Consider the following 144179-nt stretch of genomic DNA (forward strand, 5'->3'; position numbering starts at 1 on the left):
GTAGCATAGTTGGGATGGACAGTAGCTAGCACATTGGTTTGATAGTAGCATAGTTGGGATGGACAGTAGCTAGCAAGTTGGTTTGATAGTAGCATAGTTGGGATGGACAGTAGCTAGCACATTGGTTTGATAGCATCATTGTTGGGATGGACAGTAGCTAGCGCATTGGTTTGATAGTAGTATAGTTGGGATGTACAGTAGCTAGCACATAGGTTTGATAGCATTGTTGGGATGGACAGTAGATAGCACATTGGTTTGAAAGTAGCATAGTTGGGATGGACAGTAGCTAGCACATTGGTTTGATAGTAGCATAGTTGGGATGGACAGTAGCTATTACATTGGTTTGATAGCATAGTTGGGATGGACAGTAGCTAGCACATTGGTTTGATAGCATCATAGTTGGGATGGACAGTAGCTAGCGCATTGGTTTGATAGTAGCATAGTTGGGATGGACAGTAGCTAGCGCATTGGTTTGATAGTAGCATAGTTGGGATGGACAGTAGCTATTACATTGGTTTGATAGCATAGTTGGGATGGACAGTAGCTAGCACATTGGTTTGATAGTAGCATAGTTGGGATGGACAGTAGCTAGCACATTGGTTTGATAGTAGCATAGTTGGGATGGACAGTAGTTAGCACATTGGTTTGATAGTAGCATAGTTGGGATGGACAGTAGCTAGCACATTGGTTTGATAGTAGCATAGTTGGGATGGACAGTAGCTAGCACATTGGTTTGATAGTAGCATAGTTGGGATGGACAGTAGCTAGCACATTGGTTTGATAGCATCATAGTTGGGATGGACAGTAGCTAGCGCATTGGTTTGATAGTAGCATAGTTGGGATGGACAGTAGCTAGCGCATTGGTTTGATAGTAGCATAGTTGGGATGGACTGTAGCAAGCGCATTGGTTTGATAGTAGCATAGTTGGAATGGACAGTAGCTAGCGCATTGGTTTGATAGTAGAATAGTTGGGATGGACAGTAGCTAGCACATTGGTTTGATAGTAGCATAGTTGGGATGGACAGTAGCTATTACATTGGTTTGATAGCATAGTTGGGATGGACAGTAGCTAGCACATTGGTTTGATAGCATCATAGTTGGGATGGACAGTAGCTAGCGCATTGGTTTGATAGTAGCATAGTTGGGATGGACAGTAGCTAGCGCATTGGTTTGATAGTAGCATAGTTGGGATGGACAGTAGCTAGCACATTGGTTTGATAGCATCATTGTTGGGATGGACAGTAGCTAGCACATTGGTTTGATGGATGGACAGTAGCTAGCACATAGGTTTGATAGCATTGTTGGGATTGACAGTAGATAGCACATTGGTTTGATTGTAGCATAGTTGGGATGGACAGTAGCTAGCACATTGGTTTGATAGTAGCATAGTTGGGATGGACAGTAGCTAGCACATTGGTTTGATAGTAGCATAGTTGGGATGGACAGTAGCTAGCACATTGGTTTGATAGTAGCATAGTTGGGATGGACAGTAGCTAGCAAGTTGGTTTGATAGTAGCATAGTTGGGATGGACAGTAGCTAGCACATTGGTTTGATAGCATCATTGTTGGGATGGACAGTAGCTAGCGCATTGGTTTGATAGTAGTATAGTTGGGATGTACAGTAGCTAGCACATAGGTTTGATAGCATTGTTGGGATGGACAGTAGATAGCACATTGGTTTGAAAGTAGCATAGTTGGGATGGACAGTAGCTAGCACATTGGTTTGATAGTAGCATAGTTGGGATGGACAGTAGCTATTACATTGGTTTGATAGCATAGTTGGGATGGACAGTAGCTAGCACATTGGTTTGATAGCATCATAGTTGGGATGGACAGTAGCTAGCGCATTGGTTTGATAGTAGCATAGTTGGGATGGACAGTAGCTAGCGCATTGGTTTGATAGTAGCATAGTTGGGATGGACAGTAGCTATTACATTGGTTTGATAGCATAGTTGGGATGGACAGTAGCTAGCACATTGGTTTGATAGTAGCATAGTTGGGATGGACAGTAGCTAGCACATTGGTTTGATAGTAGCATAGTTGGGATGGACAGTAGTTAGCACATTGGTTTGATAGTAGCATAGTTGGGATGGACAGTAGCTAGCACATTGGTTTGATAGTAGCATAGTTGGGATGGACAGTAGCTAGCACATTGGTTTGATAGTAGCATAGTTGGGATGGACAGTAGCTAGCACATTGGTTTGATAGCATCATAGTTGGGATGGACAGTAGCTAGCGCATTGGTTTGATAGTAGCATAGTTGGGATGGACAGTAGCTAGCGCATTGGTTTGATAGTAGCATAGTTGGGATGGACTGTAGCAAGCGCATTGGTTTGATAGTAGCATAGTTGGAATGGACAGTAGCTAGCGCATTGGTTTGATAGTAGAATAGTTGGGATGGACAGTAGCTAGCACATTGGTTTGATAGTAGCATAGTTGGGATGGACAGTAGCTATTACATTGGTTTGATAGCATAGTTGGGATGGACAGTAGCTAGCACATTGGTTTGATAGCATCATAGTTGGGATGGACAGTAGCTAGCGCATTGGTTTGATAGTAGCATAGTTGGGATGAACAGTAGCTAGCGCATTGGTTTGATAGTAGCATAGTTGGGATGGACAGTAGCTATTACATTGGTTTGATAGTAGAATAGTTGGGATGGACAGTAGCTAGCACATTGGTTTGATAGCATCATAGTTGGGATGGACAGTAGCTAGCGCATTGGTTTGATAGTAGCATAGTTGGGATGGACAGTAGCTAGCACATTGGTTTGATAGTAGCATAGTTGGGATGGACAGTAGCTAGCACATTGGTTTGATAGTAGCATAGTTGGGATGGACAGTAGCTAGCACATTGGTTTGATAGTAGCATAGTTGGGATGGACAGTAGCTAGCACATTGGTTTGATAGTAGCATAGTTGGGATGGACAGTAGCTAGCAAGTTGGTTTGATAGTAGCATAGTTGGGATGGACAGTAGCTAGCACATTGGTTTGATAGCATCATAGTTGGGATGGACAGTAGCTAGCGCATTGGTTTGATAGTAGTATAGTTGGGATGTACAGTAGCTAGCACATAGGTTTGATAGCATTGTTGGGATGGACAGTAGATAGCACATTGGTTTGATTGTAGCATAGTTGGGATGGACAGTAGCTAGCACATTGGTTTGATAGTAGCATAGTTGGGATGGACAGTAGCTAGCACATCGGTTTGATAGCATCATAGTTGGGATGGACAGTAGCTAGCGCATTGGTTTGATAGTAGCATAGTTGGGATGGACAGTAGCTAGCGCATTGGTTTGATAGTAGCATAGTTGGGATGGACTGTAAGTAGCGCATTGGTTTGATAGTAGCATTGTTGGGATGGACAGTAGATAGCACATTGGTTTGATAGTAGCATAGTTGGAATGGACAGTAGCTAGCACATTGGTTTGATAGTAGCATAGTTGGGATGGACAGTAGCTAGCACATTGGTTTGATAGCATCATAGTTGGGATGGACAGTAGCTAGCGCATTGGTTTGATAGTAGTATAGTTGGGATGTACAGTAGCTAGCACATAGGTTTGATAGCATTGTTGGGATGGACAGTAGCTAGCACATTGGTTTGATAGTAGCATAGTTGGGATGTACAGTAGCTAGCACATAGGTTTGATAGCATTGTTGGGATGGACAGTAGATAGCACATTGGTTTGATTGTAGCATAGTTAGGATGGACAGTAGCTAGCACATTGGTTTGATAGTAGCATAGTTGGAATGGACAGTAGCTAGCACATTGGTTTGATAGTAGCATAGTTGGGATGGACAGTAGCTAGCACATTGGTTTGATAGCATCATAGTTGGGATGGACAGTAGCTAGCGCATTGGTTTGATAGTAGCATAGTTGGGATGGACAGTAGCTAGCGCATTGGTTTGATAGTAGCATATTTGGGATGGACTGTAGCTAGCGCATTGGTTTGATAGTAGCATAGTTGGAATGGACAGTAGCTAGCGCATTGGTTTGATAGTAGCATAGTTGGGATGGACAGTAGCTAGCACATTGGTTTGATAGTAGCATAGTTGGGATGGACAGTAGCTAGCACATTGGTTTGATAGTAGCATAGTTGGGATGTACAGTAGCTAGCACATAGGTTTGATAGCATTGTTGGGATGGACAGTAGATAGCACATTGGTTTGATTGTAGCATAGTTGGGATGGACAGTAGCTAGCACATTGGTTTTATAGTAGCATAGTTGGGATGGACAGTAGCTAGCACATTGGTTTGATAGCATCATAGTTGGGATGGACAGTAGCTAGCGCATTGGTTTGATAGTAGCATAGTTGGGATGGACAGTAGCTAGCGCATTGGTTTGATAGTAGCATAGTTGGGATGGACAGTAGCTAGCACATTGGTTTGATAGTAGCATAGTTGGGATGGACAGTAGCTAGCACATTGGTTTGATGGATGGACAGTAGCTAGCACATAGGTTTGATAGCATTGTTGGGATTGACAGTAGATAGCACATTGGTTTGATTGTAGCATAGTTGGGATGGACAGTAGCTAGCACATTGGTTTGATAGTAGCATAGTTGGGATGGACAGTAGCTAGCACATTGGTTTGATAGTAGCATAGTTGGGATGGACAGTAGCTAGCACATTGGTTTGATAGTAGCATAGTTGGGATGGACAGTAGCTAGCAAGTTGGTTTGATAGTAGCATAGTTGGGATGGACAGTAGCTAGCACATTGGTTTGATAGCATCATTGTTGGGATGGACAGTAGCTAGCGCATTGGTTTGATAGTAGTATAGTTGGGATGTACAGTAGCTAGCACATAGGTTTGATAGCATTGTTGGGATGGACAGTAGATAGCACATTGGTTTGAAAGTAGCATAGTTGGGATGGACAGTAGCTAGCACATTGGTTTGATAGTAGCATAGTTGGGATGGACAGTAGCTATTACATTGGTTTGATAGCATAGTTGGGATAGACAGTAGCTAGCACATTGGTTTGATAGCATCATAGTTGGGATGGACAGTAGCTAGCGCATTGGTTTGATAGTAGCATAGTTGGGATGGACAGTAGCTAGCGCATTGGTTTGATAGTAGCATAGTTGGGATGGACAGTAGCTATTACATTGGTTTGATAGCATAGTTGGGATGGACAGTAGCTAGCACATTGGTTTGATAGTAGCATAGTTGGGATGGACAGTAGCTAGCACATTGGTTTGATAGTAGCATAGTTGGGATGGACAGTAGTTAGCACATTGGTTTGATAGTAGCATAGTTGGGATGGACAGTAGCTAGCACATTGCTTTGATAGTAGCATAGTTGGGATGGACAGTAGCTAGCACATTGGTTTGATAGTAGCATAGTTGGGATGGACAGTAGCTAGCACATTGGTTTGATAGCATCATAGTTGGGATGGACAGTAGCTAGCGCATTGGTTTGATAGTAGTATAGTTGGGATGTACAGTAGCTAGCACATAGGTTTGATAGCATTGTTGGGATGGACAGTAGATAGCACATTGGTTTGATTGTAGCATAGTTGGGATGGACAGTAGCTAGCACATTGGTTTGATAGCATCATAGTTGGGATGGACAGTAGCTAGCACATCGGTTTGATAGCATCATAGTTGGGATGGACAGTAGCTAGCGCATTGGTTTGATAGTAGTATAGTTGGGATGTACAGTAGCTAGCACATTGGTTTGATAGCATTGTTGGGATGGACAGTAGCTAGCACATTGGTTTGATGGATGGACAGTAGCTAGCACATAGGTTTGATAGCATTGTTGGGATTGACAGTAGATAGCACATTGGTTTGATTGTAGCATAGTTGGGATGGACAGTAGCTAGCACATTGGTTTGATAGTAGCATAGTTGGGATGGACAGTAGCTAGCACATTGGTTTGATAGTAGCATAGTTGGGATGGACAGTAGCTAGCACATTGGTTTGATAGTAGCATAGTTGGGATGGACAGTAGCTAGCAAGTTGGTTTGATAGTAGCATAGTTGGGATGGACAGTAGCTAGCACATTGGTTTGATAGCATCATTGTTGGGATGGACAGTAGCTAGCGCATTGGTTTGATAGTAGTATAGTTGGGATGTACAGTAGCTAGCACATAGGTTTGATAGCATTGTTGGGATGGACAGTAGATAGCACATTGGTTTGAAAGTAGCATAGTTGGGATGGACAGTAGCTAGCACATTGGTTTGATAGTAGCATAGTTGGGATGGACAGTAGCTATTACATTGGTTTGATAGCATAGTTGGGATGGACAGTAGCTATTACATTGGTTTGATAGCATAGTTGGGATGGACAGTAGCTAGCACATTGGTTTGATAGCATCATAGTTGGGATGGACAGTAGCTAGCGCATTGGTTTGATAGTAGCATAGTTGGGATGGACAGTAGCTAGCGCATTGGTTTGATAGTAGCATAGTTGGGATGGACAGTAGCTATTACATTGGTTTGATAGCATAGTTGGGATGGACAGTAGCTAGCACATTGGTTTGATAGTAGCATAGTTGGGATGGACAGTAGCTAGCACATTGGTTTGATAGTAGCATAGTTGGGATGGACAGTAGTTAGCACATTGGTTTGATAGTAGCATAGTTGGGATGGACAGTAGCTAGCACATTGCTTTGATAGTAGCATAGTTGGGATGGACAGTAGCTAGCACATTGGTTTGATAGTAGCATAGTTGGGATGGACAGTAGCTAGCACATTGGTTTGATAGCATCATAGTTGGGATGGACAGTAGCTAGCGCATTGGTTTGATAGTAGCATAGTTGGGATGGACAGTAGCTAGCGCATTGGTTTGATAGTAGCATAGTTGGGATGGACTGTAGCAAGCGCATTGGTTTGATAGTAGCATAGTTGGAATGGACAGTAGCTAGCGCATTGGTTTGATAGTAGAATAGTTGGGATGGACAGTAGCTAGCACATTGGTTTGATAGTAGCATAGTTGGGATGGACAGTAGCTATTACATTGGTTTGATAGCATAGTTGGGATGGACAGTAGCTAGCACATAGGTTTGATAGCATTGTTGGGATGGACAGTAGATAGCACATTGGTTTGATTGTAGCATAGTTGGGATGGACAGTAGCTAGCACATTGGTTTTATAGTAGCATAGTTGGGATGGACAGTAGCTAGCACATTGGTTTGATAGCATCATAGTTGGGATGGACAGTAGCTAGCGCATTGGTTTGATAGTAGCATAGTTGGGATGGACAGTAGCTAGTGCATTGGTTTGATAGTAGCATAGTTGGGATGGACAGTAGCTAGCACATTGGTTTGATAGTAGCATAGTTGGGATGGACAGTAGCTAGCACATTGGTTTGATAGTAGCATAGTTGGGATGGACAGTAGCTAGCAAGTTGGTTTGATAGTAGTATAGTTGGGATGGACAGTAGCTAGCACATTGGTTTGATAGCATCATAGTTGGGATGGACAGTAGCTAGCGCATTGGTTTGATAGTAGTATAGTTGGGATGTACAGTAGCTAGCACATAGGTTTGATAGCATTGTTGGGATGGACAGTAGATAGCACATTGGTTTGATTGTAGCATAGTTGGGATGGACAGTAGCTAGCACATTGGTTTGATAGTAGCATAGTTGGGATGGACAGTAGCTAGCACATTGGTTTGATAGCATCATAGTTGGGATGGACAGTAGCTAGCGCATTGGTTTGATAGTAGCATAGTTGGGATGGACAGTAGCTAGCGCATTGGTTTGATAGTAGCATAGTTGGGATGGACTGTAAGTAGCGCATTGGTTTGATAGTAGCATTGTTGGGATGGACAGTAGATAGCACATTGGTTTGATAGTAGCATAGTTGGAATGGACAGTAGCTAGCACATTGGTTTGATAGTAGCATAGTTGGGATGGACAGTAGCTAGCACATTGGTTTGATAGCATCATAGTTGGGATGGACAGTAGCTAGCGCATTGGTTTGATAGTAGTATAGTTGGGATGTACAGTAGCTAGCACATAGGTTTGATAGCATTGTTGGGATGGACAGTAGCTAGCACATTGGTTTGATAGTAGCATAGTTGGGATGTACAGTAGCTAGCACATAGGCTTGATAGCATTGTTGGGATGGACAGTAGATAGCACATTGGTTTGATTGTAGCATAGTTAGGATGGACAGTAGCTAGCACATTGGTTTGATAGTAGCATAGTTGGAATGGACAGTAGCTAGCACATTGGTTTGATAGTAGCATAGTTGGGATGGACATTAGCTAGCACATTGGTTTGATAGCATCATAGTTGGAGTGGACAGTAGCTAGCGCATTGGTTTGATAGTAGCATAGTTGGGATGGACAGTAGCTAGCGCATTGGTTTGATAGTAGCATAGTTGGGATGGACTGTAGCTAGCGCATTGGTTTGATAGTAGCATAGTTGGAATGGACAGTAGCTAGCGCATTGGTTTGATAGTAGCATAGTTGGGATGGACAGTAGCTAGCACATTGGTTTGATAGTAGCATAGTTGGGATGGACAGTAGCTAGCACATTGGTTTGATAGTAGCATAGTTGGGATGTACAGTAGCTAGCACATAGGTTTGATAGCATTGTTGGGATGGACAGTAGATAGCACATTGGTTTGATTGTAGCATAGTTGGGATGGACAGTAGCTAGCACATTGGTTTTATAGTAGCATAGTTGGGATGGACAGTAGCTAGCACATTGGTTTGATAGCATCATAGTTGGGATGGACAGTAGCTAGCAAGTTGGTTTGATAGTAGTATAGTTGGGATGGACAGTAGCTAGCACATTGGTTTGATAGCATCATAGTTGGGATGGACAGTAGCTAGCGCATTGGTTTGATAGTAGTATAGTTGGGATGTACAGTAGCTAGCACATAGGTTTGATAGCATTGTTGGGATGGACAGTAGATAGCACATTGGTTTGATTGTAGCATAGTTGGGATGGACAGTAGCTAGCACATTGGTTTGATAGTAGCATAGTTGGGATGGACAGTAGCTAGCACATTGGTTTGATAGCATCATAGTTGGGATGGACAGTAGCTAGCGCATTGGTTTGATAGTAGCATAGTTGGGATGGACAGTAGCTAGCGCATTGGTTTGATAGTAGCATAGTTGGGATGGACTGTAAGTAGCGCATTGGTTTGATAGTAGCATTGTTGGGATGGACAGTAGATAGCACATTGGTTTGATAGTAGCATAGTTGGAATGGACAGTAGCTAGCACATTGGTTTGATAGTAGCATAGTTGGGATGGACAGTAGCTAGCACATTGGTTTGATAGCATCATAGTTGGGATGGACAGTAGCTAGCGCATTGGTTTGATAGTAGTATAGTTGGGATGTACAGTAGCTAGCACATAGGTTTGATAGCATTGTTGGGATGGACAGTAGCTAGCACATTGGTTTGATAGTAGCATAGTTGGGATGTACAGTAGCTAGCACATAGGCTTGATAGCATTGTTGGGATGGACAGTAGATAGCACATTGGTTTGATTGTAGCATAGTTAGGATGGACAGTAGCTAGCACATTGGTTTGATAGTAGCATAGTTGGAATGGACAGTAGCTAGCACATTGGTTTGATAGTAGCATAGTTGGGATGGACAGTAGCTAGCACATTGGTTTGATAGCATCATAGTTGGGATGGACAGTAGCTAGCGCATTGGTTTGATAGTAGCATAGTTGGGATGGACAGTAGCTAGCGCATTGGTTTGATAGTAGCATAGTTGGGATGGACTGTAGCTAGCGCATTGGTTTGATAGTAGCATAGTTGGAATGGACAGTAGCTAGCGCATTGGTTTGATAGTAGCATAGTTGGGATGGACAGTAGCTAGCACATTGGTTTGATAGTAGCATAGTTGGGATGGACAGTAGCTAGCACATTGGTTTGATAGTAGCATAGTTGGGATGTACAGTAGCTAGCACATAGGTTTGATAGCATTGTTGGGATGGACAGTAGATAGCACATTGGTTTGATTGTAGCATAGTTGGGATGGACAGTAGCTAGCACATTGGTTTTATAGTAGCATAGTTGGGATGGACAGTAGCTAGCACATTGGTTTGATAGCATCATAGTTGGGATGGACAGTAGCTAGCACATTGGTTTGATAGTAGCATAGTTGGGATGGACAGTAGCTAGCGCATTGGTTTGATGGATGGACAGTAGCTAGCACATAGGTTTGATAGCATTGTTGGGATTGACAGTAGATAGCACATTGGTTTGATTGTAGCATAGTTGGGATGGACAGTAGCTAGCACATTGGTTTGATAGTAGCATAGTTGGGATGGACAGTAGCTAGCACATTGGTTTGATAGTAGCATAGTTGGGATGGACAGTAGCTAGCACATTGGTTTGATAGTAGCATAGTTGGGATGGACAGTAGCTAGCAAGTTGGTTTGATAGTAGCATAGTTGGGATGGACAGTAGCTAGCACATTGGTTTGATAGCATCATTGTTGGGATGGACAGTAGCTAGCGCATTGGTTTGATAGTAGTATAGTTGGGATGTACAGTAGCTAGCACATAGGTTTGATAGCATTGTTGGGATGGACAGTAGATAGCACATTGGTTTGAAAGTAGCATAGTTGGGATGGACAGTAGCTAGCACATTGGTTTGATAGTAGCATAGTTGGGATGGACAGTAGCTATTACATTGGTTTGATAGCATAGTTGGGATGGACAGTAGCCAGCACATTGGTTTGATAGCATCATAGTTGGGATGGACAGTAGCTAGCGCATTGGTTTGATAGTAGCATAGTTGGGATGGACAGTAGCTAGCGCATTGGTTTGATAGTAGCATAGTTGGGATGGACAGTAGCTATTACATTGGTTTGATAGCATAGTTGGGATGGACAGTAGCTAGCACATTGGTTTGATAGTAGCATAGTTGGGATGGACAGTAGCTAGCACATTGGTTTGATAGTAGCATAGTTGGGATGGACAGTAGTTAGCACATTGGTTTGATAGTAGCATAGTTGGGATGGACAGTAGCTAGCACATTGCTTTGATAGTAGCATAGTTGGGATGGACAGTAGCTAGCACATTGGTTTGATAGTAGCATAGTTGGGATGGACAGTAGCTAGCACATTGGTTTGATAGCATCATAGTTGGGATGGACAGTAGCTAGCGCATTGGTTTGATAGTAGCATAGTTGGGATGGACAGTAGCTAGCGCATTGGTTTGATAGTAGCATAGTTGGGATGGACTGTAGCAAGCGCATTGGTTTGATAGTAGCATAGTTGGAATGGACAGTAGCTAGCGCATTGGTTTGATAGTAGAATAGTTGGGATGGACAGTAGCTAGCACATTGGTTTGATAGTAGCATAGTTGGGATGGACAGTAGCTATTACATTGGTTTGATAGCATAGTTGGGATGGACAGTAGCTAGCACATAGGTTTGATAGCAGTGTTGGGATGGACAGTAGATAGCACATTGGTTTGATTGTAGCATAGTTGGGATGGACAGTAGCTAGCACATTGGTTTTATAGTAGCATAGTTGGGATGGACAGTAGCTAGCACATTGGTTTGATAGCATCATAGTTGGGATGGACAGTAGCTAGCGCATTGGTTTGATAGTAGCATAGTTGGGATGGACAGTAGCTAGCGCATTGGTTTGATAGTAGCATAGTTGGGATGGACAGTAGCTAGCACATTGGTTTGATAGTAGCATAGTTGGGATGGACAGTAGCTAGCACATTGGTTTGATAGTAGCATAGTTGGGATGGACAGTAGCTAGCAAGTTGGTTTGATAGTAGTATAGTTGGGATGGACAGTAGCTAGCACATTGGTTTGATAGCATCATAGTTGGGATGGACAGTAGCTAGCGCATTGGTTTGATAGTAGTATAGTTGGGATGTACAGTAGCTAGCACATAGGTTTGATAGCATTGTTGGGATGGACAGTAGATAGCACATTGGTTTGATTGTAGCATAGTTGGGATGGACAGTAGCTAGCACATTGGTTTGATAGTAGCATAGTTGGGATGGACAGTAGCTAGCACATTGGTTTGATAGCATCATAGTTGGGATGGACAGTAGCTAGCGCATTGGTTTGATAGTAGCATAGTTGGGATGGACAGTAGCTAGCGCATTGGTTTGATAGTAGCATAGTTGGGATGGACTGTAAGTAGCGCATTGGTTTGATAGTAGCATTGTTGGGATGGACAGTAGATAGCACATTGGTTTGATAGTAGCATAGTTGGGATGGACAGTAGCTAGCAAGTTGGTTTGATAGTAGCATAGTTGGGATGGACAGTAGCTAGCACATTGGTTTGATAGCATCATAGTTGGGATGGACAGTAGCTAGCGCATTGGTTTGATAGTAGTATAGTTGGGATGTACAGTAGCTAGCACATAGGTTTGATAGCATTGTTGGGATGGACAGTAGCTAGCACATTGGTTTGATAGTAGCATAGTTGGGATGTACAGTAGCTAGCACATAGGCTTGATAGCATTGTTGGGATGGACAGTAGATAGCACATTGGTTTGATTGTAGCATAGTTAGGATGGACAGTAGCTAGCACATTGGTTTGATAGTAGCATAGTTGGAATGGACAGTAGCTAGCACATTGGTTTGATAGTAGCATAGTTGGGATGGACAGTAGCTAGCACATTGGTTTGATAGCATCATAGTTGGGATGGACAGTAGCTAGCGCATTGGTTTGATAGTAGCATAGTTGGGATGGACAGTAGCTAGCGCATTGGTTTGATAGTAGCATAGTTGGGATGGACTGTAGCTAGCGCATTGGTTTGATAGTAGCATAGTTGGAATGGACAGTAGCTAGCGCATTGGTTTGATAGTAGCATAGTTGGGATGGACAGTAGCTAGCACATTGGTTTGATAGTAGCATAGTTGGGATGGACAGTAGCTAGCACATTGGTTTGATAGTAGCATAGTTGGGATGTACAGTAGCTAGCACATAGGTTTGATAGCATTGTTGGGATGGACAGTAGATAGCACATTGGTTTGATTGTAGCATAGTTGGGATGGACAGTAGCTAGCACATTGGTTTTATAGTAGCATAGTTGGGATGGACAGTAGCTAGCACATTGGTTTGATAGCATCATAGTTGGGATGGACAGTAGCTAGCACATTGGTTTGATAGTAGCATAGTTGGGATGGACAGTAGCTAGCGCATTGGTTTGATAGTAGCATAGTTGGGATGGACAGTAGCTAGCACATTGGTTTGATAGTAGCATAGTTGGGATGGACAGTAGCTAGCACATTGGTTTGATAGTAGTATAGTTGGGATGTACAGTAGCTAGCACATAGGTTTGATAGCATTGTTGGGATGGACAGTAGATAGCACATTGGTTGGATTGTAGCATAGTTGGGATGGACAGTAGCTAGCACATTGGTTTTATAGTAGCATAGTTGGGATGGACAGTAGCTAGCACATTGGTTTGATAGCATCATAGTTGGGATGGACAGTAGCTAGCGCATTGGTTTGATAGTAGCATAGTTGGGATGGACAGTAGCTAGCGCATTGGTTTGATAGTAGCATAGTTGGGATGGACAGTAGCTAGCACATTGGTTTGATAGTAGCATAGTTGGGATGGACAGTAGCTAGCACATTGGTTTGATGGATGGACAGTAGCTAGCACATAGGTTTGATAGCATTGTTGGGATTGACAGTAGATAGCACATTGGTTTGATTGTAGCATAGTTGGGATGGACAGTAGCTAGCACATTGGTTTGATAGTAGCATAGTTGGGATGGACAGTAGCTAGCACATTGGTTTGATAGTAGCATAGTTGGGATGGACAGTAGCTAGCACATTGGTTTGATAGTAGCATAGTTGGGATGGACAGTAGCTAGCAAGTTGGTTTGATAGTAGCATAGTTGGGATGGACAGTAGCTAGCACATTGGTTTGATAGCATCATTGTTGGGATGGACAGTAGCTAGCGCATTGGTTTGATAGTAGTATAGTTGGGATGTACAGTAGCTAGCACATAGGTTTGATAGCATTGTTGGGATGGACAGTAGATAGCACATTGGTTTGAAAGTAGCATAGTTGGGATGGACAGTAGCTAGCACATTGGTTTGATAGTAGCATAGTTGGGATGGACAGTAGCTATTACATTGGTTTGATAGCATAGTTGGGATGGACAGTAGCTAGCACATTGGTTTGATAGCATCATAGTTGGGATGGACAGTAGCTAGCGCATTGGTTTGATAGTAGCATAGTTGGGATGGACAGTAGCTAGCGCATTGGTTTGATAGTAGCATAGTTGGGATGGACAGTAGCTATTACATTGGTTTGATAGCATAGTTGGGATGGACAGTAGCTAGCACATTGGTTTGATAGTAGCATAGTTGGGATGGACAGTAGCTAGCACATTGGTTTGATAGTAGCATAGTTGGGATGGACAGTAGTTAGCACATTGGTTTGATAGTAGCATAGTTGGGATGGACAGTAGCTAGCACATTGCTTTGATAGTAGCATAGTTGGGATGGACAGTAGCTAGCACATTGGTTTGATAGTAGCATAGTTGGGATGGACAGTAGCTAGCACATTGGTTTGATAGCATCATAGTTGGGATGGACAGTAGCTAGCGCATTGGTTTGATAGTAGTATAGTTGGGATGTACAGTAGCTAGCACATAGGTTTGATAGCATTGTTGGGATGGACAGTAGATAGCACATTGGTTTGATTGTAGCATAGTTGGGATGGACAGTAGCTAGCACATTGGTTTGATAGTAGCATAGTTGGGATGGACAGTAGCTAGCACATCGGTTTGATAGCATCATAGTTGGGATGGACAGTAGCTAGCGCATTGGTTTGATAGTAGCATAGTTGGGATGGACAGTAGCTAGCGCATTGGTTTGATAGTAGCATAGTTGGGATGGACTGTAAGTAGCGCATTGGTTTGATAGTAGCATTGTTGGGATGGACAGTAGATAGCACATTGGTTTGATAGTAGCATAGTTGGAATGGACAGTAGCTAGCACATTGGTTTGATAGTAGCATAGTTGGGATGGACAGTAGCTAGCACATTGGTTTGATAGCATCATAGTTGGGATGGACAGTAGCTAGCGCATTGGTTTGATAGTAGTATAGTTGGGATGTACAGTAGCTAGCACATAGGTTTGATAGCATTGTTGGGATGGACAGTAGCTAGCACATTGGTTTGATAGTAGCATAGTTGGGATGTACAGTAGCTAGCACATAGGTTTGATAGCATTGTTGGGATGGACAGTAGATAGCACATTGGTTTGATTGTAGCATAGTTAGGATGGACAGTAGCTAGCACATTGGTTTGATAGTAGCATAGTTGGAATGGACAGTAGCTAGCACATTGGTTTGATAGTAGCATAGTTGGGATGGACAGTAGCTAGCACATTGGTTTGATAGCATCATAGTTGGGATGGACAGTAGCTAGCGCATTGGTTTGATAGTAGCATAGTTGGGATGGACAGTAGCTAGCGCATTGGTTTGATAGTAGCATAGTTGGGATGGACTGTAGCTAGCGCATTGGTTTGATAGTAGCATAGTTGGAATGGACAGTAGCTAGCGCATTGGTTTGATAGTAGCATAGTTGGGATGGACAGTAGCTAGCACATTGGTTTGATAGTAGCATAGTTGGGATGGACAGTAGCTAGCACATTGGTTTGATAGTAGCATAGTTGGGATGTACAGTAGCTAGCACATAGGTTTGATAGCATTGTTGGGATGGACAGTAGATAGCACATTGGTTTGATTGTAGCATAGTTGGGATGGACAGTAGCTAGCACATTGGTTTTATAGTAGCATAGTTGGGATGGACAGTAGCTAGCACATTGGTTTGATAGCATCATAGTTGGGATGGACAGTAGCTAGCGCATTGGTTTGATAGTAGCATAGTTGGGATGGACAGTAGCTAGCGCATTGGTTTGATAGTAGCATAGTTGGGATGGACAGTAGCTAGCACATTGGTTTGATAGTAGCATAGTTGGGATGGACAGTAGCTAGCACATTGGTTTGATGGATGGACAGTAGCTAGCACATAGGTTTGATAGCATTGTTGGGATTGACAGTAGATAGCACATTGGTTTGATTGTAGCATAGTTGGGATGGACAGTAGCTAGCACATTGGTTTGATAGTAGCATAGTTGGGATGGACAGTAGCTAGCACATTGGTTTGATAGTAGCATAGTTGGGATGGACAGTAGCTAGCACATTGGTTTGATAGTAGCATAGTTGGGATGGACAGTAGCTAGCAAGTTGGTTTGATAGTAGCATAGTTGGGATGGACAGTAGCTAGCACATTGGTTTGATAGCATCATTGTTGGGATGGACAGTAGCTAGCGCATTGGTTTGATAGTAGTATAGTTGGGATGTACAGTAGCTAGCACATAGGTTTGATAGCATTGTTGGGATGGACAGTAGATAGCACATTGGTTTGAAAGTAGCATAGTTGGGATGGACAGTAGCTAGCACATTGGTTTGATAGTAGCATAGTTGGGATGGACAGTAGCTATTACATTGGTTTGATAGCATAGTTGGGATGGACAGTAGCTAGCACATTGGTTTGATAGCATCATAGTTGGGATGGACAGTAGCTAGCGCATTGGTTTGATAGTAGCATAGTTGGGATGGACAGTAGCTAGCGCATTGGTTTGATAGTAGCATAGTTGGGATGGACAGTAGCTATTACATTGGTTTGATAGCATAGTTGGGATGGACAGTAGCTAGCACATTGGTTTGATAGTAGCATAGTTGGGATGGACAGTAGCTAGCACATTGGTTTGATAGTAGCATAGTTGGGATGGACAGTAGTTAGCACATTGGTTTGATAGTAGCATAGTTGGGATGGACAGTAGCTAGCACATTGCTTTGATAGTAGCATAGTTGGGATGGACAGTAGCTAGCACATTGGTTTGATAGTAGCATAGTTGGGATGGACAGTAGCTAGCACATTGGTTTGATAGCATCATAGTTGGGATGGACAGTAGCTAGCGCATTGGTTTGATAGTAGCATAGTTGGGATGGACAGTAGCTAGCGCATTGGTTTGATAGTAGCATAGTTGGGATGGACTGTAGCAAGCGCATTGGTTTGATAGTAGCATAGTTGGAATGGACAGTAGCTAGCGCATTGGTTTGATAGTAGAATAGTTGGGATGGACAGTAGCTAGCACATTGGTTTGATAGTAGCATAGTTGGGATGGACAGTAGCTATTACATTGGTTTGATAGCATAGTTGGGATGGACAGTAGCTAGCACATAGGTTTGATAGCATTGTTGGGATGGACAGTAGATAGCACATTGGTTTGATTGTAGCATAGTTGGGATTGACAGTAGCTAGCACATTGGTTTTATAGTAGCATAGTTGGGATGGACAGTAGCTAGCACATTGGTTTGATAGCATCATAGTTGGGATGGACAGTAGCTAGCGCATTGGTTTGATAGTAGCATAGTTAAGATGGACAGTAGCTAGTGCATTGGTTTGATAGTAGCATAGTTGGGATGGACAGTAGCTAGCACATTGGTTTGATAGTAGCATAGTTGGGATGGACAGTAGCTAGCACATTGGTTTGATAGTAGCATAGTTGGGATGGACAGTAGCTAGCAAGTTGGTTTGATAGTAGTATAGTTGGGATGTACAGTAGCTAGCACATAGGTTTGATAGCATTGTTGGGATGGACAGTAGATAGCACATTGGTTTGATTGTAGCATAGTTGGGATGGACAGTAGCTAGCACATTGGTTTGATAGTAGCATAGTTGGGATGGACAGTAGCTAGCACATTGGTTTGATAGCATCATAGTTGGGATGGACAGTAGCTAGCGCATTGGTTTGATAGTAGCATAGTTGGGATGGACAGTAGCTAGCGCATTGGTTTGATAGTAGCATAGTTGGGATGGACTGTAAGTAGCGCATTGGTTTGATAGTAGCATTGTTGGGATGGACAGTAGATAGCACATTGGTTTGATAGTAGCATAGTTGGAATGGACAGTAGCTAGCACATTGGTTTGATAGTAGCATAGTTGGGATGGACAGTAGCTAGCACATTGGTTTGATAGCATCATAGTTGGGATGGACAGTAGCTAGCGCATTGGTTTGATAGTAGTATAGTTGGGATGTACAGTAGCTAGCACATAGGTTTGATAGCATTGTTGGGATGGACAGTAGCTAGCACATTGGTTTGATAGTAGCATAGTTGGGATGTACAGTAGCTAGCACATAGGCTTGATAGCATTGTTGGGATGGACAGTAGATAGCACATTGGTTTGATTGTAGCATAGTTAGGATGGACAGTAGCTAGCACATTGGTTTGATAGTAGCATAGTTGGAATGGACAGTAGCTAGCACATTGGTTTGATAGTAGCATAGTTGGGATGGACAGTAGCTAGCACATTGGTTTGATAGCATCATAGTTGGGATGGACAGTAGCTAGCGCATTGGTTTGATAGTAGCATAGTTGGGATGGACAGTAGCTAGCGCATTGGTTTGATAGTAGCATAGTTGGGATGGACTGTAGCTAGCGCATTGGTTTGATAGTAGCATAGTTGGAATGGACAGTAGCTAGCGCATTGGTTTGATAGTAGCATAGTTGGGATGGACAGTAGCTAGCACATTGGTTTGATAGTAGCATAGTTGGGATGGACAGTAGCTAGCACATTGGTTTGATAGTAGCATAGTTGGGATGTACAGTAGCTAGCACATAGGTTTGATAGCATTGTTGGGATGGACAGTAGATAGCACATTGGTTTGATTGTAGCATAGTTGGGATGGACAGTAGCTAGCACATTGGTTTTATAGTAGCATAGTTGGGATGGACAGTAGCTAGCACATTGGTTTGATAGCATCATAGTTGGGATGGACAGTAGCTAGCACATTGGTTTGATAGTAGCATAGTTGGGATGGACAGTAGCTAGCGCATTGGTTTGATGGATGGACAGTAGCTAGCACATAGGTTTGATAGCATTGTTGGGATTGACAGTAGATAGCACATTGGTTTGATTGTAGCATAGTTGGGATGGACAGTAGCTAGCACATTGGTTTGATAGTAGCATAGTTGGGATGGACAGTAGCTAGCACATTGGTTTGATAGTAGCATAGTTGGGATGGACAGTAGCTAGCACATTGGTTTGATAGTAGCATAGTTGGGATGGACAGTAGCTAGCAAGTTGGTTTGATAGTAGCATAGTTGGGATGGACAGTAGCTAGCACATTGGTTTGATAGCATCATTGTTGGGATGGACAGTAGCTAGCGCATTGGTTTGATAGTAGTATAGTTGGGATGTACAGTAGCTAGCACATAGGTTTGATAGCATTGTTGGGATGGACAGTAGATAGCACATTGGTTTGAAAGTAGCATAGTTGGGATGGACTGTAGCAAGCGCATTGGTTTGATTGTAGCATAGTTGGGATGGACAGTAGCTAGCACATTGGTTTGATAGTAGCATAGTTGGGATGGACTGTAGCAAGCGCATTGGTTTGATAGTAGCATAGTTGGAATGGACAGTAGCTAGCGCGTTGGTTTGATAGTAGAATAGTTGGGATGGACAGTAGCTAGCACATTGGTTTGATAGTAGCATAGTTGGGATGGACAGTAGCTATTACATTGGTTTGATAGCATAGTTGGGATGGACAGTAGCTAGCACATAGGTTTGATAGCATTGTTGGGATGGACAGTAGATAGCACATTGGTTTGATTGTAGCATAGTTGGGATGGACAGTAGCTAGCACATTGGTTTTATAGTAGCATAGTTGGGATGGACAGTAGCTAGCACATTGGTTTGAAAGCATCATAGTTGGGATGGACAGTAGCTAGCGCATTGGTTTGATAGTAGCATAGTTGGGATGGACAGTAGCTAGCGCATTGGTTTGATAGTAGCATAGTTGGGATGGACAGTAGCTAGCACATTGGTTTGATAGTAGCATAGTTGGGATGGACAGTAGCTAGCACATTGGTTTGATAGTAGCATAGTTGGGATGGACAGTAGCTAGCAAGTTGGTTTGATAGTAGTATAGTTGGGATGGACAGTAGCTAGCACATTGGTTTGATAGCATCATAGTTGGGATGGACAGTAGCTAGCGCATTGGTTTGATAGTAGTATAGTTGGGATGTACAGTAGCTAGCACATAGGTTTGATAGCATTGTTGGGATGGACAGTAGATAGCACATTGGTTTGATTGTAGCATAGTTGGGATGGACAGTAGCTAGCACATTGGTTTGATAGTAGCATAGTTGGGATGGACAGTAGCTAGCACATTGGTTTGATAGCATCATAGTTGGGATGGACAGTAGCTAGCGCATTGGTTTGATAGTAGCATAGTTGGGATGGACAGTAGCTAGCGCATTGGTTTGATAGTAGCATAGTTGGGATGGACTGTAAGTAGCGCATTGGTTTGATAGTATTATTGTTGGGATGGACAGTAGATAGCACATTGGTTTGATAGTAGCATAGTTGGAATGGACAGTAGCTAGCACATTGGTTTGATAGTAGCATAGTTGGGATGGACAGTAGCTAGCACATTGGTTTGATAGCATCATAGTTGGGATGGACAGTAGCTAGCGCATTGGTTTGATAGTAGTATAGTTGGGATGTACAGTAGCTAGCACATAGGTTTGATAGCATTGTTGGGATGGACAGTAGCTAGCACATTGGTTTGATAGTAGCATAGTTGGGATGTACAGTAGCTAGCACATAGGCTTGATAGCATTGTTGGGATGGACAGTAGATAGCACATTGGTTTGATTGTAGCATAGTTAGGATGGACAGTAGCTAGCACATTGGTTTGATAGTAGCATAGTTGGAATGGACAGTAGCTAGCACATTGGTTTGATAGTAGCATAGTTGGGATGGACAGTAGCTAGCACATTGGTTTGATAGCATCATAGTTGGGATGGACAGTAGCTAGCGCATTGGTTTGATAGTAGCATAGTTGGGATGGACAGTAGCTAGCGCATTGGTTTGATAGTAGCATAGTTGGGATGGACTGTAGCTAGCGCATTGGTTTGATAGTAGCATAGTTGGAATGGACAGTAGCTAGCGCATTGGTTTGATAGTAGAATAGTTGGGATGGACAGTAGTTAGCACATTGGTTTGATAGTAGCATAGTTGGGATGGACAGTAGCTAGCACATTGCTTTGATAGTAGCATAGTTGGGATGGACAGTAGCTAGCACATTGGTTTGATAGTAGCATAGTTGGGATGGACAGTAGCTAGCACATTGGTTTGATAGCATCATAGTTGGGATGGACAGTAGCTAGCGCATTGGTTTGATAGTAGCATAGTTGGGATGGACAGTAGCTAGCGCATTGGTTTGATAGTAGCATAGTTGGGATGGACTGTAGCAAGCGCATTGGTTTGATAGTAGCATAGTTGGAATGGACAGTAGCTAGCGCATTGGTTTGATAGTAGAATAGTTGGGATGGACAGTAGCTAGCACATTGGTTTGATAGTAGCATAGTTGGGATGGACAGTAGCTATTACATTGGTTTGATAGCATAGTTGGGATGGACAGTAGCTAGCACATAGGTTTGATAGCATTGTTGGGATGGACAGTAGATAGCACATTGGTTTGATTGTAGCATAGTTGGGATGGACAGTAGCTAGCACATTGGTTTTATAGTAGCATAGTTGGGATGGACAGTAGCTAGCACATTGGTTTGATAGCATCATAGTTGGGATGGACAGTAGCTAGCGCATTGGTTTGATAGTAGCATAGTTAAGATGGACAGTAGCTAGTGCATTGGTTTGATAGTAGCATAGTTGGGATGGACAGTAGCTAGCACATTGGTTTGATAGTAGCATAGTTGGGATGGACAGTAGCTAGCACATTGGTTTGATAGTAGCATAGTTGGGATGGACAGTAGCTAGCAAGTTGGTTTGATAGTAGTATAGTTGGGATGTACAGTAGCTAGCACATAGGTTTGATAGCATTGTTGGGATGGACAGTAGATAGCACATTGGTTTGATTGTAGCATAGTTGGGATGGACAGTAGCTAGCACATTGGTTTGATAGTAGCATAGTTAGGATGGACAGTAGCTAGCACATTGGTTTGATAGCATCATAGTTGGGATGGACAGTAGCTAGCGCATTGGTTTGATAGTAGCATAGTTGGGATGGACAGTAGCTAGCGCATTGGTTTGATAGTAGCATAGTTGGGATGGACTGTAAGTAGCGCATTGGTTTGATAGTAGCATTGTTGGGATGGACAGTAGATAGCACATTGGTTTGATAGTAGCATAGTTGGAATGGACAGTAGCTAGCACATTGGTTTGATAGTAGCATAGTTGGGATGGACAGTAGCTAGCACATTGGTTTGATAGCATCATAGTTGGGATGGACAGTAGCTAGCGCATTGGTTTGATAGTAGTATAGTTGGGATGTACAGTAGCTAGCACATAGGTTTGATAGCATTGTTGGGATGGACAGTAGCTAGCACATTGGTTTGATAGTAGCATAGTTGGGATGTACAGTAGCTAGCACATAGGCTTGATAGCATTGTTGGGATGGACAGTAGATAGCACATTGGTTTGATTGTAGCATAGTTAGGATGGACAGTAGCTAGCACATTGGTTTGATAGTAGCATAGTTGGAATGGACAGTAGCTAGCACATTGGTTTGATAGTAGCATAGTTGGGATGGACAGTAGCTAGCACATTGGTTTGATAGCATCATAGTTGGGATGGACAGTAGCTAGCGCATTGGTTTGATAGTAGCATAGTTGGGATGGACAGTAGCTAGCGCATTGGTTTGATAGTAGCATAGTTGGGATGGACTGTAGCTAGCGCATTGGTTTGATAGTAGCATAGTTGGAATGGACAGTAGCTAGCGCATTGGTTTGATAGTAGCATAGTTGGGATGGACAGTAGCTAGCACATTGGTTTGATAGTAGCATAGTTGGGATGGACAGTAGCTAGCACATTGGTTTGATAGTAGCATAGTTGGGATGTACAGTAGCTAGCACATAGGTTTGATAGCATTGTTGGGATGGACAGTAGATAGCACATTGGTTTGATTGTAGCATAGTTGGGATGGACAGTAGCTAGCACATTGGTTTTATAGTAGCATAGTTGGGATGGACAGTAGCTAGCACATTGGTTTGATAGCATCATAGTTGGGATGGACAGTAGCTAGCACATTGGTTTGATAGTAGCATAGTTGGGATGGACAGTAGCTAGCGCATTGGTTTGATGGATGGACAGTAGCTAGCACATAGGTTTGATAGCATTGTTGGGATTGACAGTAGATAGCACATTGGTTTGATTGTAGCATAGTTGGGATGGACAGTAGCTAGCACATTGGTTTGATAGTAGCATAGTTGGGATGGACAGTAGCTAGCACATTGGTTTGATAGTAGCATAGTTGGGATGGACAGTAGCTAGCACATTGGTTTGATAGTAGCATAGTTGGGATGGACAGTAGCTAGCAAGTTGGTTTGATAGTAGCATAGTTGGGATGGACAGTAGCTAGCACATTGGTTTGATAGCATCATTGTTGGGATGGACAGTAGCTAGCGCATTGGTTTGATAGTAGTATAGTTGGGATGTACAGTAGCTAGCACATAGGTTTGATAGCATTGTTGGGATGGACAGTAGATAGCACATTGGTTTGAAAGTAGCATAGTTGGGATGGACTGTAGCAAGCGCATTGGTTTGATTGTAGCATAGTTGGGATGGACAGTAGCTAGCACATTGGTTTGATAGTAGCATAGTTGGGATGGACTGTAGCAAGCGCATTGGTTTGATAGTAGCATAGTTGGAATGGACAGTAGCTAGCGCGTTGGTTTGATAGTAGAATAGTTGGGATGGACAGTAGCTAGCACATTGGTTTGATAGTAGCATAGTTGGGATGGACAGTAGCTATTACATTGGTTTGATAGCATAGTTGGGATGGACAGTAGCTAGCACATAGGTTTGATAGCATTGTTGGGATGGACAGTAGATAGCACATTGGTTTGATTGTAGCATAGTTGGGATGGACAGTAGCTAGCACATTGGTTTTATAGTAGCATAGTTGGGATGGACAGTAGCTAGCACATTGGTTTGAAAGCATCATAGTTGGGATGGACAGTAGCTAGCGCATTGGTTTGATAGTAGCATAGTTGGGATGGACAGTAGCTAGCGCATTGGTTTGATAGTAGCATAGTTGGGATGGACAGTAGCTAGCACATTGGTTTGATAGTAGCATAGTTGGGATGGACAGTAGCTAGCACATTGGTTTGATAGTAGCATAGTTGGGATGGACAGTAGCTAGCAAGTTGGTTTGATAGTAGTATAGTTGGGATGGACAGTAGCTAGCACATTGGTTTGATAGCATCATAGTTGGGATGGACAGTAGCTAGCGCATTGGTTTGATAGTAGTATAGTTGGGATGTACAGTAGCTAGCACATAGGTTTGATAGCATTGTTGGGATGGACAGTAGATAGCACATTGGTTTGATTGTAGCATAGTTGGGATGGACAGTAGCTAGCACATTGGTTTGATAGTAGCATAGTTGGGATGGACAGTAGCTAGCACATTGGTTTGATAGCATCATAGTTGGGATGGACAGTAGCTAGCGCATTGGTTTGATAGTAGCATAGTTGGGATGGACAGTAGCTAGCGCATTGGTTTGATAGTAGCATAGTTGGGATGGACTGTAAGTAGCGCATTGGTTTGATAGTATTATTGTTGGGATGGACAGTAGATAGCACATTGGTTTGATAGTAGCATAGTTGGAATGGACAGTAGCTAGCACATTGGTTTGATAGTAGCATAGTTGGGATGGACAGTAGCTAGCACATTGGTTTGATAGCATCATAGTTGGGATGGACAGTAGCTAGCGCATTGGTTTGATAGTAGTATAGTTGGGATGTACAGTAGCTAGCACATAGGTTTGATAGCATTGTTGGGATGGACAGTAGCTAGCACATTGGTTTGATAGTAGCATAGTTGGGATGTACAGTAGCTAGCACATAGGCTTGATAGCATTGTTGGGATGGACAGTAGATAGCACATTGGTTTGATTGTAGCATAGTTAGGATGGACAGTAGCTAGCACATTGGTTTGATAGTAGCATAGTTGGAATGGACAGTAGCTAGCACATTGGTTTGATAGTAGCATAGTTGGGATGGACAGTAGCTAGCACATTGGTTTGATAGCATCATAGTTGGGATGGACAGTAGCTAGCGCATTGGTTTGATAGTAGCATAGTTGGGATGGACAGTAGCTAGCGCATTGGTTTGATAGTAGCATAGTTGGGATGGACTGTAGCTAGCGCATTGGTTTGATAGTAGCATAGTTGGAATGGACAGTAGCTAGCGCATTGGTTTGATAGTAGCATAGTTGGGATGGACAGTAGCTAGCACATTGGTTTGATAGTAGCATAGTTGGGATGGACAGTAGCTAGCACATTGGTTTGATAGTAGCATAGTTGGGATGTACAGTAGCTAGCACATAGGTTTGATAGCATTGTTGGGATGGACAGTAGATAGCACATTGGTTTGATTGTAGCATAGTTGGGATGGACAGTAGCTAGCACATTGGTTTTATAGTAGCATAGTTGGGATGGACAGTAGCTAGCACATTGGTTTGATAGCATCATAGTTGGGATGGACAGTAGCTAGCACATTGGTTTGATAGTAGCATAGTTGGGATGGACAGTAGCTAGCGCATTGGTTTGATAGTAGCATAGTTGGGATGGACAGTAGCTAGCACATTGGTTTGATAGTAGCATAGTTGGGATGGACAGTAGCTAGCACATTGGTTTGATAGTAGCATAGTTGGGATGGACAGTAGCTAGCAAGTTGGTTTGATAGTAGTATAGTTGGGATGGACAGTAGCTAGCACATTGGTTTGATAGCATCATAGTTGGGATGGACAGTAGCTAGCGCATTGGTTTGATAGTAGTATAGTTGGGATGTACAGTAGCTAGCACATAGGTTTGATAGCATTGTTGGGATGGACAGTAGATAGCACATTGGTTTGATTGTAGCATAGTTGGGATGGACAGTAGCTAGCACATTGGTTTTATAGTAGCATAGTTGGGATGGACAGTAGCTAGCACATTGGTTTGATAGCATCATAGTTGGGATGGACAGTAGCTAGCGCATTGGTTTGATAGTAGCATAGTTGGGATGGACAGTAGCTAGCGCATTGGTTTGATAGTAGCATAGTTGGGATGGACAGTAGCTAGCACATTGGTTTGATAGTAGCATAGTTGGGATGGACAGTAGCTAGCACATTGGTTTGATAGTAGCATAGTTGGGATGGACAGTAGCTAGCAAGTTGGTTTGATAGTAGTATAGTTGGGATGGACAGTAGCTAGCACATTGGTTTGATAGCATCATAGTTGGGATGGACAGTAGCTAGCGCATTGGTTTGATAGTAGTATAGTTGGGATGTACAGTAGCTAGCACATAGGTTTGATAGCATTGTTGGGATGGACAGTAGCTAGCACATTGGTTTGATAGTAGCATAGTTGGGATGGACAGTAGCTAGCACATTGGTTTGATAGTAGCATAGTTGGGATGGACAGTAGTTAGCACATTGGTTTGATAGTAGCATAGTTGGGATGGACAGTAGCTAGCACATTGCTTTGATAGTAGCATAGTTGGGATGGACAGTAGCTAGCACATTGGTTTGATAGCATCATAGTTGGGATGGACAGTAGCTAGCACATTGGTTTGATAGCATCATAGTTGGGATGGACAGTAGCTAGCGCATTGGTTTGATAGTAGCATAGTTGGGATGGACAGTAGCTAGCGCATTGGTTTGATAGTAGCATAGTTGGGATGGACTGTAGCAAGCGCATTGGTTTGATAGTAGCATAGTTGGAATGGACAGTAGCTAGCGCATTGGTTTGATAGTAGAATAGTTGGGATGGACAGTAGCTATTACATTGGTTTGATAGCATAGTTGGGATGGACAGTAGCTATTACATTGGTTTGATAGCATAGTTGGGATGGACAGTAGATAGCACATTGGTTTGATTGTAGCATAGTTGGGATGGACAGTAGCTAGCACATTGGTTTGATTGTAGCATAGTTGGGATGGACAGTAGCTAGCACATTGGTTTTATAGTAGCATAGTTGGGATGGACAGTAGCTAGCACATTGGTTTGATAGCATCATAGTTGGGATGGACAGTAGCTAGCGCATAGGTTTGATAGTAGCATAGTTGGGATGGACAGTAGCTAGTGCATTGGTTTGATAGTAGCATAGTTGGGATGGACAGTAGCTAGCACATTGGTTTGATAGTAGCATAGTTGGGATGGACAGTAGCTAGCACATTGGTTTGATAGTAGCATAGTTGGGATGGACAGTAGCTAGCGCATTGGTTTGATAGTAGTATAGTTGGGATGGACAGTAGCTAGCACATTGGTTTGATAGCATCATAGTTGGGATGGACAGTAGCTAGCGCATTGGTTTGATAGTAGTATAGTTGGGATGTACAGTAGCTAGCACATAGGTTTGATAGCATTGTTGGGATGGACAGTAGATAGCACATTGGTTTGATTGTAGCATAGTTGGGATGGACAGTAGCTAGCACATTGGTTTGATAGTAGCATAGTTGGGATGGACAGTAGCTAGCACATTGGTTTGATAGCATCATAGTTGGGATGGACAGTAGCTAGCGCATTGGTTTGATAGTAGCATAGTTGGGATGGACAGTAGCTAGCGCATTGGTTTGATAGTAGCATAGTTGGGATGGACTGTAAGTAGCGCATTGGTTTGATAGTAGCATTGTTGGGATGGACAGTAGATAGCACATTGGTTTGATAGTAGCATAGTTGGAATGGACAGTAGCTAGCACATTGGTTTGATAGTAGCATAGTTGGGATGGACAGTAGCTAGCACATTGGTTTGATAGCATCATAGTTGGGATGGACAGTAGCTAGCGCATTGGTTTGATAGTAGTATAGTTGGGATGTACAGTAGCTAGCACATAGGTTTGATAGCATTGTTGGGATGGACAGTAGCTAGCACATTGGTTTGATAGTAGCATAGTTGGGATGTACAGTAGCTAGCACATAGGCTTGATAGCATTGTTGGGATGGACAGTAGATAGCACATTGGTTTGATTGTAGCATAGTTAGGATGGACAGTAGCTAGCACATTGGTTTGATAGTAGCATAGTTGGAATGGACAGGAGCTAGCACATTGGTTTGATAGTAGCATAGTTGGGATGGACAGTAGCTAGCACATTGGTTTGATAGCATCATAGTTGGGATGGACAGTAGCTAGCGCATTGGTTTGATAGTAGCATAGTTGGGATGGACAGTAGCTAGCGCATTGGTTTGATAGTAGCATAGTTGGGATGGACTGTAGCTAGCGCATTGGTTTGATAGTAGCATAGTTGGAATGGACAGTAGCTAGCGCATTGGTTTGATAGTAGCATAGTTGGGATGGACAGTAGCTAGCACATTGGTTTGATAGTAGCATAGTTGGGATGGACAGTAGCTAGCACATTGGTTTGATAGTAGCATAGTTGGGATGTACAGTAGCTAGCACATAGGTTTGATAGCATTGTTGGGATGGACAGTAGATAGCACATTGGTTTGATTGTAGCATAGTTGGGATGGACAGTAGCTAGCACATTGGTTTTATAGTAGCATAGTTGGGATGGACAGTAGCTAGCACATTGGTTTGATAGCATCATAGTTGGGATGGACAGTAGCTAGCACATTGGTTTGATAGTAGCATAGTTGGGATGGACAGTAGCTAGCGCATTGGTTTGATAGTAGCACAGTTGGGATGGACAGTAGCTAGCACATTGGTTTGATAGTAGCATAGTTGGGATGGACAGTAGCTAGCACATTGGTTTGATAGTAGCATAGTTGGGATGGACAGTAGCTAGCAAGTTGGTTTGATAGTAGTATAGTTGGGATGGACAGTAGCTAGCACATTGGTTTGATAGCATCATAGTTGGGATGGACAGTAGCTAGCGCATTGGTTTGATAGTAGTATAGTTGGGATGTACAGTAGCTAGCACATAGGTTTGATAGCATTGTTGGGATGGACAGTAGATAGCACATTGGTTTGATTGTAGCATAGTTGGGATGGACAGTAGCTAGCACATTGGTTTTATAGTAGCATAGTTGGGATGGACAGTAGCTAGCACATTGGTTTGATAGCATCATAGTTGGGATGGACAGTAGCTAGCGCATTGGTTTGATAGTAGCATAGTTGGGATGGACAGTAGCTAGCGCATTGGTTTGATAGTAGCATAGTTGGGATGGACAGTAGCTAGCACATTGGTTTGATAGTAGCATAGTTGGGATGGACAGTAGCTAGCACATTGGTTTGATAGTAGCATAGTTGGGATGGACAGTAGCTAGCAAGTTGGTTTGATAGTAGTATAGTTGGGATGGACAGTAGCTAGCACATTGGTTTGATAGCATCATAGTTGGGATGGACAGTAGCTAGCGCATTGGTTTGATAGTAGTATAGTTGGGATGTACAGTAGCTAGCACATAGGTTTGATAGCATTGTTGGGATGGACAGTAGATAGCACATTGGTTTGATTGTAGCATAGTTGGGATGGACAGTAGCTAGCACATTGGTTTGATAGTAGCATAGTTGGGATGGACAGTAGCTAGCACATTGGTTTGATAGCATCATAGTTGGGATGGACAGTAGCTAGCGCATTGGTTTGATAGTAGCATAGTTGGGATGGACAGTAGCTAGCGCATTGGTTTGATAGTAGCATAGTTGGGATGGACTGTAGCTAGCGCATTGGTTTGATTGTAGCATCGTTGGGATGGACAGTAGCTAGCACATTGGTTTGATAGTAGCATAGTTGGGATGGACAGTAGCTAGCACATTGGTTTGATAGTAGCATAGTTGGGATGGACAGTAGCTAGCACATTGGTTTGATAGTAGCATAGTTGGGATGGACAGTAGCTAGCACATTGGTTTGATAGTAGCATAGTTGGGATGGACAGTGGCTAGCACATTGGTTTGATAGCATCATAGTTGGGATGGACAGTAGCTAGCGCATTGGTTTGATAGTAGCATAGTTGGGATGGACAGTAGCTAGCGCATTGGTTTGATAGTAGCATAGTTGGGATGGACTGTAGCTAGCGCATTAGTTTGATAGTAGCATAGTTGGGATGGACTGTAGCTAGCGCATTGGTTTGATAGTAGCATAGTTGGAATGGACAGTAGCTAGCGCATTGGTTTGATAGTAGCATAGTTGGGATGGACAGTAGCTAGCGCATTGGTTTGATAGTAGCATAGTTGGGATGGACAGTAGCTAGCACATTGGTTTGATAGTAGCATAGTTGGGATGGACAGTAGCTAGCACATTGGTTTGATAGTAGCATAGTTGGGATGGACAGTAGCTATTACATTGGTTTGATAGTAGCATAGTTGGGATGGACAGTAGCTAGCACATTGGTTTGATAGCATCATAGTTGGGATGGACAGTAGCTAGCGCATTGGTTTGATAGTAGTATAGTTGGGATGTACAGTAGCTAGCACATAGGTTTGATAGCATTGTTGGGATGGACAGTAGATAGCACATTGGTTTGATTGTAGCATAGTTGGGATGGACAGTAGCTAGCACATTGGTTTGATAGTAGCATAGTTGGGATGGACAGTAGCTAGCACATTGGTTTGATAGCATCATAGTTGTGATGGACAGTAGCTAGCGCATTGGTTTGATAGTAGCATAGTTGGGATGGACAGTAGCTAGCGCATTGGTTTGATAGTAGCATAGTTGGGATGGACTGTAGCTAGCGCATTGGTTTGATTGTAGCATCGTTGGGATGGACAGTAGCTAGCACATTGGTTTGATAGTAGCATAGTTGGGATGGACAGTAGCTAGCACATTGGTTTGATAGTAGCATAGTTGGGATGGACAGTAGCTAGCACATTGGTTTGATAGTAGCATAGTTGGGATGGACAGTAGCTAGCACATTGGTTTGATAGTAGCATAGTTGGGATGGACAGTAGCTAGCGCATTGGTTTGATAGCATCATAGTTGGGATGGACAGTAGCTAGCGCATTGGTTTGATAGTAGCATAGTTGGGATGGACAGTAGCTAGCGCATTGGTTTGATAGTAGCATAGTTGGGATGGACTGTAGCTAGCGCATTGGTTTGATAGTAGCATAGTTGGAATGGACAGTAGCTAGCGCATTGGTTTGATAGTAGCATAGTTGGGATAGACAGTAGCTAGCGCATTGGTTTGATAGTAGCATAGTTGGGATGGACAGTAGCTAGCACATTGGTTTGATAGCAGCATAGTTGGGATGGACAGTAGCTAGCACATTGGTTTGATAGTAGCATAGTTGGGATGGACAGTAGCTAGCACATTGGTTTGATAGCATCATAGTTGGGATGGACAGTAGCTAGCGCATTGGTTTGATAGTAGCATAGTTGGGATGGACAGTAGCTAGCGCATTGGTTTGATAGTAGCATAGTTGGGATGGACTGTAGCTAGCGCATTGGTTTGATAGTAGCATAGTTGGAATGGACAGTAGCTAGCGCATTGGTTTGATAGTAGCATAGTTGGGATGGACAGTAGCTAGCGCATTGGTTTGATAGTAGCATAGTTGGGATGGACAGTAGCTAGCACATTGGTTTGATAGTAGCATAGTTGGGATGGACAGTAGCTAGCACATTGGTTTGATAGTAGCATAGTTGGGATGGACAGTAGCTAGCACATTGGTTTGATGGATGGACAGTAGCTAGCACATAGGTTTGATAGCATTGTTGGGATTGACAGTAGATAGCACATTGGTTTGATTGTAGCATAGTTGGGATGGACAGTAGCTAGCACATTGGTTTGATAGTAGCATAGTTGGGATGGACAGTAGCTAGCACATTGGTTTGATAGTAGCATAGTTGGGATGGACAGTAGCTAGCACATTGGTTTGATAGTAGCATAGTTGGGATGGACAGTAGCTAGCAAGTTGGTTTGATAGTAGCATAGTTGGGATGGACAGTAGCTAGCACATTGGTTTGATAGCATCATTGTTGGGATGGACAGTAGCTAGCGCATTGGTTTGATAGTAGTATAGTTGGGATGTACAGTAGCTAGCACATAGGTTTGATAGCATTGTTGGGATGGACAGTAGATAGCACATTGGTTTGAAAGTAGCATAGTTGGGATGGACAGTAGCTAGCACATTGGTTTGATAGTAGCATAGTTGGGATGGACAGTAGCTATTACATTGGTTTGATAGCATAGTTGGGATGGACAGTAGCTAGCACATTGGTTTGATAGCATCATAGTTGGGATGGACAGTAGCTAGCGCATTGGTTTGATAGTAGCATAGTTGGGATGGACAGTAGCTAGCGCATTGGTTTGATAGTAGCATAGTTGGGATGGACAGTAGCTATTACATTGGTTTGATAGCATAGTTGGGATGGACAGTAGCTAGCACATTGGTTTGATAGTAGCATAGTTGGGATGGACAGTAGCTAGCACATTGGTTTGATAGTAGCATAGTTGGGATGGACAGTAGCTAGCACATTGGTTTGATAGTAGCATAGTTGGGATGGACAGTAGCTAGCACATTGGTTTGATAGTAGCATAGTTGGGATGGACAGTAGCTAGCACATTGGTTTGATAGTAGCATAGTTGGGATGGACAGTAGCTAGCAAGTTGGTTTGATAGTAGCATAGTTGGGATGGACAGTAGCTAGCACATTGGTTTGATAGCATCATTGTTGGGATGGACAGTAGCTAGCGCATTGGTTTGATAGTAGTATAGTTGGGATGTACAGTAGCTAGCACATAGGTTTGATAGCATTGTTGGGATGGACAGTAGATAGCACATTGGTTTGAAAGTAGCATAGTTGGGATGGACAGTAGCTAGCACATTGGTTTGAAAGTAGCATAGTTGGGATGGACAGTAGCTAGCACATTGGTTTGATAGTAGCATAGTTGGGATGGACAGTAGCTATTACATTGGTTTGATAGCATAGTTGGGATGGACAGTAGCTAGCACATTGGTTTGATAGCATCATAGTTGGGATGGACAGTAGCTAGCGCATTGGTTTGATAGTAGCATAGTTGGGATGGACAGTAGCTAGCGCATTGGTTTGATAGTAGCATAGTTGGGATGGACAGTAGCTATTACATTGGTTTGATAGCATAGTTGGGATGGACAGTAGCTAGCACATTGGTTTGATAGTAGCATAGTTGGGATGGACAGTAGCTAGCACATTGGTTTGATAGTAGCATAGTTGGGATGGACAGTAGTTAGCACATTGGTTTGATAGTAGCATAGTTGGGATGGACAGTAGCTAGCACATTGCTTTGATAGTAGCATAGTTGGGATGGACAGTAGCTAGCACATTGGTTTGATAGTAGCATAGTTGGGATGGACAGTAGCTAGCACATTGGTTTGATAGCATCATAGTTGGGATGGACAGTAGCTAGCGCATTGGTTTGATAGTAGCATAGTTGGGATGGACAGTAGCTAGCGCATTGGTTTGATAGTAGCATAGTTGGGATGGACTGTAGCAAGCGCATTGGTTTGATAGTAGCATAGTTGGAATGGACAGTAGCTAGCGCATTGGTTTGATAGTAGAATAGTTGGGATGGACAGTAGCTAGCACATTGGTTTGATAGTAGCATAGTTGGGATGGACAGTAGCTATTACATTGGTTTGATAGCATAGTTGGGATGGACAGTAGCTAGCACATAGGTTTGATAGCATTGTTGGGATGGACAGTAGATAGCACATTGGTTTGATTGTAGCATAGTTGGGATGGACAGTAGCTAGCACATTGGTTTTATAGTAGCATAGTTGGGATGGACAGTAGCTAGCACATTGGTTTGATAGCATCATAGTTGGGATGGACAGTAGCTAGCGCATTGGTTTGATAGTAGCATAGTTGGGATGGACAGTAGCTAGCGCATTGGTTTGATAGTAGCATAGTTGGGATGGACAGTAGCTAGCACATTGGTTTGATAGTAGCATAGTTGGGATGGACAGTAGCTAGCACATTGGTTTGATAGTAGCATAGTTGGGATGGACAGTAGCTAGCAAGTTGGTTTGATAGTAGTATAGTTGGGATGGACAGTAGCTAGCACATTGGTTTGATAGCATCATAGGTGGGATGGACAGTAGCTAGTGCATTGGTTTGATAGTAGTATAGTTGGGATGTACAGTAGCTAGCACATAGGTTTGATAGCATTGTTGGGATGGACAGTAGATAGCACATTGGTTTGATTGTAGCATAGTTGGGATAGACAGTAGCTAGCACATTGGTTTGATAGTAGCATAGTTGGGATGGACAGTAGCTAGCACATTGGTTTGATAGCATCATAGTTGGGATGGACAGTAGCTAGCGCATTGGTTTGATAGTAGCATAGTTGGGATGGACAGTAGCTAGCGCATTGGTTTGATAGTAGCATAGTTGGGATGGACTGTAAGTAGCGCATTGGTTTGATAGTAGCATTGTTGGGATGGACAGTAGATAGCACATTGGTTTGATAGTAGCATAGTTGGAATGGACAGTAGCTAGCACATTGGTTTGATAGTAGCATAGTTGGGATGGACAGTAGCTAGCACATTGGTTTGATAGCATCATAGTTGGGATGGACAGTAGCTAGCGCATTGGTTTGATAGTAGTATAGTTGGGATGTACAGTAGCTAGCACATAGGTTTGATAGCATTGTTGGGATGGACAGTAGCTAGCACATTGGTTTGATAGTAGCATAGTTGGGATGTACAGTAGCTAGCACATAGGCTTGATAGCATTGTTGGGATGGACAGTAGATAGCACATTGGTTTGATTGTAGCATAGTTAGGATGGACAGTAGTTAGCACATTGGTTTGATAGTAGCATAGTTGGGATGGACAGTAGCTAGCACATTGCTTTGATAGTAGCATAGTTGGGATGGACAGTAGCTAGCACATTGGTTTGATAGTAGCATAGTTGGGATGGACAGTAGCTAGCACATTGGTTTGATAGCATCATAGTTGGGATGGACAGTAGCTAGCGCATTGGTTTGATAGTAGCATAGTTGGGATGGACAGTAGCTAGCGCATTGGTTTGATAGTAGCATAGTTGGGATGGACTGTAGCAAGCGCATTGGTTTGATAGTAGCATAGTTGGAATGGACAGTAGCTAGCGCATTGGTTTGATAGTAGAATAGTTGGGATGGACAGTAGCTAGCACATTGGTTTGATAGTAGCATAGTTGGGATGGACAGTAGCTATTACATTGGTTTGATAGCATAGTTGGGATGGACAGTAGCTAGCACATAGGTTTGATAGCATTGTTGGGATGGACAGTAGATAGCACATTGGTTTGATTGTAGCATAGTTGGGATGGACAGTAGCTAGCACATTGGTTTTATAGTAGCATAGTTGGGATGGACAGTAGCTAGCACATTGGTTTGATAGCATCATAGTTGGGATGGACAGTAGCTAGCGCATTGGTTTGATAGTAGCATAGTTGGGATGGACAGTAGCTAGCGCATTGGTTTGATAGTAGCATAGTTGGGATGGACAGTAGCTAGCACATTGGTTTGATAGTAGCATAGTTGGGATGGACAGTAGCTAGCACATTGGTTTTATAGTAGCATAGTTGGGATGGACAGTAGCTAGCACATTGGTTTGATAGTAGCATAGTTGGGATGGAAAGTAGTTAGCACATTGGTTTGATAGTAGCATAGTTGGGATGGACAGTAGCTAGCACATTGCTTTGATAGTAGCATAGTTGGGATGGACAGTAGCTAGCACATTGGTTTGATAGTAGCATAGTTGGGATGGACAGTAGCTAGCACATTGGTTTGATAGCATCATAGTTGGGATGGACAGTAGCTAGCGCATTGGTTTGATAGTAGCATAGTTGGGATGGACAGTAGCTAGCGCATTGGTTTGATAGTAGCATAGTTGGGATGGACTGTAGCAAGCGCATTGGTTTGATAGTAGCATAGTTGGAATGGACAGTAGCTAGCGCATTGGTTTGATAGTAGAATAGTTGGGATGGACAGTAGCTAGCACATTGGTTTGATAGTAGCATAGTTGGGATGGACAGTAGCTATTACATTGGTTTGATAGCATAGTTGGGATGGACAGTAGCTAGCACATAGGTTTGATAGCATTGTTGGGATGGACAGTAGATAGCACATTGGTTTGATTGTAGCATAGTTGGGATGGACAGTAGCTAGCACATTGGTTTTATAGTAGCATAGTTGGGATGGACAGTAGCTAGCACATTGGTTTGATAGCATCATAGTTGGGATGGACAGTAGCTAGCGCATTGGTTTGATAGTAGCATAGTTGGGATGGACAGTAGCTAGCGCATTGGTTTGATAGTAGCATAGTTGGGATGGACAGTAGCTAGCACATTGGTTTGATAGTAGCATAGTTGGGATGGACAGTAGCTAGCACATTGGTTTGATAGTAGCATAGTTGGGATGGACAGTAGCTAGCAAGTTGGTTTGATAGTAGTATAGTTGGGATGGACAGTAGCTAGCACATTGGTTTGATAGCATCATAGGTGGGATGGACAGTAGCTAGTGCATTGGTTTGATAGTAGTATAGTTGGGATGTACAGTAGCTAGCACATAGGTTTGATAGCATTGTTGGGATGGACAGTAGATAGCACATTGGTTTGATTGTAGCATAGTTGGGATAGACAGTAGCTAGCACATTGGTTTGATAGTAGCATAGTTGGGATGGACAGTAGCTAGCACATTGGTTTGATAGCATCATAGTTGGGATGGACAGTAGCTAGCGCATTGGTTTGATAGTAGCATAGTTGGGATGGACAGTAGCTAGCGCATTGGTTTGATAGTAGCATAGTTGGGATGGACTGTAAGTAGCGCATTGGTTTGATAGTAGCATTGTTGGGATGGACAGTAGATAGCACATTGGTTTGATAGTAGCATAGTTGGAATGGACAGTAGCTAGCACATTGGTTTGATAGTAGCATAGTTGGGATGGACAGTAGCTAGCACATTGGTTTGATAGCATCATAGTTGGGATGGACAGTAGCTAGCGCATTGGTTTGATAGTAGTATAGTTGGGATGTACAGTAGCTAGCACATAGGTTTGATAGCATTGTTGGGATGGACAGTAGCTAGCACATTGGTTTGATAGTAGCATAGTTGGGATGTACAGTAGCTAGCACATAGGCTTGATAGCATTGTTGGGATGGACAGTAGATAGCACATTGGTTTGATTGTAGCATAGTTAGGATGGACAGTAGTTAGCACATTGGTTTGATAGTAGCATAGTTGGGATGGACAGTAGCTAGCACATTGCTTTGATAGTAGCATAGTTGGGATGGACAGTAGCTAGCACATTGGTTTGATAGTAGCATAGTTGGGATGGACAGTAGCTAGCACATTGGTTTGATAGCATCATAGTTGGGATGGACAGTAGCTAGCGCATTGGTTTGATAGTAGCATAGTTGGGATGGACAGTAGCTAGCGCATTGGTTTGATAGTAGCATAGTTGGGATGGACTGTAGCAAGCGCATTGGTTTGATAGTAGCATAGTTGGAATGGACAGTAGCTAGCGCATTGGTTTGATAGTAGAATAGTTGGGATGGACAGTAGCTAGCACATTGGTTTGATAGTAGCATAGTTGGGATGGACAGTAGCTATTACATTGGTTTGATAGCATAGTTGGGATGGACAGTAGCTAGCACATAGGTTTGATAGCATTGTTGGGATGGACAGTAGATAGCACATTGGTTTGATTGTAGCATAGTTGGGATGGACAGTAGCTAGCACATTGGTTTTATAGTAGCATAGTTGGGATGGACAGTAGCTAGCACATTGGTTTGATAGCATCATAGTTGGGATGGACAGTAGCTAGCGCATTGGTTTGATAGTAGCATAGTTGGGATGGACAGTAGCTAGCGCATTGGTTTGATAGTAGCATAGTTGGGATGGACAGTAGCTAGCACATTGGTTTGATAGTAGCATAGTTGGGATGGACAGTAGCTAGCACATTGGTTTGATAGTAGCATAGTTGGGATGGACAGTAGCTAGCAAGTTGGTTTGATAGTAGTATAGTTGGGATGGACAGTAGCTAGCACATTGGTTTGATAGCATCATAGGTGGGATGGACAGTAGCTAGTGCATTGGTTTGATAGTAGTATAGTTGGGATGTACAGTAGCTAGCACATAGGTTTGATAGCATTGTTGGGATGGACAGTAGATAGCACATTGGTTTGATTGTAGCATAGTTGGGATAGACAGTAGCTAGCACATTGGTTTGATAGTAGCATAGTTGGAATGGACAGTAGCTAGCACATTGGTTTGATAGCATCATAGTTGGGATGGACAGTAGCTAGCGCATTGGTTTGATAGTAGCATAGTTGGGATGGACAGTAGATAGCGCATTGGTTTGATAGTAGCATAGTTGGGATGGACTGTAAGTAGCGCATTGGTTTGATAGTAGCATTGTTGGGATGGACAGTAGATAGCACATTGGTTTGATAGTAGCATAGTTGGAATGGACAGTAGCTAGCACATTGGTTTGATAGTAGCATAGTTGGGATGGACAGTAGCTAGCACATTGGTTTGATAGCATCATAGTTGGGATGGACAGTAGCTAGCGCATTGGTTTGATAGTAGTATAGTTGGGATGTACAGTAGCTAGCACATAGGTTTGATAGCATTGTTGGGATGGACAGTAGCTAGCACATTGGTTTGATAGTAGCATAGTTGGGATGTACAGTAGCTAGCACATAGGCTTGATAGCATTGTTGGGATGGACAGTAGATAGCACATTGGTTTGATTGTAGCATAGTTAGGATGGACAGTAGTTAGCACATTGGTTTGATAGTAGCATAGTTGGAATGGACAGTAGCTAGCACATTGGTTTGATAGTAGCATAGTTGGGATGGACAGTAGCTAGCACATTGGTTTGATAGCATCATAGTTGGGATGGACAGTAGCTAGCGCATTGGTTTGATAGTAGCATAGTTGGGATGGACAGTAGCTAGCGCATTGGTTTGATAGTAGCATAGTTGGGATGGACTGTAGCTAGCGCATTGGTTTGATAGTAGCATAGTTGGAATGGACAGTAGCTAGCGCATTGGTTTGATAGTAGCATAGTTGGGATGGACAGTAGCTATCACATTGGTTTGATAGTAGCATAGTTGGGATGGACAGTAGCTAGCACATTGGTTTGATAGTAGCATAGTTGGGATGTACAGTAGCTAGCACATAGGTTTGATAGCATTGTTGGGATGGACAGTAGATAGCACATTGGTTTGATTGTAGCATAGTTGGGATGGACAGTAGCTAGCACATTGGTTTTATAGTAGCATAGTTGGGATGGACAGTAGCTAGCACATTGGTTTGATAGCATCATAGTTGGGATGGACAGTAGCTAGCACATTGGTTTGATAGTAGCATAGTTGGGATGGACAGTAGCTAGCGCATTGGTTTGATAGTAGCATAGTTGGGATGGACAGTAGCTAGCACATTGGTTTGATAGTAGCATAGTTGGGATGGACAGTAGCTAGCACATTGGTTTGATAGTAGCATAGTTGGGATGGACAGTAGCTAGCAAGTTGGTTTGATAGTAGTATAGTTGGGATGGACAGTAGCTAGCACATTGGTTTGATAGCATCATAGTTGGGATGGACAGTAGCTAGCGCATTGGTTTGATAGTAGTATAGTTGGGATGTACAGTAGCTAGCACATAGGTTTGATAGCATTGTTGGGATGGACAGTAGATAGCACATTGGTTTGATTGTAGCATAGTTGGGATGGACAGTAGCTAGCACATTGGTTTTATAGTAGCATAGTTGGGATGGACAGTAGCTAGCACATTGGTTTGATAGCATCATAGTTGGGATGGACAGTAGCTAGCGCATTGGTTTGAACGTAGCATAGTTGGGATGGACAGTAGCTAGCGCATTGGTTTGATAGTAGCATAGTTGGGATGGACAGTAGCTAGCACATTGGTTTGATAGTAGCATAGTTGGGATGGACAGTAGCTAGCACATTGGTTTGATAGTAGCATAGTTGGGATGGACAGTAGCTAGCAAGTTGGTTTGATAGTAGTTTAGTTGGGATGGACAGTAGCTAGCACATTGGTTTGATAGCATCATAGTTGGGATGGACAGTAGCTAGCGCATTGGTTTGATAGTAGTATAGTTGGGATGTACAGTAGCTAGCACATAGGTTTGATAGCATTGTTGGGATGGACAGTAGATAGCACATTGGTTTGATTGTAGCATAGTTGGGATGGACAGTAGCTAGCACATTGGTTTGATAGTAGCATAGTTGGGATGGACAGTAGCTAGCACATTGGTTTGATAGCATCATAGTTGGGATGGACAGTAGCTAGCGCATTGGTTTGATAGTAGCATAGTTGGGATGGACAGTAGCTAGCGCATTGGTTTGATAGTAGCATAGTTGGGATGGACTGTAGCTAGCGCATTGGTTTGATTGTAGCATCGTTGGGATGGACAGTAGCTAGCACATTGGTTTGATAGTAGCATAGTTGGGATGGACAGTAGCTAGCACATTGGTTTGATAGTAGCATAGTTGGGATGGACAGTAGCTAGCACATTGGTTTGATAGTAGCATAGTTGGGATGGACAGTAGCTAGCACATTGGTTTGATAGTAGCATAGTTGGGATGGACAGTAGCTAGCACATTGGTTTGATAGCATCATAGTTGGGATGGACAGTAGCTAGCGCATTGGTTTGATAGTAGCATAGTTGGGATGGACAGTAGCTAGTGCATTGGTTTGATAGTAGCATAGTTGGGATGGACTGTAGCTAGCGCATTAGTTTGATAGTAGCATAGTTGGGATGGACTGTAGCTAGCGCATTGGTTTGATAGTAGCATAGTTGGAATGGACAGTAGCTAGCGCATTGGTTTGATAGTAGCATAGTTGGGATGGACAGTAGCTAGCGCATTGGTTTGATAGTAGCATAGTTGGGATGGACAGTAGCTAGCACATTGGTTTGATAGTAGCATAGTTGGGATGGACAGTAGCTAGCACATTGGTTTGATAGTAGCATAGTTGGGATGGACAGTAGCTAGCACATTGGTTTGATAGTAGCATAGTTGGGATGGACAGTAGCTAGCACATTGGTTTGATAGCATCATAGTTGGGATGGACAGTAGCTAGCGCATTGGTTTGATAGTAGTATAGTTGGGATGTACAGTAGCTAGCACATAGGTTTGATAGCATTGTTGGGATGGACAGTAGATAGCACATTGGTTTGATTGTAGCATAGTTGGGATGGACAGTAGCTAGCACATTGGTTTGATAGTAGCATAGTTGGGATGGACAGTAGCTAGCACATTGGTTTGATAGCATCATAGTTGTGATGGACAGTAGCTAGCGCATTGGTTTGATAGTAGCATAGTTGGGATGGACAGTAGCTAGCGCATTGGTTTGATAGTAGCATAGTTGGGATGGACTGTAGCTAGCGCATTGGTTTGATTGTAGCATCGTTGGGATGGACAGTAGCTAGCACATTGGTTTGATAGTAGCATAGTTGGGATGGACAGTAGCTAGCACATTGGTTTGATAGTAGCATAGTTGGGATGGACAGTAGCTAGCACATTGGTTTGATAGTAGCATAGTTGGGATGGACAGTAGCTAGCACATTGGTTTGATAGTAGCATAGTTGGGATGGACAGTAGCTAGCACATTGGTTTGATAGCATCATAGTTGGGATGGACAGTAGCTAGCGCATTGGTTTGATAGTAGCATAGTTGGGATGGACAGTAGCTAGCGCATTGGTTTGATAGTAGCATAGTTGGGATGGACTGTAGCTAGCGCATTGGTTTGATAGTAGCATAGTTGGAATGGACAGTAGCTAGCGCATTGGTTTGATAGTAGCATAGTTGGGATGGACAGTAGCTAGCGCATTGGTTTGATAGTAGCATAGTTGGGATGGACAGTAGCTAGCACATTGGTTTGATAGTAGCATAGTTGGGATGGACAGTAGCTAGCACATTGGTTTGATAGTAGCATAGTTGGGATGGACAGTAGCTAGCACATTGGTTTGATAGCATCATAGTTGGGATGGACAGTAGCTAGCGCATTGGTTTGATAGTAGCATAGTTGGGATGGACAGTAGCTAGCGCATTGGTTTGATAGTAGCATAGTTGGGATGGACTGTAGCTAGCGCATTGGTTTGATAGTAGCATAGTTGGAATGGACAGTAGCTAGCGCATTGGTTTGATAGTAGCATAGTTGGGATGGACAGTAGCTAGCGCATTGGTTTGATAGTAGCATAGTTGGGATGGACAGTAGCTAGCGCATTGGTTTGATAGTAGCATAGTTGGGATGGACAGTAGCTAGCACATTGGTTTGATAGTAGCATAGTTGGGATGGACAGTAGCTAGCACATTGGTTTGATGGATGGACAGTAGCTAGCACATAGGTTTGATAGCATTGTTGGGATTGACAGTAGATAGCACATTGGTTTGATTGTAGCATAGTTGGGATGGACAGTAGCTAGCACATTGGTTTGATAGTAGCATAGTTGGGATGGACAGTAGCTAGCACATTGGTTTGATAGTAGCATAGTTGGGATGGACAGTAGCTAGCACATTGGTTTGATAGTAGCATAGTTGGGATGGACAGTAGCTAGCAAGTTGGTTTGATAGTAGCATAGTTGGGATGGACAGTAGCTAGCACATTGGTTTGATAGCATCATTGTTGGGATGGACAGTAGCTAGCGCATTGGTTTGATAGTAGTATAGTTGGGATGTACAGTAGCTAGCACATAGGTTTGATAGCATTGTTGGGATGGACAGTAGATAGCACATTGGTTTGAAAGTAGCATAGTTGGGATGGACAGTAGCTAGCACATTGGTTTGATAGTAGCATAGTTGGGATGGACAGTAGCTATTACATGGGTTTGATAGCATAGTTGGGATGGACAGTAGCTAGCACATTGGTTTGATAGCATCATAGTTGGGATGGACAGTAGCTAGCGCATTGGTTTGATAGTAGCATAGTTGGGATGGACAGTAGCTAGCGCATTGGTTTGATAGTAGCATAGTTGGGATGGACAGTAGCTATTACATTGGTTTGATAGCATAGTTGGGATGGACAGTAGCTAGCACATTGGTTTGATAGTAGCATAGTTGGGATGGACAGTAGCTAGCACATTGGTTTGATAGTAGCATAGTTGGGATGGACAGTAGTTAGCACATTGGTTTGATAGTAGCATAGTTGGGATGGACAGTAGCTAGCACATTGGTTTGATAGTAGCATAGTTGGGATGGACAGTAGCTAGCACATTGGTTTGATAGTAGCATAGTTGGGATGGACAGTAGCTAGCACATTGGTTTGATAGCATCATAGTTGGGATTGACAGTAGCTAGCGCATTGGTTTGATAGTAGCATAGTTGGGATGGACAGTAGCTAGCGCATTGGTTTGATAGTAGCATAGTTGGGATGGACTGTAGCAAGCGCATTGGTTTGATAGTAGCATAGTTGGAATGGACAGTAGCTAGCGCATTGGTTTGATAGTAGAATAGTTGGGATGGACAGTAGCTAGCACATTGGTTTGATAGTAGCATAGTTGGGATGGACAGTAGCTATTACATTGGTTTGATAGCATAGTTGGGATGGACAGTAGCTAGCACATTGGTTTGATAGCATCATAGTTGGGATGGACAGTAGCTAGCGCATTGGTTTGATAGTAGCATAGTTGGGATGGACAGTAGCTAGCGCATTGGTTTGATAGTAGCATAGTTGGGATGGACAGTAGCTATTACATTGGTTTGATAGTAGAATAGTTGGGATGGACAGTAGCTAGCACATTGGTTTGATAGCATCATAGTTGGGATGGACAGTAGCTAGCGCATTGGTTTGATAGTAGCATAGTTGGGATGGACAGTAGCTAGCACATTGGTTTGATAGTAGCATAGTTGGGATGGACAGTAGCTAGCACATTTGTTTGATAGTAGCATAGTTGGGATGGACAGTAGCTAGCACATTGGTTTGATAGTAGCATAGTTGGGATGGACAGTAGCTAGCACATTGGTTTGATAGTAGCATAGTTGGGATGGACAGTAGCTAGCAAGTTGGTTTGATAGTAGCATAGTTGGGATGGACAGTAGCTAGCACATTGGTTTGATAGCATCATAGTTGGGATGGACAGTAGCTAGCGCATTGGTTTGATAGTAGTATAGTTGGGATGTACAGTAGCTAGCACATAGGTTTGATAGCATTGTTGGGATGGACAGTAGATAGCACATTGGTTTGATTGTAGCATAGTTGGGATGGACAGTAGCTAGCACATTGGTTTGATAGCAGCATAGTTGGGATGGACAGTAGCTAGCACATCGGTTTGATAGCATCATAGTTGGGATGGACAGTAGCTAGCGCATTGGTTTGATAGTAGCATAGTTGGGATGGACAGTAGCTAGCGCATTGGTTTGATAGTAGCATAGTTGGGATGGACTGTAAGTAGCGCATTGGTTTGATAGTAGCATTGTTGGGATGGACAGTAGATAGCACATTGGTTTGATAGTAGCATAGTTGGAATGGACAGTAGCTAGCACATTGGTTTGATAGTAGCATAGTTGGGATGGACAGTAGCTAGCACATTGGTTTGATAGCATCATAGTTGGGATGGACAGTAGCTAGCGCATTGGTTTGATAGTAGTATAGTTGGGATGTACAGTAGCTAGCACATAGGTTTGATAGCATTGTTGGGATGGACAGTAGCTAGCACATTGGTTTGATAGTAGCATAGTTGGGATGTACAGTAGCTAGCACATAGGTTTGATAGCATTGTTGGGATGGACAGTAGATAGCACATTGGTTTGATTGTAGCATAGTTAGGATGGACAGTAGCTAGCACATTGGTTTGATAGTAGCATAGTTGGAATGGACAGTAGCTAGCACATTGGTTTGATAGTAGCATAGTTGGGATGGACAGTAGCTAGCACATTGGTTTGATAGCATCATAGTTGGGATGGACAGTAGCTAGCGCATTGGTTTGATAGTAGCATAGTTGGGATGGACAGTAGCTAGCGCATTGGTTTGATAGTAGCATAGTTGGGATGGACTGTAGCTAGCGCATTGGTTTGATAGTAGCATAGTTGGAATGGACAGTAGCTAGCGCATTGGTTTGATAGTAGCATAGTTGGGATGGACAGTAGCTAGCACATTGGTTTGATAGTAGCATAGTTGGGATGGACAGTAGCTAGCACATTGGTTTGATAGTAGCATAGTTGGGATGTACAGTAGCTAGCACATAGGTTTGATAGCATTGTTGGGATGGACAGTAGATAGCACATTGGTTTGATTGTAGCATAGTTGGGATGGACAGTAGCTAGCACATTGGTTTTATAGTAGCATAGTTGGGATGGACAGTAGCTAGCACATTGGTTTGATAGCATCATAGTTGGGATGGACAGTAGCTAGCGCATTGGTTTGATAGTAGCATAGTTGGGATGGACAGTAGCTAGCGCATTGGTTTGATAGTAGCATAGTTGGGATGGACAGTAGCTAGCACATTGGTTTGATAGTAGCATAGTTGGGATGGACAGTAGCTAGCACATTGGTTTGATGGATGGACAGTAGCTAGCACATAGGTTTGATAGCATTGTTGGGATTGACAGTAGATAGCACATTGGTTTGATTGTAGCATAGTTGGGATGGACAGTAGCTAGCACATTGGTTTGATAGTAGCATAGTTGGGATGGACAGTAGCTAGCACATTGGTTTGATAGTAGCATAGTTGGGATGGACAGTAGCTAGCACATTGGTTTGATAGTAGCATAGTTGGGATGGACAGTAGCTAGCAAGTTGGTTTGATAGTAGCATAGTTGGGATGGACAGTAGCTAGCACATTGGTTTGATAGCATCATTGTTGGGATGGACAGTAGCTAGCGCATTGGTTTGATAGTAGTATAGTTGGGATGTACAGTAGCTAGCACATAGGTTTGATAGCATTGTTGGGATGGACAGTAGATAGCACATTGGTTTGAAAGTAGCATAGTTGGGATGGACAGTAGCTAGCACATTGGTTTGATAGTAGCATAGTTGGGATGGACAGTAGCTATTACATTGGTTTGATAGCATAGTTGGGATGGACAGTAGCTAGCACATTGGTTTGATAGCATCATAGTTGGGATGGACAGTAGCTAGCGCATTGGTTTGATAGTAGCATAGTTGGGATGGACAGTAGCTAGCGCATTGGTTTGATAGTAGCATAGTTGGGATGGACAGTAGCTATTACATTGGTTTGATAGCATAGTTGGGATGGACAGTAGCTAGCACATTGGTTTGATAGTAGCATAGTTGGGATGGACAGTAGCTAGCACATTGGTTTGATAGTAGCATAGTTGGGATGGACAGTAGTTAGCACATTGGTTTGATAGTAGCATAGTTGGGATGGACAGTAGCTAGCACATTGGTTTGATAGTAGCATAGTTGGGATGGACAGTAGCTAGCACATTGGTTTGATAGTAGCATAGTTGGGATGGACAGTAGCTAGCACATTGGTTTGATAGCATCATAGTTGGGATGGACAGTAGCTAGCGCATTGGTTTGATAGTAGCATAGTTGGGATGGACAGTAGCTAGCGCATTGGTTTGATAGTAGCATAGTTGGGATGGACTGTAGCAAGCGCATTGGTTTGATAGTAGCATAGTTGGAATGGACAGTAGCTAGCGCATTGGTTTGATAGTAGAATAGTTGGGATGGACAGTAGCTAGCACATTGGTTTGATAGTAGCATAGTTGGGATGGACAGTAGCTATTACATTGGTTTGATAGCATAGTTGGGATGGACAGTAGCTAGCACATTGGTTTGATAGCATCATAGTTGGGATGGACAGTAGCTAGCGCATTGGTTTGATAGTAGCATAGTTGGGATGGACAGTAGCTAGCGCATTGGTTTGATAGTAGCATAGTTGGGATGGACAGTAGCTATTACATTGGTTTGATAGTAGAATAGTTGGGATGGACAGTAGCTAGCACATTGGTTTGATAGCATCATAGTTGGGATGGACAGTAGCTAGCGCATTGGTTTGATAGTAGCATAGTTGGGATGGACAGTAGCTAGCACATTGGTTTGATAGTAGCATAGTTGGGATGGACAGTAGCTAGCACATTGGTTTGATAGTAGCATAGTTGGGATGGACAGTAGCTAGCACATTGGTTTGATAGTAGCATAGTTGGGATGGACAGTAGCTAGCACATTGGTTTGATAGTAGCATAGTTGGGATGGACAGTAGCTATTACATTGGTTTGATAGCATAGTTGGGATGGACAGTAGCTAGCACATTGGTTTGATAGCATCATAGTTGGGATGGACAGTAGCTAGCGCATTGGTTTGATAGTAGCATAGTTGGGATGGACAGTAGCTAGCGCATTGGTTTGATAGTAGCATAGTTGGGATGGACAGTAGCTATTACATTGGTTTGATAGCATAGTTGGGATGGACAGTAGCTAGCACATTGGTTTGATAGTAGCATAGTTGGGATGGACAGTAGCTAGCACATTGGTTTGATAGTAGCATAGTTGGGATGGACAGTAGTTAGCACATTGGTTTGATAGTAGCATAGTTGGGATGGACAGTAGCTAGCACATTGGTTTGATAGTAGCATAGTTGGGATGGACAGTAGCTAGCACATTGGTTTGATAGTAGCATAGTTGGGATGGACAGTAGCTAGCACATTGGTTTGATAGCATCATAGTTGGGATGGACAGTAGCTAGCGCATTGGTTTGATAGTAGCATAGTTGGGATGGACAGTAGCTAGCGCATTGGTTTGATAGTAGCATAGTTGGGATGGACTGTAGCAAGCGCATTGGTTTGATAGTAGCATAGTTGGAATGGACAGTAGCTAGCGCATTGGTTTGATAGTAGAATAGTTGGGATGGACAGTAGCTAGCACATTGGTTTGATAGTAGCATAGTTGGGATGGACAGTAGCTATTACATTGGTTTGATAGCATAGTTGGGATGGACAGTAGCTAGCACATTGGTTTGATAGCATCATAGTTGGGATGGACAGTAGCTAGCGCATTGGTTTGATAGTAGCATAGTTGGGATGGACAGTAGCTAGCACATTGGTTTGATAGTAGCATAGTTGGGATGGACAGTAGCTATTACATTGGTTTGATAGTAGAATAGTTGGGATGGACAGTAGCTAGCACATTGGTTTGATAGCATCATAGTTGGGATGGACAGTAGCTAGCGCATTGGTTTGATAGTAGCATAGTTGGGATGGACAGTAGCTAGCACATTGGTTTGATAGTAGCATAGTTGGGATGGACAGTAGCTAGCACATTGGTTTGATAGTAGCATAGTTGGGATGGACAGTAGCTAGCACATTGGTTTGATAGTAGCATAGTTGGGATGGACAGTAGCTAGCACATTGGTTTGATAGTAGCATAGTTGGGATGGACAGTAGCTAGCAAGTTGGTTTGATAGTAGCATAGTTGGGATGGACAGTAGCTAGCACATTGGTTTGATAGCATCATAGTTGGGATGGACAGTAGCTAGCGCATTGGTTTGATAGTAGTATAGTTGGGATGTACAGTAGCTAGCACATAGGTTTGATAGCATTGTTGGGATGGACAGTAGATAGCACATTGGTTTGATTGTAGCATAGTTGGGATGGACAGTAGCTAGCACATTGGTTTGATAGTAGCATAGTTGGGATGGACAGTAGCTATTACATTGGTTTGATAGCATAGTTGGGATGGACAGTAGCTAGCACATTGGTTTGATAGCATCATAGTTGGGATGGACAGTAGCTAGCGCATTGGTTTGATAGTAGCATAGTTGGGATGGACAGTAGCTAGCGCATTGGTTTGATAGTAGCATAGTTGGGATGGACAGTAGCTAGCACATTGGTTTGATAGTAGCATAGTTGGGATGGACAGTAGCTAGCACATTGGTTTGATGGATGGACAGTAGCTAGCACATAGGTTTGATAGTAGCATAGTTGGGATGGACAGTAGCTATTACATTGGTTTGATAGCATAGTTGGGATGGACAGTAGCTAGCACATTGGTTTGATAGCATCATAGTTGGGATGGACAGTAGCTAGCGCATTGGTTTGATAGTAGCATAGTTGGGATGGACAGTAGCTAGCGCATTGGTTTGATAGTAGCATAGTTGGGATGGACAGTAGCTATTACATTGGTTTGATAGTAGAATAGTTGGGATGGACAGTAGCTAGCACATTGGTTTGATAGCATCATAGTTGGGATGGACAGTAGCTAGCGCATTGGTTTGATAGTAGCATAGTTGGGATGGACAGTAGCTAGCACATTGGTTTGATAGTAGCATAGTTGGGATGGACAGTAGCTAGCACATTGGTTTGATAGTAGCATAGTTGGGATGGACAGTAGCTAGCACATTGGTTTGATAGTAGCATAGTTGGGATGGACAGTAGCTAGCACATTGGTTTGATAGTAGCATAGTTGGGATGGACAGTAGCTAGCAAGTTGGTTTGATAGTAGCATAGTTGGGATGGACAGTAGCTAGCACATTGGTTTGATAGCATCATAGTTGGGATGGACAGTAGCTAGCGCATTGGTTTGATAGTAGTATAGTTGGGATGTACAGTAGCTAGCACATAGGTTTGATAGCATTGTTGGGATGGACAGTAGATAGCACATTGGTTTGATTGTAGCATAGTTGGGATGGACAGTAGCTAGCACATTGGTTTGATAGTAGCATAGTTGGGATGGACAGTAGCTATTACATTGGTTTGATAGCATAGTTGGGATGGACAGTAGCTAGCACATTGGTTTGATAGTAGCATAGTTGGGATGGACAGTAGCTAGCAAGTTGGTTTGATAGTAGTATAGTTGGGATGGACAGTAGCTAGCACATTGGTTTGATAGCATCATAGTTGGGATGGACAGTAGCTAGCGCATTGGTTTGATAGTAGTATAGTTGGGATGTACAGTAGCTAGCACATAGGTTTGATAGCATTGTTGGGATGGACAGTAGATAGCACATTGGTTTGATTGTAGCATAGTTGGGATGGACAGTAGCTAGCACATTGGTTTTATAGTAGCATAGTTGGGATGGACAGTAGCTAGCACATTGGTTTGATAGCATCATAGTTGGGATGGACAGTAGCTAGCGCATTGGTTTGATAGTAGCATAGTTGGGATGGACAGTAGCTAGCGCATTGGTTTGATAGTAGCATAGTTGGGATGGACAGTAGCTAGCACATTGGTTTGATAGTAGCATAGTTGGGATGGACAGTAGCTAGCACATTGATTTGATAGTAGCATAGTTGGGATGGACAGTAGCTAGCAAGTTGGTTTGATAGTAGTATAGTTGGGATGGACAGTAGCTAGCACATTGGTTTGATAGCATCATAGTTGGGATGGACAGTAGCTAGCGCATTGGTTTGATAGTAGTATAGTTGGGATGTGCAGTAGCTAGCACATAGGTTTGATAGCATTGTTGGGATGGACAGTAGATAGCACATTGGTTTGATTGTAGCATAGTTGGGATGGACAGTAGCTAGCACATTGGTTTGATAGTAGCATAGTTGGGACGGAGAGTAGCTAGCACATTGGTTTGATAGCATCATAGTTGGGATGGACAGTAGCTAGCGCATTGGTTTGATAGTAGCATAGTTGGGATGGACAGTAGCTAGCGCATTGGTTTGATAGTAGCATAGTTGGGATGGACTGTAGCTAGCGCATTGGTTTGATTGTAGCATCGTTGGGATGGACAGTAGCTAGCACATTGGTTTGATAGTAGCATAGTTGGGATGGACAGTAGCTAGCACATTGGTTTGATAGTAGCATAGTTGGGATGGACAGTAGCTAGCACATTGGTTTGATAGTAGCATAGTTGGGATGGACAGTAGCTAGCACATTGGTTTGATAGTAGCATAGTTGGGATGGACAGTAGCTAGCACATTGGTTTGATAGCATCATAGTTGGGATGGACAGTAGCTAGCGCATTGGTTTGATAGTAGCATAGTTGGGATGGACAGTAGCTAGCGCATTGGTTTGATAGTAGCATAGTTGGGATGGACTGTAGCTAGCGCATTAGTTTGATAGTAGCATAGTTGGGATGGACTGTAGCTAGCGCATTGGTTTGATAGTAGCATAGTTGGAATGGACAGTAGCTAGCGCATTGGTTTGATAGTAGCATAGTTGGGATGGACAGTAGCTAGCGCATTGGTTTGATAGTAGCATAGTTGGGATGGACAGTAGCTAGCACATTGGTTTGATAGTAGCATAGTTGGGATGGACAGTAGCTAGCACATTGGTTTGCTAGTAGCATAGTTGGGATGGACAGTAGCTAGCACATTGGTTTGATAGTAGCATAGTTGGGATGGACAGTAGCTAGCACATTGGTTTGATAGTAGCATAGTTGGGATGGACAGTAGCTAGCACATTGGTTTGATAGCATCATAGTTGGGATGGACAGTAGCTAGCGCATTGGTTTGATAGTAGTATAGTTGGGATGTACAGTAGCTAGCACATAGGTTTGATAGCATTGTTGGGATGGACAGTAGATAGCACATTGGTTTGATTGTAGCATAGTTGGGATGGACAGTAGCTAGCACATTGGTTTGATAGTAGCATAGTTGGGATGGACAGTAGCTAGCACATTGGTTTGATAGCATCATAGTTGTGATGGACAGTAGCTAGCGCATTGGTTTGATAGTAGCATAGTTGGGATGGACAGTAGCTAGCGCATTGGTTTGATAGTAGCATAGTTGGGATGGACTGTAGCTAGCGCATTGGTTTGATTGTAGCATCGTTGGGATGGACAGTAGCTAGCACATTGGTTTGATAGTAGCATAGTTTGGATGGACAGTAGCTAGCACATTGGTTTGATAGTAGCATAGTTGGGATGGACAGTAGCTAGCACATTGGTTTGATAGTAGCATAGTTGGGATGGACAGTAGCTAGCACATTGGTTTGATAGTAGCATAGTTGGGATGGACAGTAGCTAGCACATTGGTTTGATAGCATCATAGTTGGGATGGACAGTAGCTAGCGCATTGGTTTGATAGTAGCATAGTTGGGATGGACAGTAGCTAGCGCATTGGTTTGATAGTAGCATAGTTGGGATGGACTGTAGCTAGCGCATTGGTTTGATAGTAGCATAGTTGGAATGGACAGTAGCTAGCGCATTGGTTTGATAGTAGCATAGTTGGGATAGACAGTAGCTAGCGCATTGGTTTGATAGTAGCATAGTTGGGATGGACAGTAGCTAGCACATTGGTTTGATAGTAGCATAGTTGGGATGGACAGTAGCTAGCACATTGGTTTGATAGTAGCATAGTTGGGATGGACAGTAGCTAGCACATTGGTTTGATAGCATCATAGTTGGGATGGACAGTAGCTAGCGCATTGGTTTGATAGTAGCATAGTTGGGATGGACAGTAGCTAGCGCATTGGTTTGATAGTAGCATAGTTGGAATGGACAGTAGCTAGCGCATTGGTTTGATAGTAGCATAGTTGGGATGGACAGTAGCTAGCGCATTGGTTTGATAGTAGCATAGTTGGGATGGACAGTAGCTAGCACATTGGTTTGATAGTAGCATAGTTGGGATGGACAGTAGCTAGCACATTGGTTTGATAGTAGCATAGTTGGGATGGACAGTAGCTAGCACATTGGTTTGATGGATGGACAGTAGCTAGCACATAGGTTTGATAGCATTGTTGGGATTGACAGTAGATAGCACATTGGTTTGATTGTAGCATAGTTGGGATGGACAGTAGCTAGCACATTGGTTTGATAGTAGCATAGTTGGGATGGACAGTAGCTAGCACATTGGTTTGATAGTAGCATAGTTGGGATGGACAGTAGCTAGCACATTGGTTTGATAGTAGCATAGTTGGGATGGACAGTAGCTAGCAAGTTGGTTTGATAGTAGCATAGTTGGGATGGACAGTAGCTAGCACATTGGTTTGATAGCATCATTGTTGGGATGGACAGTAGCTAGCGCATTGGTTTGATAGTAGTATAGTTGGGATGTACAGTAGCTAGCACATATGTTTGATAGCATTGTTGGGATGGACAGTAGATAGCACATTGGTTTGAAAGTAGCATAGTTGGGATGGACAGTAGCTAGCACATTGGTTTGATAGTAGCATAGTTGGGATGGACAGTAGCTATTACATTGGTTTGATAGCATAGTTGGGATGGACAGTAGCTAGCACATTGGTTTGATAGCATCATAGTTGGGATGGACAGTAGCTAGCGCATTGGTTTGATAGTAGCATAGTTGGGATGGACAGTAGCTAGCGCATTGGTTTGATAGTAGCATAGTTGGGATGGACAGTAGCTATTACATTGGTTTGATAGCATAGTTGGGATGGACAGTAGCTAGCACATTGGTTTGATAGTAGCATAGTTGGGATGGACAGTAGCTAGCACATTGGTTTGATAGTAGCATAGTTGGGATGGACAGTAGCTAGCACATTGGTTTGATAGTAGCATAGTTGGGATGGACAGTAGCTAGCACATTGGTTTGATAGTAGCATAGTTGGGATGGACAGTAGCTAGCACATTGGTTTGATAGTAGCATAGTCGGGATGGACAGTAGCTAGCAAGTTGGTTTGATAGTAGCATAGTTGGGATGGACAGTAGCTAGCACATTGGTTTGATAGCATCATTGTTGGGATGGACAGTAGCTAGCGCATTGGTTTGATAGTAGTATAGTTGGGATGTACAGTAGCTAGCACATAGGTTTGATAGCATTGTTGGGATGGACAGTAGATAGCACATTGGTTTGAAAGTAGCATAGTTGGGATGGACAGTAGCTAGCACATTGGTTTGATAGTAGCATAGTTGGGATGGACAGTAGCTATTACATTGGTTTGATAGCATAGTTGGGATGGACAGTAGCTAGCACATTGGTTTGATAGCATCATAGTTGGGATGGACAGTAGCTAGCACATTGGTTTGATAGTAGCATAGTTGGGATGGACAGTAGCTAGCACATTGGTTTGATAGTAGCATAGTTGGGATGGACAGTAGCTAGCACATTGGTTTGATAGCATCATAGTTGGGATGGACAGTAGCTAGCGCATTGGTTTGATAGTAGCATAGTTGGGATGGACAGTAGCTAGCGCATTGGTTTGATAGTAGCATAGTTGGGATGGACTGTAGCTAGCGCATTAGTTTGATAGTAGCATAGTTGGGATGGACTGTAGCTAGCGCATTGGTTTGATAGTAGCATAGTTGGGATGGACAGTAGCTAGCACATTGGTTTGATAGTAGCATAGTTGGGATGGACAGTAGTTAGCACATTGGTTTGATAGTAGCATAGTTGGGATGGACAGTAGCTAGCACATTGCTTTGATAGTAGCATAGTTGGGATGGACAGTAGCTAGCACATTGGTTTGATAGTAGCATAGTTGGGATGGACAGTAGCTAGCACATTGGTTTGATAGTAGCATAGTTGGGATGGACAGTAGCTAGCACATTGGTTTGATAGCATCATAGTTGGGATGGACAGTAGCTAGCGCATTGGTTTGATAGTAGCATAGTTGGGATGGACAGTAGCTAGCGCATTGGTTTGATAGTAGCATAGTTGGGATGGACTGTAGCAAGCGCATTGGTTTGATAGTAGCATAGTTGGAATGGACAGTAGCTAGCGCATTGGTTTGATAGTAGAATAGTTGGGATGGACAGTAGCTAGCACATTGGTTTGATATTAGCATAGTTGGGATGGACAGTAGCTATTACATTGGTTTGATAGCATAGTTGGGATGGACAGTAGCTAGCACATAGGTTTGATAGCATTGTTGGGATGGACAGTAGATAGCACATTGGTTTGATTGTAGCATAGTTGGGATGGACAGTAGCTAGCACATTGGTTTTATAGTAGCATAGTTGGGATGGACAGTAGCTAGCACATTGGTTTGATAGCATCATAGTTGGGATGGACAGTAGCTAGCGCATTGGTTTGATAGTAGCATAGTTGGGATGGACAGTAGCTAGCGCATTGGTTTGATAGTAGCATAGTTGGGATGGACAGTAGCTAGCACATTGGTTTGATAGTAGCATAGTTGGGATGGACAGTAGCTAGCACATTGGTTTGATAGTAGCATAGTTGGGATGGACAGTAGCTAGCAAGTTGGTTTGATAGTAGTATAGTTGGGATGGACAGTAGCTAGCACATTGGTTTGATAGCATCATAGTTGGGATGGACAGTAGCTAGCGCATTGGTTTGATAGTAGTATAGTTGGGATGTACAGTAGCTAGCACATAGGTTTGATAGCATTGTTGGGATGGACAGTAGATAGCACATTGGTTTGATTGTAGCATAGTTGGGATAGACAGTAGCTAGCACATTGGTTTGATAGTAGCATAGTTGGGATGGACAGTAGCTAGCACATTGGTTTGATAGCATCATAGTTGGGATGGACAGTAGCTAGCGCATTGGTTTGATAGTAGCATAGTTGGGATGGACAGTAGCTAGCGCATTGGTTTGATAGTAGCATAGTTGGGATGGACTGTAAGTAGCGCATTGGTTTGATAGTAGCATTGTTGGGATGGACAGTAGATAGCACATTGGTTTGATAGTAGCATAGTTGGAATGGACAGTAGCTAGCACATTGGTTTGATAGTAGCATAGTTGGGATGGACAGTAGCTAGCACATTGGTTTGATAGCATCATAGTTGGGATGGACAGTAGCTAGCGCATTGGTTTGATAGTAGTATAGTTGGGATGTACAGTAGCTAGCACATAGGTTTGATAGCATTGTTGGGATGGACAGTAGCTAGCACATTGGTTTGATAGTAGCATAGTTGGGATGTACAGTAGCTAGCACATAGGCTTGATAGCATTGTTGGGAAGGACAGTAGATAGCACATTGGTTTGATTGTAGCATAGTTAGGATGGACAGTAGCTAGCACATTGGTTTGATAGTAGCATAGTTGGAATGGACAGTAGCTAGCACATTGGTTTGATAGTAGCATAGTTGGGATGGACAGTAGCTAGCACATTGGTTTGATAGCATCATAGTTGGGATGGACAGTAGCTAGCGCATTGGTTTGATAGTAGCATAGTTGGGATGGACAGTAGCTAGCGCATTGGTTTGATAGTAGCATAGTTGGGATGGACTGTAGCTAGCGCATTGGTTTGATAGTAGCATAGTTGGGATGGACAGTAGCTATTACATTGGTTTGATAGCATAGTTGGGATGGACAGTAGCTAGCACATTGGTTTGATAGCATCATAGTTGGGATGGACAGTAGCTAGCGCACTGGTTTGATAGTAGCATAGTTGGGATGGACAGTAGCTAGCGCATTGGTTTGATAGTAGCATAGTTGGGATGGACAGTAGCTATAACATTGGTTTGATAGTAGAATAGTTGGGATGGACAGTAGCTAGCACATTGGTTTGATAGCATCATAGTTGGGATGGACAGTAGCTAGCGCATTGGTTTGATAGTAGCATAGTTGGGATGGACAGTAGCTAGCACATTGGTTTGATAGTAGCATAGTTGGGATGGACAGTAGCTAGCACATTGGTTTGATAGTAGCATAGTTGGGATGGACAGTAGCTAGCACATTGGTTTGATAGTAGCATAGTTGGGATGGACAGTAGCTAGCACATTGGTTTGATAGTAGCATAGTTGGGATGGACAGTAGCTAGCAAGTTGGTTTGATAGTAGCATAGTTGGGATGGACAGTAGCTAGCACATTGGTTTGATAGCATCATAGTTGGGATGGACAGTAGCTAGCGCATTGGTTTGATAGTAGTATAGTTGGGATGTACAGTAGCTAGCACATAGGTTTGATAGCATTGTTGGGATGGACAGTAGATAGCACATTGGTTTGATTGTAGCATAGTTGGGATGGACAGTAGCTAGCACATTGGTTTGATAGTAGCATAGTTGGGATGGACAGTAGCTATTACATTGGTTTGATAGCATAGTTGGGATGGACAGTAGCTAGCACATTGGTTTGATAGCATCATAGTTGGGATGGACAGTAGCTAGCGCATTGGTTTGATAGTAGCATAGTTGGGATGGACAGTAGCTAGCGCATTGGTTTGATAGTAGCATAGTTGGGATGGACAGTAGCTATTACATTGGTTTGATAGCATAGTTGGGATGGACAGTAGCTAGCACATTGGTTTGATAGTAGCATAGTTGGGATGGACAGTAGCTAGCACATTGGTTTGATAGTAGCATAGTTGGGATGGACAGTAGTTAGCACATTGGTTTGATAGTAGCATAGTTGGGATGTACAGTAGCTAGCACATTGGTTTGATAGTAGCATAGTTGGGATGGACAGTAGCTAGCACATTGGTTTGATAGTAGCATAGTTGGGATGGACAGTAGCTAGCACATTGGTTTGATAGCATCATAGTTGGGATGGACAGTAGCTAGCGCATTGGTTTGATAGTAGCATAGTTGGGATGGACAGTAGCTAGCGCATTGGTTTGATAGTAGCATAGTTGGGATGGACTGTAGCAAGCGCATTGGTTTGATAGTAGCATAGTTGGAATGGACAGTAGCTAGCGCATTGGTTTGATAGTAGAATAGTTGGGATGGACAGTAGCTAGCACATTGGTTTGATAGTAGCATAGTTGGGATGGACAGTAGCTATTACATTGGTTTGATAGCATAGTTGGGATGGACAGTAGCTAGCACATTGGTTTGATAGCATCATAGTTGGGATGGACAGTAGCTAGCGCATTGGTTTGATAGTAGCATAGTTGGGATGGACAGTAGCTAGCGCATTGGTTTGATAGTAGCATAGTTGGGATGGACAGTAGCTATTACATTGGTTTGATAGTAGAATAGTTGGGATGGACAGTAGCTAGCACATTGGTTTGATAGCATCATAGTTGGGATGGACAGTAGCTAGCGCATTGGTTTGATAGTAGCATAGTTGGGATGGACAGTAGCTAGCACATTGGTTTGATAGTAGCATAGTTGGGATGGACAGTAGCTAGCACATTGGTTTGATAGTAGCATAGTTGGGATGGACAGTAGCTAGCACATTGGTTTGATAGTAGCATAGTTGGGATGGACAGTAGCTAGCACATTGGTTTGATAGTAGCATAGTTGGGATGGACAGTAGCTAGCAAGTTGGTTTGATAGTAGCATAGTTGGGATGGACAGTAGCTAGCACATTGGTTTGATAGCATCATAGTTGGGATGGACAGTAGCTAGCGCATTGGTTTGATAGTAGCATAGTTGGGATGGACAGTAGCTAGCGCATTGGTTTGATAGTAGCATAGTTGGGATGGACAGTAGCTATTACATTGGTTTGATAGCATAGTTGGGATGGACAGTAGCTAGCACATTGGTTTGATAGTAGCATAGTTGGGATGGACAGTAGCTAGCACATTGGTTTGATAGTAGCATAGTTGGGATGGACAGTAGTTAGCACATTGGTTTGATAGTAGCATAGTTGGGATGGACAGTAGCTAGCACATTGGTTTGATAGTAGCATAGTTGGGATGGACAGTAGCTAGCACATTGGTTTGATAGTAGCATAGTTGGGATGGACAGTAGCTAGCACATTGGTTTGATAGCATCATAGTTGGGATGGACAGTAGCTAGCGCATTGGTTTGATAGTAGCATAGTTGGGATGGACAGTAGCTAGCGCATTGGTTTGATAGTAGCATAGTTGGGATGGACTGTAGCAAGCGCATTGGTTTGATAGTAGCATAGTTGGAATGGACAGTAGCTAGCGCATTGGTTTGATAGTAGAATAGTTGGGATGGACAGTAGCTAGCACATTGGTTTGATAGTAGCATAGTTGGGATGGACAGTAGCTATTACATTGGTTTGATAGCATAGTTGGGATGGACAGTAGCTAGCACATTGGTTTGATAGCATCATAGTTGGGATGGACAGTAGCTAGCGCATTGGTTTGATAGTAGCATAGTTGGGATGGACAGTAGCTAGCGCATTGGTTTGATAGTAGCATAGTTGGGATGGACAGTAGCTATTACATTGGTTTGATAGTAGAATAGTTGGGATGGACAGTAGCTAGCACATTGGTTTGATAGCATCATAGTTGGGATGGACAGTAGCTAGCGCATTGGTTTGATAGTAGCATAGTTGGGATGGACAGTAGCTAGCACATTGGTTTGATAGTAGCATAGTTGGGATGGACAGTAGCTAGCACATTGGTTTGATAGTAGCATAGTTGGGATGGACAGTAGCTAGCACATTGGTTTGATAGTAGCATAGTTGGGATGGACAGTAGCTAGCAAGTTGGTTTGATAGTAGCATAGTTGGGATGGACAGTAGCTAGCACATTGGTTTGATAGCATCATAGTTGGGATGGACAGTAGCTAGCGCATTGGTTTGATAGTAGTATAGTTGGGATGTACAGTAGCTAGCACATAGGTTTGATAGCATTGTTGGGATGGACAGTAGATAGCACATTGGTTTGATTGTAGCATAGTTGGGATGGACAGTAGCTAGCACATTGGTTTGATAGTAGCATAGTTGGGATGGACAGTAGCTATTACATTGGTTTGATAGCATAGTTGGGATGGACAGTAGCTAGCACATTGGTTTGATAGTAGCATAGTTGGGATGGACAGTAGCTAGCAAGTTGGTTTGATAGTAGTATAGTTGGGATGGACAGTAGCTAGCACATTGGTTTGATAGCATCATAGTTGGGATGGACAGTAGCTAGCGCATTGGTTTGATAGTAGTATAGTTGGGATGTACAGTAGCTAGCACATAGGTTTGATAGCATTGTTGGGATGGACAGTAGATAGCACATTGGTTTGATTGTAGCATAGTTGGGATGGACAGTAGCTAGCACATTGGTTTTATAGTAGCATAGTTGGGATGGACAGTAGCTAGCACATTGGTTTGATAGCATCATAGTTGGGATGGACAGTAGCTAGCGCATTGGTTTGATAGTAGCATAGTTGGGATGGACAGTAGCTAGCGCATTGGTTTGATAGTAGCATAGTTGGGATGGACAGTAGCTAGCACATTGGTTTGATAGTAGCATAGTTGGGATGGACAGTAGCTAGCACATTGGTTTGATAGTAGCATAGTTGGGATGGACAGTAGCTAGCAAGTTGGTTTGATAGTAGTATAGTTGGGATGGACAGTAGCTAGCACATTGGTTTGATAGCATCATAGTTGGGATGGACAGTAGCTAGCGCATTGGTTTGATAGTAGTATAGTTGGGATGTACAGTAGCTAGCACATAGGTTTGATAGCATTGTTGGGATGGACAGTAGATAGCACATTGGTTTGATTGTAGCATAGTTGGGATGGACAGTAGCTAGCACATTGGTTTGATAGTAGCATAGTTGGGACGGACAGTAGCTAGCACATTGGTTTGATAGCATCATAGTTGGGATGGACAGTAGCTAGCGCATTGGTTTGATAGTAGCATAGTTGGGATGGACAGTAGCTAGCGCATTGGTTTGATAGTAGCATAGTTGGGATGGACTGTAGCTAGCGCATTGGTTTGATTGTAGCATCGTTGGGATGGACAGTAGCTAGCACATTGGTTTGATAGTAGCATAGTTGGGATGGACAGTAGCTAGCACATTGGTTTGATAGTAGCATAGTTGGGATGGACAGTAGCTAGCACATTGCTTTGATAGTAGCATAGTTGGGATGGACAGTAGCTAGCACATTGGTTTGATAGTAGCATAGTTGGGATGGACAGTAGCTAGCACATTGGTTTGATAGCATCATAGTTGGGATGGACAGTAGCTAGCGCATTGGTTTGATAGTAGCATAGTTGGGATGGACAGTAGCTAGCGCATTGGTTTGATAGTAGCATAGTTGGGATGGACTGTAGCAAGCGCATTGGTTTGATAGTAGCATAGTTGGAATGGACAGTAGCTAGCGCATTGGTTTGATAGTAGAATAGTTGGGATGGACAGTAGCTAGCACATTGGTTTGATATTAGCATAGTTGGGATGGACAGTAGCTATTACATTGGTTTGATAGCATAGTTGGGATGGACAGTAGCTAGCACATAGGTTTGATAGCATTGTTGGGATGGACAGTAGATAGCACATTGGTTTGATTGTAGCATAGTTGGGATGGACAGTAGCTAGCACATTGCTTTGATAGTAGCATAGTTGGGATGGACAGTAGCTAGCACATAGGTTTGATAGCATTGTTGGGATGGACAGTAGATAGCACATTGGTTTGATTGTAGCATAGTTGGGATGGACTGTAGCTAGCGCATTGGTTTGATTGTAGCATCGTTGGGATGGACAGTAGCTAGCACATTGGTTTGATAGTAGCATAGTTGGGATGGACAGTAGCTAGCACATTGGTTTGATAGTAGCATAGTTGGGATGGACAGTAGCTAGCACATTGCTTTGATAGTAGCATAGTTGGGATGGACAGTAGCTAGCACATTGGTTTGATAGTAGCATAGTTGGGATGGACAGTAGCTAGCACATTGGTTTGATAGCATCATAGTTGGGATGGACAGTAGCTAGCGCATTGGTTTGATAGTAGCATAGTTGGGATGGACAGTAGCTAGCGCATTGGTTTGATAGTAGCATAGTTGGGATGGACTGTAGCAAGCGCATTGGTTTGATAGTAGCATAGTTGGAATGGACAGTAGCTAGCGCATTGGTTTGATAGTAGAATAGTTGGGATGGACAGTAGCTAGCACATTGGTTTGATATTAGCATAGTTGGGATGGACAGTAGCTATTACATTGGTTTGATAGCATAGTTGGGATGGACAGTAGCTAGCACATAGGTTTGATAGCATTGTTGGGATGGACAGTAGATAGCACATTGGTTTGATTGTAGCATAGTTGGGATGGACAGTAGCTAGCACATTGGTTTTATAGTAGCATAGTTGGGATGGACAGTAGCTAGCACATTGGTTTGATAGCATCATAGTTGGGATGGACAGTAGCTAGCGCATTGGTTTGATAGTAGCATAGTTGGGATGGACAGTAGCTAGCGCATTGGTTTGATAGTAGCATAGTTGGGATGGACAGTAGCTAGCACATTGGTTTGATAGTAGCATAGTTGGGATGGACAGTAGCTAGCACATTGGTTTGATAGTAGCATAGTTGGGATGGACAGTAGCTAGCAAGTTGGTTTGATAGTAGTATAGTTGGGATGGACAGTAGCTAGCACATTGGTTTGATAGCATCATAGTTGGGATGGACAGTAGCTAGCGCATTGGTTTGATAGTAGTATAGTTGGGATGTACAGTAGCTAGCACATAGGTTTGATAGCATTGTTGGGATGGACAGTAGATAGCACATTGGTTTGATTGTAGCATAGTTGGGATAGACAGTAGCTAGCACATTGGTTTGATAGTAGCATAGTTGGGATGGACAGTAGCTAGCACATTGGTTTGATAGCATCATAGTTGGGATGGACAGTAGCTAGCGCATTGGTTTGATAGTAGCATAGTTGGGATGGACAGTAGCTAGCGCATTGGTTTGATAGTAGCATAGTTGGGATGGACTGTAAGTAGCGCATTGGTTTGATAGTAGCATTGTTGGGATGGACAGTAGATAGCACATTGGTTTGATAGTAGCATAGTTGGAATGGACAGTAGCTAGCACATTGGTTTGATAGTAGCATAGTTGGGATGGACAGTAGCTAGCACATTGGTTTGATAGCATCATAGTTGGGATGGACAGTAGCTAGCGCATTGGTTTGATAGTAGTATAGTTGGGATGTACAGTAGCTAGCACATAGGTTTGATAGCATTGTTGGGATGGACAGTAGCTAGCACATTGGTTTGATAGTAGCATAGTTGGGATGTACAGTAGCTAGCACATAGGCTTGATAGCATTGTTGGGATGGACAGTAGATAGCACATTGGTTTGATTGTAGCATAGTTAGGATGGACAGTAGCTAGCACATTGGTTTGATAGTAGCATAGTTGGAATGGACAGTAGCTAGCACATTGGTTTGATAGTAGCATAGTTGGGATGGACAGTAGCTAGCACATTGGTTTGATAGCATCATAGTTGGGATGGACAGTAGCTAGCGCATTGGTTTGATAGTAGCATAGTTGGGATGGACAGTAGCTAGCGCATTGGTTTGATAGTAGCATAGTTGGGATGGACTGTAGCTAGCGCATTGGTTTGATAGTAGCATAGTTGGGATGGACAGTAGCTATTACATTGGTTTGATAGCATAGTTGGGATGGACAGTAGCTAGCACATTGGTTTGATAGCATCATAGTTGGGATGGACAGTAGCTAGCGCACTGGTTTGATAGTAGCATAGTTGGGATGGACAGTAGCTAGCGCATTGGTTTGATAGTAGCATAGTTGGGATGGACAGTAGCTATAACATTGGTTTGATAGTAGAATAGTTGGGATGGACAGTAGCTAGCACATTGGTTTGATAGCATCATAGTTGGGATGGACAGTAGCTAGCGCATTGGTTTGATAGTAGCATAGTTGGGATGGACAGTAGCTAGCACATTGGTTTGATAGTAGCATAGTTGGGATGGACAGTAGCTAGCACATTGGTTTGATAGTAGCATAGTTGGGATGGACAGTAGCTAGCACATTGGTTTGATAGTAGCATAGTTGGGATGGACAGTAGCTAGCACATTGGTTTGATAGTAGCATAGTTGGGATGGACAGTAGCTAGCAAGTTGGTTTGATAGTAGCATAGTTGGGATGGACAGTAGCTAGCACATTGGTTTGATAGCATCATAGTTGGGATGGACAGTAGCTAGCGCATTGGTTTGATAGTAGTATAGTTGGGATGTACAGTAGCTAGCACATAGGTTTGATAGCATTGTTGGGATGGACAGTAGATAGCACATTGGTTTGATTGTAGCATAGTTGGGATGGACAGTAGCTAGCACATTGGTTTGATAGTAGCATAGTTGGGATGGACAGTAGCTATTACATTGGTTTGATAGCATAGTTGGGATGGACAGTAGCTAGCACATTGGTTTGATAGCATCATAGTTGGGATGGACAGTAGCTAGCGCATTGGTTTGATAGTAGCATAGTTGGGATGGACAGTAGCTAGCGCATTGGTTTGATAGTAGCATAGTTGGGATGGACAGTAGCTATTACATTGGTTTGATAGCATAGTTGGGATGGACAGTAGCTAGCACATTGGTTTGATAGTAGCATAGTTGGGATGGACAGTAGCTAGCACATTGGTTTGATAGTAGCATAGTTGGGATGGACAGTAGTTAGCACATTGGTTTGATAGTAGCATAGTTGGGATGTACAGTAGCTAGCACATTGGTTTGATAGTAGCATAGTTGGGATGGACAGTAGCTAGCACATTGGTTTGATAGTAGCATAGTTGGGATGGACAGTAGCTAGCACATTGGTTTGATAGCATCATAGTTGGGATGGACAGTAGCTAGCGCATTGGTTTGATAGTAGCATAGTTGGGATGGACAGTAGCTAGCGCATTGGTTTGATAGTAGCATAGTTGGGATGGACTGTAGCAAGCGCATTGGTTTGATAGTAGCATAGTTGGAATGGACAGTAGCTAGCGCATTGGTTTGATAGTAGAATAGTTGGGATGGACAGTAGCTAGCACATTGGTTTGATAGTAGCATAGTTGGGATGGACAGTAGCTATTACATTGGTTTGATAGCATAGTTGGGATGGACAGTAGCTAGCACATTGGTTTGATAGCATCATAGTTGGGATGGACAGTAGCTAGCGCATTGGTTTGATAGTAGCATAGTTGGGATGGACAGTAGCTAGCGCATTGGTTTGATAGTAGCATAGTTGGGATGGACAGTAGCTATTACATTGGTTTGATAGTAGAATAGTTGGGATGGACAGTAGCTAGCACATTGGTTTGATAGCATCATAGTTGGGATGGACAGTAGCTAGCACATTGGTTTGATAGTAGCATAGTTGGGATGGACAGTAGCTAGCACATTGGTTTGATAGTAGCATAGTTGGGATGGACAGTAGCTAGCACATTGGTTTGATAGTAGCATAGTTGGGATGGACAGTAGCTAGCACATTGGTTTGATAGTAGCATAGTTGGGATGGACAGTAGCTAGCACATTGGTTTGATAGTAGCATAGTTGGGATGGACAGTAGCTAGCAAGTTGGTTTGATAGTAGCATAGTTGGGATGGACAGTAGCTAGCACATTGGTTTGATAGCATCATAGTTGGGATGGACAGTAGCTAGCGCATTGGTTTGATAGTAGCATAGTTGGGATGGACAGTAGCTAGCGCATTGGTTTGATAGTAGCATAGTTGGGATGGACAGTAGCTATTACATTGGTTTGATAGTAGCATAGTTGGGATGGACAGTAGCTAGCACATTGGTTTGATAGTAGCATAGTTGGGATGGACAGTAGCTAGCACATTGGTTTGATAGTAGCATAGTTGGGATGGACAGTAGTTAGCACATTGGTTTGATAGTAGCATAGTTGGGATGGACAGTAGCTAGCACATTGGTTTGATAGTAGCATAGTTGGGATGGACAGTAGCTAGCACATTGGTTTGATAGTAGCATAGTTGGGATGGACAGTAGCTAGCACATTGGTTTGATAGCATCATAGTTGGGATGGACAGTAGCTAGCGCATTGGTTTGATAGTAGCATAGTTGGGATGGACAGTAGCTAGCGCATTGGTTTGATAGTAGCATAGTTGGGATGGACTGTAGCAAGCGCATTGGTTTGATAGTAGCATAGTTGGAATGGACAGTAGCTAGCGCATTGGTTTGATAGTAGAATAGTTGGGATGGACAGTAGCTAGCACATTGGTTTGATAGTAGCATAGTTGGGATGGACAGTAGCTATTACATTGGTTTGATAGCATAGTTGGGATGGACAGTAGCTAGCACATTGGTTTGATAGCATCATAGTTGGGATGGACAGTAGCTAGCGCATTGGTTTGATAGTAGCATAGTTGGGATGGACAGTAGCTAGCGCATTGGTTTGATAGTAGCATAGTTGGGATGGACAGTAGCTATTACATTGGTTTGATAGTAGAATAGTTGGGATGGACAGTAGCTAGCACATTGGTTTGATAGCATCATAGTTGGGATGGACAGTAGCTAGCGCATTGGTTTGATAGTAGCATAGTTGGGATGGACAGTAGCTAGCACATTGGTTTGATAGTAGCATAGTTGGGATGGACAGTAGCTAGCACATTGGTTTGATAGTAGCATAGTTGGGATGGACAGTAGCTAGCACATTGGTTTGATAGTAGCATAGTTGGGATGGACAGTAGCTAGCAAGTTGGTTTGATAGTAGCATAGTTGGGATGGACAGTAGCTAGCACATTGGTTTGATAGCATCATAGTTGGGATGGACAGTAGCTAGCGCATTGGTTTGATAGTAGTATAGTTGGGATGTACAGTAGCTAGCACATAGGTTTGATAGCATTGTTGGGATGGACAGTAGATAGCACATTGGTTTGATTGTAGCATAGTTGGGATGGACAGTAGCTAGCACATTGGTTTGATAGTAGCATAGTTGGGATGGACAGTAGCTATTACATTGGTTTGATAGCATAGTTGGGATGGACAGTAGCTAGCACATTGGTTTGATAGTAGCATAGTTGGGATGGACAGTAGCTAGCAAGTTGGTTTGATAGTAGTATAGTTGGGATGGACAGTAGCTAGCACATTGGTTTGATAGCATCATAGTTGGGATGGACAGTAGCTAGCGCATTGGTTTGATAGTAGTATAGTTGGGATGTACAGTAGCTAGCACATAGGTTTGATAGCATTGTTGGGATGGACAGTAGATAGCACATTGGTTTGATTGTAGCATAGTTGGGATGGACAGTAGCTAGCACATTGGTTTTATAGTAGCATAGTTGGGATGGACAGTAGCTAGCACATTGGTTTGATAGCATCATAGTTGGGATGGACAGTAGCTAGCGCATTGGTTTGATAGTAGCATAGTTGGGATGGACAGTAGCTAGCGCATTGGTTTGATAGTAGCATAGTTGGGATGGACAGTAGCTAGCACATTGGTTTGATAGTAGCATAGTTGGGATGGACAGTAGCTAGCACATTGGTTTGATAGTAGCATAGTTGGGATGGACAGTAGCTAGCAAGTTGGTTTGATAGTAGTATAGTTGGGATGGACAGTAGCTAGCACATTGGTTTGATAGCATCATAGTTGGGATGGACAGTAGCTAGCGCATTGGTTTGATAGTAGTATAGTTGGGATGTACAGTAGCTAGCACATAGGTTTGATAGCATTGTTGGGATGGACAGTAGATAGCACATTGGTTTGATTGTAGCATAGTTGGGATGGACAGTAGCTAGCACATTGGTTTGATAGTAGCATAGTTGGGACGGACAGTAGCTAGCACATTGGTTTGATAGCATCATAGTTGGGATGGACAGTAGCTAGCGCATTGGTTTGATAGTAGCATAGTTGGGATGGACAGTAGCTAGCGCATTGGTTTGATAGTAGCATAGTTGGGATGGACTGTAGCTAGCGCATTGGTTTGATTGTAGCATCGTTGGGATGGACAGTAGCTAGCACATTGGTTTGATAGTAGCATAGTTGGGATGGACAGTAGCTAGCACATTGGTTTGATAGTAGCATAGTTGGGATGGACAGTAGCTAGCACATTGGTTTGATAGTAGCATAGTTGGGATGGACAGTAGCTAGCACATTGGTTTGATAGTAGCATAGTTGGGATGGACAGTAGCTAGCACATTGGTTTGATAGCATCATAGTTGGGATGGACAGTAGCTAGCGCATTGGTTTGATAGTAGCATAGTTGGGATGGACAGTAGCTAGCGCATTGGTTTGATAGTAGCATAGTTGGGATGGACTGTAGCTAGCGCATTAGTTTGATAGTAGCATAGTTGGGATGGACTGTAGCTAGCGCATTGGTTTGATAGTAGCATAGTTGGAATGGACAGTAGCTAGCGCATTGGTTTGATAGTAGCATAGTTGGGATGGACAGTAGCTAGCGCATTGGTTTGATAGTAGCATAGTTGGGATGGACAGTAGCTAGCACATTGGTTTGATAGTAGCATAGTTGGGATGGACAGTAGCTAGCACATTGGTTTGATAGTAGCATAGTTGGGATGGACAGTAGCTAGCACATTGGTTTGATAGTAGCATAGTTGGGATGGACAGTAGCTAGCACATTGGTTTGATAGTAGCATAGTTGGGATGGACAGTAGCTAGCACATTGGTTTGATAGTAGCATAGTTGGGATGGACAGTAGCTAGCACATTGGTTTGATAGCATCATAGTTGGGATGGACAGTAGCTAGCGCATTGGTTTGATAGTAGTATAGTTGGGATGTACAGTAGCTAGCACATAGGTTTGATAGCATTGTTGGGATGGACAGTAGATAGCACATTGGTTTGATTGTAGCATAGTTGGGATGGACAGTAGCTAGCACATTGGTTTGATAGTAGCATAGTTGGGATGGACAGTAGCTAGCACATTGGTTTGATAGCATCATAGTTGTGATGGACAGTAGCTAGCGCATTGGTTTGATAGTAGCATAGTTGGGATGGACAGTAGCTAGCGCATTGGTTTGATAGTAGCATAGTTGGGATGGACTGTAGCTAGCGCATTGGTTTGATTGTAGCATCGTTGGGATGGACAGTAGCTAGCACATTGGTTTGATAGTAGCATAGTTGGGATGGACAGTAGCTAGCACATTGGTTTGATAGTAGCATAGTTGGGATGGACAGTAGCTAGCACATTGGTTTGATAGTAGCATAGTTGGGATGGACAGTAGCTAGCACATTGGTTTGATAGTAGCATAGTTGGGATGGACAGTAGCTAGCACATTGGTTTGATAGCATCATAGTTGGGATGGACAGTAGCTAGCGCATTGGTTTGATAGTAGCATAGTTGGGATGGACAGTAGCTAGCGCATTGGTTTGATAGTAGCATAGTTGGGATGGACTGTAGCTAGCGCATTGGTTTGATAGTAGCATAGTTGGAATGGACAGTAGCTAGCGCATTGGTTTGATAGTAGCATAGTTGGGATAGACAGTAGCTAGCGCATTGGTTTGATAGTAGCATAGTTGGGATGGACAGTAGCTAGCACATTGGTTTGATAGTAGCATAGTTGGGATGGACAGTAGCTAGCACATTGGTTTGATAGTAGCATAGTTGGGATGGACAGTAGCTAGCACATTGGTTTGATAGCATCATAGTTGGGATGGACAGTAGCTAGCGCATTGGTTTGATAGTAGCATAGTTGGGATGGACAGTAGCTAGCGCATTGGTTTGATAGTAGCATAGTTGGGATGGACTGTAGCTAGCGCATTGGTTTGATAGTAGCATAGTTGGAATGGACAGTAGCTAGCGCATTGGTTTGATAGTAGCATAGTTGGGATGGACAGTAGCTAGCGCATTGGTTTGATAGTAGCATAGTTGGGATGGACAGTAGCTAGCACATTGGTTTGATAGTAGCATAGTTGGGATGGACAGTAGCTAGCACATTGGTTTGATAGTAGCATAGTTGGGATGGACAGTAGCTAGCACATTGGTTTGATGGATGGACAGTAGCTAGCACATAGGTTTGATAGCATTGTTGGGATTGACAGTAGATAGCACATTGGTTTGATTGTAGCATAGTTGGGATGGACAGTAGCTAGCACATTGGTTTGATAGTAGCATAGTTGGGATGGACAGTAGCTAGCACATTGGTTTGATAGTAGCATAGTTGGGATGGACAGTAGCTAGCACATTGGTTTGATAGTAGCATAGTTGGGATGGACAGTAGCTAGCAAGTTGGTTTGATAGTAGCATAGTTGGGATGGACAGTAGCTAGCACATTGGTTTGATAGCATCATTGTTGGGATGGACAGTAGCTAGCGCATTGGTTTGATAGTAATATAGTTGGGATGTACAGTAGCTAGCACATATGTTTGATAGCATTGTTGGGATGGACAGTAGATAGCACATTGGTTTGAAAGTAGCATAGTTGGGATGGACAGTAGCTAGCACATTGGTTTGATAGTAGCATAGTTGGGATGGACAGTAGCTATTACATTGGTTTGATAGCATAGTTGGGATGGACAGTAGCTAGCACATTGGTTTGATAGCATCATAGTTGGGATGGACAGTAGCTAGCGCATTGGTTTGATAGTAGCATAGTTGGGATGGACAGTAGCTAGCGCATTGGTTTGATAGTAGCATAGTTGGGATGGACAGTAGCTATTACATTGGTTTGATAGCATAGTTGGGATGGACAGTAGCTAGCACATTGGTTTGATAGTAGCATAGTTGGGATGGACAGTAGCTAGCACATTGGTTTGATAGTAGCATAGTTGGGATGGACAGTAGCTAGCACATTGGTTTGATAGTAGCATAGTTGGGATGGACAGTAGCTAGCACATTGGTTTGATAGTAGCATAGTTGGGATGGACAGTAGCTAGCACATTGGTTTGATAGTAGCATAGTTGGGATGGACAGTAGCTAGCAAGTTGGTTTGATAGTAGCATAGTTGGGATGGACAGTAGCTAGCACATTGGTTTGATAGCATCATTGTTGGGATGGACAGTAGCTAGCGCATTGGTTTGATAGTAGTATAGTTGGGATGTACAGTAGCTAGCACATAGGTTTGATAGCATTGTTGGGATGGACAGTAGATAGCACATTGGTTTGAAAGTAGCATAGTTGGGATGGACAGTAGCTAGCACATTGGTTTGATAGTAGCATAGTTGGGATGGACAGTAGCTATTACATTGGTTTGATAGCATAGTTGGGATGGACAGTAGCTAGCACATTGGTTTGATAGCATCATAGTTGGGATGGACAGTAGCTAGCACATTGGTTTGATAGTAGCATAGTTGGGATGGACAGTAGCTAGCACATTGGTTTGATAGTAGCATAGTTGGGATGGACAGTAGCTAGCACATTGGTTTGATAGCATCATAGTTGGGATGGACAGTAGCTAGCGCATTGGTTTGATAGTAGCATAGTTGGGATGGACAGTAGCTAGCGCATTGGTTTGATAGTAGCATAGTTGGGATGGACTGTAGCTAGCGCATTAGTTTGATAGTAGCATAGTTGGGATGGACTGTAGCTAGCGCATTGGTTTGATAGTAGCATAGTTGGGATGGACAGTAGCTAGCACATTGGTTTGATAGTAGCATAGTTGGGATGGACAGTAGTTAGCACATTGGTTTGATAGTAGCATAGTTGGGATGGACAGTAGCTAGCACATTGCTTTGATAGTAGCATAGTTGGGATGGACAGTAGCTAGCACATTGGTTTGATAGTAGCATAGTTGGGATGGACAGTAGCTAGCACATTGGTTTGATAGCATCATAGTTGGGATGGACAGTAGCTAGCGCATTGGTTTGATAGTAGCATAGTTGGGATGGACAGTAGCTAGCGCATTGGTTTGATAGTAGCATAGTTGGGATGGACTGTAGCAAGCGCATTGATTTGATAGTAGCATAGTTGGAATGGACAGTAGCTAGCGCATTGGTTTGATAGTAGAATAGTTGGGATGGACAGTAGCTAGCACATTGGTTTGATATTAGCATAGTTGGGATGGACAGTAGCTATTACATTGGTTTGATAGCATAGTTGGGATGGACAGTAGCTAGCACATAGGTTTGATAGCATTGTTGGGATGGACAGTACAGATGTGGGAACATAAGAATGTAACTTGCTGCAGCATTTCACGTCGCGGTATTTGGCAGGGAAATCCCGTTGGAAATCTCGTGGGATTTCAGATGGGTGTTATTTCGTTTTAGTGATGCACTACCGCCAGGTGGCGTCTTTGAGTAGATTTAGCAGGCTGGGCTCTGTTTTTCTCCTATAGTCTACGAATGAAGCATCATTAAATTTCACATTCTTTAATTTAAATGCTCTGTTGTAAAGCACTTTGAGCTGAAGGTATCTGTATGAAAGGGGCTATACAAATAACGTTTAATTGTTATTATTACCTTGTTCTCAAACACATGTTTTATCCACCTCGATGTAATTTAATTATTACGAACACCTATAATATATCTAGGCCTACAGTAGCCTATCTATCTCGGCAACTGACGTCGGGTCAAGACGTGGTGGCTGTTTGGTCAAATGCGCAAAATAACAGTATTGTAAATATATTTGTTAGTAAAGATGTGGTGAACGTGAGGGTTTTGCGTTTTGTTTCTGGAACGCATTCAACTGTTAGGCTACTCGTAAACCCCGGAAGTAAATTTGAAGACGGGGCATAATGTAGCCAAGTCTGAGCGCAGTAGGCTATATGGCTTCAGCACGATACAAAGAAAAAATAAGCTTGATCGACTTGTGGATCCATACAAAATTGAAATAGTCGCCATGAGTAAAGATCACTCATTGCCAATCATATCCGGACATTAACTATCTTGTGCATAGCGGCAGGTTTGACAGTGAGACATCAACCGATAATTGTAATAATGCGATTATTGAAATGGTCTTGTGAACGCCTTTATCTGATTTCCAAAATCGGGGTAAGGTCCATAGGACGATTGTGGGTTTTCATTTGCACATAACTATATTTTAATAAAACATTGAAGTCCGCCTGTCAATGACTTTCCCTAAAATTGTGTTCTGTTGCACCCCCTATTGTTAAATTATAAATGAAAAAAACATACACAATATGTTGTTATTTGAATGATCTTGAATATATATATTCAAGATCATTCAAATAACAAAATATCGTGTATGTTTTTATTTATTTATAGCCTACCGGCCGCCAGCTGTTCAATGAACGGCTATAGGGAATGCGCAGTTTCGCGCTGGCTACAGCCTATTATATGAACAGTTTTGCGCTATGTAGGCTATTATAAATAGGCCTAAGTATTATTCATTGGGAATAGCTTGGACTCGCTGGGGACTGGTGGAGAGACGCAGAGCCTCCCCAGACGCGACATCTCCAGTTGGCTGTGTATTTGAGCTGCCGCCTCAACCGTGCGTAAGAGCAGAGCGCATCATATAGCTACAACTAGTAGCCCATAGCCATTAAAACGGCTTATTGTTTTATTCATATATCAACTAGATAATTCGATAATAATGAGTAGCCTATAAAATGAATTCAATAGGGCAAGCCTTAAGTTGTAGCCTAGGCTACAGTACAATCACAAGACGTATAGGCCTAGCCTATCGTAAAAAGCGTTGCGTTCTCATAGGCCTATATTAACTTAGATAATTATTAATTATGCTCAGGTCATAATGTCCGTTGAAAATAATTCCCTCTAAGCAGAATTTGAATTGTATTAAAATAGGAAATGATTCCTTCTAGGTCTATATAAAAAAAAACATTTTTCTAATGTGTAGCCTATAGGCGATGAACAAAACCACAATGTAGCCTGCTTAGCGAGCGAGAGGGCAGTCTACCATAAAGTGTATAACCATAATGTAATATATCTAGACTACATGCATTGTGGTATTTCTTTATATAGCCAATTGTTTCTCAATAAACAGTTATGTCATCCTCTGAGTCCGAATGTAGGCTAATAGACCGGCAGCTCTAAATGCCTTCCCAATCAATGAGACATGGTTGTAAAAATGATGTTTTATTGATGAAAAGGGTAAAACTGAAGAGTCATTGCATTGATCGATGCAGTCCGCTACCAGCAAACACTGAAAATACAGGTCCTCCAGCGAACCTGGACTAGACTATTGTAACCCCCCACCCCCCCAAATTCTTTTATATTCAAATAAACTGGAGGAACCGGTTTCCTAGCCCTGGATCGTGGGAGTAGCCTGCGTTAGCGGGTGCTTTGCCATGACCGGCCATTGAATTTATGTGTTGCCATTCATTTAAACCACCATCTCATCTAGACTACTTCTGTTGCTGCATTTTTACATTTATGCTTTCATGATTTTAGAGCGCAATAAACATTTTTGCAGGATTCCAAAAAGTCCATCCATTCATCCAACTTTGTTCTGAGCGCAGCGCAGGCTGGTAGCCTACTGTCAAGGCTCACGACTGATGCACTCCCTTAACACGTCTCTTCCCAGGCCATCAAGATAATTTCAATATGAAAGACCTTGGGATTCCAGGAGTCAAGGCCGTTTCAGACGGGGAGCGACATTCCGCCTGCGTTCTGCTCGGAGCGGGGGAGGCACGCGTCCTGAGCGCAGCGGGGAAAGCTGACTACAATTCAGCTCTTGTCGCGGGCGGGCGTGTGCAGCATAGTTCCATATGAGAACACTCCTCGGTCCAATTCCGTATAGTAGATCAGCCTGTGTAGCCTACTTTCAACGAATGTATTATTAGACATAATATCATAATAATATATAAAGCCTTCAACGACCTCCTGCTGCCTGCCTGATGGTCTCAGGGCTAAAGAGACCGCGCGATCATTCCTCTAGCTGCTTTGCTGCTAATGCGAGTTCGTCTCCGTTCCTGCCCGAGAAACAGAAGTTGAACTTATAGCATCAAAATAGCTACAGGAATCAACGTTGTAAAGTTATCTATCTGCTTTTTAGCCACCGACAGCTACCGTTAATATTATGGAAGCTGCTGTCGTGAGCTAACGTGCTATCACGGTCTCATCGTGCAGCTTCACAGCCTGCTATTAGCAGACAGCATTAAGTTGACAAAATCACACTTGCACATCATTAGAATTCCAACCATTTATATGGGATTTATCATTCAACTAAACATGGAACCTGAATAGCCTAGGCTACTACCTGATATTTCAACCTGCTGCCATCAGTGATCGGCGCGTCTGCTTGTTTGAGTCATGAATATCTTACGCAGTTACATTCCATGTGTCCCAAAACTGTTAAATCATTCCCCATGTAGTTCACTATGAGTCGCACTCAATACATCCATGGTAATAGGGAGGGAGTGAGTGAACCATTTCAAACACATCTCTGGTCATCTCCGTTAGCCATCTTACTCGTCCTGATGCCATGTTCCATATGAGAACACTCAGCCTAATGTATTAAACTTCTACTTGTCCCGACAGTTAACAGATATAGACCCGGCGACAGTTACAGAGATAGAAACTATAAATAGATAGGCTTTGTTCGTAATAATTAAATTACAACCAGACAGACAACAAGGAGTTTGAGAACGGTAGGCTAATCTAATGTGCGAGCCAGCAATGGGTCAATGAGTGGTATTACTGCGCCCCTATGGGCAGGCGAGCGGTGGTGCGGAATGACGTAAAGCGCCTGTTAGAATACCGCGGGTCAAGTTACATTCTTATGTTCCCACATCTGTAGATAGCACATTGGTTTGATTGTAGCATAGTTGGGATGGACAGTAGCTAGCACATTGGTTTTATAGTAGCATAGTTGGGATGGACAGTAGCTAGCACATTGGTTTGATAGCATCATAGTTGGGATGGACAGTAGCTAGCGCATTGGTTTGATAGTAGCATAGTTGGGATGGACAGTAGCTAGCGCATTGGTTTGATAGTAGCATAGTTGGGATGGACAGTAGCTAGCACATTGGTTTGATAGTAGCATAGTTGGGATGGACAGTAGCTAGCACATTGGTTTGATAGTAGCATAGTTGGGATGGACAGTAGCTAGCAAGTTGGTTTGATAGTAGTATAGTTGGGATGGACAGTAGCTAGCACATTGGTTTGATAGCATCATAGTTGGGATGGACAGTAGCTAGCGCATTGGTTTGATAGTAGTATAGTTGGGATGTACAGTAGCTAGCACATAGGTTTGATAGCATTGTTGGGATGGACAGTAGATAGCACATTGGTTTGATTGTAGCATAGTTGGGATAGACAGTAGCTAGCACATTGGTTTGATAGTAGCATAGTTGGGATGGACAGTAGCTAGCACATTGGTTTGATAGCATCATAGTTGGGATGGACAGTAGCTAGCGCATTGGTTTGATAGTAGCATAGTTGGGATGGACAGTAGCTAGCGCATTGGTTTGATAGTAGCATAGTTGGGATGGACTGTAAGTAGCGCATTGGTTTGATAGTAGCATTGTTGGGATGGACAGTAGATAGCACATTGGTTTGATAGTAGCATAGTTGGAATGGACAGTAGCTAGCACATTGGTTTGATAGTAGCATAGTTGGGATGGACAGTAGCTAGCACATTGGTTTGATAGCATCATAGTTGGGATGGACAGTAGCTAGCGCATTGGTTTGATAGTAGTATAGTTGGGATGTACAGTAGCTAGCACATAGGTTTGATAGCATTGTTGGGATGGACAGTAGCTAGCACATTGGTTTGATAGTAGCATAGTTGGGATGTACAGTAGCTAGCACATAGGCTTGATAGCATTGTTGGGATGGACAGTAGATAGCACATTGGTTTGATTGTAGCATAGTTAGGATGGACAGTAGCTAGCACATTGGTTTGATAGTAGCATAGTTGGAATGGACAGTAGCTAGCACATTGGTTTGATAGTAGCATAGTTGGGATGGACAGTAGCTAGCACATTGGTTTGATAGCATCATAGTTGGGATGGACAGTAGCTAGCGCATTGGTTTGATAGTAGCATAGTTGGGATGGACAGTAGCTAGCGCATTGGTTTGATAGTAGCATAGTTGGGATGGACTGTAGCTAGCGCATTGGTTTGATAGTAGCATAGTTGGAATGGACAGTAGCTAGCGCATTGGTTTGATAGTAGCATAGTTGGGATGGACAGTAGCTATCACATTGGTTTGATAGTAGCATAGTTGGGATGGACAGTAGCTAGCGCATTGGTTTGATAGTAGCATAGTTGGGATGGACTGTAGCAAGCGCATTGGTTTGATAGTAGCATAGTTGGAATGGACAGTAGCTAGCGCATTGGTTTGATAGTAGAATAGTTGGGATGTACAGTAGCTAGCACATAGGTTTGATAGCATTGTTGGGATGGACAGTAGATAGCACATTGGTTTGATTGTAGCATAGTTGGGATGGACAGTAGCTAGCACATTGGTTTTATAGTAGCATAGTTGGGATGGACAGTAGCTAGCACATTGGTTTGATAGCATCATAGTTGGGATGGACAGTAGCTAGCACATTGGTTTGATAGTAGCATAGTTGGGATGGACAGTAGCTAGCGCATTGGTTTGATAGTAGCATAGTTGGGATGGACAGTAGCTAGCACATTGGTTTGATAGTAGCATAGTTGGGATGGACAGTAGCTAGCACATTGGTTTGATAGTAGCATAGTTGGGATGGACAGTAGCTAGCAAGTTGGTTTGATAGTAGTATAGTTGGGATGGACAGTAGCTAGCACATTGGTTTGATAGCATCATAGTTGGGATGGACAGTAGCTAGCGCATTGGTTTGATAGTAGTATAGTTGGGATGTACAGTAGCTAGCACATAGGTTTGATAGCATTGTTGGGATGGACAGTAGATAGCACATTGGTTTGATTGTAGCATAGTTGGGATGGACAGTAGCTAGCACATTGGTTTTATAGTAGCATAGTTGGGATGGACAGTAGCTAGCACATTGGTTTGATAGCATCATAGTTGGGATGGACAGTAGCTAGCGCATTGGTTTGATAGTAGCATAGTTGGGATGGACAGTAGCTAGCGCATTGGTTTGATAGTAGCATAGTTGGGATGGACAGTAGCTAGCACATTGGTTTGATAGTAGCATAGTTGGGATGGACAGTAGCTAGCACATTGGTTTGATAGTAGCATAGTTGGGATGGACAGTAGCTAGCAAGTTGGTTTGATAGTAGTATAGTTGGGATGGACAGTAGCTAGCACATTGGTTTGATAGCATCATAGTTGGGATGGACAGTAGCTAGCGCATTGGTTTGATAGTAGTATAGTTGGGATGTACAGTAGCTAGCACATAGGTTTGATAGCATTGTTGGGATGGACAGTAGATAGCACATTGGTTTGATTGTAGCATAGTTGGGATGGACAGTAGCTAGCACATTGGTTTGATAGTAGCATAGTTGGGATGGACAGTAGCTAGCACATTGGTTTGATAGCATCATAGTTGGGATGGACAGTAGCTAGCGCATTGGTTTGATAGTAGCATAGTTGGGATGGACAGTAGCTAGCGCATTGGTTTGATAGTAGCATAGTTGGGATGGACTGTAGCTAGCGCATTGGTTTGATTGTAGCATCGTTGGGATGGACAGTAGCTAGCACATTGGTTTGATAGTAGCATAGTTGGGATGGACAGTAGCTAGCACATTGGTTTGATAGTAGCATAGTTGGAATGGACAGTAGCTAGCGCATTGGTTTGATAGTAGCATAGTTGGGATGGACAGTAGCTAGCGCATTGGTTTGATAGTAGCATAGTTGGGATGGACAGTAGCTAGCACATTGGTTTGATAGTAGCATAGTTGGGATGGACAGTAGCTAGCACATTGGTTTGATAGCATCATAGTTGGGATGGACAGTAGCTAGCGCATTGGTTTGATAGTAGTATAGTTGGGATGTACAGTAGCTAGCACATAGGTTTGATAGCATTGTTGGGATGGACAGTAGATAGCACATTGGTTTGATTGTAGCATAGTTGGGATGGACAGTAGCTAGCACATTGGTTTGATAGTAGCATAGTTGGGATGGACAGTAGCTAGCACATTGGTTTGATAGCATCATAGTTGTGATGGACAGTAGCTAGCGCATTGGTTTGATAGTAGCATAGTTGGGATGGACAGTAGCTAGCGCATTGGTTTGATAGTAGCATAGTTGGGATGGACTGTAGCTAGCGCATTGGTTTGATTGTAGCATCGTTGGGATGGACAGTAGCTAGCACATTGGTTTGATAGTAGCATAGTTGGGATGGACAGTAGCTAGCACATTGGTTTGATAGTAGCATAGTTGGGATGGACAGTAGCTAGCACATTGGTTTGATAGCATCATAGTTGGGATGGACAGTAGCTAGCGCATTGGTTTGATAGTAGCATAGTTGGGATGGACAGTAGCTAGCGCATTGGTTTGATAGTAGCATAGTTGGGATGGACTGTAGCTAGCGCATTGGTTTGATTGTAGCATCGTTGGGATGGACAGTAGCTAGCACATTGGTTTGATAGTAGCATAGTTGGGATGGACAGTAGCTAGCACATTGGTTTGATAGTAGCATAGTTGGAATGGACAGTAGCTAGCGCATTGGTTTGATAGTAGCATAGTTGGGATGGACAGTAGCTAGCGCATTGGTTTGATAGTAGCATAGTTGGGATGGACAGTAGCTAGCACATTGGTTTGATAGTAGCATAGTTGGGATGGACAGTAGCTAGCACATTGGTTTGATAGCATCATAGTTGGGATGGACAGTAGCTAGCGCATTGGTTTGATAGTAGTATAGTTGGGATGTACAGTAGCTAGCACATAGGTTTGATAGCATTGTTGGGATGGACAGTAGATAGCACATTGGTTTGATTGTAGCATAGTTGGGATGGACAGTAGCTAGCACATTGGTTTGATAGTAGCATAGTTGGGATGGACAGTAGCTAGCACATTGGTTTGATAGCATCATAGTTGTGATGGACAGTAGCTAGCGCATTGGTTTGATAGTAGCATAGTTGGGATGGACAGTAGCTAGCGCATTGGTTTGATAGTAGCATAGTTGGGATGGACTGTAGCTAGCGCATTGGTTTGATTGTAGCATCGTTGGGATGGACAGTAGCTAGCACATTGGTTTGATAGTAGCATAGTTGGGATGGACAGTAGCTAGCACATTGGTTTGATAGTAGCATAGTTGGGATGGACAGTAGCTAGCACATTGGTTTGATAGTAGCATAGTTGGGATGGACAGTAGCTAGCACATTGGTTTGATAGTAGCATAGTTGGGATGGACAGTAGCTAGCACATTGGTTTGATAGCATCATAGTTGGGATGGACAGTAGCTAGCGCATTGGTTTGATAGTAGCATAGTTGGGATGGACAGTAGCTAGCGCATTGGTTTGATAGTAGCATAGTTGGGATGGACTGTAGCTAGCGCATTGGTTTGATAGTAGCATAGTTGGAATGGACAGTAGCTAGCGCATTGGTTTGATAGTAGCATAGTTGGGATGGACAGTAGCTAGCGCATTGGTTTGATAGTAGCATAGTTGGGATGGACAGTAGCTAGCACATTGGTTTGATAGTAGCATAGTTGGGATGGACAGTAGCTAGCACATTGGTTTGATAGTAGCATAGTTGGGATGGACAGTAGCTAGCACATTGGTTTGATAGCATCATAGTTGGGATGGACAGTAGCTAGCGCATTGGTTTGATAGTAGCATAGTTGGGATGGACAGTAGCTAGCGCATTGGTTTGATAGTAGCATAGTTGGGATGGACTGTAGCTAGCGCATTGGTTTGATAGTAGCATAGTTGGAATGGACAGTAGCTAGCGCATTGGTTTGATAGTAGCATAGTTGGGATGGACAGTAGCTAGCGCATTGGTTTGATAGTAGCATAGTTGGGATGGACAGTAGCTAGCGCATTGGTTTGATAGTAGCATAGTTGGGATGGACAGTAGCTAGCACATTGGTTTGATAGTAGCATAGTTGGGATGGACAGTAGCTAGCACATTGGTTTGATGGATGGACAGTAGCTAGCACATAGGTTTGATAGCATTGTTGGGATTGACAGTAGATAGCACATTGGTTTGATTGTAGCATAGTTGGGATGGACAGTAGCTAGCACATTGGTTTGATAGTAGCATAGTTGGGATGGACAGTAGCTAGCACATTGGTTTGATAGTAGCATAGTTGGGATGGACAGTAGCTAGCACATTGGTTTGATAGTAGCATAGTTGGGATGGACAGTAGCTAGCAAGTTGGTTTGATAGTAGCATAGTTGGGATGGACAGTAGCTAGCACATTGGTTTGATAGCATCATTGTTGGGATGGACAGTAGCTAGCGCATTGGTTTGATAGTAGTATAGTTGGGATGTACAGTAGCTAGCACATAGGTTTGATAGCATTGTTGGGATGGACAGTAGATAGCACATTGGTTTGAAAGTAGCATAGTTGGGATGGACAGTAGCTAGCACATTGGTTTGATAGTAGCATAGTTGGGATGGACAGTAGCTATTACATTGGTTTGATAGCATAGTTGGGATGGACAGTAGCTAGCACATTGGTTTGATAGCATCATAGTTGGGATGGACAGTAGCTAGCGCATTGGTTTGATAGTAGCATAGTTGGGATGGACAGTAGCTAGCGCATTGGTTTGATAGTAGCATAGTTGGGATGGACAGTAGCTATTACATTGGTTTGATAGCATAGTTGGGATGGACAGTAGCTAGCACATTGGTTTGATAGTAGCATAGTTGGGATGGACAGTAGCTAGCACATTGGTTTGATAGTAGCATAGTTGGGATGGACAGTAGTTAGCACATTGGTTTGATAGTAGCATAGTTGGGATGGACAGTAGCTAGCACATTGGTTTGATAGTAGCATAGTTGGGATGGACAGTAGCTAGCACATTGGTTTGATAGCATCATAGTTGGGATGGACAGTAGCTAGCGCATTGGTTTGATAGTAGCATAGTTGGGATGGACAGTAGCTAGCGCATTGGTTTGATAGTAGCATAGTTGGGATGGACTGTAGCTAGCGCATTGGTTTGATAGTAGCATAGTTGGAATGGACAGTAGCTAGCGCATTGGTTTGATAGTAGCATAGTTGGGATGGACAGTAGCTAGCGCATTGGTTTGATAGTAGCATAGTTGGGATGGACAGTAGCTAGCGCATTGGTTTGATAGTAGCATAGTTGGGATGGACAGTAGCTAGCACATTGGTTTGATAGTAGCATAGTTGGGATGGACAGTAGCTAGCACATTGGTTTGATGGATGGACAGTAGCTAGCACATAGGTTTGATAGCATTGTTGGGATTGACAGTAGATAGCACATTGGTTTGATTGTAGCATAGTTGGGATGGACAGTAGCTAGCACATTGGTTTGATAGTAGCATAGTTGGGATGGACAGTAGCTAGCACATTGGTTTGATAGTAGCATAGTTGGGATGGACAGTAGCTAGCACATTGGTTTGATAGTAGCATAGTTGGGATGGACAGTAGCTAGCAAGTTGGTTTGATAGTAGCATAGTTGGGATGGACAGTAGCTAGCACATTGGTTTGATAGCATCATTGTTGGGATGGACAGTAGCTAGCGCATTGGTTTGATAGTAGTATAGTTGGGATGTACAGTAGCTAGCACATAGGTTTGATAGCATTGTTGGGATGGACAGTAGATAGCACATTGGTTTGAAAGTAGCATAGTTGGGATGGACAGTAGCTAGCACATTGGTTTGATAGTAGCATAGTTGGGATGGACAGTAGCTATTACATTGGTTTGATAGCATAGTTGGGATGGACAGTAGCTAGCACATTGGTTTGATAGCATCATAGTTGGGATGGACAGTAGCTAGCGCATTGGTTTGATAGTAGCATAGTTGGGATGGACAGTAGCTAGCGCATTGGTTTGATAGTAGCATAGTTGGGATGGACAGTAGCTATTACATTGGTTTGATAGCATAGTTGGGATGGACAGTAGCTAGCACATTGGTTTGATAGTAGCATAGTTGGGATGGACAGTAGCTAGCACATTGGTTTGATAGTAGCATAGTTGGGATGGACAGTAGTTAGCACATTGGTTTGATAGTAGCATAGTTGGGATGGACAGTAGCTAGCACATTGGTTTGATAGTAGCATAGTTGGGATGGACAGTAGCTAGCACATTGGTTTGATAGCATCATAGTTGGGATGGACAGTAGCTAGCGCATTGGTTTGATAGTAGCATAGTTGGGATGGACAGTAGCTAGCGCATTGGTTTGATAGTAGCATAGTTGGGATGGACTGTAGCAAGCGCATTGGTTTGATAGTAGCATAGTTGGAATGGACAGTAGCTAGCGCATTGGTTTGATAGTAGAATAGTTGGGATGGACAGTAGCTAGCACATTGGTTTGATAGTAGCATAGTTGGGATGGACAGTAGCTATTACATTGGTTTGATAGCATAGTTGGGATGGACAGTAGCTAGCACATTGGTTTGATAGCATCATAGTTGGGATGGACAGTAGCTAGCGCATTGGTTTGATAGTAGCATAGTTGGGATGGACAGTAGCTAGCGCATTGGTTTGATAGTAGCATAGTTGGAATGGACAGTAGCTAGCGCATTGGTTTGATAGTAGAATAGTTGGGATGGACAGTAGCTAGCACATTGGTTTGATAGTAGCATAGTTGGGATGGACAGTAGCTATTACATTGGTTTGATAGCATAGTTGGGATGGACAGTAGCTAGCACATTGGTTTGATAGCATCATAGTTGGGATGGACAGTAGCTAGCGCATTGGTTTGATAGTAGCATAGTTGGGATGGACAGTAGCTAGCGCATTGGTTTGATAGTAGCATAGTTGGGATGGACAGTAGCTATTACATTGGTTTGATAGTAGAATAGTTGGGATGGACAGTAGCTAGCACATTGGTTTGATAGCATCATAGTTGGGATGGACAGTAGCTAGCGCATTGGTTTGATAGTAGCATAGTTGGGATGGACAGTAGCTAGCACATTGGTTTGATAGTAGCATAGTTGGGATGGACAGTAGCTAGCACATTTGTTTGATAGTAGCATAGTTGGGATGGACAGTAGCTAGCACATTGGTTTGATAGTAGCATAGTTGGGATGGACAGTAGCTAGCACATTGGTTTGATAGTAGCATAGTTGGGATGGACAGTAGCTAGCAAGTTGGTTTGATAGTAGCATAGTTGGGATGGACAGTAGCTAGCACATTGGTTTGATAGCATCATAGTTGGGATGGACAGTAGCTAGCGCATTGGTTTGATAGTAGTATAGTTGGGATGTACAGTAGCTAGCACATAGGTTTGATAGCATTGTTGGGATGGACAGTAGATAGCACATTGGTTTGATTGTAGCATAGTTGGGATGGACAGTAGCTAGCACATTGGTTTGATAGCAGCATAGTTGGGATGGACAGTAGCTAGCACATCGGTTTGATAGCATCATAGTTGGGATGGACAGTAGCTAGCGCATTGGTTTGATAGTAGCATAGTTGGGATGGACAGTAGCTAGCGCATTGGTTTGATAGTAGCATAGTTGGGATGGACTGTAAGTAGCGCATTGGTTTGATAGTAGCATTGTTGGGATGGACAGTAGATAGCACATTGGTTTGATAGTAGCATAGTTGGAATGGACAGTAGCTAGCACATTGGTTTGATAGTAGCATAGTTGGGATGGACAGTAGCTAGCACATTGGTTTGATAGCATCATAGTTGGGATGGACAGTAGCTAGCGCATTGGTTTGATAGTAGTATAGTTGGGATGTACAGTAGCTAGCACATAGGTTTGATAGCATTGTTGGGATGGACAGTAGCTAGCACATTGGTTTGATAGTAGCATAGTTGGGATGTACAGTAGCTAGCACATAGGTTTGATAGCATTGTTGGGATGGACAGTAGATAGCACATTGGTTTGATTGTAGCATAGTTAGGATGGACAGTAGCTAGCACATTGGTTTGATAGTAGCATAGTTGGAATGGACAGTAGCTAGCACATTGGTTTGATAGTAGCATAGTTGGGATGGACAGTAGCTAGCACATTGGTTTGATAGCATCATAGTTGGGATGGACAGTAGCTAGCGCATTGGTTTGATAGTAGCATAGTTGGGATGGACAGTAGCTAGCGCATTGGTTTGATAGTAGCATAGTTGGGATGGACTGTAGCTAGCGCATTGGTTTGATAGTAGCATAGTTGGAATGGACAGTAGCTAGCGCATTGGTTTGATAGTAGCATAGTTGGGATGGACAGTAGCTAGCACATTGGTTTGATAGTAGCATAGTTGGGATGGACAGTAGCTAGCACATTGGTTTGATAGTAGCATAGTTGGGATGTACAGTAGCTAGCACATAGGTTTGATAGCATTGTTGGGATGGACAGTAGATAGCACATTGGTTTGATTGTAGCATAGTTGGGATGGACAGTAGCTAGCACATTGGTTTTATAGTAGCATAGTTGGGATGGACAGTAGCTAGCACATTGGTTTGATAGCATCATAGTTGGGATGGACAGTAGCTAGCGCATTGGTTTGATAGTAGCATAGTTGGGATGGACAGTAGCTAGCGCATTGGTTTGATAGTAGCATAGTTGGGATGGACAGTAGCTAGCACATTGGTTTGATAGTAGCATAGTTGGGATGGACAGTAGCTAGCACATTGGTTTGATGGATGGACAGTAGCTAGCACATAGGTTTGATAGCATTGTTGGGATTGACAGTAGATAGCACATTGGTTTGATTGTAGCATAGTTGGGATGGACAGTAGCTAGCACATTGGTTTGATAGTAGCATAGTTGGGATGGACAGTAGCTAGCACATTGGTTTGATAGTAGCATAGTTGGGATGGACAGTAGCTAGCACATTGGTTTGATAGTAGCATAGTTGGGATGGACAGTAGCTAGCAAGTTGGTTTGATAGTAGCATAGTTGGGATGGACAGTAGCTAGCACATTGGTTTGATAGCATCATTGTTGGGATGGACAGTAGCTAGCGCATTGGTTTGATAGTAGTATAGTTGGGATGTACAGTAGCTAGCACATAGGTTTGATAGCATTGTTGGGATGGACAGTAGATAGCACATTGGTTTGAAAGTAGCATAGTTGGGATGGACAGTAGCTAGCACATTGGTTTGATAGTAGCATAGTTGGGATGGACAGTAGCTATTACATTGGTTTGATAGCATAGTTGGGATGGACAGTAGCTAGCACATTGGTTTGATAGCATCATAGTTGGGATGGACAGTAGCTAGCGCATTGGTTTGATAGTAGCATAGTTGGGATGGACAGTAGCTAGCGCATTGGTTTGATAGTAGCATAGTTGGGATGGACAGTAGCTATTACATTGGTTTGATAGCATAGTTGGGATGGACAGTAGCTAGCACATTGGTTTGATAGTAGCATAGTTGGGATGGACAGTAGCTAGCACATTGGTTTGATAGTAGCATAGTTGGGATGGACAGTAGTTAGCACATTGGTTTGATAGTAGCATAGTTGGGATGGACAGTAGCTAGCACATTGGTTTGATAGTAGCATAGTTGGGATGGACAGTAGCTAGCACATTGGTTTGATAGTAGCATAGTTGGGATGGACAGTAGCTAGCACATTGGTTTGATAGCATCATAGTTGGGATGGACAGTAGCTAGCGCATTGGTTTGATAGTAGCATAGTTGGGATGGACAGTAGCTAGCGCATTGGTTTGATAGTAGCATAGTTGGGATGGACTGTAGCAAGCGCATTGGTTTGATAGTAGCATAGTTGGAATGGACAGTAGCTAGCGCATTGGTTTGATAGTAGAATAGTTGGGATGGACAGTAGCTAGCACATTGGTTTGATAGTAGCATAGTTGGGATGGACAGTAGCTATTACATTGGTTTGATAGCATAGTTGGGATGGACAGTAGCTAGCACATTGGTTTGATAGCATCATAGTTGGGATGGACAGTAGCTAGCGCATTGGTTTGATAGTAGCATAGTTGGGATGGACAGTAGCTAGCGCATTGGTTTGATAGTAGCATAGTTGGGATGGACAGTAGCTATTACATTGGTTTGATAGTAGAATAGTTGGGATGGACAGTAGCTAGCACATTGGTTTGATAGCATCATAGTTGGGATGGACAGTAGCTAGCGCATTGGTTTGATAGTAGCATAGTTGGGATGGACAGTAGCTAGCACATTGGTTTGATAGTAGCATAGTTGGGATGGACAGTAGCTAGCACATTGGTTTGATAGTAGCATAGTTGGGATGGACAGTAGCTAGCACATTGGTTTGATAGTAGCATAGTTGGGATGGACAGTAGCTAGCACATTGGTTTGATAGTAGCATAGTTGGGATGGACAGTAGCTAGCAAGTTGGTTTGATAGTAGCATAGTTGGGATGGACAGTAGCTAGCACATTGGTTTGATAGCATCATAGTTGGGATGGACAGTAGCTAGCGCATTGGTTTGATAGTAGCATAGTTGGGATGGACAGTAGCTAGCGCATTGGTTTGATAGTAGCATAGTTGGGATGGACAGTAGCTATTACATTGGTTTGATAGCATAGTTGGGATGGACAGTAGCTAGCACATTGGTTTGATAGTAGCATAGTTGGGATGGACAGTAGCTAGCACATTGGTTTGATAGTAGCATAGTTGGGATGGACAGTAGTTAGCACATTGGTTTGATAGTAGCATAGTTGGGATGGACAGTAGCTAGCACATTGGTTTGATAGTAGCATAGTTGGGATGGACAGTAGCTAGCACATTGGTTTGATAGTAGCATAGTTGGGATGGACAGTAGCTAGCACATTGGTTTGATAGCATCATAGTTGGGATGGACAGTAGCTAGCGCATTGGTTTGATAGTAGCATAGTTGGGATGGACAGTAGCTAGCGCATTGGTTTGATAGTAGCATAGTTGGGATGGACTGTAGCAAGCGCATTGGTTTGATAGTAGCATAGTTGGAATGGACAGTAGCTAGCGCATTGGTTTGATAGTAGAATAGTTGGGATGGACAGTAGCTAGCACATTGGTTTGATAGTAGCATAGTTGGGATGGACAGTAGCTATTACATTGGTTTGATAGCATAGTTGGGATGGACAGTAGCTAGCACATTGGTTTGATAGCATCATAGTTGGGATGGACAGTAGCTAGCGCATTGGTTTGATAGTAGCATAGTTGGGATGGACAGTAGCTAGCGCATTGGTTTGATAGTAGCATAGTTGGGATGGACAGTAGCTATTACATTGGTTTGATAGTAGAATAGTTGGGATGGACAGTAGCTAGCACATTGGTTTGATAGCATCATAGTTGGGATGGACAGTAGCTAGCGCATTGGTTTGATAGTAGCATAGTTGGGATGGACAGTAGCTAGCACATTGGTTTGATAGTAGCATAGTTGGGATGGACAGTAGCTAGCACATTGGTTTGATAGTAGCATAGTTGGGATGGACAGTAGCTAGCACATTGGTTTGATAGTAGCATAGTTGGGATGGACAGTAGCTAGCAAGTTGGTTTGATAGTAGCATAGTTGGGATGGACAGTAGCTAGCACATTGGTTTGATAGCATCATAGTTGGGATGGACAGTAGCTAGCGCATTGGTTTGATAGTAGTATAGTTGGGATGTACAGTAGCTAGCACATAGGTTTGATAGCATTGTTGGGATGGACAGTAGATAGCACATTGGTTTGATTGTAGCATAGTTGGGATGGACAGTAGCTAGCACATTGGTTTGATAGTAGCATAGTTGGGATGGACAGTAGCTATTACATTGGTTTGATAGCATAGTTGGGATGGACAGTAGCTAGCACATTGGTTTGATAGTAGCATAGTTGGGATGGACAGTAGCTAGCAAGTTGGTTTGATAGTAGTATAGTTGGGATGGACAGTAGCTAGCACATTGGTTTGATAGCATCATAGTTGGGATGGACAGTAGCTAGCGCATTGGTTTGATAGTAGTATAGTTGGGATGTACAGTAGCTAGCACATAGGTTTGATAGCATTGTTGGGATGGACAGTAGATAGCACATTGGTTTGATTGTAGCATAGTTGGGATGGACAGTAGCTAGCACATTGGTTTTATAGTAGCATAGTTGGGATGGACAGTAGCTAGCACATTGGTTTGATAGCATCATAGTTGGGATGGACAGTAGCTAGCGCATTGGTTTGATAGTAGCATAGTTGGGATGGACAGTAGCTAGCGCATTGGTTTGATAGTAGCATAGTTGGGATGGACAGTAGCTAGCACATTGGTTTGATAGTAGCATAGTTGGGATGGACAGTAGCTAGCACATTGGTTTGATAGTAGCATAGTTGGGATGGACAGTAGCTAGCAAGTTGGTTTGATAGTAGTATAGTTGGGATGGACAGTAGCTAGCACATTGGTTTGATAGCATCATAGTTGGGATGGACAGTAGCTAGCGCATTGGTTTGATAGTAGTATAGTTGGGATGTACAGTAGCTAGCACATAGGTTTGATAGCATTGTTGGGATGGACAGTAGATAGCACATTGGTTTGATTGTAGCATAGTTGGGATGGACAGTAGCTAGCACATTGGTTTGATAGTAGCATAGTTGGGACGGACAGTAGCTAGCACATTGGTTTGATAGCATCATAGTTGGGATGGACAGTAGCTAGCGCATTGGTTTGATAGTAGCATAGTTGGGATGGACAGTAGCTAGCGCATTGGTTTGATAGTAGCATAGTTGGGATGGACTGTAGCTAGCGCATTGGTTTGATTGTAGCATCGTTGGGATGGACAGTAGCTAGCACATTGGTTTGATAGTAGCATAGTTGGGATGGACAGTAGCTAGCACATTGGTTTGATAGTAGCATAGTTGGGATGGACAGTAGCTAGCACATTGGTTTGATAGTAGCATAGTTGGGATGGACAGTAGCTAGCACATTGGTTTGATAGTAGCATAGTTGGGATGGACAGTAGCTAGCACATTGGTTTGATAGCATCATAGTTGGGATGGACAGTAGCTAGCGCATTGGTTTGATAGTAGCATAGTTGGGATGGACAGTAGCTAGCGCATTGGTTTGATAGTAGCATAGTTGGGATGGACTGTAGCTAGCGCATTAGTTTGATAGTAGCATAGTTGGGATGGACTGTAGCTAGCGCATTGGTTTGATAGTAGCATAGTTGGAATGGACAGTAGCTAGCGCATTGGTTTGATAGTAGCATAGTTGGGATGGACAGTAGCTAGCGCATTGGTTTGATAGTAGCATAGTTGGGATGGACAGTAGCTAGCACATTGGTTTGATAGTAGCATAGTTGGGATGGACAGTAGCTAGCACATTGGTTTGATAGTAGCATAGTTGGGATGGACAGTAGCTAGCACATTGGTTTGATAGTAGCATAGTTGGGATGGACAGTAGCTAGCACATTGGTTTGATAGTAGCATAGTTGGGATGGACAGTAGCTAGCACATTGGTTTGATAGTAGCATAGTTGGGATGGACAGTAGCTAGCACATTGGTTTGATAGCATCATAGTTGGGATGGACAGTAGCTAGCGCATTGGTTTGATAGTAGTATAGTTGGGATGTACAGTAGCTAGCACATAGGTTTGATAGCATTGTTGGGATGGACAGTAGATAGCACATTGGTTTGATTGTAGCATAGTTGGGATGGACAGTAGCTAGCACATTGGTTTGATAGTAGCATAGTTGGGATGGACAGTAGCTAGCACATTGGTTTGATAGCATCATAGTTGTGATGGACAGTAGCTAGCGCATTGGTTTGATAGTAGCATAGTTGGGATGGACAGTAGCTAGCGCATTGGTTTGATAGTAGCATAGTTGGGATGGACTGTAGCTAGCGCATTGGTTTGATTGTAGCATCGTTGGGATGGACAGTAGCTAGCACATTGGTTTGATAGTAGCATAGTTGGGATGGACAGTAGCTAGCACATTGGTTTGATAGTAGCATAGTTGGGATGGACAGTAGCTAGCACATTGGTTTGATAGTAGCATAGTTGGGATGGACAGTAGCTAGCACATTGGTTTGATAGTAGCATAGTTGGGATGGACAGTAGCTAGCACATTGGTTTGATAGCATCATAGTTGGGATGGACAGTAGCTAGCGCATTGGTTTGATAGTAGCATAGTTGGGATGGACAGTAGCTAGCGCATTGGTTTGATAGTAGCATAGTTGGGATGGACTGTAGCTAGCGCATTGGTTTGATAGTAGCATAGTTGGAATGGACAGTAGCTAGCGCATTGGTTTGATAGTAGCATAGTTGGGATAGACAGTAGCTAGCGCATTGGTTTGATAGTAGCATAGTTGGGATGGACAGTAGCTAGCACATTGGTTTGATAGTAGCATAGTTGGGATGGACAGTAGCTAGCACATTGGTTTGATAGTAGCATAGTTGGGATGGACAGTAGCTAGCACATTGGTTTGATAGCATCATAGTTGGGATGGACAGTAGCTAGCGCATTGGTTTGATAGTAGCATAGTTGGGATGGACAGTAGCTAGCGCATTGGTTTGATAGTAGCATAGTTGGGATGGACTGTAGCTAGCGCATTGGTTTGATAGTAGCATAGTTGGAATGGACAGTAGCTAGCGCATTGGTTTGATAGTAGCATAGTTGGGATGGACAGTAGCTAGCGCATTGGTTTGATAGTAGCATAGTTGGGATGGACAGTAGCTAGCACATTGGTTTGATAGTAGCATAGTTGGGATGGACAGTAGCTAGCACATTGGTTTGATAGTAGCATAGTTGGGATGGACAGTAGCTAGCACATTGGTTTGATGGATGGACAGTAGCTAGCACATAGGTTTGATAGCATTGTTGGGATTGACAGTAGATAGCACATTGGTTTGATTGTAGCATAGTTGGGATGGACAGTAGCTAGCACATTGGTTTGATAGTAGCATAGTTGGGATGGACAGTAGCTAGCACATTGGTTTGATAGTAGCATAGTTGGGATGGACAGTAGCTAGCACATTGGTTTGATAGTAGCATAGTTGGGATGGACAGTAGCTAGCAAGTTGGTTTGATAGTAGCATAGTTGGGATGGACAGTAGCTAGCACATTGGTTTGATAGCATCATTGTTGGGATGGACAGTAGCTAGCGCATTGGTTTGATAGTAGTATAGTTGGGATGTACAGTAGCTAGCACATATGTTTGATAGCATTGTTGGGATGGACAGTAGATAGCACATTGGTTTGAAAGTAGCATAGTTGGGATGGACAGTAGCTAGCACATTGGTTTGATAGTAGCATAGTTGGGATGGACAGTAGCTATTACATTGGTTTGATAGCATAGTTGGGATGGACAGTAGCTAGCACATTGGTTTGATAGCATCATAGTTGGGATGGACAGTAGCTAGCGCATTGGTTTGATAGTAGCATAGTTGGGATGGACAGTAGCTAGCGCATTGGTTTGATAGTAGCATAGTTGGGATGGACAGTAGCTATTACATTGGTTTGATAGCATAGTTGGGATGGACAGTAGCTAGCACATTGGTTTGATAGTAGCATCGTTGGGATGGACAGTAGCTAGCACATTGGTTTGATAGTAGCATAGTTGGGATGGACAGTAGCTAGCACATTGGTTTGATAGCATAGTTGGGATGGACAGTAGCTAGCACATTGGTTTGATAGCATCATAGTTGGGATGGACAGTAGCTAGCGCATTGGTTTGATAGTAGCATAGTTGGGATGGACAGTAGCTAGCGCATTGGTTTGATAGTAGCATAGTTGGGATGGACAGTAGCTATTACATTGGTTTGATAGCATAGTTGGGATGGACTGTAGCTAGCGCATTGGTTTGATTGTAGCATCGTTGGGATGGACAGTAGCTAGCACATTGGTTTGATAGTAGCATAGTTGGGATGGACAGTAGCTAGCACATTGGTTTGATAGTAGCATAGTTGGGATGGACAGTAGCTAGCACATTGGTTTGATAGTAGCATAGTTGGGATGGACAGTAGCTAGCACATTGGTTTGATAGTAGCATAGTTGGGATGGACAGTAGCTAGCACATTGGTTTGATAGCATCATAGTTGGGATGGACAGTAGCTAGCGCATTGGTTTGATAGTAGCATAGTTGGGATGGACAGTAGCTAGCGCATTGGTTTGATAGTAGCATAGTTGGGATGGACTGTAGCTAGCGCATTGGTTTGATAGTAGCATAGTTGGAATGGACAGTAGCTAGCGCATTGGTTTGATAGTAGCATAGTTGGGATAGACAGTAGCTAGCGCATTGGTTTGATAGTAGCATAGTTGGGATGGACAGTAGCTAGCACATTGGTTTGATAGTAGCATAGTTGGGATGGACAGTAGCTAGCACATTGGTTTGATAGTAGCATAGTTGGGATGGACAGTAGCTAGCACATTGGTTTGATAGCATCATAGTTGGGATGGACAGTAGCTAGCGCATTGGTTTGATAGTAGCATAGTTGGGATGGACAGTAGCTAGCGCATTGGTTTGATAGTAGCATAGTTGGGATGGACTGTAGCTAGCGCATTGGTTTGATAGTAGCATAGTTGGAATGGACAGTAGCTAGCGCATTGGTTTGATAGTAGCATAGTTGGGATGGACAGTAGCTAGCGCATTGGTTTGATAGTAGCATAGTTGGGATGGACAGTAGCTAGCACATTGGTTTGATAGTAGCATAGTTGGGATGGACAGTAGCTAGCACATTGGTTTGATAGTAGCATAGTTGGGATGGACAGTAGCTAGCACATTGGTTTGATGGATGGACAGTAGCTAGCACATAGGTTTGATAGCATTGTTGGGATTGACAGTAGATAGCACATTGGTTTGATTGTAGCATAGTTGGGATGGACAGTAGCTAGCACATTGGTTTGATAGTAGCATAGTTGGGATGGACAGTAGCTAGCACATTGGTTTGATAGTAGCATAGTTGGGATGGACAGTAGCTAGCACATTGGTTTGATAGTAGCATAGTTGGGATGGACAGTAGCTAGCAAGTTGGTTTGATAGTAGCATAGTTGGGATGGACAGTAGCTAGCACATTGGTTTGATAGCATCATTGTTGGGATGGACAGTAGCTAGCGCATTGGTTTGATAGTAGTATAGTTGGGATGTACAGTAGCTAGCACATATGTTTGATAGCATTGTTGGGATGGACAGTAGATAGCACATTGGTTTGAAAGTAGCATAGTTGGGATGGACAGTAGCTAGCACATTGGTTTGATAGTAGCATAGTTGGGATGGACAGTAGCTATTACATTGGTTTGATAGCATAGTTGGGATGGACAGTAGCTAGCACATTGGTTTGATAGCATCATAGTTGGGATGGACAGTAGCTAGCGCATTGGTTTGATAGTAGCATAGTTGGGATGGACAGTAGCTAGCGCATTGGTTTGATAGTAGCATAGTTGGGATGGACAGTAGCTATTACATTGGTTTGATAGCATAGTTGGGATGGACAGTAGCTAGCACATTGGTTTGATAGTAGCATAGTTGGGATGGACAGTAGCTAGCACATTGGTTTGATAGTAGCATAGTTGGGATGGACAGTAGCTAGCACATTGGTTTGATAGTAGCATAGTTGGGATGGACAGTAGCTAGCACATTGGTTTGATAGTAGCATAGTTGGGATGGACAGTAGCTAGCACATTGGTTTGATAGTAGCATAGTTGGGATGGACAGTAGCTAGCAAGTTGGTTTGATAGTAGCATAGTTGGGATGGACAGTAGCTAGCACATTGGTTTGATAGCATCATTGTTGGGATGGACAGTAGCTAGCGCATTGGTTTGATAGTAGTATAGTTGGGATGTACAGTAGCTAGCACATAGGTTTGATAGCATTGTTGGGATGGACAGTAGATAGCACATTGGTTTGAAAGTAGCATAGTTGGGATGGACAGTAGCTAGCACATTGGTTTGATAGTAGCATAGTTGGGATGGACAGTAGCTATTACATTGGTTTGATAGCATAGTTGGGATGGACAGTAGCTAGCACATTGGTTTGATAGCATCATAGTTGGGATGGACAGTAGCTAGCACATTGGTTTGATAGTAGCATAGTTGGGATGGACAGTAGCTAGCACATTGGTTTGATAGTAGCATAGTTGGGATGGACAGTAGCTAGCACATTGGTTTGATAGCATCATAGTTGGGATGGACAGTAGCTAGCGCATTGGTTTGATAGTAGCATAGTTGGGATGGACAGTAGCTAGCGCATTGGTTTGATAGTAGCATAGTTGGGATGGACTGTAGCTAGCGCATTAGTTTGATAGTAGCATAGTTGGGATGGACTGTAGCTAGCGCATTGGTTTGATAGTAGCATAGTTGGGATGGACAGTAGCTAGCACATTGGTTTGATAGTAGCATAGTTGGGATGGACAGTAGTTAGCACATTGGTTTGATAGTAGCATAGTTGGGATGGACAGTAGCTAGCACATTGCTTTGATAGTAGCATAGTTGGGATGGACAGTAGCTAGCACATTGGTTTGATAGTAGCATAGTTGGGATGGACAGTAGCTAGCACATTGGTTTGATAGCATCATAGTTGGGATGGACAGTAGCTAGCGCATTGGTTTGATAGTAGCATAGTTGGGATGGACAGTAGCTAGCGCATTGGTTTGATAGTAGCATAGTTGGGATGGACTGTAGCAAGCGCATTGATTTGATAGTAGCATAGTTGGAATGGACAGTAGCTAGCGCATTGGTTTGATAGTAGAATAGTTGGGATGGACAGTAGCTAGCACATTGGTTTGATATTAGCATAGTTGGGATGGACAGTAGCTATTACATTGGTTTGATAGCATAGTTGGGATGGACAGTAGCTAGCACATAGGTTTGATAGCATTGTTGGGATGGACAGTACAGATGTGGGAACATAAGAATGTAACTTGCTGCAGCATTTCACGTCGCGGTATTTGGCAGGGAAATCCCGTTGGAAATCTCGTGGGATTTCAGATGGGTGTTATTTCGTTTTAGTGATGCACTACCGCCAGGTGGCGTCTTTGAGTAGATTTAGCAGGCTGGGCTCTGTTTTTCTCCTATAGTCTACGAATGAAGCATCATTAAATTTCACATTCTTTAATTTAAATGCTCTGTTGTAAAGCACTTTGAGCTGAAGGTATCTGTATGAAAGGGGCTATACAAATAACGTTTAATTGTTATTATTACCTTGTTCTCAAACACATGTTTTATCCACCTCGATGTAATTTAATTATTACGAACACCTATAATATATCTAGGCCTACAGTAGCCTATCTATCTCGGCAACTGACGTCGGGTCAAGACGTGGTGGCTGTTTGGTCAAATGCGCAAAATAACAGTATTGTAAATATATTTGTTAGTAAAGATGTGGTGAACGTGAGGGTTTTGCGTTTTGTTTCTGGAACGCATTCAACTGTTAGGCTACTCGTAAACCCCGGAAGTAAATTTGAAGACGGGGCATAATGTAGCCAAGTCTGAGCGCAGTAGGCTATATGGCTTCAGCACGATACAAAGAAAAAATAAGCTTGATCGACTTGTGGATCCATACAAAATTGAAATAGTCGCCATGAGTAAAGATCACTCATTGCCAATCATATCCGGACATTAACTATCTTGTGCATAGCGGCAGGTTTGACAGTGAGACATCAACCGATAATTGTAATAATGCGATTATTGAAATGGTCTTGTGAACGCCTTTATCTGATTTCCAAAATCGGGGTAAGGTCCATAGGACGATTGTGGGTTTTCATTTGCACATAACTATATTTTAATAAAACATTGAAGTCCGCCTGTCAATGACTTTCCCTAAAATTGTGTTCTGTTGCACCCCCTATTGTTAAATTATAAATGAAAAAAACATACACAATATGTTGTTATTTGAATGATCTTGAATATATATATTCAAGATCATTCAAATAACAAAATATCGTGTATGTTTTTATTTATTTATAGCCTACCGGCCGCCAGCTGTTCAATGAACGGCTATAGGGAATGCGCAGTTTCGCGCTGGCTACAGCCTATTATATGAACAGTTTTGCGCTATGTAGGCTATTATAAATAGGCCTAAGTATTATTCATTGGGAATAGCTTGGACTCGCTGGGGACTGGTGGAGAGACGCAGAGCCTCCCCAGACGCGACATCTCCAGTTGGCTGTGTATTTGAGCTGCCGCCTCAACCGTGCGTAAGAGCAGAGCGCATCATATAGCTACAACTAGTAGCCCATAGCCATTAAAACGGCTTATTGTTTTATTCATATATCAACTAGATAATTCGATAATAATGAGTAGCCTATAAAATGAATTCAATAGGGCAAGCCTTAAGTTGTAGCCTAGGCTACAGTACAATCACAAGACGTATAGGCCTAGCCTATCGTAAAAAGCGTTGCGTTCTCATAGGCCTATATTAACTTAGATAATTATTAATTATGCTCAGGTCATAATGTCCGTTGAAAATAATTCCCTCTAAGCAGAATTTGAATTGTATTAAAATAGGAAATGATTCCTTCTAGGTCTATATAAAAAAAAACATTTTTCTAATGTGTAGCCTATAGGCGATGAACAAAACCACAATGTAGCCTGCTTAGCGAGCGAGAGGGCAGTCTACCATAAAGTGTATAACCATAATGTAATATATCTAGACTACATGCATTGTGGTATTTCTTTATATAGCCAATTGTTTCTCAATAAACAGTTATGTCATCCTCTGAGTCCGAATGTAGGCTAATAGACCGGCAGCTCTAAATGCCTTCCCAATCAATGAGACATGGTTGTAAAAATGATGTTTTATTGATGAAAAGGGTAAAACTGAAGAGTCATTGCATTGATCGATGCAGTCCGCTACCAGCAAACACTGAAAATACAGGTCCTCCAGCGAACCTGGACTAGACTATTGTAACCCCCCACCCCCCCAAATTCTTTTATATTCAAATAAACTGGAGGAACCGGTTTCCTAGCCCTGGATCGTGGGAGTAGCCTGCGTTAGCGGGTGCTTTGCCATGACCGGCCATTGAATTTATGTGTTGCCATTCATTTAAACCACCATCTCATCTAGACTACTTCTGTTGCTGCATTTTTACATTTATGCTTTCATGATTTTAGAGCGCAATAAACATTTTTGCAGGATTCCAAAAAGTCCATCCATTCATCCAACTTTGTTCTGAGCGCAGCGCAGGCTGGTAGCCTACTGTCAAGGCTCACGACTGATGCACTCCCTTAACACGTCTCTTCCCAGGCCATCAAGATAATTTCAATATGAAAGACCTTGGGATTCCAGGAGTCAAGGCCGTTTCAGACGGGGAGCGACATTCCGCCTGCGTTCTGCTCGGAGCGGGGGAGGCACGCGTCCTGAGCGCAGCGGGGAAAGCTGACTACAATTCAGCTCTTGTCGCGGGCGGGCGTGTGCAGCATAGTTCCATATGAGAACACTCCTCGGTCCAATTCCGTATAGTAGATCAGCCTGTGTAGCCTACTTTCAACGAATGTATTATTAGACATAATATCATAATAATATATAAAGCCTTCAACGACCTCCTGCTGCCTGCCTGATGGTCTCAGGGCTAAAGAGACCGCGCGATCATTCCTCTAGCTGCTTTGCTGCTAATGCGAGTTCGTCTCCGTTCCTGCCCGAGAAACAGAAGTTGAACTTATAGCATCAAAATAGCTACAGGAATCAACGTTGTAAAGTTATCTATCTGCTTTTTAGCCACCGACAGCTACCGTTAATATTATGGAAGCTGCTGTCGTGAGCTAACGTGCTATCACGGTCTCATCGTGCAGCTTCACAGCCTGCTATTAGCAGACAGCATTAAGTTGACAAAATCACACTTGCACATCATTAGAATTCCAACCATTTATATGGGATTTATCATTCAACTAAACATGGAACCTGAATAGCCTAGGCTACTACCTGATATTTCAACCTGCTGCCATCAGTGATCGGCGCGTCTGCTTGTTTGAGTCATGAATATCTTACGCAGTTACATTCCATGTGTCCCAAAACTGTTAAATCATTCCCCATGTAGTTCACTATGAGTCGCACTCAATACATCCATGGTAATAGGGAGGGAGTGAGTGAACCATTTCAAACACATCTCTGGTCATCTCCGTTAGCCATCTTACTCGTCCTGATGCCATGTTCCATATGAGAACACTCAGCCTAATGTATTAAACTTCTACTTGTCCCGACAGTTAACAGATATAGACCCGGCGACAGTTACAGAGATAGAAACTATAAATAGATAGGCTTTGTTCGTAATAATTAAATTACAACCAGACAGACAACAAGGAGTTTGAGAACGGTAGGCTAATCTAATGTGCGAGCCAGCAATGGGTCAATGAGTGGTATTACTGCGCCCCTATGGGCAGGCGAGCGGTGGTGCGGAATGACGTAAAGCGCCTGTTAGAATACCGCGGGTCAAGTTACATTCTTATGTTCCCACATCTGTAGATAGCACATTGGTTTGATTGTAGCATAGTTGGGATGGACAGTAGCTAGCACATTGGTTTTATAGTAGCATAGTTGGGATGGACAGTAGCTAGCACATTGGTTTGATAGCATCATAGTTGGGATGGACAGTAGCTAGCGCATTGGTTTGATAGTAGCATAGTTGGGATGGACAGTAGCTAGCGCATTGGTTTGATAGTAGCATAGTTGGGATGGACAGTAGCTAGCACATTGGTTTGATAGTAGCATAGTTGGGATGGACAGTAGCTAGCACATTGGTTTGATAGTAGCATAGTTGGGATGGACAGTAGCTAGCAAGTTGGTTTGATAGTAGTATAGTTGGGATGGACAGTAGCTAGCACATTGGTTTGATAGCATCATAGTTGGGATGGACAGTAGCTAGCGCATTGGTTTGATAGTAGTATAGTTGGGATGTACAGTAGCTAGCACATAGGTTTGATAGCATTGTTGGGATGGACAGTAGATAGCACATTGGTTTGATTGTAGCATAGTTGGGATAGACAGTAGCTAGCACATTGGTTTGATAGCATCATAGTTGGGATGGACAGTAGCTAGCGCATTGGTTTGATAGTAGTATAGTTGGGATGTACAGTAGCTAGCACATAGGTTTGATAGCATTGTTGGGATGGACAGTAGATAGCACATTGGTTTGATTGTAGCATAGTTGGGATAGACAGTAGCTAGCACATTGGTTTGATAGTAGCATAGTTGGGATGGACAGTAGCTAGCACATTGGTTTGATAGCATCATAGTTGGGATGGACAGTAGCTAGCGCATTGGTTTGATAGTAGCATAGTTGGGATGGACAGTAGCTAGCGCATTGGTTTGATAGTAGCATAGTTGGGATGGACTGTAAGTAGCGCATTGGTTTGATAGTAGCATTGTTGGGATGGACAGTAGATAGCACATTGGTTTGATAGTAGCATAGTTGGAATGGACAGTAGCTAGCACATTGGTTTGATAGTAGCATAGTTGGGATGGACAGTAGCTAGCACATTGGTTTGATAGCATCATAGTTGGGATGGACAGTAGCTAGCGCATTGGTTTGATAGTAGTATAGTTGGGATGTACAGTAGCTAGCACATAGGTTTGATAGCATTGTTGGGATGGACAGTAGCTAGCACATTGGTTTGATAGTAGCATAGTTGGGATGTACAGTAGCTAGCACATAGGCTTGATAGCATTGTTGGGATGGACAGTAGATAGCACATTGGTTTGATTGTAGCATAGTTAGGATGGACAGTAGCTAGCACATTGGTTTGATAGTAGCATAGTTGGAATGGACAGTAGCTAGCACATTGGTTTGATAGTAGCATAGTTGGGATGGACAGTAGCTAGCACATTGGTTTGATAGCATCATAGTTGGGATGGACAGTAGCTAGCGCATTGGTTTGATAGTAGCATAGTTGGGATGGACAGTAGCTAGCGCATTGGTTTGATAGTAGCATAGTTGGGATGGACTGTAGCTAGCGCATTGGTTTGATAGTAGCATAGTTGGAATGGACAGTAGCTAGCGCATTGGTTTGATAGTAGCATAGTTGGGATGGACAGTAGCTATCACATTGGTTTGATAGTAGCATAGTTGGGATGGACAGTAGCTAGCGCATTGGTTTGATAGTAGCATAGTTGGGATGGACTGTAGCAAGCGCATTGGTTTGATAGTAGCATAGTTGGAATGGACAGTAGCTAGCGCATTGGTTTGATAGTAGAATAGTTGGGATGTACAGTAGCTAGCACATAGGTTTGATAGCATTGTTGGGATGGACAGTAGATAGCACATTGGTTTGATTGTAGCATAGTTGGGATGGACAGTAGCTAGCACATTGGTTTTATAGTAGCATAGTTGGGATGGACAGTAGCTAGCACATTGGTTTGATAGCATCATAGTTGGGATGGACAGTAGCTAGCACATTGGTTTGATAGTAGCATAGTTGGGATGGACAGTAGCTAGCGCATTGGTTTGATAGTAGCATAGTTGGGATGGACAGTAGCTAGCACATTGGTTTGATAGTAGCATAGTTGGGATGGACAGTAGCTAGCACATTGGTTTGATAGTAGCATAGTTGGGATGGACAGTAGCTAGCAAGTTGGTTTGATAGTAGTATAGTTGGGATGGACAGTAGCTAGCACATTGGTTTGATAGCATCATAGTTGGGATGGACAGTAGCTAGCGCATTGGTTTGATAGTAGTATAGTTGGGATGTACAGTAGCTAGCACATAGGTTTGATAGCATTGTTGGGATGGACAGTAGATAGCACATTGGTTTGATTGTAGCATAGTTGGGATGGACAGTAGCTAGCACATTGGTTTTATAGTAGCATAGTTGGGATGGACAGTAGCTAGCACATTGGTTTGATAGCATCATAGTTGGGATGGACAGTAGCTAGCGCATTGGTTTGATAGTAGCATAGTTGGGATGGACAGTAGCTAGCGCATTGGTTTGATAGTAGCATAGTTGGGATGGACAGTAGCTAGCACATTGGTTTGATAGTAGCATAGTTGGGATGGACAGTAGCTAGCACATTGGTTTGATAGTAGCATAGTTGGGATGGACAGTAGCTAGCAAGTTGGTTTGATAGTAGTATAGTTGGGATGGACAGTAGCTAGCACATTGGTTTGATAGCATCATAGTTGGGATGGACAGTAGCTAGCGCATTGGTTTGATAGTAGTATAGTTGGGATGTACAGTAGCTAGCACATAGGTTTGATAGCATTGTTGGGATGGACAGTAGATAGCACATTGGTTTGATTGTAGCATAGTTGGGATGGACAGTAGCTAGCACATTGGTTTGATAGTAGCATAGTTGGGATGGACAGTAGCTAGCACATTGGTTTGATAGCATCATAGTTGGGATGGACAGTAGCTAGCGCATTGGTTTGATAGTAGCATAGTTGGGATGGACAGTAGCTAGCGCATTGGTTTGATAGTAGCATAGTTGGGATGGACTGTAGCTAGCGCATTGGTTTGATTGTAGCATCGTTGGGATGGACAGTAGCTAGCACATTGGTTTGATAGTAGCATAGTTGGGATGGACAGTAGCTAGCACATTGGTTTGATAGTAGCATAGTTGGAATGGACAGTAGCTAGCGCATTGGTTTGATAGTAGCATAGTTGGGATGGACAGTAGCTAGCGCATTGGTTTGATAGTAGCATAGTTGGGATGGACAGTAGCTAGCACATTGGTTTGATAGTAGCATAGTTGGGATGGACAGTAGCTAGCACATTGGTTTGATAGCATCATAGTTGGGATGGACAGTAGCTAGCGCATTGGTTTGATAGTAGTATAGTTGGGATGTACAGTAGCTAGCACATAGGTTTGATAGCATTGTTGGGATGGACAGTAGATAGCACATTGGTTTGATTGTAGCATAGTTGGGATGGACAGTAGCTAGCACATTGGTTTGATAGTAGCATAGTTGGGATGGACAGTAGCTAGCACATTGGTTTGATAGCATCATAGTTGTGATGGACAGTAGCTAGCGCATTGGTTTGATAGTAGCATAGTTGGGATGGACAGTAGCTAGCGCATTGGTTTGATAGTAGCATAGTTGGGATGGACTGTAGCTAGCGCATTGGTTTGATTGTAGCATCGTTGGGATGGACAGTAGCTAGCACATTGGTTTGATAGTAGCATAGTTGGGATGGACAGTAGCTAGCACATTGGTTTGATAGTAGCATAGTTGGGATGGACAGTAGCTAGCACATTGGTTTGATAGCATCATAGTTGGGATGGACAGTAGCTAGCGCATTGGTTTGATAGTAGCATAGTTGGGATGGACAGTAGCTAGCGCATTGGTTTGATAGTAGCATAGTTGGGATGGACTGTAGCTAGCGCATTGGTTTGATTGTAGCATCGTTGGGATGGACAGTAGCTAGCACATTGGTTTGATAGTAGCATAGTTGGGATGGACAGTAGCTAGCACATTGGTTTGATAGTAGCATAGTTGGAATGGACAGTAGCTAGCGCATTGGTTTGATAGTAGCATAGTTGGGATGGACAGTAGCTAGCGCATTGGTTTGATAGTAGCATAGTTGGGATGGACAGTAGCTAGCACATTGGTTTGATAGTAGCATAGTTGGGATGGACAGTAGCTAGCACATTGGTTTGATAGCATCATAGTTGGGATGGACAGTAGCTAGCGCATTGGTTTGATAGTAGTATAGTTGGGATGTACAGTAGCTAGCACATAGGTTTGATAGCATTGTTGGGATGGACAGTAGATAGCACATTGGTTTGATTGTAGCATAGTTGGGATGGACAGTAGCTAGCACATTGGTTTGATAGTAGCATAGTTGGGATGGACAGTAACTAGCACATTGGTTTGATAGCATCATAGTTGTGATGGACAGTAGCTAGCGCATTGGTTTGATAGTAGCATAGTTGGGATGGACAGTAGCTAGCGCATTGGTTTGATAGTAGCATAGTTGGGATGGACTGTAGCTAGCGCATTGGTTTGATTGTAGCATCGTTGGGATGGACAGTAGCTAGCACATTGGTTTGATAGTAGCATAGTTGGGATGGACAGTAGCTAGCACATTGGTTTGATAGTAGCATAGTTGGGATGGACAGTAGCTAGCACATTGGTTTGATAGTAGCATAGTTGGGATGGACAGTAGCTAGCACATTGGTTTGATAGTAGCATAGTTGGGATGGACAGTAGCTAGCACATTGGTTTGATAGCATCATAGTTGGGATGGACAGTAGCTAGCGCATTGGTTTGATAGTAGCATAGTTGGGATGGACAGTAGCTAGCGCATTGGTTTGATAGTAGCATAGTTGGGATGGACTGTAGCTAGCGCATTGGTTTGATAGTAGCATAGTTGGAATGGACAGTAGCTAGCGCATTGGTTTGATAGTAGCATAGTTGGGATGGACAGTAGCTAGCGCATTGGTTTGATAGTAGCATAGTTGGGATGGACAGTAGCTAGCACATTGGTTTGATAGTAGCATAGTTGGGATGGACAGTAGCTAGCACATTGGTTTGATAGTAGCATAGTTGGGATGGACAGTAGCTAGCACATTGGTTTGATAGCATCATAGTTGGGATGGACAGTAGCTAGCGCATTGGTTTGATAGTAGCATAGTTGGGATGGACAGTAGCTAGCGCATTGGTTTGATAGTAGCATAGTTGGGATGGACTGTAGCTAGCGCATTGGTTTGATAGTAGCATAGTTGGAATGGACAGTAGCTAGCGCATTGGTTTGATAGTAGCATAGTTGGGATGGACAGTAGCTAGCGCATTGGTTTGATAGTAGCATAGTTGGGATGGACAGTAGCTAGCGCATTGGTTTGATAGTAGCATAGTTGGGATGGACAGTAGCTAGCACATTGGTTTGATAGTAGCATAGTTGGGATGGACAGTAGCTAGCACATTGGTTTGATGGATGGACAGTAGCTAGCACATAGGTTTGATAGCATTGTTGGGATTGACAGTAGATAGCACATTGGTTTGATTGTAGCATAGTTGGGATGGACAGTAGCTAGCACATTGGTTTGATAGTAGCATAGTTGGGATGGACAGTAGCTAGCACATTGGTTTGATAGTAGCATAGTTGGGATGGACAGTAGCTAGCACATTGGTTTGATAGTAGCATAGTTGGGATGGACAGTAGCTAGCAAGTTGGTTTGATAGTAGCATAGTTGGGATGGACAGTAGCTAGCACATTGGTTTGATAGCATCATTGTTGGGATGGACAGTAGCTAGCGCATTGGTTTGATAGTAGTATAGTTGGGATGTACAGTAGCTAGCACATAGGTTTGATAGCATTGTTGGGATGGACAGTAGATAGCACATTGGTTTGAAAGTAGCATAGTTGGGATGGACAGTAGCTAGCACATTGGTTTGATAGTAGCATAGTTGGGATGGACAGTAGCTATTACATTGGTTTGATAGCATAGTTGGGATGGACAGTAGCTAGCACATTGGTTTGATAGCATCATAGTTGGGATGGACAGTAGCTAGCGCATTGGTTTGATAGTAGCATAGTTGGGATGGACAGTAGCTAGCGCATTGGTTTGATAGTAGCATAGTTGGGATGGACAGTAGCTATTACATTGGTTTGATAGCATAGTTGGGATGGACAGTAGCTAGCACATTGGTTTGATAGTAGCATAGTTGGGATGGACAGTAGCTAGCACATTGGTTTGATAGTAGCATAGTTGGGATGGACAGTAGTTAGCACATTGGTTTGATAGTAGCATAGTTGGGATGGACAGTAGCTAGCACATTGGTTTGATAGTAGCATAGTTGGGATGGACAGTAGCTAGCACATTGGTTTGATAGCATCATAGTTGGGATGGACAGTAGCTAGCGCATTGGTTTGATAGTAGCATAGTTGGGATGGACAGTAGCTAGCGCATTGGTTTGATAGTAGCATAGTTGGGATGGACTGTAGCTAGCGCATTGGTTTGATAGTAGCATAGTTGGAATGGACAGTAGCTAGCGCATTGGTTTGATAGTAGCATAGTTGGGATGGACAGTAGCTAGCGCATTGGTTTGATAGTAGCATAGTTGGGATGGACAGTAGCTAGCGCATTGGTTTGATAGTAGCATAGTTGGGATGGACAGTAGCTAGCACATTGGTTTGATAGTAGCATAGTTGGGATGGACAGTAGCTAGCACATTGGTTTGATGGATGGACAGTAGCTAGCACATAGGTTTGATAGCATTGTTGGGATTGACAGTAGATAGCACATTGGTTTGATTGTAGCATAGTTGGGATGGACAGTAGCTAGCACATTGGTTTGATAGTAGCATAGTTGGGATGGACAGTAGCTAGCACATTGGTTTGATAGTAGCATAGTTGGGATGGACAGTAGCTAGCACATTGGTTTGATAGTAGCATAGTTGGGATGGACAGTAGCTAGCAAGTTGGTTTGATAGTAGCATAGTTGGGATGGACAGTAGCTAGCACATTGGTTTGATAGCATCATTGTTGGGATGGACAGTAGCTAGCGCATTGGTTTGATAGTAGTATAGTTGGGATGTACAGTAGCTAGCACATAGGTTTGATAGCATTGTTGGGATGGACAGTAGATAGCACATTGGTTTGAAAGTAGCATAGTTGGGATGGACAGTAGCTAGCACATTGGTTTGATAGTAGCATAGTTGGGATGGACAGTAGCTATTACATTGGTTTGATAGCATAGTTGGGATGGACAGTAGCTAGCACATTGGTTTGATAGCATCATAGTTGGGATGGACAGTAGCTAGCGCATTGGTTTGATAGTAGCATAGTTGGGATGGACAGTAGCTAGCGCATTGGTTTGATAGTAGCATAGTTGGGATGGACAGTAGCTATTACATTGGTTTGATAGCATAGTTGGGATGGACAGTAGCTAGCACATTGGTTTGATAGTAGCATAGTTGGGATGGACAGTAGCTAGCACATTGGTTTGATAGTAGCATAGTTGGGATGGACAGTAGTTAGCACATTGGTTTGATAGTAGCATAGTTGGGATGGACAGTAGCTAGCACATTGGTTTGATAGTAGCATAGTTGGGATGGACAGTAGCTAGCACATTGGTTTGATAGCATCATAGTTGGGATGGACAGTAGCTAGCGCATTGGTTTGATAGTAGCATAGTTGGGATGGACAGTAGCTAGCGCATTGGTTTGATAGTAGCATAGTTGGGATGGACTGTAGCAAGCGCATTGGTTTGATAGTAGCATAGTTGGAATGGACAGTAGCTAGCGCATTGGTTTGATAGTAGAATAGTTGGGATGGACAGTAGCTAGCACATTGGTTTGATAGTAGCATAGTTGGGATGGACAGTAGCTATTACATTGGTTTGATAGCATAGTTGGGATGGACAGTAGCTAGCACATTGGTTTGATAGCATCATAGTTGGGATGGACAGTAGCTAGCGCATTGGTTTGATAGTAGCATAGTTGGGATGGACAGTAGCTAGCGCATTGGTTTGATAGTAGCATAGTTGGAATGGACAGTAGCTAGCGCATTGGTTTGATAGTAGAATAGTTGGGATGGACAGTAGCTAGCACATTGGTTTGATAGTAGCATAGTTGGGATGGACAGTAGCTATTACATTGGTTTGATAGCATAGTTGGGATGGACAGTAGCTAGCACATTGGTTTGATAGCATCATAGTTGGGATGGACAGTAGCTAGCGCATTGGTTTGATAGTAGCATAGTTGGGATGGACAGTAGCTAGCGCATTGGTTTGATAGTAGCATAGTTGGGATGGACAGTAGCTATTACATTGGTTTGATAGTAGAATAGTTGGGATGGACAGTAGCTAGCACATTGGTTTGATAGCATCATAGTTGGGATGGACAGTAGCTAGCGCATTGGTTTGATAGTAGCATAGTTGGGATGGACAGTAGCTAGCACATTGGTTTGATAGTAGCATAGTTGGGATGGACAGTAGCTAGCACATTTGTTTGATAGTAGCATAGTTGGGATGGACAGTAGCTAGCACATTGGTTTGATAGTAGCATAGTTGGGATGGACAGTAGCTAGCACATTGGTTTGATAGTAGCATAGTTGGGATGGACAGTAGCTAGCAAGTTGGTTTGATAGTAGCATAGTTGGGATGGACAGTAGCTAGCACATTGGTTTGATAGCATCATAGTTGGGATGGACAGTAGCTAGCGCATTGGTTTGATAGTAGTATAGTTGGGATGTACAGTAGCTAGCACATAGGTTTGATAGCATTGTTGGGATGGACAGTAGATAGCACATTGGTTTGATTGTAGCATAGTTGGGATGGACAGTAGCTAGCACATTGGTTTGATAGCAGCATAGTTGGGATGGACAGTAGCTAGCACATCGGTTTGATAGCATCATAGTTGGGATGGACAGTAGCTAGCGCATTGGTTTGATAGTAGCATAGTTGGGATGGACAGTAGCTAGCGCATTGGTTTGATAGTAGCATAGTTGGGATGGACTGTAAGTAGCGCATTGGTTTGATAGTAGCATTGTTGGGATGGACAGTAGATAGCACATTGGTTTGATAGTAGCATAGTTGGAATGGACAGTAGCTAGCACATTGGTTTGATAGTAGCATAGTTGGGATGGACAGTAGCTAGCACATTGGTTTGATAGCATCATAGTTGGGATGGACAGTAGCTAGCGCATTGGTTTGATAGTAGTATAGTTGGGATGTACAGTAGCTAGCACATAGGTTTGATAGCATTGTTGGGATGGACAGTAGCTAGCACATTGGTTTGATAGTAGCATAGTTGGGATGTACAGTAGCTAGCACATAGGTTTGATAGCATTGTTGGGATGGACAGTAGATAGCACATTGGTTTGATTGTAGCATAGTTAGGATGGACAGTAGCTAGCACATTGGTTTGATAGTAGCATAGTTGGAATGGACAGTAGCTAGCACATTGGTTTGATAGTAGCATAGTTGGGATGGACAGTAGCTAGCACATTGGTTTGATAGCATCATAGTTGGGATGGACAGTAGCTAGCGCATTGGTTTGATAGTAGCATAGTTGGGATGGACAGTAGCTAGCGCATTGGTTTGATAGTAGCATAGTTGGGATGGACTGTAGCTAGCGCATTGGTTTGATAGTAGCATAGTTGGAATGGACAGTAGCTAGCGCATTGGTTTGATAGTAGCATAGTTGGGATGGACAGTAGCTAGCACATTGGTTTGATAGTAGCATAGTTGGGATGGACAGTAGCTAGCACATTGGTTTGATAGTAGCATAGTTGGGATGTACAGTAGCTAGCACATAGGTTTGATAGCATTGTTGGGATGGACAGTAGATAGCACATTGGTTTGATTGTAGCATAGTTGGGATGGACAGTAGCTAGCACATTGGTTTTATAGTAGCATAGTTGGGATGGACAGTAGCTAGCACATTGGTTTGATAGCATCATAGTTGGGATGGACAGTAGCTAGCGCATTGGTTTGATAGTAGCATAGTTGGGATGGACAGTAGCTAGCGCATTGGTTTGATAGTAGCATAGTTGGGATGGACAGTAGCTAGCACATTGGTTTGATAGTAGCATAGTTGGGATGGACAGTAGCTAGCACATTGGTTTGATGGATGGACAGTAGCTAGCACATAGGTTTGATAGCATTGTTGGGATTGACAGTAGATAGCACATTGGTTTGATTGTAGCATAGTTGGGATGGACAGTAGCTAGCACATTGGTTTGATAGTAGCATAGTTGGGATGGACAGTAGCTAGCACATTGGTTTGATAGTAGCATAGTTGGGATGGACAGTAGCTAGCACATTGGTTTGATAGTAGCATAGTTGGGATGGACAGTAGCTAGCAAGTTGGTTTGATAGTAGCATAGTTGGGATGGACAGTAGCTAGCACATTGGTTTGATAGCATCATTGTTGGGATGGACAGTAGCTAGCGCATTGGTTTGATAGTAGTATAGTTGGGATGTACAGTAGCTAGCACATAGGTTTGATAGCATTGTTGGGATGGACAGTAGATAGCACATTGGTTTGAAAGTAGCATAGTTGGGATGGACAGTAGCTAGCACATTGGTTTGATAGTAGCATAGTTGGGATGGACAGTAGCTATTACATTGGTTTGATAGCATAGTTGGGATGGACAGTAGCTAGCACATTGGTTTGATAGCATCATAGTTGGGATGGACAGTAGCTAGCGCATTGGTTTGATAGTAGCATAGTTGGGATGGACAGTAGCTAGCGCATTGGTTTGATAGTAGCATAGTTGGGATGGACAGTAGCTATTACATTGGTTTGATAGCATAGTTGGGATGGACAGTAGCTAGCACATTGGTTTGATAGTAGCATAGTTGGGATGGACAGTAGCTAGCACATTGGTTTGATAGTAGCATAGTTGGGATGGACAGTAGTTAGCACATTGGTTTGATAGTAGCATAGTTGGGATGGACAGTAGCTAGCACATTGGTTTGATAGTAGCATAGTTGGGATGGACAGTAGCTAGCACATTGGTTTGATAGTAGCATAGTTGGGATGGACAGTAGCTAGCACATTGGTTTGATAGCATCATAGTTGGGATGGACAGTAGCTAGCGCATTGGTTTGATAGTAGCATAGTTGGGATGGACAGTAGCTAGCGCATTGGTTTGATAGTAGCATAGTTGGGATGGACTGTAGCAAGCGCATTGGTTTGATAGTAGCATAGTTGGAATGGACAGTAGCTAGCGCATTGGTTTGATAGTAGAATAGTTGGGATGGACAGTAGCTAGCACATTGGTTTGATAGTAGCATAGTTGGGATGGACAGTAGCTATTACATTGGTTTGATAGCATAGTTGGGATGGACAGTAGCTAGCACATTGGTTTGATAGCATCATAGTTGGGATGGACAGTAGCTAGCGCATTGGTTTGATAGTAGCATAGTTGGGATGGACAGTAGCTAGCGCATTGGTTTGATAGTAGCATAGTTGGGATGGACAGTAGCTATTACATTGGTTTGATAGTAGAATAGTTGGGATGGACAGTAGCTAGCACATTGGTTTGATAGCATCATAGTTGGGATGGACAGTAGCTAGCGCATTGGTTTGATAGTAGCATAGTTGGGATGGACAGTAGCTAGCACATTGGTTTGATAGTAGCATAGTTGGGATGGACAGTAGCTAGCACATTGGTTTGATAGTAGCATAGTTGGGATGGACAGTAGCTAGCACATTGGTTTGATAGTAGCATAGTTGGGATGGACAGTAGCTAGCACATTGGTTTGATAGTAGCATAGTTGGGATGGACAGTAGCTAGCAAGTTGGTTTGATAGTAGCATAGTTGGGATGGACAGTAGCTAGCACATTGGTTTGATAGCATCATAGTTGGGATGGACAGTAGCTAGCGCATTGGTTTGATAGTAGTATAGTTGGGATGTACAGTAGCTAGCACATAGGTTTGATAGCATTGTTGGGATGGACAGTAGATAGCACATTGGTTTGATTGTAGCATAGTTGGGATGGACAGTAGCTAGCACATTGGTTTGATAGTAGCATAGTTGGGATGGACAGTAGCTATTACATTGGTTTGATAGCATAGTTGGGATGGACAGTAGCTAGCACATTGGTTTGATAGCATCATAGTTGGGATGGACAGTAGCTAGCGCATTGGTTTGATAGTAGCATAGTTGGGATGGACAGTAGCTAGCGCATTGGTTTGATAGTAGCATAGTTGGGATGGACAGTAGCTAGCACATTGGTTTGATAGTAGCATAGTTGGGATGGACAGTAGCTAGCACATTGGTTTGATGGATGGACAGTAGCTAGCACATAGGTTTGATAGCATTGTTGGGATTGACAGTAGATAGCACATTGGTTTGATTGTAGCATAGTTGGGATGGACAGTAGCTAGCACATTGGTTTGATAGTAGCATAGTTGGGATGGACAGTAGCTAGCACATTGGTTTGATAGTAGCATAGTTGGGATGGACAGTAGCTAGCACATTGGTTTGATAGTAGCATAGTTGGGATGGACAGTAGCTAGCAAGTTGGTTTGATAGTAGCATAGTTGGGATGGACAGTAGCTAGCACATTGGTTTGATAGCATCATTGTTGGGATGGACAGTAGCTAGCGCATTGGTTTGATAGTAGTATAGTTGGGATGTACAGTAGCTAGCACATAGGTTTGATAGCATTGTTGGGATGGACAGTAGATAGCACATTGGTTTGAAAGTAGCATAGTTGGGATGGACAGTAGCTAGCACATTGGTTTGATAGTAGCATAGTTGGGATGGACAGTAGCTATTACATTGGTTTGATAGCATAGTTGGGATGGACAGTAGCTAGCACATTGGTTTGATAGCATCATAGTTGGGATGGACAGTAGCTAGCGCATTGGTTTGATAGTAGCATAGTTGGGATGGACAGTAGCTAGCGCATTGGTTTGATAGTAGCATAGTTGGGATGGACAGTAGCTATTACATTGGTTTGATAGCATAGTTGGGATGGACAGTAGCTAGCACATTGGTTTGATAGTAGCATAGTTGGGATGGACAGTAGCTAGCACATTGGTTTGATAGTAGCATAGTTGGGATGGACAGTAGTTAGCACATTGGTTTGATAGTAGCATAGTTGGGATGGACAGTAGCTAGCACATTGGTTTGATAGTAGCATAGTTGGGATGGACAGTAGCTAGCACATTGGTTTGATAGTAGCATAGTTGGGATGGACAGTAGCTAGCACATTGGTTTGATAGCATCATAGTTGGGATGGACAGTAGCTAGCGCATTGGTTTGATAGTAGCATAGTTGGGATGGACAGTAGCTAGCGCATTGGTTTGATAGTAGCATAGTTGGGATGGACTGTAGCAAGCGCATTGGTTTGATAGTAGCATAGTTGGAATGGACAGTAGCTAGCGCATTGGTTTGATAGTAGAATAGTTGGGATGGACAGTAGCTAGCACATTGGTTTGATAGTAGCATAGTTGGGATGGACAGTAGCTATTACATTGGTTTGATAGCATAGTTGGGATGGACAGTAGCTAGCACATTGGTTTGATAGCATCATAGTTGGGATGGACAGTAGCTAGCGCATTGGTTTGATAGTAGCATAGTTGGGATGGACAGTAGCTAGCGCATTGGTTTGATAGTAGCATAGTTGGGATGGACAGTAGCTATTACATTGGTTTGATAGTAGAATAGTTGGGATGGACAGTAGCTAGCACATTGGTTTGATAGCATCATAGTTGGGATGGACAGTAGCTAGCGCATTGGTTTGATAGTAGCATAGTTGGGATGGACAGTAGCTAGCACATTGGTTTGATAGTAGCATAGTTGGGATGGACAGTAGCTAGCACATTGGTTTGATAGTAGCATAGTTGGGATGGACAGTAGCTAGCACATTGGTTTGATAGTAGCATAGTTGGGATGGACAGTAGCTAGCACATTGGTTTGATAGTAGCATAGTTGGGATGGACAGTAGCTAGCAAGTTGGTTTGATAGTAGCATAGTTGGGATGGACAGTAGCTAGCACATTGGTTTGATAGCATCATAGTTGGGATGGACAGTAGCTAGCGCATTGGTTTGATAGTAGTATAGTTGGGATGTACAGTAGCTAGCACATAGGTTTGATAGCATTGTTGGGATGGACAGTAGATAGCACATTGGTTTGATTGTAGCATAGTTGGGATGGACAGTAGCTAGCACATTGGTTTGATAGTAGCATAGTTGGGATGGACAGTAGCTATTACATTGGTTTGATAGCATAGTTGGGATGGACAGTAGCTAGCACATTGGTTTGATAGCATCATAGTTGGGATGGACAGTAGCTAGCGCATTGGTTTGATAGTAGCATAGTTGGGATGGACAGTAGCTAGCGCATTGGTTTGATAGTAGCATAGTTGGGATGGACAGTAGCTATTACATTGGTTTGATAGCATAGTTGGGATGGACAGTAGCTAGCACATTGGTTTGATAGTAGCATAGTTGGGATGGACAGTAGCTAGCACATTGGTTTGATAGTAGCATAGTTGGGATGGACAGTAGTTAGCACATTGGTTTGATAGTAGCATAGTTGGGATGGACAGTAGCTAGCACATTGGTTTGATAGTAGCATAGTTGGGATGGACAGTAGCTAGCACATTGGTTTGATAGTAGCATAGTTGGGATGGACAGTAGCTAGCACATTGGTTTGATAGCATCATAGTTGGGATGGACAGTAGCTAGCGCATTGGTTTGATAGTAGCATAGTTGGGATGGACAGTAGCTAGCGCATTGGTTTGATAGTAGCATAGTTGGGATGGACTGTAGCAAGCGCATTGGTTTGATAGTAGCATAGTTGGAATGGACAGTAGCTAGCGCATTGGTTTGATAGTAGAATAGTTGGGATGGACAGTAGCTAGCACATTGGTTTGATAGTAGCATAGTTGGGATGGACAGTAGCTATTACATTGGTTTGATAGCATAGTTGGGATGGACAGTAGCTAGCACATTGGTTTGATAGCATCATAGTTGGGATGGACAGTAGCTAGCGCATTGGTTTGATAGTAGCATAGTTGGGATGGACAGTAGCTAGCGCATTGGTTTGATAGTAGCATAGTTGGGATGGACAGTAGCTATTACATTGGTTTGATAGTAGAATAGTTGGGATGGACAGTAGCTAGCACATTGGTTTGATAGCATCATAGTTGGGATGGACAGTAGCTAGCGCATTGGTTTGATAGTAGCATAGTTGGGATGGACAGTAGCTAGCACATTGGTTTGATAGTAGCATAGTTGGGATGGACAGTAGCTAGCACATTGGTTTGATAGTAGCATAGTTGGGATGGACAGTAGCTAGCACATTGGTTTGATAGTAGCATAGTTGGGATGGACAGTAGCTAGCACATTGGTTTGATAGTAGCATAGTTGGGATGGACAGTAGCTAGCAAGTTGGTTTGATAGTAGCATAGTTGGGATGGACAGTAGCTAGCACATTGGTTTGATAGCATCATAGTTGGGATGGACAGTAGCTAGCGCATTGGTTTGATAGTAGTATAGTTGGGATGTACAGTAGCTAGCACATAGGTTTGATAGCATTGTTGGGATGGACAGTAGATAGCACATTGGTTTGATTGTAGCATAGTTGGGATGGACAGTAGCTAGCACATTGGTTTGATAGTAGCATAGTTGGGATGGACAGTAGCTAGCACATCGGTTTGATAGCATCATAGTTGGGATGGACAGTAGCTAGCGCATTGGTTTGATAGTAGCATAGTTGGGATGGACAGTAGCTAGCGCATTGGTTTGATAGTAGCATAGTTGGGATGGACTGTAAGTAGCGCATTGGTTTGATAGTAGCATTGTTGGGATGGACAGTAGATAGCACATTGGATTGATAGTAGCATAGTTGGAATGGACAGTAGCTAGCACATTGGTTTGATAGTAGCATAGTTGGGATGGACAGTAGCTAGCACATTGGTTTGATAGCATCATAGTTGGGATGGACAGTAGCTAGCGCATTGGTTTGATAGAAGTATAGTTGGGATGTACAGTAGCTAGCACATAGGTTTGATAGCATTGTTGGGATGGACAGTAGCTAGCACATTGGTTTGATAGTAGCATAGTTGGGATGTACAGTAGCTAGCACATAGGTTTGATAGCATTGTTGGGATGGACAGTAGATAGCACATTGGTTTGATTGTAGCATAGTTAGGATGGACAGTAGCTAGCACATTGGTTTGATAGTAGCATAGTTGGAATGGACAGTAGCTAGCACATTGGTTTGATAGTAGCATAGTTGGGATGGACAGTAGCTAGCACATTGGTTTGATAGCATCATAGTTGGGATGGACAGTAGCTAGCGCATTGGTTTGATAGTAGCATAGTTGGGATGGACAGTAGCTAGCGCATTGGTTTGATAGTAGCATAGTTGGGATGGACTGTAGCTAGCGCATTGGTTTGATAGTAGCATAGTTGGAATGGACAGTAGCTAGCGCATTGGTTTGATAGTAGCATAGTTGGGATGGACAGTAGCTAGCACATTGGTTTGATAGTAGCATAGTTGGGATGGACAGTAGCTAGCACATTGGTTTGATAGTAGCATAGTTGGGATGTACAGTAGCTAGCACATAGGTTTGATAGCATTGTTGGGATGGACAGTAGATAGCACATTGGTTTGATTGTAGCATAGTTGGGATGGACAGTAGCTAGCACATTGGTTTTATAGTAGCATAGTTGGGATGGACAGTAGCTAGCACATTGCTTTGATAGCATCATAGTTGGGATGGACAGTAGCTAGTGCATTGGTTTGATAGTAGCATAGTTGGGATGGACAGTAGCTAGCGCATTGGTTTGATAGTAGCATAGTTGGGATGGACAGTAGCTAGCACATTGGTTTGATAGTAGCATAGTTGGGATGGACAGTAGCTAGCACATTGGTTTGATAATAGCATAGTTGGGATGGACAGTAGCTAGCAAGTTGGTTTGATAGTAGTATAGTTGGGATGGACAGTAGCTAGCACATTGGTTTGATAGCATCATAGTTGGGATGGACAGTAGCTAGCGCATTGGTTTGATAGTAGTATAGTTGGGATGTACAGTAGCTAGCACATAAGTTTGATAGCATTGTTGGGATGGACAGTAGATAGCACATTGGTTTGATTGTAGCATAGTTGGGATGGACAGTAGCTAGCACATTGGTTTGATAGTAGCATAGTTGGGATGGACAGTAGCTAGCACATTGGTTTGATAGCATCATAGTTGGGATGGACAGTAGCTAGCGCATTGGTTTGATTGTAGCATAGTTGGGATGGACAGTAGCTAGCGCATTGGTTTGATTGTAGCATAGTTGGGATGGACTGTAAGTAGTGCATTGGTTTGATAGTAGCATTGTTGGGATGGACAGTAGATAGCACATTGGTTTGATAGTAGCATAGTTGGAATGGACAGTAGCTAGCACATTGGTTTGATAGTAGCATAGTTGGGATGGACAGTAGCTAGCACATTGGTTTGATAGCATCATAGTTGGGATGGACAGTAGCTAGCGCATTGGTTTGATAGTAGTATAGTTGGGATGTACAGTAGCTAGCACATAGGTTTGATAGCATTGTTGGGATGGACAGTAGCTAGCACATTGGTTTGATAGTAGCATAGTTGGGATGTACAGTAGCTAGCACATAGGCTTGATAGCATTCTTGGGATGGACAGTAGATAGCACATTGGTTTGATTGTAGCATAGTTAGGATGGACAGTAGCTAGCACATTGGTTTGATAGTAGCATAGTTGGGATGGACAGTAGCTAGCACATTGGTTTGATTGTAGCATAGTTGGGATGGACAGTAGCTAGCACATTGGTTTTATAGTAGCATAGTTGGGATGGACAGTAGCTAGCACATTGGTTTGATAGCATCATAGTTGGGATGGACAGTAGCTAGCACATTGGTTTGATAGTAGCATAGTTGGGATGGACAGTAGCTAGCGCATTGGTTTGATAGTAGCATAGTTGGGATGGACAGTAGCTAGCACATTGGTTTGATAGTAGCATAGTTGGGATGGACAGTAGCTAGCACATTGGTTTGATAGTAGCATAGTTGGGATGGACAGTAGCTAGCAAGTTGGTTTGATAGTAGCATAGTTGGGATGGACAGTAGCTAGCACATTGGTTTGATAGCATCATAGTTGGGATGGACAGTAGCTAGCGCATTGGTTTGATAGTAGTATAGTTGGGATGTACAGTAGCTAGCACATAGGTTTGATAGCATTGTTGGGATGGACAGTAGCACATTGGTTTGATTGTAGCATAGTTGGGATGGACAGTAGCTAGCACATTGGTTTGATAGTAGCATAGTTGGGATGGACAGTAGCTAGCACATCGGTTTGATAGCATCATAGTTGGGATGGACAGTAGCTAGCGCATTGGTTTGATAGTAGCATAGTTGGGATGGACAGTAGCTAGCGCATTGGTTTGATAGTAGCATAGTTGGGATGGACTGTAAGTAGCGCATTGGTTTGATAGTAGCATTGTTGGGATGGACAGTAGATAGCACATTGGATTGATAGTAGCATAGTTGGAATGGACAGTAGCTAGCACATTGGTTTGATAGTAGCATAGTTGGGATGGACAGTAGCTAGCACATTGGTTTGATAGCATCATAGTTGGGATGGACAGTAGCTAGCGCATTGGTTTGATAGAAGTATAGTTGGGATGTACAGTAGCTAGCACATAGGTTTGATAGCATTGTTGGGATGGACAGTAGCTAGCACATTGGTTTGATAGTAGCATAGTTGGGATGTACAGTAGCTAGCACATAGGTTTGATAGCATTGTTGGGATGGACAGTAGATAGCACATTGGTTTGATTGTAGCATAGTTGGGATGGACAGTAGCTAGCACATTGGTTTTATAGTAGCATAGTTGGGATGGACAGTAGCTAGCACATTGGTTTGATAGCATCATAGTTGGGATGGACAGTAGCTAGCGCATTGGTTTGATATTAGCATAGTTGGGATGGACAGTAGCTAGCGCATTGGTTTGATAGTAGCATAGTTGGGATGGACAGTAGCTAGCACATTGGTTTGATAGTAGCATAGTTGGGATGGACAGTAGCTAGCACATTGGTTTGATGGATGGACAGTAGCTAGCACATAGGTTTGATAGCATTGTTGGGATTGACAGTAGATAGCACATTGGTTTGATTGTAGCATAGTTGGGATGGACAGTAGCTAAGACATTGGTTTGATAGTAGCATAGTTGGGATGGACAGTAGCTAGCACATTGGTTTGATAGTAGCATAGTTGGGATGGACAGTAGCTAGCACATTGGTTTGATAGTAGCATAGTTGGGATGGACAGTAGCTAGCAAGTTGGTTTGATAGTAGCATAGTTGGGATGGACAGTAGCTAGCACATTGGTTTGATAGCATCATTGTTGGGATGGACAGTAGCTAGCGCATTGGTTTGATAGTAGTATAGTTGGGATGTACAGTAGCTAGCACATAGGTTTGATAGCATTGTTGGGATGGACAGTAGATAGCACATTGGTTTGAAAGTAGCATAGTTGGGATGGACAGTAGCTAGCACATTGGTTTGATAGTAGCATAGTTGGGATGGACAGTAGCTATTACATTGGTTTGATAGCATAGTTGGGATGGACAGTAGCTAGCACATTGGTTTGATAGCATCATAGTTGGGATGGACAGTAGCTAGCGCATTGGTTTGATAGTAGCATAGTTGGGATGGACAGTAGCTAGCGCATTGGTTTGATAGTAGCATAGTTGGGATGGACAGTAGCTATTACATTGGTTTGATAGCATAGTTGGGATGGACAGTAGCTAGCACATTGGTTTGATAGTAGCATAGTTGGGATGGGCAGTAGCTAGCACATTGGTTTGATAGTAGCATAGTTGGGATGGACAGTAGTTAGCACATTGGTTTGATAGTAGCATAGTTGGGATGGACAGTAGCTAGCACATTGGTTTGATAGTAGCATAGTTGGGATGGACAGTAGCTAGCACATTGGTTTGATAGTACCATAGTTGGGATGGACAGTAGCTAGCACATTGGTTTGATAGCATCATAGTTGGGATGGACAGTAGCTAGCGCATTGGTTTGATAGTAGCATAGTTGGGATGGACAGTAGCTAGCGCATTGGTTTGATAGTAGCATAGTTGGGATGGACTGTAGCAAGCGCATTGGTTTGATAGTAGCATAGTTGGAATGGACAGTAGCTAGCGCATTGGTTTGATAGTAGAATAGTTGGGATGGACAGTAGCTAGCACATTGGTTTGATAGTAGCATAGTTGGGATGGACAGTAGCTATTACATTGGTTTGATAGCATAGTTGGGATGGACAGTAGCTAGCACATTGGTTTGATAGCATCATAGTTGGGATGGACAGTAGCTAGCGCATTGGTTTGATAGTAGCATAGTTGGGATGGACAGTAGCTAGCGCATTGGTTTGATAGTAGCATAGTTGGGATGGACAGTAGCTATTACATTGGTTTGATAGTAGAATAGTTGGGATGGACAGTAGCTAGCACATTGGTTTGATAGCATCATAGTTGGGATGGACAGTAGCTAGCGCATTGGTTTGATAGTAGCATAGTTGGGATGGACAGTAGCTAGCACATTGGTTTGATAGTAGCATAGTTGGGATGGACAGTAGCTAGCACATTGGTTTGATAGTAGCATAGTTGGGATGGACAGTAGCTAGCACATTGGTTTGATAGTAGCATAGTTGGGATGGACAGTAGCTAGCACATTGGTTTGATAGTAGCATAGTTGGGATGGACAGTAGCTAGCAAGTTGGTTTGATAGTAGCATAGTTGGGATGGACAGTAGCTAGCACATTGGTTTGATAGCATCATAGTTGGGATGGACAGTAGCTAGCGCATTGGTTTGATAGTAGTATAGTTGGGATGTACAGTAGCTAGCACATAGGTTTGATAGCATTGTTGGGATGGACAGTAGATAGCACATTGGTTTGATTGTAGCATAGTTGGGATGGACAGTAGCTAGCACATTGGTTTGATAGTAGCATAGTTGGGATGGACAGTAGCTATTACATTGGTTTGATAGCATAGTTGGGATGGACAGTAGCTAGCACATTGGTTTGATAGCATCATAGTTGGGATGGACAGTAGCTAGCGCATTGGTTTGATAGTAGCATAGTTGGGATGGACAGTAGCTAGCGCATTGGTTTGATAGTAGCATAGTTGGGATGGACAGTAGCTATTACATTGGTTTGATAGCATAGTTGGGATGGACAGTAGCTAGCACATTGGTTTGATAGTAGCATAGTTGGGATGGACAGTAGCTAGCACATTGGTTTGATAGTAGCATAGTTGGGATGGACAGTAGTTAGCACATTGGTTTGATAGTAGCATAGTTGGGATGGACAGTAGCTAGCACATTGGTTTGATAGTAGCATAGTTGGGATGGACAGTAGCTAGCACATTGGTTTGATAGTAGCATAGTTGGGATGGACAGTAGCTAGCACATTGGTTTGATAGCATCATAGTTGGGATGGACAGTAGCTAGCGCATTGGTTTGATAGTAGCATAGTTGGGATGGACAGTAGCTAGCGCATTGGTTTGATAGTAGCATAGTTGGGATGGACTGTAGCAAGCGCATTGGTTTGATAGTAGCATAGTTGGAATGGACAGTAGCTAGCGCATTGGTTTGATAGTAGAATAGTTGGGATGGACAGTAGCTAGCACATTGGTTTGATAGTAGCATAGTTGGGATGGACAGTAGCTATTACATTGGTTTGATAGCATAGTTGGGATGGACAGTAGCTAGCACATTGGTTTGATAGCATCATAGTTGGGATGGACAGTAGCTAGCGCATTGGTTTGATAGTAGCATAGTTGGGATGGACAGTAGCTAGCGCATTGGTTTGATAGTAGCATAGTTGGGATGGACAGTAGCTATTACATTGGTTTGATAGTAGAATAGTTGGGATGGACAGTAGCTAGCACATTGGTTTGATAGCATCATAGTTGGGATGGACAGTAGCTAGCGCATTGGTTTGATAGTAGCATAGTTGGGATGGACAGTAGCTAGCACATTGGTTTGATAGTAGCATAGTTGGGATGGACAGTAGCTAGCACATTGGTTTGATAGTAGCATAGTTGGGATGGACAGTAGCTAGCACATTGGTTTGATAGTAGCATAGTTGGGATGGACAGTAGCTAGCACATTGGTTTGATAGTAGCATAGTTGGGATGGACAGTAGCTAGCAAGTTGGTTTGATAGTAGCATAGTTGGGATGGACAGTAGCTAGCACATTGGTTTGATAGCATCATAGTTGGGATGGACAGTAGCTAGCGCATTGGTTTGATAGTAGTATAGTTGGGATGTACAGTAGCTAGCACATAGGTTTGATAGCATTGTTGGGATGGACAGTAGATAGCACATTGGTTTGATTGTAGCATAGTTGGGATGGACAGTAGCTAGCACATTGGTTTGATAGTAGCATAGTTGGGATGGACAGTAGCTAGCACATCGGTTTGATAGCATCATAGTTGGGATGGACAGTAGCTAGCGCATTGGTTTGATAGTAGCATAGTTGGGATGGACAGTAGCTAGCGCATTGGTTTGATAGTAGCATAGTTGGGATGGACTGTAAGTAGCGCATTGGTTTGATAGTAGCATTGTTGGGATGGACAGTAGATAGCACATTGGATTGATAGTAGCATAGTTGGAATGGACAGTAGCTAGCACATTGGTTTGATAGTAGCATAGTTGGGATGGACAGTAGCTAGCACATTGGTTTGATAGCATCATAGTTGGGATGGACAGTAGCTAGCGCATTGGTTTGATAGAAGTATAGTTGGGATGTACAGTAGCTAGCACATATGTTTGATAGCATTGTTGGGATGGACAGTAGCTAGCACATTGGTTTGATAGTAGCATAGTTGGGATGTACAGTAGCTAGCACATAGGTTTGATAGCATTGTTGGGATGGACAGTAGATAGCACATTGGTTTGATTGTAGCATAGTTAGGATGGACAGTAGCTAGCACATTGGTTTGATAGTAGCATAGTTGGAATGGACAGTAGCTAGCACATTGGTTTGATAGTAGCATAGTTGGGATGGACAGTAGCTAGCACATTGGTTTGATAGCATCATAGTTGGGATGGACAGTAGCTAGCGCATTGGTTTGATAGTAGCATAGTTGGGATGGACAGTAGCTAGCGCATTGGTTTGATAGTAGCATAGTTGGGATGGACTGTAGCTAGCGCATTGGTTTGATAGTAGCATAGTTGGAATGGACAGTAGCTAGCGCATTGGTTTGATAGTAGCATAGTTGGGATGGACAGTAGCTAGCACATTGGTTTGATAGTAGCATAGTTGGGATGGACAGTAGCTAGCACATTGGTTTGATAGTAGCATAGTTGGGATGTACAGTAGCTAGCACATAGGTTTGATAGCATTGTTGGGATGGACAGTAGATAGCACATTGGTTTGATTGTAGCATAGTTGGGATGGACAGTAGCTAGCACATTGGTTTGATAGTAGCATAGTTGGGATGGACAGTAGCTAGCACATTGCTTTGATAGCATCATAGTTGGGATGGACAGTAGCTAGTGCATTGGTTTGATAGTAGCATAGTTGGGATGGACAGTAGCTAGCGCATTGGTTTGATAGTAGCATAGTTGGGATGGACAGTAGCTAGCACATTGGTTTGATAGTAGCATAGTTGGGATGGACAGTAGCTAGCACATTGGTTTGATAGTAGCATAGTTGGGATGGACAGTAGCTAGCAAGTTGGTTTGATAGTAGTATAGTTGGGATGGACAGTAGCTAGCACATTGGTTTGATAGCATCATAGTTGGGATGGACAGTAGCTAGCGCATTGGTTTGATAGTAGTATAGTTGGGATGTACAGTAGCTAGCACATAGGTTTGATAGCATTGTTGGGATGGACAGTAGATAGCACATTGGTTTGATTGTAGCATAGTTGGGATGGACAGTAGCTAGCACATTGGTTTGATAGTAGCATAGTTGGGATGGACAGTAGCTAGCACATTGGTTTGATAGCATCATAGTTGGGATGGACAGTAGCTAGCGCATTGGTTTGATAGTAGCATAGTTGGGATGGACAGTAGCTAGCGCATTGGTTTGATAGTAGCATAGTTGGGATGGACTGTAAGTAGTGCATTGGTTTGATAGTAGCATTGTTGGGATGGACAGTAGATAGCACATTGGTTTGATAGTAGCATAGCTGGAATGGACAGTAGCTAGCACATTGGTTTGATAGTAGCATAGTTGGGATGGACAGTAGCTAGCACATTGGTTTGATAGCATCATAGTTGGGATGGACAGTAGCTAGCGCATTGGTTTGATAGTAGTATAGTTGGGATGTACAGTAGCTAGCACATAGGTTTGATAGCATTGTTGGGATGGACAGTAGCTAGCACATTGGTTTGATAGTAGCATAGTTGGGATGTACAGTAGCTAGCACATAGGCTTGCTAGCATTGTTGGGATGGACAGTAGATAGCACATTGGTTTGATTGTAGCATAGTTAGGATGGACAGTAGCTAGCACATTGGTTTGATAGTAGCATAGTTGGAATGGACAGTAGCTAGCACATTGGTTTGATAGTAGCATAGTTGGGATGGACAGTAGCTAGCACATTGGTTTGATAGCTTCATAGTTGGGATGGACAGTAGCTAGCGCATTGGTTTGATAGTAGCATAGTTGGGATGGACAGTAGCTAGCGCATTGGTTTGATAGTAGCATAGTTGGGATGGACTGTAGCTAGCGCATTGGTTTGATAGTAGCATAGTTGGAATGGACAGTAGCTAGCGCATTGGTTTGATAGTAGCATAGTTGGGATGGACAGTAGCTAGCACATTTGGTTTGATAGTAGCATAGTTGGGATGGACAGTAGCTAGCACATTGGTTTGATAGTAGCATAGTTGGGATGTACAGTAGCTAGCACATAGGTTTGATAGCATTGTTGGGATGGACAGTAGATAGCACATTGGTTTGATTGTAGCATAGTTGGGATGGACAGTAGCTAGCACATTGGTTTTATAGTAGCATAGTTGGGATGGACAGTAGCTAGCACATTGGTTTGATAGCATCATAGTTGGGATGGACAGTAGCTAGCACATTGGTTTGATAGTAGCATAGTTGGGATGGACAGTAGCTAGCGCATTGGTTTGATAGTAGCATAGTTGGGATGGACAGTAGCTAGCACATTGGTTTGATAGTAGCATAGTTGGGATGGACAGTAGCTAGCACATTGGTTTGATAGTAGCATAGTTGGGATGGACAGTAGCTAGCAAGTTGGTTTGATAGTAGCATAGTTGGGATGGACAGTAGCTAGCACATTGGTTTGATAGCATCATAGTTGGGATGGACAGTAGCTAGCGCATTGGTTTGATAGTAGCATAGTTGGGATGGACAGTAGCTAGCGCATTGGTTTGATAGTAGCATAGTTGGGATGGACTGTAAGTAGCGCATTGGTTTGATAGTAGCATTGTTGGGATGGACAGTAGATAGCACATTGGATTGATAGTAGCATAGTTGGGATGGACAGTAGCTAGCACATTGGTTTGATAGCATCATAGTTGGGATGGACAGTAGCTAGCGCATTGGTTTGATAGAAGTATAGTTGGGATGTACAGTAGCTAGCACATAGGTTTGATAGCATTGTTGGGATGGACAGTAGCTAGCACATTGGTTTGATAGTAGCATAGTTGGGATGTACAGTAGCTAGCACATAGGTTTGATAGCATTGTTGGGATGGACAGTAGATAGCACATTGGTTTGATTGTAGCATAGTTAGGATGGACAGTAGCTAGCACATTGGTTTGATAGTAGCATAGTTGGAATGGACAGTAGCTAGCACATTGGTTTGATAGTAGCATAGTTGGGATGGACAGTAGCTAGCACATTGGTTTGATAGCATCATAGTTGGGATGGACAGTAGCTAGCGCATTGGTTTGATAGTAGCATAGTTGGGATGGACAGTAGCTAGCGCATTGGTTTGATAGTAGCATAGTTGGGATGGACTGTAGCTAGCGCATTGGTTTGATAGTAGCATAGTTGGAATGGACAGTAGCTAGCGCATTGGTTTGATAGTAGCATAGTTGGGATGGACAGTAGCTAGCACATTGGTTTGATAGTAGCATAGTTGGGATGGACAGTAGCTAGCACATTGGTTTGATAGTAGCATAGTTAGGATGTACAGTAGCTAGCACATAGGTTTGATAGCATTGTTGGGATGGACAGTAGATAGCACATTGGTTTGATTGTAGCATAGTTGGGATGGACAGTAGCTAGCACATTGGTTTTATAGTAGCATAGTTGGGATGGACAGTAGCTAGCACATTGGTTTGATAGCATCATAGTTGGGATGGACAGTAGCTAGTGCATTGGTTTGATAGTAGCATAGTTGGGATGGACAGTAGCTAGCGCATTGGTTTGATAGTAGCATAGTTGGGATGGACAGTAGCTAGCACATTGGTTTGATAGTAGCATAGTTGGGATGGACAGTAGCTAGCACATTGGTTTGATAGTAGCATAGTTGGGATGGACAGTAGCTAGCAAGTTGGTTTGATAGTAGTATAGTTGGGATGGACAGTAGCTAGCACATTGGTTTGATAGCATCATAGTTGGGATGGACAGTAGCTAGCGCATTGGTTTGATAGTAGTATAGTTGGGATGTACAGTAGCTAGCACATAGGTTTGATAGCATTGTTGGGATGGACAGTAGATAGCACATTGGTTTGATTGTAGCATAGTTGGGATGGACAGTAGCTAGCACATTGGTTTGATAGTAGCATAGTTGGGATGGACAGTAGCTAGCACATTGGTTTGATAGCATCATAGTTGGGATGGACAGTAGCTAGCGCATTGGTTTGATAGTAGCATAGTTGGGATGGACAGTAGCTAGCGCATTGGTTTGATAGTAGCATAGTTGGGATGGACTGTAAGTAGTGCATTGGTTTGATAGTAGCATTGTTGGGATGGACAGTAGATAGCACATTGGTTTGATAGTAGCATAGTTGGAATGGACAGTAGCTAGCACATTGGTTTGATAGTAGCATAGTTGGGATGGACAGTAGCTAGCACATTGGTTTGATAGCATCATAGTTGGGATGGACAGTAGCTAGCGCATTGGTTTGATAGTAGTATAGTTGGGATGTACAGTAGCTAGCACATAGGTTTGATAGCATTGTTGGGATGGACAGTAGCTAGCACATTGGTTTGATAGTAGCATAGTTGGGATGTACAGTAGCTAGCACATAGGCTTGATAGCATTGTTGGGATGGACAGTAGATAGCACATTGGTTTGATTGTAGCATAGTTAGGATGGACAGTAGCTAGCACATTGGTTTGATAGTAGCATAGTTGGAATGGACAGTAGCTAGCACATTGGTTTGATAGTAGCATAGTTGGGATGGACAGTAGCTAGCACATTGGTTTGATAGCATCATAGTTGGGATGGACAGTAGCTAGCGCATTGGTTTGATAGTAGCATAGTTGGGATGGACAGTAGCTAGCGCATTGGTTTGATAGTAGCATAGTTGGGATGGACTGTAGCTAGCGCATTGGTTTGATAGTAGCATAGTTGGAATGGACAGTAGCTAGCGCATTGGTTTGATAGTAGCATAGTTGGGATGGACAGTAGCTAGCACATTGGTTTGATAGTAGCATAGTTGGGATGGACAGTAGCTAGCACATTGGTTTGATAGTAGCATAGTTGGGATGTACAGTAGCTAGCACATAGGTTTGATAGCATTGTTGGGATGGACAGTAGATAGCACATTGGTTTGATTGTAGCATAGTTGGGATGGACAGTAGCTAGCACATTGGTTTTATAGTAGCATAGTTGGGATGGACAGTAGCTAGCACATTGGTTTGATAGCATCATAGTTGGGATGGACAGTAGCTAGCACATTGGTTTGATAGTAGCATAGTTGGGATGGACAGTAGCTAGCGCATTGGTTTGATAGTAGCATAGTTGGGATGGACAGTAGCTAGCACATTGGTTTGATAGTAGCATAGTTGGGATGGACAGTAGCTAGCACATTGGTTTGATAGTAGCATAGTTGGGATGGACAGTAGCTAGCAGGTTGGTTTGATAGTAGTATAGTTGGGATGGACAGTAGCTAGCACATTGGTTTGATAGCATCATAGTTGGGATGGACAGTAGCTAGCGCATTGGTTTGATAGTAGTATAGTTGGGATGTACAGTAGCTAGCACATAGGTTTGATAGCATTGTTGGGATGGACAGTAGATAGCACATTGGTTTGATTGTAGCATAGTTGGGATGGACAGTAGCTAGCACATTGGTTTTATAGTAGCATAGTTGGGATGGACAGTAGCTAGCACATTGGTTTGATAGCATCATAGTTGGGATGGACAGTAGCTAGCGCATTGGTTTGATAGTAGCATAGTTGGGATGGACAGTAGCTAGCGCATTGGTTTGATAGTAGCATAGTTGGGATGGACAGTAGCTAGCACATTGGTTTGATAGTAGCATAGTTGGGATGGACAGTAGCTAGCACATTGGTTTGATAGTAGCATAGTTGGGATGGACAGTAGCTAGCAAGTTGGTTTGATAGTAGTATAGTTGGGATGGACAGTAGCTAGCACATTGGTTTGATAGCATCATAGTTGGGATGGACAGTAGCTAGCGCATTGGTTTGATAGTAGTATAGTTGGGATGTACAGTAGCTAGCACATAGGTTTGATAGCATTGTTGGGATGGACAGTAGATAGCACATTGGTTTGATTGTAGCATAGTTGGGATGGACAGTAGCTAGCACATTGGTTTGATAATAGCATAGTTGGGATGGACAGTAGCTAGCACATTGGTTTGATAGCATCATAGTTGGGATGGACAGTAGCTAGCGCATTGGTTTGATAGTAGCATAGTTGGGATGGACAGTAGCTAGCGCATTGGTTTGATAGTAGCATAGTTGGGATGGACTGTAGCTAGCGCATTGGTTTGATTGTAGCATCGTTGGGATGGACAGTAGCTAGCACATTGGTTTGATAGTAGCATAGTTGGGATGGACAGTAGCTAGCACATTGGTTTGATAGTAGCATAGTTGGGATGGACAGTAGCTAGCACATTGGTTTGATAGTAGCATAGTTGGGATGGACAGTAGCTAGCACATTGGTTTGATAGTAGCATAGTTGGGATGGACAGTAGCTAGCACATTGGTTTGATAGCATCATAGTTGGGATGGACAGTAGCTAGCGCATTGGTTTGATAGTAGCATAGTTGGGATGGACAGTAGCTAGCGCATTGGTTTGATAGTAGCATAGTTGGGATGGACTGTAGCTAGCGCATTGGTTTGATAGTAGCATAGTTGGGATGGACTGTAGCTAGCGCATTGGTTTGATAGTAGCATAGTTGGAATGGACAGTAGCTAGCGCATTGGTTTGATAGTAGCATAGTTGGGATGGACAGTAGCTAGCACATTGGTTTGATAGTAGCATAGTTGGGATGGACAGTAGCTATTACATTGGTTTGATAGCATAGTTGGGATGGACAGTAGCTAGCACATTGGTTTGATAGCATCATAGTTGGGATGGACAGTAGCTAGCGCATTGGTTTGATAGTAGCATAGTTGGGATGGACAGTAGCTAGCGCATTGGTTTGATAGTAGCATAGTTGGGATGGACAGTAGCTATTACATTGGTTTGATAGCATAGTTGGGATGGACAGTAGCTATCACATTGGTTTGATAGTAGCATAGTTGGGATGGACAGTAGCTAGCACATTGGTTTGATAGCTTCATAGTTGGGATGGACAGTAGCTAGCGCATTGGTTTGATAGTAGCATAGTTGGGATGGACAGTAGCTAGCGCATTGGTTTGATAGTAGCATAGTTGGGATGGACTGTAGCTAGCGCATTGGTTTGATAGTAGCATAGTTGGAATGGACAGTAGCTAGCGCATTGGTTTGATAGTAGCATAGTTGGGATGGACAGTAGCTAGCACATTTGGTTTGATAGTAGCATAGTTGGGATGGACAGTAGCTAGCACATTGGTTTGATAGTAGCATAGTTGGGATGTACAGTAGCTAGCACATAGGTTTGATAGCATTGTTGGGATGGACAGTAGATAGCACATTGGTTTGATTGTAGCATAGTTGGGATGGACAGTAGCTAGCACATTGGTTTTATAGTAGCATAGTTGGGATGGACAGTAGCTAGCACATTGGTTTGATAGCATCATAGTTGGGATGGACAGTAGCTAGCACATTGGTTTGATAGTAGCATAGTTGGGATGGACAGTAGCTAGCGCATTGGTTTGATAGTAGCATAGTTGGGATGGACAGTAGCTAGCACATTGGTTTGATAGTAGCATAGTTGGGATGGACAGTAGCTAGCACATTGGTTTGATAGTAGCATAGTTGGGATGGACAGTAGCTAGCAAGTTGGTTTGATAGTAGCATAGTTGGGATGGACAGTAGCTAGCACATTGGTTTGATAGCATCATAGTTGGGATGGACAGTAGCTAGCGCATTGGTTTGATAGTAGCATAGTTGGGATGGACAGTAGCTAGCGCATTGGTTTGATAGTAGCATAGTTGGGATGGACTGTAAGTAGCGCATTGGTTTGATAGTAGCATTGTTGGGATGGACAGTAGATAGCACATTGGATTGATAGTAGCATAGTTGGGATGGACAGTAGCTAGCACATTGGTTTGATAGCATCATAGTTGGGATGGACAGTAGCTAGCGCATTGGTTTGATAGAAGTATAGTTGGGATGTACAGTAGCTAGCACATAGGTTTGATAGCATTGTTGGGATGGACAGTAGCTAGCACATTGGTTTGATAGTAGCATAGTTGGGATGTACAGTAGCTAGCACATAGGTTTGATAGCATTGTTGGGATGGACAGTAGATAGCACATTGGTTTGATTGTAGCATAGTTAGGATGGACAGTAGCTAGCACATTGGTTTGATAGTAGCATAGTTGGAATGGACAGTAGCTAGCACATTGGTTTGATAGTAGCATAGTTGGGATGGACAGTAGCTAGCACATTGGTTTGATAGCATCATAGTTGGGATGGACAGTAGCTAGCGCATTGGTTTGATAGTAGCATAGTTGGGATGGACAGTAGCTAGCGCATTGGTTTGATAGTAGCATAGTTGGGATGGACTGTAGCTAGCGCATTGGTTTGATAGTAGCATAGTTGGAATGGACAGTAGCTAGCGCATTGGTTTGATAGTAGCATAGTTGGGATGGACAGTAGCTAGCACATTGGTTTGATAGTAGCATAGTTGGGATGGACAGTAGCTAGCACATTGGTTTGATAGTAGCATAGTTGGGATGTACAGTAGCTAGCACATAGGTTTGATAGCATTGTTGGGATGGACAGTAGATAGCACATTGGTTTGATTGTAGCATAGTTGGGATGGACAGTAGCTAGCACATTGGTTTTATAGTAGCATAGTTGGGATGGACAGTAGCTAGCACATTGGTTTGATAGCATCATAGTTGGGATGGACAGTAGCTAGTGCATTGGTTTGATAGTAGCATAGTTGGGATGGACAGTAGCTAGCGCATTGGTTTGATAGTAGCATAGTTGGGATGGACAGTAGCTAGCACATTGGTTTGATAGTAGCATAGTTGGGATGGACAGTAGCTAGCACATTGGTTTGATAGTAGCATAGTTGGGATGGACAGTAGCTAGCAAGTTGGTTTGATAGTAGTATAGTTGGGATGGACAGTAGCTAGCACATTGGTTTGATAGCATCATAGTTGGGATGGACAGTAGCTAGCGCATTGGTTTGATAGTAGTATAGTTGGGATGTACAGTAGCTAGCACATAGGTTTGATAGCATTGTTGGGATGGACAGTAGATAGCACATTGGTTTGATTGTAGCATAGTTGGGATGGACAGTAGCTAGCACATTGGTTTGATAGTAGCATAGTTGGGATGGACAGTAGCTAGCACATTGGTTTGATAGCATCATAGTTGGGATGGACAGTAGCTAGCGCATTGGTTTGATAGTAGCATAGTTGGGATGGACAGTAGCTAGCGCATTGGTTTGATAGTAGCATAGTTGGGATGGACTGTAAGTAGTGCATTGGTTTGATAGTAGCATTGTTGGGATGGACAGTAGATAGCACATTGGTTTGATAGTAGCATAGTTGGAATGGACAGTAGCTAGCACATTGGTTTGATAGTAGCATAGTTGGGATGGACAGTAGCTAGCACATTGGTTTGATAGCATCATAGTTGGGATGGACAGTAGCTAGCGCATTGGTTTGATAGTAGTATAGTTGGGATGTACAGTAGCTAGCACATAGGTTTGATAGCATTGTTGGGATGGACAGTAGCTAGCACATTGGTTTGATAGTAGCATAGTTGGGATGTACAGTAGCTAGCACATAGGCTTGATAGCATTGTTGGGATGGACAGTAGATAGCACATTGGTTTGATTGTAGCATAGTTAGGATGGACAGTAGCTAGCACATTGGTTTGATAGTAGCATAGTTGGAATGGACAGTAGCTAGCACATTGGTTTGATAGTAGCATAGTTGGGATGGACAGTAGCTAGCACATTGGTTTGATAGCATCATAGTTGGGATGGACAGTAGCTAGCGCATTGGTTTGATAGTAGCATAGTTGGGATGGACAGTAGCTAGCGCATTGGTTTGATAGTAGCATAGTTGGGATGGACTGTAGCTAGCGCATTGGTTTGATAGTAGCATAGTTGGAATGGACAGTAGCTAGCGCATTGGTTTGATAGTAGCATAGTTGGGATGGACAGTAGCTAGCACATTGGTTTGATAGTAGCATAGTTGGGATGGACAGTAGCTAGCACATTGGTTTGATAGTAGCATAGTTGGGATGTACAGTAGCTAGCACATAGGTTTGATAGCATTGTTGGGATGGACAGTAGATAGCACATTGGTTTGATTGTAGCATAGTTGGGATGGACAGTAGCTAGCACATTGGTTTTATAGTAGCATAGTTGGGATGGACAGTAGCTAGCACATTGGTTTGATAGCATCATAGTTGGGATGGACAGTAGCTAGCACATTGGTTTGATAGTAGCATAGTTGGGATGGACAGTAGCTAGCGCATTGGTTTGATAGTAGCATAGTTGGGATGGACAGTAGCTAGCACATTGGTTTGATAGTAGCATAGTTGGGATGGACAGTAGCTAGCACATTGGTTTGATAGTAGCATAGTTGGGATGGACAGTAGCTAGCAAGTTGGTTTGATAGTAGTATAGTTGGGATGGACAGTAGCTAGCACATTGGTTTGATAGCATCATAGTTGGGATGGACAGTAGCTAGCGCATTGGTTTGATAGTAGTATAGTTGGGATGTACAGTAGCTAGCACATAGGTTTGATAGCATTGTTGGGATGGACAGTAGATAGCACATTGGTTTGATTGTAGCATAGTTGGGATGGACAGTAGCTAGCACATTGGTTTTATAGTAGCATAGTTGGGATGGACAGTAGCTAGCACATTGGTTTGATAGCATCATAGTTGGGATGGACAGTAGCTAGCGCATTGGTTTGATAGTAGCATAGTTGGGATGGACAGTAGCTAGCGCATTGGTTTGATAGTAGCATAGTTGGGATGGACAGTAGCTAGCACATTGGTTTGATAGTAGCATAGTTGGGATGGACAGTAGCTAGCACATTGGTTTGATAGTAGCATAGTTGGGATGGACAGTAGCTAGCAAGTTGGTTTGATAGTAGTATAGTTGGGATGGACAGTAGCTAGCACATTGGTTTGATAGCATCATAGTTGGGATGGACAGTAGCTAGCGCATTGGTTTGATAGTAGTATAGTTGGGATGTACAGTAGCTAGCACATAGGTTTGATAGCATTGTTGGGATGGACAGTAGATAGCACATTGGTTTGATTGTAGCATAGTTGGGATGGACAGTAGCTAGCACATTGGTTTGATAGTAGCATAGTTGGGATGGACAGTAGCTAGCACATTGGTTTGATAGCATCATAGTTGGGATGGACAGTAGCTAGCGCATTGGTTTGATAGTAGCATAGTTGGGATGGACAGTAGCTAGCGCATTGGTTTGATAGTAGCATAGTTGGGATGGACTGTAGCTAGCGCATTGGTTTGATTGTAGCATCGTTGGGATGGACAGTAGCTAGCACATTGGTTTGATAGTAGCATAGTTGGGATGGACAGTAGCTAGCACATTGGTTTGATAGTAGCATAGTTGGGATGGACAGTAGCTAGCACATTGGTTTGATAGTAGCATAGTTGGGATGGACAGTAGCTAGCACATTGGTTTGATAGTAGCATAGTTGGGATGGACAGTAGCTAGCACATTGGTTTGATAGCATCATAGTTGGGATGGACAGTAGCTAGCGCATTGGTTTGATAGTAGCATAGTTGGGATGGACAGTAGCTAGCGCATTGGTTTGATAGTAGCATAGTTGGGATGGACTGTAGCTAGCGCATTGGTTTGATAGTAGCATAGTTGGGATGGACTGTAGCTAGCGCATTGGTTTGATAGTAGCATAGTTGGAATGGACAGTAGCTAGCGCATTGGTTTGATAGTAGCATAGTTGGGATGGACAGTAGCTAGCACATTGGTTTGATAGTAGCATAGTTGGGATGGACAGTAGCTATTACATTGGTTTGATAGCATAGTTGGGATGGACAGTAGCTAGCACATTGGTTTGATAGCATCATAGTTGGGATGGACAGTAGCTAGCGCATTGGTTTGATAGTAGCATAGTTGGGATGGACAGTAGCTAGCGCATTGGTTTGATAGTAGCATAGTTGGGATGGACAGTAGCTATTACATTGGTTTGATAGCATAGTTGGGATGGACAGTAGCTATCACATTGGTTTGATAGTAGCATAGTTGGGATGGACAGTAGCTAGCACATTGGTTTGATAGTAGCATAGTTTGGATGGACAGTAGTTAGCACATTGGTTTGATAGTAGCATAGTTGGGATGGACAGTAGCTAGCACATTGGTTTGATAGCATCATAGTTGGGATGGACAGTAGCTAGCGCATTGGTTTGATAGTAGCATAGTTGGGATGGACAGTAGCTAGCGCATTGGTTTCATAGTAGCATAGTTGGGATGGACAGTAGCTAGCGCATTGGTTTGATAGTAGCATAGTTGGGATGGACTGTAGCTAGCGCATTGGTTTGATAGTAGCATTGTTGGGATGGACAGTAGATAGCACATTGGTTTGATTGTAGCATAGTTGGGATGGACAGTAGCTAGCACATTGGTTTGATAGTAGCATAGTTGGGATGGACAGTAGCTATTACATTGGTTTGATAGCATAGTTGGGATGGACAGTAGCTAGCACATTGGTTTGATAGTAGCATAGTTGGGATGGACAGTAGCTAGCACATTGGTTTGATAGTAGCATAGTTGGGATGGACAGTAGCTAGCACATTGGTTTGATAGTAGCATAGTTGGGATGGACAGTAGCTAGCACATTGGTTTGATAGCATCATAGTTGGGATGGACAGTAGATAGCGCATTGGTTTGATAGTAGCATAGTTGGGATGGACAGTAGCTAGCGCATTGGTTTGATAGTAGCATAGTTGGGATGGACTGTAGCTAGCGCATTGGTTTGATAGTAGCATAGTTGGGATGGACTGTAGCTAGCGCATTGGTTTGATAGTAGCATAGTTGGAATGGACAGTAGCTAGCGCATTGGTTTGATAGTAGCATAGTTGGGATGGACAGTAGCTAGCACATTGGTTTGATAGTAGCATAGTTGGGATGGACAGTAGCTATTACATTGGTTTGATAGCATAGTTGGGATGGACAGTAGCTAGCACATTGGTTTGATAGCATCATAGTTGGGATGGACAGTAGCTAGCGCATTGGTTTGATAGTAGCATAGTTGGGATGGACAGTAGCTAGCGCATTGGTTTGATAGTAGCATAGTTGGGATGGACAGTAGCTATTACATTGGTTTGATAGCATAGTTGGGATGGACAGTAGCTATCACATTGGTTTGATAGTAGCATAGTTGGGATGGACAGTAGCTAGCACATTGGTTTGATAGTAGCATAGTTGGGATGGACAGTAGCTAGCACATTGGTTTGATAGTAGCATAGTTGGGATGGACAGTAGCTAGCACATTGGTTTGATAGTAGCATAGTTGGGATGGACAGTAGCTAGCACATTGGTTTGATAGCATCATAGTTGGGATGGACAGTAGCTAGCGCATTGGTTTGATAGTAGCATAGTTGGGATGGACAGTAGCTAGCGCATTGGTTTGATAGTAGCATAGTTGGGATGGACTGTAGCTAGCGCATTGGTTTGATAGTAGCATAGTTGGGATGGACTGTAGCTAGCGCATTGGTTTGATAGTAGCATAGTTGGAATGGACAGTAGCTAGCGCATTGGTTTGATAGTAGCATAGTTGGGATGGACAGTAGCTAGCACATTGGTTTGATAGTAGCATAGTTGGGATGGACAGTAGCTATTACATTGGTTTGATAGCATAGTTGGGATGGACAGTAGCTAGCACATTGGTTTGATAGCATCATAGTTGGGATGGACAGTAGCTAGCGCATTGGTTTGATAGTAGCATAGTTGGGATGGACAGTAGCTAGCGCATTGGTTTGATAGTAGCATAGTTGGGATGGACAGTAGCTATTACATTGGTTTGATAGCATAGTTGGGATGGACAGTAGCTATCACATTGGTTTGATAGTAGCATAGTTGGGATGGACAGTAGCTAGCACATTGGTTTGATAGTAGCATAGTTTGGATGGACAGTAGTTAGCACATTGGTTTGATAGTAGCATAGTTGGGATGGACAGTAGCTAGCACATTGGTTTGATAGCATCATAGTTGGGATGGACAGTAGCTAGCGCATTGGTTTGATAGTAGCATAGTTGGGATGGACAGTAGCTAGCGCATTGGTTTCATAGTAGCATAGTTGGGATGGACACTAGCTAGCGCATTGGTTTGATAGTAGCATAGTTGGGATGGACTGTAGCTAGCGCATTGGTTTGATAGTAGCATTGTTGGGATGGACAGTAGATAGCACATTGGTTTGATTGTAGCATAGTTGGGATGGACAGTAGCTAGCACATTGGTTTGATAGTAGCATAGTTGGGATGGACAGTAGCTAGCGCATTGGTTTGATAGTAGCATAGTTGGGATGGACAGTAGCTAGCACATTGGTTTGATAGTAGCATAGTTGGGATGGACAGTAGCTAGCACATTGGTTTGATAGTAGCATAGTTGGGATGGACAGTAGCTAGCACATTGGTTTGATAGTAGCATAGTTGGGATGGACAGTAGCTAGCACATTGGTTTGATAGCATCATAGTTGGGATGGACAGTAGATAGCGCATTGGTTTGATAGTAGCATAGTTGGGATGGACAGTAGCTAGCGCATTGGTTTGATAGTAGCATAGTTGGGATGGACTGTAGCTAGCGCATTGGTTTGATAGTAGCATAGTTGGGATGGACTGTAGCTAGCGCATTGGTTTGATAGTAGCATAGTTGGAATGGACAGTAGCTAGCGCATTGGTTTGATAGTAGCATAGTTGGGATGGACAGTAGCTAGCACATTGGTTTGATAGTAGCATAGTTGGGATGGACAGTAGCTATTACATTGGTTTGATAGCATAGTTGGGATGGACAGTAGCTAGCACATTGGTTTGATAGCATCATAGTTGGGATGGACAGTAGCTAGCGCATTGGTTTGATAGTAGCATAGTTGGGATGGACAGTAGCTAGCGCATTGGTTTGATAGTAGCATAGTTGGGATGGACAGTAGCTATTACATTGGTTTGATAGCATAGTTGGGATGGACAGTAGCTATCACATTGGTTTGATAGTAGCATAGTTGGGATGGACAGTAGCTAGCACATTGGTTTGATAGTAGCATAGTTTGGATGGACAGTAGTTAGCACATTGGTTTGATAGTAGCATAGTTGGGATGGACAGTAGCTAGCACATTGGTTTGATAGCATCATAGTTGGGATGGACAGTAGCTAGCGCATTGGTTTGATAGTAGCATAGTTGGGATGGACAGTAGCTAGCGCATTGGTTTCACAGTAGCATAGTTGGGATGGACAGTAGCTAGCGCATTGGTTTGATAGTAGCATAGTTGGGATGGACTGTAGCTAGCGCATTGGTTTGATAGTAGCATTGTTGGGATGGACAGTAGATAGCACATTGGTTTGATTGTAGCATAGTTGGGATGGACAGTAGCTAGCACATTGGTTTGATAGTAGCATAGTTGGGATGGACAGTAGCTAGCACATTGGTTTGAAAGTAGCATAGTTGGGATGGACAGTAGCTAGCACATTGTTTTGATCGTAGCATTGTTGGGATTTAGCTAGCACAGGTTTGATAGTAGCATAGTTGGGATGTACAGTAGCTAGCACATTGGTTTGATAGTAGCATAGTTGGGATGTACAGTAGCTAGCACATTGGTTTGATAGTAGCATAGTTGGGATGGACAGTAGCTAGCACATTGGTTTGATAGTAGCATAGTTGGGATGGACAGTAGCTAGCACATTGGTTTGATAGTAGCATAGTTGGGATGTACAGTAGCTAGCACATAGGTTTGATAGCATTGTTGGGATGGACAGTAGATAGCACATTGGTTTGATTGTAGCATAGTTAGGATGGACAGTAGCTAGCACATTGGTTTGATAGTAGCATAGTTGGGATGGACAGTAGCTAGCACATTGGTTTGATAGTAGCATAGTTGGGATGTACAGTAGCTAGCACATAGGTTTGATAGCATTGTTGGGATGGACAGTAGATAGCACATTGGTTTGATTGTAGCATAGTTGGGATGGACAGTAGTTAGCACATTGGTTTGATAGTAGCATAGTTGGGATGGACAGTAGCTAGCACATTGGTTTGATAGCATCATAGTTGGGATGGACAGTAGCTAGCGCATTGGTTTGATAGTAGCATAGTTGGGATGGACTGTAGCTAGCGCATTGGTTTGATAGTAGCATAGTTGGAATGGACAGTAGCTAGCGCATTGGTTTGATAGTAGCATAGTTGGGATGGACAGTAGCTAGCACATTGGTTTGATAGTAGCATAGTTGGGATGGACAGTAGCTAGCACATTGGTTTGATAGTAGCATAGTTGGGATGTACAGTAGCTAGCACATAGGTTTGATAGCATTGTTGGGATGGACAGTAGATAGCACATTGGTTTGATTGTAGCATAGTTGGGATGGACAGTAGCTAGCACATTGGTTTTATAGTAGCATAGTTGGGATGGACAGTAGCTAGCACATTGGTTTGATAGCATCATAGTTGGGATGGACAGTAGCTAGCGCATTGGTTTGATAGTAGCATAGTTGGGATGGACAGTAGCTAGCGCATTGGTTTGATAGTAGCATAGTTGGAATGGACAGTAGCTAGCGCATTGGTTTGATAGTAGTATAGTTGGGATGGACAGTAGCTAGCACATTGGTTTGATAGTAGCATAGTTGGGATGGACAGTCGCTATTACATTGGTTTGATAGCATAGTTGGGATGGACAGTAGCTAGCACATTGGTTTGATAGTAGCATAGTTGGGATGGACAGTAGCTAGCACATTGGTTTGATAGTAGCATAGTTGGGATGGACAGTAGTTAGCACATTGGTTTGATAGTAGCATAGTTGGGATGGACAGTAGCTAGCACATTGGTTTGATAGCATCATAGTTGGGATGGACAGTAGCTAGCGCATTGGTTTGATAGTAGCATAGTTGGGATGGACAGTAGCTAGCGCATTGGTTTGATAGTAGCATAGTTGGGATGTACAGTAGCTAGCACATATGTTTGATAGCATTGTTGGGATGGACAGTAGATAGCACATTGGTTTGATTGTAGCATAGTTGGGATGGACAGTAGCTAGCACATTGGTTTGATAGTAGCATAGTTGGGATGGACAGTAGCTAGCACATTGGTTTGATAGCATCATAGTTGGGATGGACAGTAGCTAGCGCATTGGTTTCATAGTAGCATAGTTGGGATGGACAGTAGCTAGCGCATTGGTTTGATAGTAGCATAGTTGGGATGGACTGTAGCTAGCGCATTGGTTTGATAGTAGCATTGTTGTTATGGACAGTAGATAGCACATTGGTTTGATTGTAGCATAGTTGGGATGGACAGTAGCTAGCACATTGGTTTGATAGTAGCATAGTTGGGATGGACAGTAGCTAGCACATTGGTTTGAAAGTAGCATAGTTGGGATGGACAGTAGCTAGCACATTGTTTTGATCGTAGCATTGTTGGGATTTAGCTAGCACAGGTTTGATAGTAGCATAGTTGGGATGGACAGTAGCTATTACATTGGTTTGATAGCATAGTTGGGATGGACAGTAGCTAGCACATTGGTTTGATAGTAGCATAGTTGGAATGGACAGTAGCTAGCACATTGGTTTGATAGTAGCATAGTTGGGATGGACAGTAGCTAGCACATTGGTTTGATGGATGGACAGTAGCTAGCACATAGGTTTGATAGCATTGTTGGGATGGACAGTAGATAGCACATTGGTTTGATTGTAGCATAGTTGGGATGGACAGTAGCTAGCACATTGGTTTGATAGTAGCATAGTTGGGATGGACAGTAGCTAGCACATTGGTTTGATAGTAGCATAGTTGGGATGGACAGTAGCTAGCACATTGGTTTGATAGTAGCATAGTTGGGATGGACAGTAGCTAGCACATTGGTTTGATAGTAGCATAGTTGGGATGGACAGTAGCTAGCAAGTTGGTTTGATAGTAGCATAGTTGGGATGGACAGTAGCTAGCACATTGGTTTGATAGCATCATAGTTGGGATGGACAGTAGCTAGCGCATTGGTTTGATAGTAGTATAGTTGGGATGTACAGTAGCTAGCACATAGGTTTGATAGCATTGTTGGGATGGACAGTAGATAGCACATTGGTTTGATTGTAGCATAGTTGGGATGGACAGTAGATAGCACATTGGTTTGATTGTAGCATAGTTGGGATGGACAGTAGATAGCACATTGGTTTGATTGTAGCATAGTTGGGATGGACAGTAGATAGCACATTGGTTTGATTGTAGCATAGTTGGGATGGACAGTAGCTAGCACATTGGTTTGATAGTAGCATAGTTGGGATGGACAGTAGCTATTACATTGGTTTGATAGCATAGTTGGGATGGACAGTAGCTAGCACATTGGTTTGATAGCATCATAGTTGGGATGGACAGTAGCTAGCGCATTGGTTTGATAGTAGCATAGTTGGGATGGACAGTAGCTAGCACATTGGTTTGATAGTAGCATAGTTGGGATGGACAGTAGCTAGCACATTGGTTTGATAGTAGCATAGTTGGGATGGACAGTAGCTAGCACATTGGTTTGATAGTAGCATAGTTGGGATGGACAGTAGCTAGCACATTGGTTTGATAGTAGCATAGTTGGGATGGACAGTAGCTAGCACATTGGTTTGATAGTAGCATAGTTGGGATGGACAGTAGCTAGCACATTGGTTTGATAGTAGCATAGTTGGGATGGACAGTAGCTAGCACATTGGTTTGATGGATGGACAGTAGCTAGCACATAGGTTTGATAGCATTGTTGGGATGGACAGTAGATAGCACATTGGTTTGATTGTAGCATAGTTGGGATATACAGTAGCTAGCACATTGGTTTGATAGTAGCATAGTTGGGATGGACAGTAGCTAGCACATTGGTTTGATAGTAGTATAGTTGGGATGTACAGTAGCTAGCACATAGGTTTGATAGCATTGTTGGGATGGACAGTAGCTAGCACATTGGTTTGATAGTAGCATAGTTGGGATGTACAGTAGCTAGCACATAGGTTTGATAGCATTGTTGGGATGGACAGTAGATAGCACATTGGTTTGATTGTAGCATAGTTAGGATGGACAGTAGCTAGCACATTGGTTTGATAGTAGCATAGTTGGAATGGACAGTAGCTAGCACATTGGTTTGATAGTAGCATAGTTGGGATGGACAGTAGCTAGCACATTGGTTTGATAGCATCATAGTTGGGATGGACAGTAGCTAGCGCATTGGTTTGATAGTAGCATAGTTGGGATGGACAGTAGCTAGCGCATTGGTTTGATAGTAGCATAGTTGGGATGGACAGTAGCTAGCGCATTGGTTTGATAGTAGCATAGTTGGGATGGACTGTAGCTAGCGCATTGGTTTGATAGTAGCATAGTTGGGATGGACAGTAGCTAGCACATTGGTTTGATAGTAGCATAGTTGGGATGTACAGTAGCTAGCACATAGGTTTGATAGCATTGTTGGGATGGACAGTAGATAGCACATTGGTTTGATTGTAGCATAGTTGGGATGGACAGTAGCTAGCACATTGGTTTTATAGTAGCATAGTTGGGATGGACAGTAGCTAGCACATTGGTTTGATAGCATCATAGTTGGGATGGACAGTAGCTAGAGCATTGGTTTGATAGTAGCATAGTTGGGATGGACAGTAGCTAGCGCATTGGTTTGATAGTAGCATAGTTGGGATGGACAGTAGCTAGCACATTGGTTTGATAGTAGCATAGTTGGGATGGACAGTAGCTTGCACATTGGTTTGATAGTAGCATAGTTGGGATGGACAGTAGCTAGCAAGTTGGTTTGATAGTAGTATAGTTGGGATGGACAGTAGCTAGCACATTGGTTTGATAGCATCATAGTTGGGATGGACAGTAGCTAGCGCATTGGTTTGATAGTAGTATAGTTGGGATGTACAGTAGCTAGCACATAGGTTTGATAGCATTGTTGGGATGGACAGTAGATAGCACATTGGTTTGATTGTAGCATAGTTGGGATGGACAGTAGCTAGCACAATGGTTTGATAGTAGCATAGTTGGGATGGACAGTAGCTAGCACATTGGTTTGATAGCATCATAGTTGGGATGGACAGTAGCTAGCGCATTGGTTTGATAGTAGCATAGTTGGGATGGACAGTAGCTAGCGCATTGGTTTGATAGTAGCATAGTTGGGATGGACTGTAAGTAGCGCATTGGTTTGATAGTAGCATTGTTGGGATGGACAGTAGATAGCACATTGGTTTGATAGTAGCATAGTTGGAATGGACAGTAGCTAGCACATTGGTTTGATAGTAGCATAGTTGGGATGGACAGTAGCTAGCACATTGGTTTGATAGCATCATAGTTGGGATGGACAGTAGCTAGCGCATTGGTTTGATAGTAGTATAGTTGGGATGTACAGTAGCTAGCACATAGGTTTGATAGCATTGTTGGGATGGACAGTAGCGAGCACATTGGTTTGATAGTAGCATAGTTGGGATGTACAGTAGCTAGCACATAGGCTTGATAGCATTGTTGGGATGGACAGTAGATAGCACATTGGTTTGATTGTAGCATAGTTAGGATGGACAGTAGCTAGCACATTGGTTTGATAGTAGCATAGTTGGAATGGACTGTAGCTAGCACATTGGTTTGATAGTAGCATAGTTGGGATGGACAGTAGCTAGCACATTGGTTTGATAGCATCATAGTTGGGATGGACAGTAGCTAGCGCATTGGTTTGATAGTAGCATAGTTGGGATGGACAGTAGCTAGCGCATTGGTTTGATAGTAGCATAGTTGGGATGGACTGTAGCTAGCGCATTGGTTTGATAGTAGCATAGTTGGAATGGACAGTAGCTAGCGCATTGGTTTGATAGTAGCATAGTTGGGATGGACAGTAGCTAGCACATTGGTTTGATAGTAGCATAGTTGGGATGGACAGTAGCTAGCACATTGGTTTGATAGTAGCATAGTTGGGATGTACAGTAGCTAGCACATAGGTTTGATAGCATTGTTGGGATGGACAGTAGATAGCACATTGGTTTGATTGTAGCATAGTTGGGATGGACAGTAGCTAGGACATTGGTTTTATAGTAGCATAGTTGGGATGGACAGTAGCTAGCACATTGGTTTGATAGCATCATAGTTGGGATGGACAGTAGCTAGCACATTGGTTTGATAGTAGCATAGTTGGGATGGACAGTAGCTAGCGCATTGGTTTGATAGTAGCATAGTTGGGATGGACAGTAGCTAGCACATTGGTTTGATAGTAGCATAGTTGGGATGGACAGTAGCTAGCACATTGGTTTGATAGTAGCATAGTTGGGATGGACAGTAGCTAGCAAGTTGGTTTGATAGTAGTATAGTTGGGATGGACAGTAGCTAGCACATTGGTTTGATAGCATCATAGTTGGGATGGACAGTAGCTAGCGCATTGGTTTGATAGTAGTATAGTTGGGATGTACAGTAGCTAGCACATAGGTTTGATAGCATTGTTGGGATGGACAGTAGATAGCACATTGGTTTGATTGTAGCATAGTTGGGATGGACAGTAGCTAGCACATTTGTTTTATAGTAGCATAGTTGGGATGGACAGTAGCTAGCACATTGGTTTGATAGCATCATAGTTGGGATGGACAGTAGCTAGCGCATTGGTTTGATAGTAGCATAGTTGGGATGGACAGTAGCTAGCGCATTGGTTTGATAGTAGCATAGTTGGGATGGACAGTAGCTAGCACATTGGTTTGATAGTAGCATAGTTGGGATGGACAGTAGCTAGCACATTGGTTTGATAGTAGCATAGTTGGGATGGACAGTAGCTAGCAAGTTGGTTTGATAGTAGTATAGTTGGGATGGACAGTAGCTAGCACATTGGTTTGATAGTAGCATAGTTGGGATGGACAGTAGCTAGCACATTGGTTTGATAGTAGCATAGTTGGGATGGACAGTAGCTAGCAAGTTGGTTTGATAGTAGTATAGTTGGGATGGACAGTAGCTAGCACATTGGTTTGATAGCATCATAGTTGGGATGGACAGTAGCTAGCGCATTGGTTTGATAGTAGTATAGTTGGGATGTACAGTAGCTAGCACATAGGTTTGATAGCATTGTTGGGATGGACAGTAGATAGCACATTGGTTTGATTGTAGCATAGTTGGGATGGACAGTAGCTAGCACATTGGTTTGATAGTAGCATAGTTGGGATGGACAGTAGCTAGCACATTGGTTTGATAGCATCATAGTTGGGATGGACAGTAGCTAGCGCATTGGTTTGATAGTAGCATAGTTGGGATGGACAGTAGCTAGCGCATTGGTTTGATAGTAGCATAGTTGGGATGGACTGTAGCTAGCGCATTGGTTTGATTGTAGCATCGTTGGGATGGACAGTAGCTAGCACATTGGTTTGATAGTAGCATAGTTGGGATGGACAGTAGCTAGCACATCGGTTTGATAGCATCATAGTTGGGATGGACAGTAGCTAGCGCATTGGTTTGATAGTAGCATAGTTGGGATGGACAGTAGCTAGCGCATTGGTTTGATAGTAGCATAGTTGGGATGGACTGTAAGTAGCGCATTGGTTTGATAGTAGCATTGTTGGGATGGACAGTAGATAGCACATTGGATTGATAGTAGCATAGTTGGAATGGACAGTAGCTAGCACATTGGTTTGATAGTAGCATAGTTGGGATGGACAGTAGCTAGCACATTGGTTTGATAGCATCATAGTTGGGATGGACAGTAGCTAGCGCATTGGTTTGATAGAAGTATAGTTGGGATGTACAGTAGCTAGCACATAGGTTTGATAGCATTGTTGGGATGGACAGTAGCTAGCACATTGGTTTGATAGTAGCATAGTTGGGATGTACAGTAGCTAGCACATAGGTTTGATAGCATTGTTGGGATGGACAGTAGATAGCACATTGGTTTGATTGTAGCATAGTTAGGATGGACAGTAGCTAGCACATTGGTTTGATAGTAGCATAGTTGGAATGGACAGTAGCTAGCACATTGGTTTGATAGTAGCATAGTTGGGATGGACAGTAGCTAGCACATTGGTTTGATAGCATCATAGTTGGGATGGACAGTAGCTAGCGCATTGGTTTGATAGTAGCATAGTTGGGATGGACAGTAGCTAGCGCATTGGTTTGATAGTAGCATAGTTGGGATGGACTGT

The sequence above is a fragment of the Borostomias antarcticus genome (assembly GCF_949987555.1).
Source record: "Borostomias antarcticus genome assembly, contig: scaffold_70, whole genome shotgun sequence".
Classification (NCBI taxonomy): domain Eukaryota; kingdom Metazoa; phylum Chordata; class Actinopteri; order Stomiiformes; family Stomiidae; genus Borostomias; species Borostomias antarcticus.